The sequence below is a fragment of the Hemiscyllium ocellatum genome, chromosome 24 (genome assembly GCF_020745735.1).
Source record: "Hemiscyllium ocellatum isolate sHemOce1 chromosome 24, sHemOce1.pat.X.cur, whole genome shotgun sequence".
Taxonomy (NCBI): Eukaryota; Metazoa; Chordata; class Chondrichthyes; order Orectolobiformes; family Hemiscylliidae; genus Hemiscyllium; species Hemiscyllium ocellatum.
The window spans coordinates 36,394,383-36,538,561 of NC_083424.1; the positions used below are offsets into that span (position 1 = coordinate 36,394,383).

Below are 144,179 nucleotides of genomic sequence, written 5' to 3' on the forward strand. Positions count from 1 at the left end.
AATTTGAAGTTCAGAGTAAGCCATTTAGTCTCTCAGCCTTGCCCCGAGTCTGTCCAAGTTCTCAACTCCTCTTTTGAGTCAGCTCTTCATAAACTTCAATTCCTCAATATTTAAAAAAAAAGTCTAACCACCTCTTTAAATAATTTCAGTGGTAGCATCCACAAGTGTAAGATGGAGAATTCCAAATGTTCTTTACCTTCCAGGTGAAGAAATTCCCTTACATTATAGTTTTAATTGTGTGTTCCCTTATTCCATAACTTTAACCAGTATTTTTAGATTCCCCAGAAGCTGCAGCATAGTACATTAACCACCCCAGCTGACTGTTACTGGTAATTTTATCCATGGATAGTGGATGTCACTAGCTACAGCAGCATTTATTTGCCATCCTTAATTGTTCTGTCAAAGATTATGGTGAGCTGCCTTTTTAAATCATTGCAGTGCTTGGGGTTGAGGGATACCCACCAAGCTGTTCAGAAAGCAATTCCAGGATTTTGACCTAGTGACAGTGAAGGGATAGTAATGTAGATCTAATTCAGCATAGTTTGTGCCTTGGGTGGAACTTTGTAAGTGATGGTGTTCTCATGCATCTGCTGCCCTGTCTTGCTAGGTAGTAAAGATTATAAGTTAGGGAGGTGCTGTCAGAAGAGCCTTGGTGAGTTACTGCAATGCATCAAATAGACAGTACACTCTGCTGCTACTGTGCATCAGCAGTGAAGGAATTGAATGTTGAATGTTGTGGATGAGGTGTCAATCAAGTGGGCTGCTGTGTCCTAGATGGTGTCAAGCTTCTTGAGTGCTGTGGAGCTACACTCATCCAGGCAAATGGACTTGTACCTTACAGATGGCAAACTGGCATCAGAGAGACTGGAAGTGAGTTATTCACTGCAGCCACTGTCTGGCTTGTCCTGTTCAGTTTCTGGTCTACAGTAACCCCAGGATGTTGATATTGCGATGGTAATTGCATTGAAACTCAAGGAGAAATTTTCAATTTCTCACAGCCCAAGCCTGGATGTTGTCCAGGTCTTGCATGCATATTGAAGAAGTCACAAATGGTGCTGAACATTGTGCAATCATCAGTGAACATCCCTGTTTCTGACATTATGATAGAGAGAAGGTCATTGACAAAGCTGCTGAAGATATTTAGGCCCCACCTTGAGGGACTCCTGCAGAGATGTCTTGGGTTGAGACGATTGACCTCCAAAAAGGGCAATCACATTCACTTGTGCTGAACATGAACCCATCCAGCAGAGTGCTTTCCTCATGATTCCCCATTGACTCTGGTTTTGCTAGGATTTTTTGATGTCGTTCTCATTCAAATACTGGCAATCTCAAGGGCAGTCACTCTCACCTCATCTTGGAGGTCCAGCTCTTTTGCCTATGTTTGGACCAAGACTGTAATGAGGTCAGAAGCTGAGCTGTCCAGGCAGCATCCAAACTGGGCATACGTGAGCAAGTTATTCCTTTGTCAGTGCCGTTTGATAGCCGTGCCGACCCCTTCCAGTGTTTTGCTGATGATGGAGAGTGGAGTCGGAGACTGATAATTGGCTGGATTGGATTTGTCCTGCTATTTTGTGTGCAATACATACCTGGGCTATATTCCACATTGCCAGCATTGTAGCTGAATTGGAACAGCTTGGCTAGGGGCCCAGTTAATTCAGGAGCATAAGTCTTCAGGACTATTGCCAGAATGTTGTCAAGGCTCATTGCTCTTGCAGTATCCAGTGCCTTCAGCTGTTTCTTGATTTCATATGGAGTGAATCAAATTGGCCGAAGATCGGAATTTGCGGTGTTAGCGATCTTTTGAGGAGGCCAAACTGGATCACTTCTGACTAAGACAGAGGCAAATAATTCAGCATTGATGTTTGCACCGATATGCTGAGCTCGCCCACCATTGAGGCAGTGGATATTTATGGATTCAGTTTGTTGTATAATTGTGCACCACCATCCATAACTAGATGTGGCAGGACTACAGAGTTCAGGCCTAATGCGTTGGTTGTGGCATTTCTTAGATGTTACTCTTGCAGCTTCCACAGCTTGGCTTGCAAATACTCACATATTGTGGCTGTACCAGGCTGCCATCTCAGTTTTCAATATGTCCACTGTGGCTTCGGGCATGCCTTCTTATACTCTTCATTGAACCAGTGTTAATCTTCCAGCTTGATGGTAATGGTAGAGGCGGGAATACGCAGGGCCACGTGGTTACAGATTATTATTAAATACAATCTTAGTCCTATGATAGCCCACAGTGCCTCCATGGATGCTCAGTTTTGAGTTGTTAGATCAGTTCAAAGTCTATCCTGTTTAGAATAGTGGTAATGCCACATAATACTATCAACATGAACTTAGGACTTTGTCCCCATGAGAACTGTGCAATGGTGACTGTTACTGATATTATGATGCACAGACAGATCTACAACAGGTAAATTGGTGAGGAAGAAGTAAAGTAGATTGTGTTGGGTTGGTAAGGCACTAGCACAAAAACTGCCTCACCACATAAGCTGACTGCCATTTTTGTTTTGAAGAAATGTCACTTCCAAGCTGTGCTATACAGCCAGAAGCTTATATACAACAAGTTAGAAGAGAACGTCTCAAATGATGGTATAAATCATGAGATGGAAGATATTAACGATGTGGAATATAGCTATCCATGGAGATATTATCGAATCAAGCAGATACTACTGGAGTACTGGTAGAGGAAAACAGTGATTTATGTTCAGCACAGGTGAGTAATTTCAGTTATTTCTGATAGTGAACCTTGGTTGGAGAAAAACTGTGTTCAGCCATTGTACATTAAGCTATATAGGGCAGTAGGTACAGAATGCATGTCAAAGATAAAGAAGGAACTCTATGTTGAATCGCAGAGTTATTTCACCCGTGACATGATCAGTGAGCTGGTGCTCAAAAATAATCACAGTGACAAATCCCATTGGATGCATTATACTCTGCATAGATCTTACACAGCAGAAAAAAAACAGTTGAATGCAGAGTTCATTTTATTTTCTTTATGGATCAGCCCTTAGCAAAATTGGGAAGAGTCCAATCTTCACAATATTAGCTACAAATGGTGTTGTATTTTGGCAACTTCCTCTCCATAAAGATTACTCACAAGATTTGTTTCATTGTCTGCAAGACTTGGTTCCGGGAGATTACCCTTCGACATCACATAAGTGACAGAAACCTTCTAGAGAATGCAGTTGAGTATTCTAGAAGGACTGGGTGGAGTCATATGTTAGAGGAACTATGTCCTGATCCACTCAGGCAGAACATGACACTAGAATGTAAGTTGCATTTTGATGTTTAGAGGAAATAGGACTTACACTCAGCAACAAATACAAAACCTCACAACCAACTGTCAAATTCCTTGGACATATGGTTCCAGAGTTGATTTACAGAAGGTAAGAGCAATTAAGAAGTTTCCTGTATCTCAGAATGTGACTGAGCTCCAGAGACACATCTGTATGATAAATGATATTGGAAAGTTTCTGCCCCACCTTGTTGTTAACAGCGTGAGTCACAATGTCAGCTGTTATGGCAAGACATGATTCCAGGAGGAAGCACAGATGTCTTGTGAGAAAAGGTATGTTTAGATTCCCTACAGTGTGGAAACAAGCCATTTGACCCAACAATTCCACACCAACCCTCCGAAGAGTAACACACCCAGATCCATTTCCCTCTGACTAAAGCACATCATACCAGGGGCAATTTAGTATGGTCAATCCACCTGACCTACACATCTTTGGATTGTGGGAAGAAACCAGAGCACCCTGAGGAAACCCACGCAGACACGGGAGAACGTGCAAACTGCACACAGTCACCCGAACTGGAATCAAACCTGGGTCCCTGGAATTGAACCATTGGTAGTACCTGATATGTTAGTTTACTTTTGACCCACAGCTACCCATTGTCATTTCTGCATATGTAACTTCTAGTGGACTGGGAGCTGCAATCTTTCTCGATTAGTACAGATATAAAACTTGGCCCAGTTTATTGTGTATCCCATTCATTGACAGAGGTTGCACAGAGATATAGAGGTATGTAATGTTTGAGAAGGAAGCATTAGCTAGTATAAGGAGTTGTGACAAATTTTCAGATTATGTCAAGACAAGAATAGAATCTTTATTGACATTCTCCAATTCTATTTTTGCAAAAATATCTGCACAAGTACAACTATTCAGACTGAAGATGATGAAATTTCCGCAAAAATGGTACTGTATATTCCAGGAAAACAGCAGACTATAGCAAACAGTTTGTTTAATATCCCTGAGCCAAGGCTAGAACAAGGATATCAAAGTTTCATTAAAGGGGTGGAAACCTTTACAGTGATAATAACTGCAACACTACCAGCAATAACATAGTGATTGAATTAAATTAGAAATGCATAGATATCCAATGAAGAATGCGTTCTGCATCAAAAGATTACCAGTGTATATGCCACATTATCTCACTCTCACGTAGCAGAGAGAACATCTGGATGATTTACACACTTTTGACAAGAGAGTGGTCAGTTTGGTATATGTGTGATTTGATATAGTGCATTACATTTGCACCAAGGACTTTTGGGCAAAACAAAACATCCAGGATATTCAAGTTGGTGGCCAGATTTTTCCAAGTGATTGAAAGAGATAATATCAATCTGTACTAATTGCACTGTTCACCATCAGGATGTAAGTAAATGTTAATATCATCTTCATTTCCACTGCAGCTGTTTCAGCTTCTCATCTCAACAAGACTAAGAAGTCAGGTCCCTACACTTCGACATGTATTCTCATGCTATGCATACAAGATGACTTGAAAAAACTTGAGGGTGAAAGAGGATGACTATTGTTCCTGTCGGGTGTGGAACTATGACAAATGGCATCACATTCGAATCATATTCTTCCAAGTGAAAATGTTACGTGACAGAACAGACAAGCATTCTTGATTTTTAACACATCAGCTATATTTAAGCAGTCAAATCAGTCACTTATTGTCAAATATATCAGACATGCTGAATTATTTCAGAAATCCAGATTTCAGCTTGATTACTGAATCAGAGCATTATCTGTCATTCCTTCATTTGCCCAGCAGTTTGAGAGCCCACACAGAAAACTAAAATTCCCAATCTCCTCTAAAGGACTTAGAATACATTTGGGCAGACTAATATTGCAAACAAACTCTCAGGTGTGGATCCTTCCATATCTGCCACAAATTCACCTGAACCTCCACACAAATCATCTATTGCATCCACTGCACCTGATGTGGCCTCCTCTATATTGGGGAGACAGGCTGCCTAATTGCAGAACGTTTCAGAGAACACCTCTGGGACACCCGGACCAACCAACCCAACCACCCTGTGGCTCAACACTTTAACTCCCCCTCCCACTCCACCAAGGACATGCAGGTCCCTGGACTCCTCCATCGCCAGACTATAGCAACACGATGGTTGGAGGAAGAGCGCCTCATCTTCCGCCTGGGAACCCTCCAACCACAAGGGATGAACTCAGATTTCTCCAGTTTCCTCATTTCCCCTCCCCCCACCTTGTCTCAGTCGAATCCCTCGAACTCAGCACCGCCTTCCTAACTTGCAATCTTCTTCCTGACCTCTCCGCCCCCACCCCGCCCCGGCCTATCACCCTCACCTTGACCTCCTTCCACCTATTGCATCTCCATCGCCCCTCCCCCAAGTCCCTCCTCCCTACTTTTTATCTTAGCGTGCTGGACACACTTTCCTCATTCCTGAAGAAGGGCTTATGCCCGAAACGTCGAATCTCCTGTTCCTTGGATGCTGCCTGACCTGCTGCGCTTTTCCAGCAACACATTTTCAGCTCTTTCCTCAAAGTTACTCTTGAACAATGTATTTGTGTTTGGATATGTACATTTATTATCCCCGCAGTAAGTCTGTTGATTTTAAATATGAGGTAACGTCGCCATGGTTCGACTGTCTCATTAGAGAGAGATGACTGGTGATGGTCTAACCTGAGGGTCTTCATGCCTCAGGCAATGGGCAAGGTTGAGAAGTTGGGACATTCATGGTAACCTCACCCATTACAAGAATTAAACGTTGGTTGTTAGTGTCACCCTGCATCCCAAACCAGCCATCCAGCCAACTGAACTTCATTACCCTCTTTTACATTTTAGATTTTAAGTAACTCAATATTAAATCCTTTTATACTTAAAGTAAGAAGTAAGTTAATCTCACTCTCTTGTTCTAGAGTTGGCTAAAGATGCTGCTTTCTCAAATTTGGTCTCTATTGTTCTATGCAGGCCTAGAATTTTGAAGTCCAGATGTTGCATTGTCTAAAATGGGCGGCACGGTGGCACAGTGGTTAGCACTGCTGTCTCACAGCGCCTGAGACCCGGGTTCAATTCCCGACTCAGGCGACTGACTGTGTGGAGTTTGCACGTTCTCCCCATGTCTGCGTGGGTTTCCTCCGGGTGCTCCGGTTTCCTCCCACAGTCCAAAGATGTGCAGGTCAGGTGAATTGGCCATGCTAAATTGCCCGTAGTGTTAGGTAAGGGGTAAATGTAGGGGTATGGGTGGGTCGCGCTTCGGCGGGTCGGTGTGGACTTGTTGGGCCGAAGGGCCTGTTTCCACACTGTAAATAATCTAAGTAAAATGAAGGTTTGGCATTATAGGATTGTCTCAGCAATTGTGATGGGTTTCACAGTTGAATTTCCAAAAGTTTATTTCACATGTAAGCTTTGCAAGTTGAATGATGAGAGAGATAGGGAGAGTGTTGCTTCCTTGATTCTCCAATTGTTGCACTTTTAGCTGCAAAGTAAAACAGAAGACCACTGAGTCAGGATCACTCTAACTGCCTCTCTCCCTGCCTCGCTCTCCTTTAAGAAGGTTCCTCTTGTGATGCGTTCAATTCCAGGCAGCTTTCACTCTCTTTTGTTTTATTCTTAGCTGGCAAGCAATGACAGCTGCTATCTCACACAATCTGTGACAAAATGCTGAATTGTGCTCCATATAAAGTAAGTTGTGATCTCATTTAGCATCCAAAGTCTTTTTACCACTTGCAATGTTTACGCTTTTCATGCCTTAGTGCACTTATCAGTCAAAATCTTTGTATTTGAAGCCGAACTATTAAAGTCAATGGAGTTCAATTACATGTGTGGACATCATTGACTTTTAAGATGTAGTTTCTGTCTGAGGATGTCCTTGATTCCTTCCTTTTGAGATAAAGGGGTGTTTAAATCCACAAGTCCGGCTGATAGACCTAGGATCCATTATTAAAGTCAATCCTGTTTTCATAAATGCAATCATGACAACACAGAGGTTGTATCTGTACATTGTCACAAACTGAAGTCATTTTACATGATCTTGCTGTCTTTCACACCCTCATGGCAAAACAAAGCCACAGTAAGATGTCTCTTTAAATAAAATTATTATTTTCTTTACCTCAGCAGACTGAAAACATTTTAGCAGCAGAATGTGACCAAGAATATTATAATGTTCATCAGTGGAAATGAAAATGGGATGGTTTCTATAAGAGGCAGTCCCAACTTGAACATAAGTATCACCTTCAGGCTGCAGGGTGAAAGTCATTGAGTCATACAGTCATAGAGTCATAGAGCTGTACAGCACGGAAACAGACCCTTCGGTCCAACTTGTCCACGCCGACCAGATATCCCAAACCAATCTAGTCCCACCTGCCAGCACCCTTTTAAATGTTGCAATCATTCTCGCCTCCACCATTTCCTCTGGCAGCTCATTCCATACACGTACCACCCTCTGCAACTAAAAGAATTCAAATTTCAAGCTTGTTTGAGAGTTAGAGATCTGCACCCACTTTTACATCACCATTTTCGAAAATAATAATACAAACGAACTAAAATTTGAGTTCACAATGTGTAAGATTCCATTTTCTTGTTTTGAATGTATATTGTAAATCTGTAGTTTCAATATCTAAATATGTACGTGTTAACTAAACAATACATTTATCAAATAATTGTGAAATTAGCAAATTAAATCTGTGTCAGTTCAAATATTTTAGGAACTTTGGTTAGTTGATTTCCAAAGGAACTTGACATGTTTGGTATGTCCAGATGGCAATGTGCCCAATAACTCCTGTGAAGCACAGGAGTAGATGTTCTTCTTAATTAGCAACATTCTGGAGGGTTTGGTCTGCTTTATTGACTGGCTTGATAGTGGATGGTGTCTATTCCATTCAGTTCTGTTCCAAGTTGGTATTCAGGGCTTTTCATATTTCATAGGAACCTGAAAAGAAACCTTTGCATGCAGCGGGTAATTTATTTTACACATCCACAGTACACCAAAACCATCTATAAAGGTGGCAGTGACAGTCAGTGTTACTGGGACAGTAGGTTGAACAGTCCTATTTTGAGGCCATTTTGGCTCATTAATTACAATTTCAGCAAGCCAGGTTGACTCAAGGTGATGAATATTTACTCATCAAAAATTGGTTATTCTGGACAGTGCTTAAATTAAGATTCCTGATTAAGGGCTCTGGCCTGAAACGTCAAATTTCCTGTTTCTTGGATGCTGCCTAACCTGCTGTGCTTTAACCAGCAACACATTTTCAGCTGTGATCTCCAGCATCTGGAGACCTCACTTTTTACTCGAAGTGCTTAAATTAAGTCCAGTGACTCTGGATTAGCCTACTGAAAGATTGGAAGAGGGGTGACTTCTAGTTCACTACAATTCCCAATCTCTTCAATTGATGACACAAAGCCTCTAAATGCAATCTTACTTTAATAGACTGGTTAAAAGTGGGAAGTCATGCTGTTTGGAATTATAAAGCCTACTCCACTGTACCAAAGTCCGCAGTACTTCAATCTACTCTAGTTGTGTAGACACTATGGTGATTCACGTGGTAAAAACAATGACTGCAGATGCTGGAAACCAGATTCTGGATTAGTGGTGCTGGAAGAGCACAGCAGTTCAGGCAGCATCCAAAGTGCAGCAAAAGGGCTTTTGACTGAAACATCGATTTCGCTGCACTTTGGATGCTGCCTGAACTGCTGTGCTCTTCCAGCACCACTAACCCAGACTATGGTGATTCACCGCAATGGAGACAAAACAGCAGAGAGTGAATCCCTTTTCCTGAATTGCTAATCCTGATTTGCTCTCTGGGAATTAGCAAGTAAAGGCCAGGTATTACCCACGGAGAGAATCAGCTAGGACTGAATAGAGCCCTTGCTATCTTACACCCATCATTAATCCATGGCCTAAGGAATTAGCTGAATTGCTCTTAGAGACAGCCCACGTGGACTCAAAGAGTGTGGCTCAACTATTCTATTCTTTTGAGTCAAAGATAAATGAAAGGAACTGCTACTCATCAAATAGCTGTTGTTGACCTTAGTGACATATCAATGAAATTTTATTATTTTGTGGTATATGAAATACTTAACATATCCCTGTACAGATCTTCTAGTTTCCATGCTCCTATAGTACATGTGTGTCCCTGATTTCCACCATCCCATTACTGGTGACTGTGCCCAAGCTCTAGAATCCCACCCCATCCTCAATCTTTCCACTTCCCAGTTAAGGCACTCCTCTTTGAGCAAACATCTCTCTCAATGTAAAGCTATCTTAATATCCCTCTGGGAAGTGTTTGGAAAATTTATACAGATGATAGATATCCATGGGGGTTGTTGCTGTTGTCCTTAATTGAGTCTTTGTTATCATGAATGCAACTTCTTGGTCATCTGCTGATGCCTCTACGAAGCAGATAGCAAACGAGTTGAGAGTGATTTGGAGACAATTCCTCTCCATAATACAAGTACTGCAGAGCTGGAAATGTGAAATAAAAACAGAAAGTGTTAGGAAAACTCAGTAGGTCCGAAAGTATCCATGGAGGGGAAAAACAGAGTTAACATTCAAGTCCAGTTTTTTTTGTTCAAAAAATACTTTATTCCCAAAAAAACTTTACATACATAGAGTGGTACAAAAGCAATTTTGTACAGTCATTGCATACAAAGAAAAAATGAACTGTAGAATTTGTCATTTGCAGTTGCAAAATCATGACTAGGCATGCAGGATACTATTTACATATATTATGAGGCAAGGAGAGGGCATGATAACTGAATGAATCCTTGTTGTACTTTGGCATAAAAACCTTTGGTATAAAAGAGTCCAACATAACTCTTTTTTTTGCCAAGACTTCTTCAGGCCTTTCTATTTTTATTCCATCTCCATGATCCCCCCCTAAGCTCCTGACAGCATTCACTTGTGCCACAACATGCATTAGAGATTCCTAGCACTTTGGTAGATCACATTACCGTTTCATCAAACAGGACTTGTGGTGCAAATGTATTTGACACCAGGTGAAAATACTCGTCCCGAACAAAAATAAATCCTAATTGATATAATTCCAATTATCATATTTGACAATCCCCAACCATAACTGAAAAACAGAATTCGGCCCCAAATCTGAGATTAGGTTTTCTTCTAATTCAAAAATATTCTTTATTCATAGTCACATATGCAATTCGATTCTGCAGGTTTGAAGTTCGACTCTATTCAACAGATAAACCCAAGGCACTCCTTATTTGTGCAGTCTGTAAATATATCCACACTTCTCGCATACAGTCCTTTAATATCTGGTTGCAAGTTTTGAATGACGATTTTACACCAATATCTACTAAACAAAGGGTGTGAGCATTAAATTTAAACACCTTGCATACTCCGTGTATCTGAACACCGCTGTTTACAAAGGATGAAGCAAAAGAAAACTAAAATTGGCGGAAAGCTGTTTTTGAATGCCGTGCACTCAGCTCCTATTTCATGCCACAGGTGAAAATATATTCATTCTCTGGGCTGTTCCAATGCTGTCAGTGGTTCGCCTCCCCCCAAAACCCCGCCACCCGAGATTCCATTCTCTTTTGTACATCGACCAGATTTCCAGTGCTGGAGCTCCACCTAGTGGAATGCATGTGAGAGCAGTAACACAGCTCAACATAAAGCAGGAGTCGATGGCTGTCCTAGCCTCCAGCAGCTTTTGCATTGACATCGATGCAGGTTATGAAAAACAGTAAAGTCTCATTCGGTCAGTTGTTTTTAACTTCACACCACCCCCACTCCCCCCCACCAAGCGCACGCACACGCACACGCACACACACACACACCTCTTCTTTCGTACAAGCCTCCCAACGTTTGAAAGGTGAAGGTGCGAACACTTTTTAGCCCAGAGACAGCGAATATTTGCGACTGGCTCACCTCCTCTTAAATTGCATATTCGCCCATCACGCTGTTGACTCTCCCACTCCCCAAGCACCGCCCCCAACCCTACCTTTGTTCCGAGATGTGGAACAGGTCAGTGGCGACACGTTTTAAGCGAGCGGATACCAGAAAGCAAGTCTTGATCACAATCAAATTAACACCTTCCATAGATGGCGCCTTACGCTTCACCGGCCACAGAATATCTGCCGACCCGGTTCTTGATTGACAGATCAGGGCTTAGGGAAGATGCACAACCAACATGCATTAACCACTTGTGATCTTCGAAATGATCGTATGTACTCGATTGCAGGTTTAATTTCTAAAACTTAATCGTGCTCTACCATAACAATAAACTTCTTTGGCAAATACTTCCTAGCGAATATATTATTTCTGAGAATTGTCACTCTTTTGTTTATTTTGCACTTTGCCCGACACCATTGTTTTAGGACGCGTGTCCGAATTGCAAGTTTACCCGCGGGTAATATAGACAGCGATAATTCAAGTTCTGTATGAACCTGTAATTGGAAAGCAACAAGGAAGCTGGAAAGCAGGAAGGGAGGCGGTAATGGTCCAATATCCTGACAGTGCCGGTTGGAGGTATTTTAAATCAATAACTCTCATTAGACTTTCGGGAAATTAAATGGTTTCAATTCACAGTTTAGCTCCTCTTGGAACATTCAGGAACGACAGATCGAGACGTCAAGGGGGACAACACCGTATTTATTTCAGTTTGTCCAGACCATGAAAATTTTCACATTTTCAAATTTTATGATTTGCGAATATGACTTATTTGGCATTTTTTTTAAATCGGAAGGCCAGTTTCCAACATACAATAAATTTTCAATCATGTGTTAGTTTATAAATCAGTAATATAGATATGTATTGTTACTGCAGAAAGCAAATGTTTAATGTTTTATATTTGAATTTACGAATGGTACCTCATGCAAGCACCTGATCAAATCAAGGGGGAATATTAGTGTAGAAATACAATGATTATGCCCCACGCCTGAACCAAGCATCCAGGCTCCCCTCAAAGAGAAAGGCTGCAACTTAATGAAACGATTTCTCAATTACACAACCAGACAGGCAAGTCTGTAATGAATTTTGCTCAGACTGGCCAAGAAGTGACCTTTACACTCTGCCCGGGTCACTGGGATTATTCAATTTGCCAACCCCTAGATGGCGCTCAGTCACCAGGGAAGGGATCGTGCGGCGGCTGGACTGCGGCTCCTGAAATCAAAGATCAGATCAGCAGAGGCGCCAGGTGAGTGATATACTCGGATAATCCAAGTAGTATTGCATTGTTTACTCTGATCCGCAAGCGCCGTACTGGTTATTTATTAACGTCGCTGTAAACTTCACATTCTGCTAATTTCTGAAGTTTATTCCCCCCCCCCACCCCCACCCTTTCTGGGCCTGTCTTTTTGAAAGGGGAGGAGGAATGGCTTCTCAGTAGGTTTAGTTCGTCTGTTTCCATGAACACTCACAGGTTACGATCCTTAATTGGTTTTCAAATGAAACCAATTGCGGCGTGAATTACATATCATAAATAAGAAAACAATCAACGCAGAGCACAGGCCGGCTGCCCTTTGGCTTCACTGATTTCCCTTCTCTCCATGAAACTGACATTACATATGTTTGCATTTCCTATATGACCACAGCATTTTGAAACGACCCGTCTTCCTTTTAGGTTACATACTACTTTGCAATAGCCGAAGCGTTGCATTGAAAATATCGTACGTCTCATTCTTTTGTTAAGCAGGAAATGGAGATATGTTTTTGCTACTTAATTTTCTATCGTTGCATTGCGCCAGACAGGGGGGAAAATGATTCCTCTCAAGTACAGACAAGAATATTATTATCATTTACAGAGAATTTTCTGAAAACACAATTGGGGCATTTTTCACTATCTGAAGAAATTGAGTTGAGGATTAAGGGGTTCGAGTTTCTGAGCAGAAATTATATATCGGTTAGTGCTGCTGACAAGTTTTTCATGGCGGCCATCCGTTGGAGGGGCGAATAATTTTTGACACGGTAGAATAAACCCTGTGTAACATTTGAGTGAAATTGCTTCCAAATAAACCTGTTGGACTATAACCTGATTTTAACCTTGAGTGAAATTAACACTGTAGTAATTGAGGCATGTTAACACTGGAGAGACTGTGTTACACAGTGGAGGCTGTGTAAGACGCACTGCGGTATTGGGCGAAATAGCAGTGGGGATTGACACATAACACAGTGGGGAAAAAGGTTAACAATAGGGAGGATATATAACTGGTGAATTAAGCTATGTAACAGTGAAGTTAACGTAGTGAAGGCGTTATATAACACACTGGTTAATTACGCTGTGTAACAGAGTGGGGAACTGGGGCGGATATGTAACACACTGGTGAATTAGGCTCTGTAACACAATGGTGAATAGCTTAACGCAGTGGGGAGAAAATGTGCTATAATGGGGGGAGTATGTCAGAGTAGGACAGGTGGCAGCACCATTACCTTTGGACAGGATGCCAGGCACGTTAATTAAAGCACTAGTGAGAATTTTCATGTGGAAACAATATTTGTGAACAATAAAAGGGTCTGATTAATTGTTAAAAAATACAGTGACCACGCCAACCTTATCTTTAGATGACTCTGTGCAACAGACTGGAAACGTGACTGGAATAACTGGCACCAAAGACTTCGATACAAATTTATTGAAATTTTTTTGAGAACTTCAAAGCGAAACAAAAATAGTACAAGAAAACCAAGAACTTTCAACATTTTATAACACAAAATATACCTTCATTTATTTTTTTTAACTCTCGGCACTTTCAAGCTGTAGGCATAAAATTTCCATTCATTTTGACACACGAAAGAAATCCCCGAAAGTGTCTTCATTACTTCTCAAGCAACTGGTGAGCTCTTTTTTCCCCCCTCACTCTAAACTGTAAAGACAGTAGCACTTTAACACTGAAACAATGAGAAAAGCTTTAAAAAAATGGCACTTCTTGTACTCGGGTCTATAAGGGTTTTTTTTAATGTAGTAGCATGGTAACACATTGTTGGGTAAAGTGGTGGTAACGGTGTCGGCACTACGGTTAATAGGAGTTGTGTTGAAAAGCGTTTGAACGAACAAAGGAAGGCTTTGAAGCCTTATATACAGATGTATGTACAACAACAATAAATTAAAGTATAATTTCGAGTATTCTAATTTCAGTATATTTACACATGTTATCAAATAATTACATAAATACTTTATAATAGTCTCCGTTTCTTTCTGTTATTGCATATATGTAAAAAGCTGATTTGACATCTACAACCCCAGAACTACTGATGGTGCCCGGAAACTTCAATAACCTTCCACTTCTCGGGAACTCTTCTTTTCCTTGTTTGTAAAGTTTGGGAAATTCGATAATACCAAGGCTCTACACTAGCATTAAAAAAAAGAAACAAGACTGTAGGTGGGTGACATGCAAAGCCGCCTGGGGCCTTGGGATATCACCTTGCCATCAAGGGGAGCCGCCCCGGGCTGACCGATCCTGCTTGGTCTCTAGTCCACTGACCAGGCGCTGAATGTTCTGGAGCTGGTTGGGCGCTTCTTTGTCGGAGCACTGTTTGGGCGACACGGAGACCGATCCCGACGACCTGCTGTTCACCTCCGACCCGGAGTCCAGGCCCGCTGACACCGGGCTGGTTGCCACGCCGTTCACCTTCGTGTCGCTGGGGTTGGTCAGACTAGGCACGGCGGTGGTCAGCAAGCTGCTACTGTCCATCCCGGGCACGGGGAACGTGTAAGGGCTGTACCTCAAGCGAGGCCTGACTGCACTGAGGAACGGGTGGCGATGTGCAGAGGATGCGACTGATGACGGGACTGCACCTGGCATAGAGGCGGCGGCTGCAGCGGCCATGTAGGTATAAGGATAGGGGAAGAGGCTACCAAAAGGTGACATCGCAAGACCCTGTCAAAGGAACAAGAAAAGACAGTTTATGTTTTCAACAACTCTAGCAACCCATTTTTTAAAAAAACGATGTATGGGATTGATCCTGAGTCCAATAAAATTGTAAAGTAGGGAAATGGGCCTAAAAATTAACAACATCAAAAATCAAAATCATAACAAGGCACACACACCTTCTGTCACAGAAACACATTGGGGGACTCTACAACAGCCTGGCTTCCTGACAGCCAAAATAAGGAAGTGTAATTACAAGTCTCCCTCAGACAAATGTAAAACGTGAGGCAGAATTAAAGGTGGGAGTTATTCCCAGCCTTAACCGATCGAAAAAATACTCTTTTGCATTGGAAGTGATTTTATTTAAAGCACTTTTGAAAGTATCAATTCACCGGGTTCACGATCATTGTCAGGTTTTTTTTAAAGAAAAGTTTGAACCTTTACATTTAATGGAAGAAGTGATGTCTGGTTTCGCATGTTAGTGAAGTCTAGTTTCTTTTTTTCTCTGGAAACGAACATCACTGCATTAAAACAAAGGTAATCCCCCAGTTTCCACTGTGTATCAGTCACACGGAATTAATAACTCGACAGAACTCAGTAAATGAGAGTAGGAAGACTGGAGCTGTACCTGAGAGGCCAGGACATGTTGTTGGAGGTGAAAGGGGAGGGTTGCCGCGGACCCAGCGGGTAGTCCTTGCTGTGAGGAAACAAGCGTGTCCAGGCCACTGATGCCGCTGGCCGAGCCGGACATGGAGGCCAGTAAGTGGCCCATCCCCGCTGCCATATTGGGGAAGGCCCCACCCATAGCAAACTGGCTGGGGTGCAAGAGAAGAGGGTGCCCTGCGCCCAGGGGGGTGAAGAAATGCTGGCCCGATAAGTTGTGAGAAAAGGCGAGGTTTTGTAAGTGTCCGTGGTTCAGGTGCGACACCCCATCGGTCTGCACTGTCAGAGGCGAGTAGCTCTCCTTGTTCAGCCCACTGGCCTCCTCCGCTTTCTGCTGATGGTCTCTGGCCGGGCTTTTAACCTCAGGGCTCTCTCCGTTAACGGCTCGGGAGCTGGCCGCTGGGTTTGTCGGGCTCTTCTCAGTCCTAGAGCTTTCGTGTTCTCTCATCCTGCTCACCGCCTCCAATGAGCGCGGGTGAGATTTGGCTGAACTGGTTTCCTCCTTTCGCTCCTCGCTGCTGGTTGACAATTTCCCGGAGTCGGTGCCCTCCTGGGTGGGCTCGTCTTTACAATCCAGGTCGCTCTCTTCATCATCACTGTGCAGAGCACCTAGAAAACAGTACATTATTTTTGTTTTATTACATTTGTTAAAAAAGTAGAAGAAGCAACATAAATATGGTGGCATTTCTTGTGACCAAACAACCATGAAAATTGAGAGTTCTGTTTAACAAATCTGATTATAGCAACATGACAGGGACAACTCTGAGGAAGGGTCACTCGACCCGGAACTCTTGACTTCTCTCCACAGTTGCAACCAGACCTGCTGAGCGATTTCTGTTTTTTGTAACGGTGACAATGACCATTCAACTGCAAGAAATCAAAACCTTTAAATTTTCTCGGGGGGAGGATGCTTTTTGATTGATCTGCCCTAAAACACAAAATGAAAGCGTCCCTTCTGTTAGAAATGGTTTCACGGGACAGTACAGGGGAATTTCCAATCCTAAAGATATTTAAAGCCTATTAAATTGGACGCAATATTCAGTATGCAACAAACAAGTGCTCATGGTTTCGGGCCAGCCCGTTCTATTGGGGAGACTATAGAAACAAAGACTGTATCTTGTCCTGAATTATTCGGTTCAGAGGGAGGTGATAAGGATCTTCAAGACAAACAGACACCCAATTAATGGGCACAAACTTAGTCACGCCTTTTATGTACAAAAGAACAAATTGTGTAGGTAACAAAATAATAACCTTTTAGGTTCGCAGTTCCTGGCGTGGAGACAGCAGGGGACGTAGATTGACCGAAACATTTGAAAGCCGGCTGTTCGCTGGATGAATCATCCGATGCCCCATTCTCTCTGGACCCCTTCTGCTGCTCCTCGTAGACTCGCAGCGACTGAATCGCTAACTGTTTTCTGTTTTTAACAAGGGGAAAAGTGAAGGACAATGACTTGCGTTTTATTTTAAAGATGGTCAAATAATTGTCCTCGTCATTTGCCGTTTGCTTTCACCCTGGATAGCGAAGCCAGGCAGCTCAGGTTGGATGAGGAGTTGGCGATTTGAGCCGCGCTACTGTGCGGGTATGGTTTACAATCTGATAGCCTTTTCCCAATTTCTAAAAATAAGGCGGCAGAACGTCAAACGTAAAACGAAAGATACTACACGGTGGCGACAAGCAGTGCTCATTTTCTCCCTTCTGCGTGCTCCCTACAAGTTTGACAGCGCCCATAACAAAATGGTGATCAGGATCGTGAGCATAACCAGGCCCCGATTAACACAGACAGACTCGAAGTGAGTTGAAACTTACCTCTTCTCTCTTCTCCCATTTCCCGTGTCGCGAAAGCCTTTGGCAAATGGATTGTTGTCGATCTTTAACTGGGTTATCTAGATAGGAAAATAGCAAGTTTGATCATATTCACCACTCTGCGATACAATATCAAGTACAATCTTTTCAGGAAATTCACAGGGTATAGACAGCGTTGGCGCAAGTGGCCGAGGGAAATCAGTGACCAGTGGATTTAGATTTCCATTATACTATTGTCTCCGATTGTTATTTACAACATAAAATATCAAATTATGCAAAAGCAGTCACTGCCTGTGTACTTCAACACGGTCTGGTATCTCTTCTCGGTGATCCATGGGTCTAATATTTCCTACGCCATAATTCCATCGCATTAAAATTCAAGCCACCACTGAACAGAACCACATTGCAAAAACGTACGGGTTTGGTTTGACTCAAAATGCATTTATTTATTAAATGTGAAAAAGTCAAGTTGAAGAGCAGTGATCTGCCCCCGCATAAAGCAACTCTATTAAACTAACCCGCCTGTAAGATAGAGAGCCATGTACTTCATCGGTGGGGGATGAAACTGGACTGGCGTCAACAGAGTAACTTGCCCTCTGTTGACAGTAGTCAACAGTAACTTTATTGCCCGCTCTCGTCTTCCTTTCAATACAGAATTTAATGAGATTGAAACCATTGTTATTTAAATTATGATCTGAAGCTAACAGTGCTGGAGCAACCGAAAGTACAGAAACTGGCCGAAGAAATACCATGACACCCTATATGTTACCGCCATCTGACTTATCATATTAACACCCTTTTAGTAATCAGTTTCATTCAATCCGAGACTCCTCACAATCAAATGTGCACCGATCAAAAATTATCAGCTACTGCAGACAATGAACTTTAGCTGTTATCAATAAGTCAGCTGACTAGCTAGAAGTCTGATGAGGCGTTAAATAACAGCAAAAGAGTTCCAAAGTTCCTTAAAAACTATTTGGATGAAACCATCACCAATAATTAACTCAATTGATCATCATCAGAGGCTTCTGATTCCCGCACTTGCCCAATACTCTCATGTAACACTTTGTAATTTAAAGATCTATGGGATTAGTCCAGAGCTTGTGTTTTCTGTAACGGTACGAAAGGCCTTGCTTAATTTTTTTTAAAACAATGACTAATTTAAGGACTGTTTCAGAATGGATTAAATCCTATTACCTGGCAGAACACGTTTGGCATAAACCCACAGCTCATATAAATATGAATCCAGGAAAGGTGCCGCATAAGTGAGCTCTTGCCAAAACCAACAGTCCAACACAAACCATAAAATCTATATGAGCTCCAGGATGTGCCGAATATTCAACAAGCTTTCTTGCAGGTTAAATGAAACTGCCAATTAAAATCGGTTTGGTCAGAATGAACTAAACAAGTGGCCTGCAAACAATAAAAGGAAGCTTCAAGTTTTGACCTTTGTGACTTAACTACAGTACACCAGAAGAGAGATCAACATTAATGTAGGAGACACAGCTTTTTTGCAAAATAAGAAATTACTTTTTTTCTTACTCACCTTATCATTTTGGTATGCGGTGACCGCAATGAATTCTGTCTCAGGGAATACATATGTTCTGAAAGTACTGTAAGGAAGTTTCAAAATGTCGTTCGCACGAACAATATGAAATCTGGGCTGATACTTGTGCATGGAGTTTAAAATAGTCTAAAAAGAATAAATCAAGGAATTACTACTCTACAATGTGAGTGCAGATACAACTACAACATGATATAACTGTTCCTGATTCCGCCAGGTTCTGCTCATGTCAGTATTACGTTGTTTTGCTATTTAATCACACGCTGCATACTACTAGTTGACCAGCAATAACACAAACTCATATCCAACCGAGATTTTCCAGGAAAGGACAGGGTTCAGCACGAGTGTGAACAGCTGACAGTGTGATAAGATTTGCAACTGTGGCCTAGCCTCCTGTTTGAACACTTAGAAAATATCTGATTTGGAAATATATAATACCCATCTATATATAGTTTTATGTCTGTAATTCTTTCTCCTACACAGATGTATTAAATAAACCGGCAAGATAATTCGAACAATACTGACATGCCTGGCATTAATTGAAAATACTGCCCACAAATAGCAAGTGGTAAATAATTTCAATGTAATGAGTATACCGCTTTTTAATGCCACATTAAAATACGTTCACCATCGGTGCTGTGGTCATTGTTATTACAGTGGCTGCATTTTTGTCTCTCTTCAGCGAGCATGATATTTAATACATTGCAGATTTTCCAAAGTGTGTTAGTTTGCAAATATTTTCCACTACAAGTCATTGTACATTACTTCGAAATTTACAAACTGAAAATTGAGAGAGAAAGTTGACGAGATCAAGCCTTTACCACTTTCAGTACGGCAGAAAATTGTAAAAATATGATCCAAACAATCAAATACTTGCAAACCCAGATACTTAAAATGGCCGATCTACACAATACCCCAGGCTAACAGAAGTCCTGATCCACAGAAAATACAAAAAAAGGCAAAGTCCTCATGTCACCAGGAGTTGGTCCTATATCTTTTAAACTCCAAATGGAGAAAATGTTTTATTTTAGCCGAGCGCTGCTAAAGTAAATACATATCGCCTTGTATACTTTATATTGTTTTTAAATCGTTCTAAGCATTACACATTAATTCAGAGATAAATATATGAAACTTACAAATCCATGTTTGTCGGAAATATTGTTTGTTAGTTTCAGTTTGTGAAAAGTGACGACTTTAGACATCCATTGCTCCCCAGTAGCTGGGCTATCAGGATGAATGTACATTCGCTTTGGCATTTCAGGGTCAGCTTTTCCGGCTACCATCCAGCGTGAGTTGTGGAATTTGTACCTACAGTCATCTGCTGCCACAATATCCATTAACAAAATATATTTGGCCTTCTTGTCCAGACCGGTGCATCTAACTTTAAATGGTGGGAACATTCTCCTGGAAGAAAGCATTAAATTGACTTGTTTTTTTCGTACAATACTGTCAGTAATGTAATCCTCGTGAAAGCCAAATTGGAGTTGGGTTCCTAAACTATTATTGAGACTGGAGCTTCGATTCCCAGGGATTTGGTGGTGCATGAAATATCCCAGCCAATACATTCGTTTCGTGGCAGGCTATTGAAGTATTGGCAATGTTCCTTGTTAGAAGTGGGAATGTTTGCGTGTTTTTTTTTAAAAAACTGTTCTTTTAAAATGATGCGGGCCGAAACTAGCGAGAGAGCAGCATCTAACTGAAGATATTTTAGCCTATATTTCAATGTTACAAATTAAGATTCTTACAAGCATGATTCAGCCCTTGCCGAAGGTATATATGTATCGGTTACCTGGATAAGTCCGCGGCTAACTCAATCTTATAATCAACGATAGGGTGCAATCTTTTTTTAAGAATTTCCGTGATTTAAAACGCTACTACCGCAGGTGTCATGAAAATAATTTACTGGGAGTTACCCCTCAACCCGTGATCATTCGCAAAACCGCCACCGCCAGTACACACGCACAACCAGCCCTTGAATGTTATGTAGTGGCTTGGAACCTTAAGTCCATACACCTTATATTCAAGGCGACTGAGTGTTCGCCTGTCGTGACTCGGATCAAATGAATGGATGGAAAAAAACTTCCAACCCAGTCAGCTTCATCAATCGGCCCTCTACCGATCCCATGTGACCTCCCCTCTCATAAGGAATCAGCTATTTCGACTAATTTCATTAGCAATTATTAAAGTCAAATATTTGATCGAGGGTCTGCCCTTGTTAGTCTGGCGATGTCTAGGTGCAAGCTGAAATGGTTTGAAAACTGCGCGTTATTTCAATAAATAAGTGACTGCATTTATAGAGAAAAACTATCAGCAAAATGGACGTGTTATTAAAAAAAACCTTTGACAGATCGCCCGCGAAAACATCTGGCCGCTATTTTCAATTAAAGTTATTTTGCCTGGTTGATCCTACAACGTGTTTAAAATATATATTTATCGTGTTGTCAAAGCTAATCAAGGCTGGATATCAAAAAGGCTCGAATGTTTTCTAATCAGTGAGGCAGGCATTTGTGTTTTGCAGGGAAAAGATTCACTGTACCTTCCAGATTTGGTGATAACCATTTCAGTGCCACACTTGTGAAACTGATCCCACAAATCTTTCGCTTCGAGTATAACTTTCGGGTCGTCTTCCACTTCTTCCTCGGGCTCCACAGACTTCAGAGGCCTCAGATGCGAGGGCGGGTGGCCCATTGCCGAGAGAGCGATCCCGGCCTCACCTGCGCCTACAAGCTGATCCATAACGGGCTTGCCGAGTCCGCCCGAGAGACTGAGAGCGGCCGAGCCGGTCGGAGGCAGCGCCAGGGCTGGGAAGAAAGGAGGCTGATGTCCGAGCACAGCACTCATCGCAAAGTCCGGTGCCCGGTGAGGTAAGAACGGATGATAAGCCATGCTTGTCCCCGGAATAACTGGCTCTCTCATCGGTAAAAAATTCATCCACTCCCCCGGATCTCGGTCGCACTGAGGCTTTTTACAAGCGCATCATTATTAATATTATTGTGCTCTTCGCTTTTCAGATAAACTGAAAGTAAGACTGGCTGGCGATGTCACAGCACAGACACATCTCCCCAAACAGTCAACTCCGATCTTTCTGTATGTGTGTGTGTGTATGTGTGCGTATTGCGAATAGCTGAGCACTGTTGATTGGCTATTTGACGCTTTCGAACCAATTGTGTGGCTCCATAGGCGTGGTTTTGACAACTAAAGCCGGGGATAGATGAGTTATAAAAAGAAGGTGTCGGAAACGGTAACGTACAGCGAGGATCACTGCTTCAGCCGTGTGAATATGTCAACATCATTAGAGAGGGAGGGAGGGTGGGAGTTACTAAAGTGGTGGTTCGGGAAGGGGGGGGGGGAGGTGGAGAGGGAGCACCAGCCAATGGAGAGGCGCAGGGCCCGCCTCAGGTGGCTTCAACCACCACCGACTCCCAGGAAACCAGACGGAGGGAAATATCATGCGTGTGTCCACTGGCAAGCGGAGTCTCAGTGCAATCTGTCCCATTCTCGCCGTTATATGCAATCTCGGCCACATCACTCCTTCCTTCACACTCCATCCGCCGCCTTCCAAAGCCAGCGATGAGCATTCGTGTATATTCAGTGTTGATTTGGGAGAGGGAATGGGGGGAGGAGGGGGAGGGGGCGGCGTCTTCAGTCTTTCCCCTGTCTCGTCCTCCACCCTGCACACTAACCCCCCCTCACCCCTTGCCCCGGCTTGCAGAGAGGATAACCATCTCTGCATTTTAATTTGGGTTGTGTTGGGGGTGGGGGAGGAGAGGGAGGTGGGTGGTAGAGGGAAAGGGGCAAAGCATTGAGATGTCCCGGGTCTTAATTTTATTTGTTTCTTGGCGATGCTTTCAACAACAATTTTTTATTAAAAAAAAGCCTCATTTTAACGAGGTGATTTAATAATGAGGACATGGCGCCTCAAGGGCTGCAGCAGTTTCAAGTGGAAAGGACATTGCTTTCTCTCTCCTCTTTCTGAGAGCGCTGGGGGGATAAAACAAAGTTGCAACTGAGAAGCAATCACATCGGCTAAATGCACGGAGATAGGAGCGGAACATCTAAAGTGATTAGCTCTTGTAACATTGCATTTTTGACGCACATGTTTAAGGGCGCTTGGCGCCAGGCTGCTGACGTCGAGCAGTAACTAGCGTCTCGTATCACTTTTCGTTTTTTTTTAAACCGTAATATCGCCTCTCTGATCTGTGAGTATATCCTGACGAGAAAAAGTCGCTCTGAGCACCACCAATCTCCGCCGCTGGAGCTTGCGATCTGACGACGTTCCATTTGATTCCCCAGTCTCTCCCTCTCTCTCTCTCCCTCACTGTCGCGTTGGGATATCTTGATCCCTCTCCTTATATCCAGGGATGTTAAAAAAAAGCACGGCGCTTTTCTGACCTGTGTGGAGATTTGGAAACTGTCAGATTCACTCCAAGGCGAGTTCCCTTGAACCTATATGTGTACATTTTTGTTTGGAATCTAGCCGAAGGCAGATCCCGGTCAGATGTGGGCTTTAAATATTAACTATCGTTTTACGCATCCCTTGTATAAAGCAGTTTGCTTTCTCTCTCGCCTGAAGAGAAGCAAATGATCGGACCGTGTTGTGATATTGTCTTTATAAAATAATCACCACATGCGGTAATATTTCGGCTAAGCAATAAATATTTACGAATTATGTGTTTTGATGTAACGTTTCGAAATGTTGCATTAACTTCCGCCAATTATGACTGGCCTCCCAAGCTAAGCACCCTAGAGACTCATATTATGAAGGGAGGGTGCACTAATCTAGGATCAAAAGCAGGAAGGTGCGAACTCTCTTTGTCTCTCCTCGCCCGACTCATTCACCCTCCTGTGTGTGATAAATCTACACTGGCGCCAACTACGTATGGGATGATTAATTTGCAAGCAAACAAAAGGGAATTGATGGCTAGCCATCTTAGTTAAACATTCGCCAATACCGCAAGCTACTTGTTAGCCGTCAGAACTTTAAAACCTAGTAAGTGCACTGATGTGAAAATTAAAATGGCTTTGAAAGCATTTGCGCCAGTACCGAGCGATTCTGTAGTGGCTCTTCAACCACACACCTCATATCATTAGCTATAAGCAGAGAGAGTTGTAGCTCGAAATGATAGAGGTTTGTTGATTACTGTTTATCTGAAAGAGGCGGGCACGTTTACATTGGCAAGTTTCGTGTAAATACTGTATTCTCTTCGCATGTGTGAGGTCCAGCTAGTGCCGATTATATGCTTCGTCCTTCCTGAACGTTCAGCCACATTCGCGAACCATTTCCAAATTAACCGAAAGTGTGATTAAATCCTCGTCTAATTTTGTGGTCTCGTACCTATTTCATTCTAAAAACGACCAGCCGCAAGAAAGCAACGTCCAGATCTGATCTTTAACCAATCCATGGCTGAAAGAATTGCAATACAATGATCCAAATATTAAAATATGAATGGGTCCACACGTAACAGTTTAGGTATTTCGGCATGTATTGTAAAGTTGTGTGAAACGGATGATCTATCAACCAGATGGGTAGATCTAATCAATGTGTGTGCGCACCATGTAATCTTCTAGTATCGGAAATCGTGGTGCAAGGCAACTAAACGATATAATCAAAATACATGTTTATACTACATTGTGGCAACTGTCAGTAGTAATTTATTGTGGATATTCCCTCAGTTTACCATCGGAAAGAACAATACTTTTAAATACACATAGTTTATATTCTTCTGTCAAGTGTAGACAATGACTGTAACTGCTAGCAGCACTTTCAAATGGTGCCTTGCTGTATTGGGAAGGTGCAGTGATCGTAGATTGTAGTTTGCATACACCTCAGATTTGGCCTTGAAATTTGATTTTTTTTTCTATCCCACTCCACTTTTTGCCTTCACTCCTTTCATCTGTCTTTTTCACAAACTTGCTACCCTTTTCCCCATTCGTTCGCCTTATCAAAATAGCTCCCCTAATTGTGCTTGTGAGCACATCATTCTTTCCAAATATTAAGATTTTTAAAATGGTTCTGAAATTGCACTATAATGGCTTCCTTCATCTGTGTTCCTCACATATAAAGATAGCACTCCATGACAAAGTTCATTAATTTAGCTTTAACTTTTATAATTGGTGTCTATTCAGATTCATAATAAAACGAAGCAAGTAAATAAAGCTTGTGGTCCCGGGGCTGTTCTCTTGACAGGTACTACACTTATCGATCAACTCTTTTAGTGCCGTAGGATGAATTTTGTGTTGATCGTCAAAAGTTATGTCCTTCCAGACGGCATTATTTTTAGGCTGTAGACCCACCATTGGCGCCAGCCGGTTTATACTATTCACAGAACTCCACGCGTTATATGTGGTCATCCGTTTGTCAATTTTCATTTAGGAACATGTTTCTAGCAAATAGCTAAGTAGTCTTCGGATAATGACCAACTTCCATTTATCTAAGACTAACAGTTCTAATTACATTTTTAACCAAATAATGATTTGGACTTCGCAATGAGATGTCAGTCGAAAATATTTTTTCTTGTGGAAATTAAACTAATTGGAGTTTCCGTGGGTAACTTATTCTAGGTAGCTAACTACTGTATCAATGCTTTCTTTGTTATTTGCTTCAGGAACACCGTACAAAGAATGAACGTGTATATTAAGGACTGCCGGCAACATTACTGGTGATGCACTTCTTGCAGATCGAGTCTGACAGCCCACACCACATGAAACTGCAAGGTGACTTTTATATCTCTGTGTACATGCATCACATTTTACCATCATATTGTGTTTTATAGTTGTGCCAGTCAGCCTGAGCTGAAATTTTCAGATAGTTGTTGAAGGTAAGTGCCAGGAATATTGTAATTTGTTATTATACTGTTTCCGAGAAGAGAAACTCAGATATGAAATAATTAAATAAACCTTCATAAATTTACTAGGGCTTTAGTGCTTATGTGCGTTATTACAAGCCCAAAGTACACGTGGCTTTGCAGACATTTGGTCGTTGAGAATTGACAGCAATTATTGGTGATTTCTTTTTGCCCTAAGAAAATTTTAAGCAGATGTGGTATAGGTTTCAGGCAATCAATGCATAGTGTCTTCATTGGAGACGTTTAGATTTATTTTTAGCGGAAGTGAGAATAACAGCAGTTACTGCTGGAGATTTCCTACAAATAAATATGTGCTTCTTAAACTGACTGATTTGAAATTGTTAATTTCATTTAAGTAATGAGTGAGCATAACACTTTGTGAAGAGTAATTGTAGTTAAATTCTAGTCTTCCAATCCCATTGTACAGTATATAGTTTGCAGACAACATTTAAAGATATTTTCCAGAATTTTGCAGTCACCTGCAGTAGTTCTTGTAGCTTTTCTTGAAACCTTCAGCAATTATGCATCATCAATGCTGAAAGATTAATCTCATCATGACTGTTGCATGTCTGTAAATACAAATAATTGATGTACTCCACAATCTCCAACTCCCCCCCCCCCCCCAAGACACACACACTCACACAATATATATTGTATTAGATTGCTCTACGTATCTGCATTGCCATTTCTTAAAACAGCAGCCACCTTTTGAGCTCGGATATTTGTTTTTCCTCTCTAGATACCAGGTAATCATGATTTTGATATATGACATTCTTGGCACTGATTTTAAACAAGTTGACCACATATTCACATCTGACCCATCTTCTTTCAGAAAGAGCTTAGTAACCATGCTCTAACCATGAGCATCAATGGATGATCTTTCATGTAGCTCATATTTGCAGTATTATTCTATTGCACAAAAAGCACACCTATTTTATATTTGAATCAACCAGCACCTCCTTTTTAAAAAAAATTAAAAGAATTAAGCCCCAGTAAAAGTCTCACCATTAAGAAATTTTTTAATCAATTTCAACTGAATGTTTGTATAGTGAACAACTTAAAATCTTGCTGGTTAGGTCCAAGTGATTTTGACATGCATGTATTCCACTGTACACATTCTTCAATATGGAGGCAAAAACAGTTAATAAAATGCTATGAATTGTGCTGATCAAAGTTAATATTTGCTGCACATAAACTGTAATGAAATAAAATTTATTTAAGAAATACATGAACTTTGTAGACTTGGAAGTCTAATGTCAAATGGATATATTTAAAGCAGCTTTGGTACCTTACTTTTTAGATAATATAACTAAATTAAAGTGTCTATCTATCTGTCTATCTATTTATTCATCTATATGTCTATCTTTTTAAAGTTTTGACTCATGGGTAAGTTCTTTTTATACTTTCTCATGTCCTGGGGATAAAATTCTATCACAGCATTGGATTACTGAAATACCTATGGGGTGGTTAAGGGTGACATTTCCTATTAGTTGATCAGCAACAGCAAAATCAACCAACCAAACAGCAAAGGAGAACATATTTTTAGTTATGAAACTGAGGCAGAACAATTGCACTGCCATAGAAAAATAATGCACTCACATGATCCGTAAAGATAAAATTGAGCCAGAACATTTTTTTAAAAGTATTAAAGATTGAATTATCCACAGTTTTGGATTTTTAAACAATAAAAGTTGTATGATTTATTTTGTATACATGTAAATCACATTTTTAACATGAAAATTGCATCCATTTTCAGAATACCACTAAAATAAGAAATGGATGCTTTAGATTGTGCAATTTTTAGTGTTCATAATACTGAGTTTAATAAATATGTTTACTCTGAAACAAAATGCTTGAAAACTTAAATTGGCATATCAGTAAAATTTATAAAACAAAACTTGCAGGAAGAAATTCATTATTAAAATTTGAGTTTTTTTTAATGGCGGCAGTAATGTTGTGGTGTACACCAAGGTTAACTGTTTAGATAACTGATTTATGAATCAATTTCAGTCACTACTTCATTTCGGACCATTTTGCGTGTTAATTGAAAGCCTTGGTGCACATTCTTTACAAATGCAACCAAAGATTGATATTCAGAATGAAAGGACATTTTAAAACCAGTAAAAATCAGAGACCAATAGTAAAGTGTTATCTGATTGCTTAAGTTAGAACGTTTCTGCTTTTGTCGGTGTGATAGATTGTGCTGTTCAAAACCTGTTGCAGATCTAGAACTAAGCAGGAATAGGTGCATCACATTGTTGTCCATTGCTGACTGGTATGCTGAAAAATGTGTTGCTGGAAAAGCGCAGCAGGTCAGGCAGCATCAAAGGAGCCAGAGAATCGACGTTTTGGGCATAAGCCCTTCTCCAGGAAGGGCTTATGCCCGAAAAGTCGATTTTCCTGCTCCTTTGATGCTGCCTGACCTGCTGCGCTTTTCCAGCAACACATTTTTCAGCTCTGATCTCCAGCATCTGCAGTCCTCACTTTCTCCTGACTGATATGCTGTTTGTCAGTTACTGCAAATTGAAGTGAAATATACTTTTAAAATAATTTTGAGTCCACCAAATAATGCAGATCAGAATGATATGAAACGGAGATCATAAATAAGGCATCATTTCACGTGCTTGTTGAAAATATTAAAGTAAATGAGCAAATTTTGTACAAATTAATCTCGAGAAACAGAACCGACCGTTGACAGAGCAAGTCAGGGTTCAGGCACTTCACATAAACAGCCGAAGGTAACGTTTATGTACCTTCAGTGACCATTAACTGCTGATACCCAGAACAAATTAGCTCGCGTGCCGAACATAGAAGTGCGATTTTTTTTAAAAGGTTATAAACTCTAACGGTGACCTGCGGAACTATTTGCAGTAGTAGCATTACTCTTTCATGGTAGAGTTAAATTTTTTAGAAAGATGCACCTACGAGTGCTTCGGCTGTTATCAAAGGCAGATAATGTTATGTAATGGTCATTTTCAAAGAGTTCTTTTGGGAAATGTTACTTTAAATATTGGCACGCCCGTTTCCACCAGAAGCAAGTTTGGAATATACGAAAACTTTTACTTTGTTTGCTTATATCTACCGCCCTCTCATACTGACAAAAACGGCTGTGCGCAAATTGTGCTTTAAAAAAACAGGTCGGTGCCTGCCACATCGTGTGCAGCAGGGCGTGTTGTTAGAATTTATTAAAGACAGATGAACCTCGTGTTTTTTAAAACATAAGGAAAAGATTTACAATTCAGTTAATTGCAATGTACTTAGGTCCATCATCACTCCGCAGGTGTAAATATCGATCGTTTAGATCTGTGACATGTACAACAGCATTCTTCTTACGTGGAAGAAGTACAGGTAAAATCAATTAAGGCCATGAATTTAATTGTGCTAGTTGTAGAGGGAACAAATCATGTAATTGTCATATTTGAATGCTGAGGCAATTGGACCTTAATGTTTAAAGAAATGGAAGTATCAGCCGGTCAATTTTATAATAGTATATCTCATTATGCATATATACAAAACATAGCATTAAACGATCATCATATAGAAATATGGCTAAACTGGTTCGGACACGTTGACTATAAAGTAGCTGTCGAAAATGTACATATCTCTGGTTGTAACGGCCCTAAAACGCCCTGCGGTGCCTCTCTAGCCACCGTAGGCTAAATTGTTCCCATGAGAAATAGCAGCTATCTCTCGCTTGATGGCGCTGTCTTTGGGTTGCGTCTGCTTTTTCAGCTCAAGATTTAACAATGTATGGGCAAGTTTGACCTCTTCTGTTGCCTTCTTTTCTCTGGAAGAACCGTCATTCTCATCAACGAAATGTTGTGCACAATTCAGCTGTGGAATGTTATGATTATGTTAGTTTATTTTTCAAAATCAAATTGTCAAGCGCATTAGGAAGCATAAATCAACTTTCTCCTCCAGCCACTGTCTTGTGAATTCTCCTTGTATCAAGCATGCTGTACCTTCTCCGAGTTTCAGCTTCATGCAATAGGCCATTTAATGCAAAAAGTTCATCCGAAGTTCAGTTTCACTGTTGTAGGTTCGCCCTTTGCCAGTGTGACTATAATTTCCATGCAGCTATTTAGTTGCGCTGATGATGTATGGACGTCAATCAAACTGATTAATATAGTTTTCAACTGTTCCAATTGAACTGTTAAAATGGAGGCTGGTAATCTCAATATCTTAAATTATAACATGCTAATGAATACCTGCATGAATTTTACAATTTGGAATTCTGTCAGAATAGACCTTCAAAGAAAATCCTCAAATTTGGCTATGGTTCGACTCAGGTCGTTTCCACTGATTAAAGCGTTGGCCATTTCTTTAGTCCTGGCATGCCTTTCTTTTGGGTGCTTCCCTTTTTGGATAACAAACAAAGTTCAGAGACTGACCTCTTTTACGTTCGCACCGGGTTAGACCAAATCAATCCAAAGGTCATAGGGCAGCGAGCTGAAATCGATATTGTCAGTAAAAATCGATTTTATTTTGTTACATCCAACTTGATCAGATTTATTTTAAAAGCGACTGAGGTTCATTCTTATTTCAACTGGTGCAATTTTTCTCTTACTGACAGAACATCCAAATGGTAGTTTGTGTTTCTGTTAAAGTTTGTAGATTACTTTCTGCGTCATTCTGCAGCCACGAATAGTTAGTTTGGTACTCTCATGTAGCTGTCATCACTGGTACGTACAATAGGGGCGAGCTCTCAGTCCCTAGCTTAATTAGAGTAACACATTATTCAAAGCAAATCCGGCTTCAAAGTGTGTACGACTGTACATTTATGCTAATTAACTCCATTAGCAATTTGTGTTTATAAGGCATTTCGCGCATGTTAGATTTCATATTTGCAAGGCTCAATCTAAATTATCCACGTGTTAATTAGATTTTCTACAAATAAGAGTTGTTTGGTCGGCCCGAATATTATCCGGCCGATGCATTACTCCACAGCGCTGTATTTTGACCTACCCTCCAAACAACAACGACATCGCTTTAAACTTTGAGCCCAGACACGAATCCTATTATCAACGCTTCAAGTTAAAGACCAGAGCAGTAAAAAAAATCCCCCGACCTTTTGCACGAAGACGAAATGCCTTAATAAGATCAATGTAGAGAGAAAGACAAAATCTTAACCAAGGTTCACTGAAAGTCTAACGACCTCTGACATACATTGCAAATTAATTGGACACTGTATGAGAAAAGGTGGGATTCCAGTTAATTAGTCGAAAATGAATAAAATTGAACATTATATGATTTGTCTCCGAGTACCGCTTTGTTAGTGCGGATTTAGAGATCAGCTTTTGTACAGAACAAATTGGATGTGAGTAGCGTGGTGCACTGTTACACTGTCGTTTTGTGCCTTGGCGACAGCTTCAATCCTGGGAAAAGGTAAAGGGATCTGGGCGATCACAGCCCTCATTATCTCATGTCTGAGCACATCTTTGGGAACAATTCATAATCAACATGGGCACTCGGTGCTTGGACCCATGGTAATAGTTATTCTTGCAGCTCAGAGTGCACGTAACTTTTTAAAAAAACTTTTATTGCATATAACCTCTTTTTTAAAAAAGGATTTCTGATATTGAACTTCCAGCAATGTTTTCAATTATATTGCTGTTGTAGTTTTTTTTTACATATTTGAGGACTTGCCGCCCTTATAAAAGTGAAGTGTTTATCTCCTAGCTCTAATTAGACCCTTGTTAGTAATGCAATGCCTGCGATGCACCGAAACAGCGATTCTTTCACTGTTACACCACACAATGGCTCCAGAAAATGCGGATGTGTTCTGAGAAGTTTCAGCTAAACAGTACACGTGAGACGGGCCAGTTCCAGTTCTACATCTAACGCCGTGTGTTTATGTGGATGTTTTGGGGGCGGGGGGAAAGGGTGCGGTCAGTAGGCATAGAGGACTGAGGCGGGGAAGAATTCGGGCGACACAAAAAAAGACACCGGTTTAGCTAACACGAAGGACACTAGTTCATACACTAACAAATTATTCTTCCACTTTTTGATGTACCAAATGGGATCACTGTTTTTGAACAGCCTGTTTGTGTTAAGAGTTGATGGGAAGAGTGCATATAAAGAAGACAAAAATGCGAGGATTTTAAGTGAAAAAACTGTGTTCTTTTTAAAATCCAGTGAAAGGAATTTAGAAACGAGTTAACAAGAATTAACTAATGGAGAATTTATAGAGGAGAAAATAGATCACTATTATATTAATGGCACATTACTTCGAGAATTTGGAGTAATGAATAGCCTTGCAACACCGTCTCATTCGATAGTTATGTTGTGTAGGTAATTGTAACCATGCAGACAAATGTTTAAATGCTAGAAATTAAAATGAAATTGGCAGAATCTAAAGTTCAAACGAGTTTCTTTTTTCTTGAGGGTTAGTACTTTTGGGGCCACTGCTTGGGTTCCAATCCAACAATAATATGAAACCTCCAGCAGTATCATTATCAAATAAAATAAAGTACGGAGCTCTTTAATTGGGTATTTAGTTTATTTCAGCGCGATGATGCTGCGCTGTAAAAAAAGGAGGAAACAGGTCGGTATGTTGGATGAAATCTCTTAAAGGGTCCACTAATTCCAAGTACTTTATGGAATTAACTCTTTCAGGGAGGACTGCCAAGTTTTGAAAGCACACAAATGTTAGTTTTGCTGTACTCAAGTTTTTCTTCCATGTATGACTTACTCAAGGCTATTTTAAAAAAGAAACAGCAAAAATAGAACGAAATTTCATGTTAAACACTGAAGCAGGAATAATACCGGTTTATTTTATTGCCTGACAACTCTAGACAAACCTGTTGCTGAACCCGCGTTACAGCCTGTATAAATGGAGCACTCGGCAATGTTGCCTTTAACATACTGGCAGCAACTTCATTAACACGAATCTGGACTTCATCATCGCGCTGGAAGCTGGGTGTTACATGTGACCAGCGTGTTAAAAGAAATATAGTTGATTTTGTTCCAAGTAATAAATGAGTTTAGCTTCAGGTAAGGACACAGGGTAGAAATGTGGAATGTCAATGAGATTTACACCTGTCCTATGGCTTAGACTGACAGGCCTATTGCCTACAGAGATGACCACTGGTGCCAGTCTGTCTGGGACTCATCAGGCTTACTTTGTAACCTTAATGAACGAGACGATGTAAACAATCTAATAACATACGTATCGTTTTATCACCAGAAACCACAGCAGTGAAGATAAATATTTATTTTTAAATAAGTATCATAATTGTTGCTTCCTTGTTACAGAACTTGATTGCTGAAGGGGTGTAACTAAACTACTATTGTCATAAAAAGGAGTTTGGCTTGACAGCACCATTAATGATCAATGTTAAAGTTACCCCAAACAAATAACCCTTACACAATCACCCAAATGTCCCACCCAATAGACATTTCAGTGACAGATATTAACCAGACGCCAAAGGAATCCTGTTCAACTGCAAGCCCTTCTTTTCCAACTCGTCGCATCTGCAGTGAACGGCGAACACACTCCCATCTCGCAAGGCCTGTTGCCATCCTATAGGGCTGTTGAAAACATTCATCATATTGGTCAAAGTGGAGCCAGGCCACTCAGCCACCGTATTCACACACAGGTAGCCTAATGATTCCATTAAGCCAGACCAAACCGTTCTGGATCAGTAAGCACTGAAGAGGCTCGATAAACTAATACGCCACTGTCATCGTCAATTAAACATTTTAAGGAAACACTATCTGACATCCCAACGCTGTCCTCCATCAGAAATTTGTGTCAGGCCCAGCCAGACTGGTCTAATCCCATGAAGGACTTTATATTTATCTGACTATACTTCATAAACATTTCCTTCAATATTGTACCAACGGATTTAACTTACTCCTTTAATTTACTCCTCCGGAATTATAATATTATTGTTAGTTTTCAAGTCATCAGCAACTCCTATTGTGACATATATTTTACGTCTTCGACTTTGAACCAATCAGTTAAGCAATGCTTCAAGTTTTGTTCAGCTTTCTCAAAGTTCATTTTACAAAACTTCCACACCCATGTCAAGCTAAATGTTAGTATTCCCAGGAGCAAAATGAAACATTCTTTGGAACTTTGTTGTATTAATACCTTTTTAAAAGAAATATTGGGTCGGGTGTTATTTCATTCTAACTAAGAAAATAAATATGTCAGTTGATTGACCACTGCTGAGGTCAGGGTATTTAATACAGGACCATCAGCACGTGTCTGATTGTAGGCCACTAAAAGCTCAGTCTTCACGAACAGATGAAAAATACAGAAGCAAATTGCACTTTGGTCATGTTTTTTTTAGTTTGAGTCATCCTGTGTTGAATGTCAATGAATGTATTAACTGGTAAAACATAGGCAAGTCACAATTTAACAATAACTAATTCTTCTTGAAAAAATGTTCAATTATAAAAGGACGACTCATCACCGATTGTGAAAACAAACCACATTACAGGTTAATTTAATGTGCGTGGTAACTCTGCGTCTGCATGTAAGAGAGAATATTCATGCAAACCAAACAGCTGAACAGATATCATTTTGCGATTTCCACTTGCATTGTCTGATATTTGCACCAAAAAAAGTGGTTTAGAATTTATTGATCGACTACAAGTGGCAAGATTTGTTATTATTTCCAATTCTCTACCATTCTTTCAAAAAATTCTACTTTTAATTCCACGTTCTGACTCCTAAATAGAATTAAACTTGAATTGACATTGTTATAGTTATTTTCATGCAAACGTTCATTTCTAAATGAAATGTGAGTAATATTTTCAGCATATTACAGGCATGTCGATGAAATAATTAACGATCGTACCATGGCCGTAAACTATGCTTTTACTTTAATCTAGGAACGCAGTACGTCTGGATCTATCTTATTTGACATCTTATCTCCATTTTAATTAATCAGTCAATAGACAATTCAAAACACGTTAAAATTAAGCATTGCTAAATCTTTGCAACAAAATTTAGAAGTGAATTGAGTTGATACTTCCGCAATGATAAGCGATTCTTCAAAGTGTTAATTATTACAAAAATTTAAAGTAATACAATTTAATTAAATCCCCGACGTTCCAAAAATCCAGAGAAGCCCAGACAGATTTACAGCGATGCACCTTTCATTGGCAAAGAAATGTACAAGTTCAAACTTACTATTTCGCTGCAACAACCATTTGTTGCTTTTTACATTCTGGCTCCATTTTGACTCACTAAATATTAAACTCTAGCTTTTCTTTAAAATAAAGAAAGACAACTATGTTCAGCGTTTGAATGCTTAAAAAGTGTGGAGGCAGCTTTAAGAGGAACCGCTGTTGCTGCGGTCCGGATGGAGTTCTCGTCCTCTAGCAATACAATGCATTTAATTGCACCACTCTCGCAAACAAGATCTGTAACACAGAAAACAAGAATGTCAAAGCTCATGAAAATGATCACATTCGTGGCAATCTCCAAAAAAAAATGTAGCCCGCTGCTAATCGTCTACTTTGTTTTTTAATAGCAGGAATGATGTAAGTGTTCAGCTGTTTCAGTCTGTTTATATTGTTGGATTTTGAAAATTCCACTATTGTTTCCCAGAATAATTGCAAATCTTAATGCATAGTTACCCTGCAAGTAGAGATTGTACCTGAATCTAAAACATAACTCCTCAGCCACAATCTATTCAGTGGTGATCCAGCAATCGAGAAGCCTCTTGCGACATTTATTATGCATGTACTTGCACTGACAACAAGACTAGGTGAAAGTTGCTCGAAACGTTGCAGTCAGACCGAATGTGTCAAAGCTGACAGCGCTGTCAATTTCATGGAGACAGTTTTGAAGTTTCTGAATTTTCATAACAATCAGAAATGATTAATTGCTCAGGAGTTAAATGATTGGGTTTATTTCATTCCTAGCGGCAAGAAAATCCATATTTTAACATGTACTGCAATGCAATGCAATGTACTGCTAGTTTTCAATGGAATATGCATGTGTTGTACTTTTTGTCCCAAGCCATAAGGCGCCCTAGTCTCATTTAATGTTCAGGCATCTAGATCCTAGAGCAGGTCCATGGGAAGAATTGGGGCAAAAAACTATTGTTGTATTTTGTTTGAGATCAAATGTTGTATTTCTGGACATTTTTTTCACTTCCGAAACGGGGTTTATTTATGTCTTACCAAATGTTCAGGACATGTTCCTACAAGTTATTTCGAGGAAGATAAAGGGTGTTTATGTCTTTAAAAAGACAGCTGATTCCACATAATCATGAGTTGGGTTAATGCTATTTCAAAAATTGGGAAGATGACGAACCAAAAAAAACCTGCATATTTTTTGTAAAAAAGGATTTATCTCTTTAAATGCTTCCCCCTCTTTTCGCACGCCGGGTAAGGATACTTGGGAGAGACAGTTGCTGTAAAGATAAGAGAATGCCAGTGTGCTAGTGGACACACGCTTCACACTGTTTCGCGAGATAAAGTGACTTTTATTTGGGGTAATGTGTGGGAGGGATCTGCACACAAGTCTCCGCAGTTTGGAACATGATAAGGCAATTCCAAAAGACAGAACAAATTAGAACCATTTAATCAAAAACTTATTAACTAGCATAATGATTTCAGTGCCTTATAGGAAAATCAAAGCTCAGGAGAGCATATTGTTTTGTTCCTTGTACATAAATAACTCAGATGTGTAAAGAGCACAACTGACGAATAAATCCTACATGTAGTTGTGAGGGAACATTGTTATAGAGAAGCTTTGAAGTTTATTATTTAGTAGGCGTGAGCATTTCATTTTTGTTTTGGTAGTATTATATCTTTTTACGTTTGTTTCAATGCTTTGCCTGTAAAAGGACAGACCAATCCTCACTAAAATCGCTTAGAAAACTTGACTGGAGAAAAGCCAGGAGTAAAAATTCGAGTTCCATATTTTGATCAATAATTTGTGTCTCTTTCATCATTTGCGGTTTCCTCTTTGAAATCAGTGAACATACAATTGTACTTGTTCTGCACATGCCATATGCTAATGCCGCATGCTGCGCAGCGTCCCGGAAGAGTCGACGGTAAACAGGTCACTGCAATATTCATGTGTGAATTATGCGGGTCACCATACTGAGCTCCACAATCCAAAAAGCAGACCCATCCCAAGCACATGTTTAGCCTATCTCCCGCAAAGTATCCAAGCAGGATGTAAACTCAACTAGGAAAATTACAGAAGGAAATAGACCCTTCTCAGCTGGAAATACACCTCCACCATGGAACTGAGCGGGAACAAAGAAAGCACAGAACTGAACGTGAATGCCGCTGATTGGAAATGCGCCGGGTAATGACTGCCTGGCAAGGCTAATTTCTCCTGAGCAGCAAATAGGAAGATCATTTCCTTTTGATTTGTAATAAGCTTGACCTGGGAGTGAAACATATCTTCAAAACCCAAAGACCTCCCCACCCCAAAACCACGCACATAATTGCCCACCCCTCCGCCCACAGACACACGGGATATGGGTGCTTAGAACTTGGGTCGAGAAAAATGAAACTCCACGTCTGTTTATTCTAGGCGATATTCCAACTAACGGTCTTTCCAATTGTAACCAACCATAATCATTAGCGTCATTCAGCACGCAACATCATGCTTAGAATTATTCGAGAGCATATTTTGCCAAAGCAGCCGTTGGCTTCAGCTCCTGGCGCACTGCGTCCACTCGAAGCAACATTGGCAAAGGTCCGCACTGCAGAGCAACCAGTCGACTTTTGTAACCTGAAAGTATCACATTCCTCGTTATGTGTAGTTCAACGTTTTGCACTTCCAAGCCAATTTTCTTGTATTGCACGGATGGCCACAGCCAGACATCTTTCAGTGGCACGTTGTTGAATGAAAAAAGAATACGTTAAAAAAAACGTTTCAGACCCGACCCCTCTACTCGACTCGAAAAGGAATAAACCTGATGGACTATAACCTGGTGTTGTGTGATTTTTAATTTTGTACACCCCAGTCCAACACCGGCACCTCCAAATCATGAATAATACCTCGTCCTTAACGAATACTAGGTTAGAAAGTGACGTGTATTAGCATGCATTTATGTGTACCATGAAGATAGCAACTGAACTCTGGGCAGGCGACTATACGAAAACGTAACAGTGCTGGAAAAACGCAGCAAGTCCGGGAGCATCTGTAGAGAGAAAGGGAGAGTTAACGTTTCAAATCCCGTGATCCTTCCTCGGAATCTTGTGCACATGTCAAGTTTCACAGGTTTAAACAAATTCTAGACCTGTACTGTAGGCATGCACTTGCTTTGAGTAATCACATGTTCCCTCTGTCATCGAGATATCTGCTCAGCATTCAGATCACTGTTAAGCCATGCACAGATTTAATGGGTACGGAGGCGACAGCATTGAGTTGCTTGACCTTCGTCACCTCTCCCGTCGCTTTCCCCTTCTGTCTGCTATAAGACAAAGCGGGGCGGACTAGAGTCACAGAAGGTGGGAGGGAGTGGTGGGTCAGCATAAGGAGCGAAAGGAATTTCACTGCTTTGGATGTCGCGTAATTGTCTGCGTACAGCGTTTCAAGCCAGAAACTCCTGGCTCCAAAATGTCCCTGTTCCCCAATCAATTATTAACCAGCAAATTGGTTCGGATATCCTATTTGTGTGATGTCTCTACAGCCTCCTGTTTCAGTAGTATTGAAAAATATTGGATCTGAAGTCCCACCATGGGCTCCGCTCCCCTCCCTGTATTCCAGGAAGGTGCACAGTGAATGTGACGCAGGAGCGTACACTGGTCCCATGCATTACACACACTTCCTACTATTTCTGCGGGAAACAGAAGTTCCAGTCAATGCTGTAATTTAAGAACGGATGGTCCTGGGATTGTTGTCACATTAAGCACGAGCTGAAAGATGGAAACGTGCTTGCCATGGATTTTGCGCTTGGGGATTTGACTTTGGCATTCGCTATCATCTCACGCAGGCACATTCCGCGGCTGGTCACTGCGAAGGCAGTGGTCACGTTATATCAGGGTTTTTTTTTAGCCAGTTGTCGTTCACATTGTCAGACTGCAGAACCCGATTATGATCAGTTTGTAACCCCTCCTGCAAATTGATCCCCGGATCGCAAATGTATGATTTGTTTCTATAACAACTGGCGGTGCTCCGTAGAAGCAGAAACCTCTGGGTGAATATTAATCATGTTCCAGTCATCGGGGATGGGAATAGAATATCAGAGAGGTGACCAACCATGCAATCAGATGCCACGATTACATTGATTAATTGGCTTCCATCTAGTTTTTCAGGGAGCCAACTGTTGCAAAGTTGCATATCACTTTATTGATCAATAAGACCGCATATTTTAACAGATATGTACATTAGTGCGCATTCCTTTCAAAGCCAATTCTGCACAACATGCTTTCAACAATCGAAGACATGCTTCTGATTGTGTATTTGAGTTGTCATTTGCTGTGAATGTTGTTTCTGTTAACTATCAAAGACACGCGTGCCTTTCCTCCAATGTACAATGACATGCTTGCTTATAACTGCTGATACATCGACACTCTTTAATCATTGAATAAGACATTCGTTGATCAAACACACACAAAGAAATGCACAGGCAGGATCTCCAAAGTTGACTGCAGTGAGCCCAAGTGCACTGGTTGTTTCATGTTAAACCTGCCCCTCCCGTGAGCAGCCTCACCGAGGGCAGTGTTAGAGCAAGAGGGGAAACGTAGACTCGGGGTCACATCAGTCACTTTTGATCATCCACTACAGGGATGGAAAACAGAGGTCACACATTCGCACATCGAATGAGTTGCAGCCGACAGCACCAACTGCTGGGAGTTTCTTAGTCATGTAATACCTTCCCCCCCCCCCCTCCTCCCACTGCCACACTGTGCCCCCTCTGTGTCCGTCATGCTTTAGCGATATGACTGATGGGTACTTGTGTGAAACATGATGCTGGTCGGCCCCCGCAAACTTGGCAAAAATTCGAGTTGCTGCCAGACAGACCTGGATGGCTGTGAATTTGCGGGGGTTGGGGGTGGGAGGGCAGAGGCGGGTGTGGAAGAGAGGAGCTGGAATGAGCAAACTGTGGCAAAATACGAAACTGTGTCAAATCACGGCTCCAGTGTTTTGACAGGAAACCGAATAGCACCTCTGGTGACTTCAGCAGGCACAGGGTCAGCCGGAAACCTGCACTTGGATGGCCGCCATTATCTGGATCCTTGCACTTTTGCAAGCAACTAAACTTGAAACCAGAGATTTCAGATTTCAATAATTACACATATCCTTAAAACGATGACACCTCCAAGCCATCAGTGGGAATGTGGGTTTTGGGATTCACAGGTTGCTGTACAATTGAGTCAAGCACTTCATTACTGTACCGGGGTGGTGATGGAATCCTTATCTTACGGTGAGCACCTATTAGCAGCGTAAGGGTGTCTAAATACAACAGTGACATTGCCGCCTCTCTCCGAGTTAAGATCCATTGCCATTGTGCTTAAAAATTAAGGCGGAAATCTAGGTCCGAAACAGTGTAGCACCAGACAGCTCTTGCAAGTTTCAATGTAAGATCAGTCGTTGGAAAAGGAGTGGATTTTTCTGCAGTTGGATGTGACCACATGCTAAATATGTCGATCGAGTACTTCTTTGAGCGTAATTTGTCGCGCAATTGCTAATGTTGCTACTGCAACAAATACAAAACCAAGGAATCCTTCCCGAATGTGTTTCTCCCCCCGAGGCAAAACCTCGGGAGTCATCTCAACAAATGACCCCTCCATCGTAAAGTTCATTGACTTGCTGGCGGGTGATTTAAATATACACATCGAGGACGTTGTATCCATGATCTGGAGTGAATCCGTAACAACGGTGAGCCGTACAAACAAGCACCAACAGATTACTCAACGTGAAAAGTGAAATATTTCAGGTATGGGGTCAAAAGTTCACTTTCTCCCCGGAGTAATACTGTAGCCCGAAGATGATTTTCCCAAGGGTGGGCTGCTTTGACGTTGGGGGGGGGGGGGGGGGGGGGGGGGGGTGGGGGGTGGTTAGAAGTTTACTCATTTGTACAATAATAGAAGAGCCTGGAGAAAAGAAGTGTGATACCTTCACTTTTTCAATCAGGGTTTGGTGTCAGAAAGTTAATGCTTTGTGAAGCGCATTACGAATGTTTTCATGTGATCCTGCTTTCTGTCTAGTAGAGACGTACAAATCGCGCTCAATTGAACAAGGGCTTACAACACATACTCCTGTTCATACCACTTGATCTGAAAGTTGTCAAAGCGGGTAGACTTTATCCGTTTTCGGTTCCGATGTAATTCAAATCAAAACTACCATGCGCGAAAACGAACAGTGTGCACATAAAACTCCAGAACTACAAAAAAAGTTGATAAAATCAAGGTTTGGAAATTGTATTCTGACCCCTAGGGTACTACTGTTAGCACGATAATTATCCTGTGCTTCTGGAAATACTCACCAAATACTATATATCCCGGGGTAAACTCTCAACCCAGAAATATTTCTGATATAGTTGGACTGCTACGCGATTGGATCCACTTAATTAATGCACCTTACAAAATTAATTAGCCTTCACTCAAAAATGCAGACAGGAATTATACGGCCAGTGTCCGTACGTGCGGTATCTTTAATCTATCAAGGGAAGACACGTAGCTAAATCTCAGTTTATTAATTGCTTGGATTGCAAATCTTTTCCCATAAACTTGACCAAATTGCAATATTTATGCAGTAGTTCGCAATTTATTTGACTGCAACTCTAAATGCAAAGTTTACAACACGGGCCCTTTGTTGACGTACGACAGGTGACAGGTATGTGCTGAACTGACCGCATGTTGTGTTCACAGTAATGAACCAACACAACACACGATCAGATGTGGCTGTAGTGATATTGTTCAGAGAAGCGCCACGTCATTAGTCCACAGTTTACAACGGATTATAGTAGTTATGAAGAATGATTATGCTTGGACTTACATGTAAAGTATGGCAGAAGAATGCGGAAAATATAAATAATAAAAAGAGCGATTTAAGGTATTTCTCCGAAATTTAAGACCATAAGACACAGGAGCAAAAATTAGGCCATTCAGCCCATCGACTCTGCTCCGCCATTCAATTATGGCTGATATGTTAGTGTCTGTCAATAATGTGTGAACTCAAGCAAGAATTCTTCTGTTGGCCACATGCCTATATTAAAATCTTTCAAAATTAATGCACTTGAAAGAGTCCGGTTAGCAACCGACGAAGTTAAAATTCCGCACCTGAACCGTTGGGTTGCAAATTAGGCCGAATAAATTTATTCATCATTTAACTTCCGATACTCCCGCATCACCTCAAGGGTCGCCGTGTCTCTACATTCCATGTGCTACCAAATGCCTCTTAATGATCCTCATCATAAATGATTGATTGATTAGGCTGTGTGAGTTTATATTTTTGTTATGCATCCCGTTTCGTATTATGACTCGTTAGTAAATCCATAAATCCAAATCATCGTTTGAAGTTTTGTTTCATCAATTTTATATATATATATATATATAAACGCTTGAAGCTTCCAAAACCCTGAAGATTGCAAGGTCAATTCAAGAAATTGAATCTATTGTCTATGTTTTTGCACTATTAGGTAGTTTGATAACAGCTGGTTGTAAAATCTGGAACCATTCTAACAGTCGTCACTCAAAGATGCTGTCTTGCATTTTCTATTCCTGGACTGCTCCACTCACTTGCTTTTACACTCAAGACTTATTAGTCAGGTAATCGAAAGAGAACATCGATTTTTAAACAAAGTGTACTGCCGCTAGCTTTGTTTTTGTTTGCATTATCGTTATATTTGCAATCTCTCTCACATGTCCGAAATTCCCGTTGATTTTTGTGATCTTTTTATCAATGTTTAAAAGTCTACATGCTATTCCCTGTGTATATTTGGACTAATTTTGCGCCTGTTGGGATTCGGTAATTCTGCTCAGATGACTGGGCGTTTTCAAGGTGTTCATTTTAGGACACCTTTGTATGAACCATTGACAGCTAACTTCGAGTAGCAGCATCTAGCGGTCACAATCAAGGACTGCAATCGCTCTCTGACATTTTCAATATCACTGCTCTTCCAAAACACTCAATAGACTTTAAAGTATTTCGGGCCGTCTTGAGAGATGAAAGGCCCTCTTGAAATAACAAGAAAATGTCAAGCCCATTGAATACGGAAGTGGGGATAGAAGTGTCCTCACGGGAGGAAAGAAAGCACGAGCCTCCAATGCTGGAAAACAAAACAACCAAACTTGGGTTCAAATGTTTTTCTAAATGCATATTTTAGAATCCTTCCGCCATTTCCAACACATTGTGGGTTGGGTTTCTAGCGGTTTCCCATATACGCTGGATTTTGACATCCTTTCTATATCTATTGTTGATTCTGTTGCCAAATGCTGCAAATATCCTAGTCGCTCTTGTACGAATCCAACATGGTTTTGGTTTGGGGAGTCGAGCTCACTGTTGTAGGTAATTTCTCTCCTGCCAAGCTGATCCTGGTGTGGCCACTGTAGCAACAGTGCGGCAGAAATGTTTGAGGCGAGTCGAAAAAGGCAGCATCTCGTGAAATGGGGAAACATTTTCAAAAATGAGACAAGCGGCCCTGAAGTTCTGTAACTTGTTCCCAAGCTACTGGGCTGTAATTGACAATTAAAGTCTTTCCCAAACAAAGTCACACACAAAAAAATCTGACTAGTGAATAGCATAAACAACTGGAAAATTATGTCCAAAAACAAATTGTTAACAAAATTATTTCGAAGTCATGCTCGAACGTAAAACTTGCATCCGTGCCAAGGGGTTTGCATTAAATTTGTCACTGGAAGAACACTGCGTTCCCAGAGTCTGCACTTATCGCAGGGTCGTGAAAGGAAGGTGTGGCGGATTTAGACACAATGCGGAAGAAATTATAAGACTCATTTAAAACAACACCGTTCGCAACATATATCATATCCCTCACAAAACTGATACAAAATGTCACACAGATAAGAGCTGAAAAAACGCTCATAACCCGTCAGACAGTGTCTGTGGAGCGGGGTAAAATGAGTTAACGTTTCCAGTCCGCTGTGATTCTTCTTCATGTTGAACATCCTGGGCTGGAAAGTATAACTTCTGCTTCTCTCTCCACAGATGCTGCCACATCTGTTGCAATTCTGCAGCAATTTCTACTGGAGCAGTTCATCGACATCGCCCACAAATTCCATCCAGCCCTCAAATTCACTTGGTTCATCTCCGACACATTCCTCCCTTTCCTTGATCTCCCCATTTCCACCCCTGACAACAGTCTCTCGGCTGACGTTAACTATAAACCCACAGACTCCATACCTACCTGGACTATGTCTCCTCCCACCCAATGTCCTACAAGAACTCAATCCCATTCTCCCAATTCCTCCGCCTCTACCGCAGGATGAGGAGACATTCCACTGGCCAGCATCTCAGATGTCCACGTATTTCAAACAACGTGCTTTTCCTCCCTCTGTCATCCAGACAGCCCTCCATCACACTACCTCCAGTCCAGGTTCAACTGCTCTAAAACCCCCTTCAAACACAATCAAGACAGCGATCCCTTGTCCTCACATACCACCCCACCAGTCTCCGCAACCAATGCATCAAACATAAACACTTCTGCCAACTCCAACTAGATCCAACCATGAAGAACATCTTCCCCTCCCCATCCCTCTCTGCCTTCTGTAAGGGCCATTCTCTTCGGCAGTTCTTTGTTAGTGCTACCATCCCCACCAACCCACCCACCCCCGAACCCGTAGATACCTTCGGGAACAGATGCAAAACCTGATGGCACACCATCTCTCTCACTTCCATCTAAGGCCCCAAACAGTCCTTCCAGGTTAGACAGCGGTTCACCTGCCTCTCATCCAACCCAGTTTATGCATCAGGTGCTCCTGATGTGGTCTTCTCTACACTGGGAGACCAAATGTAAACTTAGGGAACAGTTCACCGAGCATCTTAGCAGGCCGCAGAGGCCGATCGGACCACCCAGTCACTGCCTATTTTAATTCCCCTTCCCACTCCCTTTCCAACATGACCATCCTTGGCATTGTCCATTGCCACAATGAACCAAACTGCAAATTGGAGGAACAACACCTCATCTTCCGCCTGGGCAATCTACAGGCAGGAGGACTCAGCTATGAGTTCTCCAATTTCAAATAACCTCCCTTCCCATCCCCCACTCCCTTCCCAGTCCCTCCCCCACCTTCCACTCCTTCCTCCCATCAACCAACCAGGTTGTACCCTCTAACTGTCTTCACTTATCCTCACTTCACCACCCTGCCCCTGCTACCCTCTTTACCTACAGCTCCCCTACCCCCACCCCCAGTCCTGAAGAAGGGTTACACCCGAAATGTTGACTTCTGCACCTCCTGATGCTGCCTGTCTTGCTGTGTTCTTCCAGCCTCTTGCCTGTGTAACTTGGATTCCAGCATCTGCAGGTTTTTTTGCCTTTATTTCAGATCTCCAGTATCTGCACTACTTCACTTTTGTACAAATCAGTAAATAGAAGCAAACACACAGGAATACATACAATCCCAAGAGTCATATTTTACAGCATTTCAGTCAGGATCCAGACAAGCCAGAAAAACCTGAATGTAGACCATCATAGTACTCCCGAGTTGCTTGTGGAATTCCCTTGAAAGTGAACGCTTCATTATTAAATTGCAAAGGCATTATTCCTCTAACCCTATTACCTAATGGTGCCTTTATAACCCGTTAAGTCCAGATATTGACTGACGAGAGTCACTTATGCGATTTGATCTCGTAAGGTTTTCATTTGTTTCTCGATATTGAAAGTCGTTTGCACTTTGATAGGTTCGACCGTGGTGCCGGTTTATTTCACTCAGTTATAGACTGCACCAACTTTAAACATCAAAGCAACTGGTTTATTCCTGGAAACCACTAATTAGTTCAATTTAGGCGCCGAATAAAGCTCATTTTTCGCTTTGCATTAGCGATTGAAACCGATGATTGATTACCAGAGCAATTTCTGGGGAGTTTGATGTTGATATTGGGGCTGATGCTGCAGAAAGGACATTAGCTGCCCTCCTATGGTAGCCTTGGAGCTTGTGTCTTCTGTTGTAACAAGCATTCCACAAATTGAGCTTGCAACCTGTGGTTGGGCAAATCGTAATTTACAGTATACTTTTTCATTGGCATTACTTAATCAACTATTGTGGTAGTTATATAGCAGACTGTGGTCGTTCCCGCTTTTACTTTCTTAGGAACACATTTTCTTGCTTCTATAAATGTACCTATCTGAGGGTTTCTGCCCCTTCAGTTACTGATTACTGAAAAGCAAGGCAACTCGATTCGTTTTGGTCTGGCGGCTAGTTTGATCATATCGATACTAATCTCCACAAGCACTGGCATTTCTATACTCCGATACTTTTTTTTTGCAAATCGGTCAATGTGCATTTTTCAATACAGAAATAGTTTCCTGGCGTTTCGGTTTCTTCCTGGGCATTGTATTTCCTCGGGGATAATGTCAGGTATTGTTTCTCTCTAGTGCGATAAATTTACAAGCCAAATTGTAGTCTTTGATCGCAAGCATATCTTACCCGGGTCTGACAGTGAAAAAATGCAGACCTCATTTCACTGCCATCAATAAACTCTCAATAAGGTCATTCAAAGTGAAAATCCTCTCTTATTCTGGGTTAGAGGTGGACATACGCTTCGAAGGTAACCTATCCGAACTCAGATATACAGTACACAAGGTGGTCATTAAAAATTTCTGCCTCTAATCTCCGTCCGGTTCATCGACGGTTTAAATTCTGTTTTAAAATAACAAGTTAAAATAGAATCTGGGCTTATTGCATTCTGTTTAAACGATGAATCTCCCAAACAGTTGTGGAGGTATTTTCAAATTTAAGATTCATTCTTCGAGAAAAGGGGCAGGGCTAGAAAATAGTCGCTGGAGTTCTGTTCAATTAAGGGACAGTAATGGCTTTAAGGATCACTGGCTATTTCATTAATATGGATTCTCGAGAAATTCACTCGACCCTGGAGCCATGCTCTTAGATCATCATCTTTGGAAACCTTGGCCTTATTTTCAGGTATCCGGGCCTCATGATTTGGGCTCCAGTCTCTGTTCCCTTCCTCCTCTCTCTCTTCCTTTAAGAGCTTGCTTTAACTTCTCTTGTTTTGCCTGTGCCACCGACCATGACACCTCCATGCTGTTTGTTTGGCTCTGGGTTCATTTCTTTTGATTGGGTCTGTTGTTGGGCGTCTCCGGATCTGCAGGTTCAATATTTCATGTAAGTTGTTCATGCCTTTGAGCAAATGAACGGAGGGCATCGCCAACATGGATATATAGAATGTACACAATATACATAAATATGATCAACAAATATATAGACTATATCATATATATGTGCACACACATAGTTTCATAACCTGCACTTCTCAAGTCATGCATTAAACTATCATCCAGAGGTACATTATAACACCAAACAATTTTTTGTAAAATGTTACTGTCTTCAATGCATTTGGATAAGAAATCTGCATTTATTCTACTAACAGCACTCTGATCAATCTATGAATGTTTCATTGTGTAATTATTTTAATTGCATTGATTTTTTTAAAAACAGCGTTTGAGAGGTAAACTGTGATGTAAGTTCGCTAAAACAATTATTAAAAATGCATTCCATCTCCAGCCTCGCCTGTGTGATGTAAGGTGCTAGCCAACAGTCTTGTTGAGTAATGCAGTCTCAGGTGTCAGTGTTGTTAGTGGATAAACACTGCAAGTAGGACTGACACACGGCTCACTCTCTATCTCGGACTATGTGTGAATCTATAAATGTAACACTGACACCCAGCACAGTTTCAATTCATTTCCAGGATACTCCCCTCTCCTCAATCTACCTGACGTGTATGGATCAGAGATCTTCTCTTCCTAGGTCCACTCTCACACTTCCCCATGTAACATTCTCGTCAGCACAATGCAACCTTGGCCGAAGCTATATTGCCATATCCGCAGGAACGTTTATTTCAATACTTATCTATTAAATCATAACCAGCTCGACGTATTTGCTACGTCATTTAGCTACACTGTTGAAGCTAACAATGAAAGTCTCCGATGATTGGACATCTTCGCTGAAGTTTCCATTGCGAGCGGGTAGAATCTGGAAATTGACCAAGAATGCTCATGTAATGGCACTTCCCTAGGCCGCACATTAAACTTGGCATGGTGAAATAGAAATAATTAAACAAATTGGGAACTCATAGGTCATATGTATATATTATTTAAAATTAATGCTTGTTTTTATACATATATATGACGCTTTTACTTTTTGACTGAACTCCGAATTTTGGTTTACTTGCACATATTTAATGCCTGATAATCTTTGAGATTGCCACGAGTTGACGGTTCATGAGCCTTGCAAATGAGTCGTGGAAATGATCTTATAATTAGAATTAATGTTGTGCCAGAGCCCAGGCCAATGTGCGAACTGGTTAAATCTGCTTCAGTTGATTTCGCAACTGAAACTCAATCTAACCAAGAATATTGCGATTTTATCTTCCAGCAGAATGTGTGGGTTACGTGCCATTTGAATCCTCACAGCTTGTACCTGTGACGAGACACGCTCATTGCGAATTGGCACTAAGTATCAACTTCTTTCACACAAATGCAAAAAAAAACACGTTATTTTGCTCAGTATAACGGCAAATTGCAGTGACTCCGAAACGACAGTCAAGACACCAAAACGATGACATTATTTATAAAGTTAAAAATCACACTACACCAGGTTATAGTCCATCAGGTTTGATGAAGGAGCGTCGCTTCGAAAGCTAGTGTGCTTCCAAATAAACCTGTTGGACTATAACCTGGTGTTGTGTGATTTTTAACTTTGTACAACCCAGTCCAACACCGGCATCTCCAAATCATTACTTATAAAGGCAGTCTCAATTGCTTTTCTTCAGCACCAGGATTATTACATATCAATCTGTTTTTTTTGTCCACCTCAGAACTGTGTGAACGTTACGCGTAAACAACTAAATTATAAGGCCTGGGTAATGTGACCCTCCGAACAAAGTCACAGACTAAAACATGAGGCATGGGGTATGCCAGTTACAGTGATGTTCTGAGAGAAATGCTCTTGAAAGAGGCTGTGTTCGGCGATCAACAGAAACAAGTTAGATATTTTGAAATCACTAACAATAAGTCATTTTTCAATAATTTAGAGAACATATTGCTATTGGTAAGGCACGAAAGTTGGAGAAATGTCGGTGATTGAGTTTTTTTTTCTCTGTGGAGGGAGACAAGCCCGCATAGACAAAGGAGCTTGACATTGATTAACGTGAGTGCTCTGGTCGATTGATAGTGAACTCTGAACGTCAAATCTCACAGAGAGCTCTCAAGAAGAGACGAGGATTTTCCAACACTTGTGGATATCTGGGTGTACTTGGCGATTGCAAAGAAAATCTTCAATTGAACTAAGCAGCAGTGCCTTGAACTTCTACCATTCCAATGGGGGAGGGTGCTCTTGTTTAAGGTGGAGGAAAACAAAAGGGGAGGTGGGGAATAATCATAAATAAACAGAATAAAACATCGATTTGAAAGTCCGGAACAGGCAATGAAAGAATGAAGAATGAACGAGAGACGCCCATTGCGAATTGGCACTAAGTATCAACATAAACAGAAACATCGACAGTGGGAAACAAGTAGAAAACCTGCTGCAGAAAGAGAAACATTCAACAAATGACCTTTATGAACTAGGCAGTGACAGTTCAACAAGAGTTATATCCAAGAACATAAATAATATAATAAACTTAGGCTTGATTATGAGTTTCTTGATAAGACTTATGAAATCGTAAGCTTAGGCGAGCATGTCCAAATGCTGGAGCCTCCAATCAATTCTAACCTATAAATCTTGTCAGAAATGCCTTGGGTGTTTTACTCTGTTAAAGGCGCTGCCTAAATGTAAGTTGTTGTTGCTATTAATTTAAGTTTTGAGCATTCTGTCGTCACATTCAATATCCTAGACTATTGCGGAACCATCACGGCTGGATGGCTAGCAACATACATTCGTCGTCTGCAGCAGAAATGCGTATTATGAATTAATAGCCTTTCCAGGAAGTCCTTTAATGAGGTCATGAAACAAGACAATGGTAGGTTAGGGCGGATGAGCAACTAAAATGCTGGAGGAGGGAATTCAAGCTGTAGTCTTCAACTTGGCTATCAAATTTCTTTAAGTAGCTTATGAATTATTCCAAAGTTATTTTAGGACAACTCTACATTGTACAAAATCATAAGCGATTGGTATGGTTATAGTAGCTTGCACTTTGTTTTAAATCCGTTTCTTTCCTGTACTTTCATTTTATTGTCGCCGCCTAACTCCGCTCCCCCAACATACTTAATTTTAAACAAACATTCGCTAACTATCTGGGTTATCATCGATACAGAGCAGTCAATGAACCCTTCCGATTAACCAACGTATCATAAAAATGTGAACTGTCAGGTTCTCCTGTGTCTCTCTAGATCAATAGAAAACTTTATGTTCCAAGCACAGACTATAGCATACAAAATTACATTTAACTGAAAAGAAACGTGCAGAAACTAAAAAAAACAAATTAAAACAGTCTTAACCATAATTGTTAGTTTTAAACTACCTTTCTCAAACCAAAACAGCAAAATCTTTTAAGGTGTATGTTGCTATATATGTATATGCAGTGGAACTGTGAACAAAACTACGGAACTGTTGAAAAATTCATAGCCTGGATGTGCAGGCAACAGCCAAGGGGCAATACCCACAACTGAACTTGGTAAAAGCAACCCATAAAGATTTAGCAGCCTCCTGGGCACTGATTTCCAGTCGGATGTGAATTTGAACCTGGTGTCATCTACAGGAGACTGTGCTACGTGACAATAGTCAATGGCCACGAGATGGACTGGTTGGCCAGTTAGCTTGAAGAGTTTTCCCAGTTAGCAATGTAGGAGGTAAAGATGATGGATTGTGAAAATCATTTCACAGAAAGTGAAACAAAGAGTTGGAACTTGACATTGGATTATGGTAGAAACTGAAATGTAAAATCTATGTCTTTAAAATAAGAAAAAAGTTTTAAAGTCATTGTTTTTTTAAAAATGCAGATTTTAAATATTCTGAGGAAGTGCTCCTCTATGCTTGTAAAATTAACCTTTCAACCCATCAGAGAGATGGTTCATGAGTGATTAAAAATTAAATGACACCTTAGCCAGTAAGGCTGAACATTGTTAATCATTTTTTTTATGGCGAGATTAGTCTGTACAAATTTGTGGTTCATTTCAAATTATTAGCTCTGTTCACAAAGATTGCAACAGGACATCTGTAGTCAAGCACAGTACTACTGACAACTTCAGTGTTTTTGTCTTTAGTTACACTTGTGTGAATGCTAGAAGTTGCTGTCAGTTATATACTTTAATTAATATGAGTATGATAGTTTCACCATCATGTGAATCCAAATTCTGGGGCATTGAATATTGCTATTCCCTCAGTCAGGTGGCATCTTTTGAAAGAACTGTCATTCTCAATTTTAAAAAGAGCAAGAGATAAATTATATATTATATTGATTGGCAGAAATGCCCTACATATTTGCACTTGCTTCAATCATAGGACGTTTATTCTAATACAGTAATCAGCTATTATGCACAAAACTGAATTTAATGTTTCTCTCTTTAGAAATGCAACATATTTTCTTCTTACAATTCCAATCTTAAATATAATGCAACACATGAAAAGCAAGAGCTGTCTGGTCTATCAAAGAAAATGGATTATTCCAAAATCAAGAAAAAAATACACATCAGTACCCAGTGTCACACCCAGATTCTTCATTATCTACTGACAAAGACAACAATTTTTTTTATCAGAAGCAGTGATAACTATAATTTGTCAATGTTTGTATAGCTACAGACTTAAATAAAAAAAAGATAATGTGATCCAAAATAGGTTGGATCATTAAGTTATTTAGATCAACATTATTTGAGTAAATTATGTATCAATTATATGCACTCTTAAACTTAAGTGCAATATGCAATGAACCTTTCTACTGAGAGCAAGCAGTTGTGCAGCAGAAACTGAAACTCATGCATTTTGCAGGTTGAAAATACTTTGTATAGATTGTGGTTTAGCCCTCAGCATCTGAATGTAAATAAAACTGAATGCCCTTTATTTTGTGTTTTCCAAGATATTTTGCCATCCTTTTATAGAATTTCAAGAGCTCTTCCAGGAACAAAATGTTTGATTGATTTCTGGTTTACAATGAATACTCTCCCACCATTTAGTAAATTGAGAATACAATTGCAAGTAAAAAGTACCCAAAAACTTTATTTACTGTATAGACATCATTAGATTAGAGTCAGATTCTCCCCCTCTTAATTGATAAAGATTAAACTCAATGCATTATTTCAGCATTGTCACATGTCTGGGCACAACAGTAGGGACTTTATTAGATAGAATCAAGCATCAAATAAGCCATTACTGTGATATTAGCAGCTATATATTTGTATTATTCTGGTCATTATTTTATGTAAGATTAACTTGCTTAATATACAATTAGCTAAAATATTGGGCAAAGAGACATTATTATGAATGTATGAAACACAAATGCAAAATTAAATAGTTTCACTGTTTCAGACTTCAAGCCTGCCTTTAACATTCTAATTGTTTGCATTAAGGACACAACAGACAAGATACTGGGAGTTGATGTTAATATGCGTGATTATTGCCTTAGCAACTAGACATTATGGGCAGAATTTTATACTTTACATTCAGAGCGTTTGTAGTCAGTATCCCAGAAAATTTCTCACTTGACCTTGATATCACTTTCATACATGCACCCAACCTGGCTGCAATTTTACTGAAGGTGGGTGAGGTCTTCCTGCCCTTGCTCCAGCTGATGCACTTAAGTGTAGCCTAAAATTTGTTCCTGCCCAGCCTCAGTTGTAAGGCTGGCAGGAAGAATTCTTGGACAAGGGAGAGAACCAAACCTCACTGCATCCCCACTTGGGCCTTGGGAGGATGAGTTTCTCAAGGGCCCAATTCCACAACAAGCTTCCATACTTTCAACAAGGTCTGCCTTCTAAGGGTGCAACCTATACCATAGTCTCTGTGTTAAGTTCCTTGTCCCATGTTTCCCTTTCTCCCATGGGCCCCACCTACCCTCCCTGCTGAGAAACCACCAACAGTTACCTGGTCATGGACTCTGGGATTTACACACTGGGGAGTGTTTGTAGCCTCAGTTCTGGTCCTTGTTGCTAGGGGCACAGCTTGGATTGCAGAGCTACCTGCCAATCAGATTCGTGAAAGTCCCATAAAGCAGGATTTTGGTCAGAGAGAGGGCCGGAAGCCCAATCTCCAGCCACTTAACATTGAATGAGCTATTAACTGGATGTGGGTCTGGTATGACCAACAACCACGCATTCCTCAACCCAGGAAACCCTTCCCCTGTGAAAAAAATCCTGCCCTGTGTCTTTCACACCTCTCTGCATGTACCCTTCACTGATCTTTTAGTGGTGAGAGGCCAGATCAAAATCACTGACCTGCTTTACTTCATAGGCAGCAAGTGAATTTATGTTTTTCACTTTAACCCAAGAAATATAGCATAACCTGCTCAAGATCAAGAAACCAAATAAAAGCACAGCATAAATATCTGAGTCAGCTTTATACTTTGAATGGCCCTGGATAAAGATAACATTATTTTCTTTAGACAATATAATATTCTCAGCTTTGTGACTGACAATTCTTGCATTAGCTCTCTCTCTCTCTCTCTCTTCTTCACAGCAAGAGGCTGGTGCCTCAGATCCCTTTCTGGATTCACCAGCAGGATTGTTATCCAAACTTTGAGCCTTCTGTAACCAATGTGTTTTCAGATTACCAGACACTGATGAAAAGAGTTATTTCCAATATGATGAGTTGGAGCATTAACTCTGTGAGATGAGATAATTAGATGTTTAATGTCCACAATCACTGCAGAAACTTCCATCATTATATTTCCAAACTACCCTTACTCCTTTCATTCATTCTCAATGGTTCTGAGGTGTGGGAATTCACTTTATTGCTAAAATCAAATTGAATTCATTTTGAAATACTTTCTTTGAAATAAAAATGATCAAAATTAGAATTGCATCATAACGTCTGAAATATAATCTCTCTGGATGGGCAAATATTTGAGAGTGATAATGCCATTTATGAGACTTTATAATCCTATGTGCTTAGCCACAACAATCTTTTGCATAAAGGGCTGTACCCTAAATACTGCCATGAGGAATGTTTAGGGAAATATGTCAGTACCAATGAGAACATCATACTTGTTGTAATATGTTATTACTCAGTATCTAAGTGCACTGAAAATCAATTACACCATGGATGTGTTTCAAAAATAAATGCAAGTGCTAAATTATATTTCAAAGAGAACCTATAATGTGGTTGATTCATTTTATGACAAGAACATTGTGAATTTTTCCTGAGGGTTCTTTGTAGCAATCAGCATATAGGACATTATTTATTACACAGGAACATAGGAACATTGGAAATAGGAACAGAAGTGGGCCATTTGGCTCTTCAAACCTGCACTATCATTCAGCTTGACCTTGGCTGATCTTCTATTTCATCAGCATTTTCCTGCATTATCCACAAATATTTTGCTACCTTTAATGCCTGACATTTCCGTTGAGGATGTACTTGATGATTGAGTTTCCATGCCAAAAGTGGTAAAAAATTGTAAAGATACCTCACCCTCTCAATATAGGAAGTCCTCTTTGTCTGAGTTCTAAATGACTTATTTTTAATTTGAGACTTTGTCTCATGTTCTAGACACCCAAGTCAGACATGTACCCTCTATGAATTCTATGTTCTTCAATAAGATCACCTCCCATTTTTCTAAATGCTAGAGGATATAGAGCAGTCTCCTCAATCTTGTTTCATAGTGCAATTCTACCATCCCAGAATTCAGTCTGGTTAACCTTTTGTTGTAGTTCTTCTGTGACAAGCATATCTTTCCTTAAATAACAAGACTAAAACAGATGCAGGAAGATGTTTTTACTCCAGTACTCAAATCTTTTTGCAATGAAGGTCAGGTACCATTTGCCTTTCTATTTGCTTATTGCACCTGCATGTGAGGCTTTCAATGATTTAAGTACAAGGACTCACTAATTCCTTTGGACATCAATACTTCCCATTCTCTTACCTTTTAAGCAATGCTTTGCATTTCTATTCTTCCTACTGTGGACAATTTCTAAGATTACAAAGGGATCTTGATCAAATGGATCAATGGGTTGAAAAATTGCAGATGGAATTCAGTCTGGATAAATGCGAGATATTGCATTTTGGTATAGCAAACAAGAGTAGGGCTTATACAATTAAACGGTAGGGCCTTAGGTAATGTTGCAGAACAGAAAGACTTAGGGGTGCAAGTACATAATGCTTTGATGCTTGCATCACGTACAGAGGGTGGTTAAAAAGTTATTTGGCACATTTACCTTCATTGCGCAGTCGTTTGAGTAAATGAGTTGAGAAATCATGTTGAGGCTTTACAGGTCAACGCTGAGGCCTTTTCTGGAATACTGTATTCAGTTCTGGTTGCCCAATGAGAGGAAGGAGAGGGTTCAGAAGAGATTTACCAGGAAGTTGCAGGGTATGGAGGTTTGAGTTGTAAAAAAATGTAAAAAATGACCTGGGATATTTTCACTGGAGTGTAGGAGGTTGAGAGGCAATCTGACTGAAGTTTATAAAATAATGAGGGATATAGATAGTGTTAATGGTAGTTGTCTTTTCCCTAGAATGGCAGATTTCAAGACTGGGGACCACATTTTTAAGGTAAGAGGAGAGAGATTTAAAAAAGACTTGAAGGGAAATTTTTTTACACAGCGGGTGGTTTGCATGTGGAATGGATTTTGTGAGAAAGTGATGGATGCAGGTAAAATTACAATGTTTAAATACATTTCATGAATAGAAAAGGACTGGAGGTTTATGGGACAGGATCAGGCAGGCGGGATTAGTTTAGTTTGGGATTATGTTTGGAGTGGACTGCTTGGACTGAAGGATCTGTTTCCGTGATCTATGACTATGTCTCTATAACTTCATTTGTTTCCACATTATATTCCATTTTCCATTTTCCATGTTATTGCTTAGCCTGTCTAAATCCCTTAGAAGCCTATTTGCATCCTTCTCATAAAGCACATTTCCCACTTACTTTTGTGTCATCTACAAATTTGGAGATATTTCATTTGATCCCCATATCCACTTCATTTATTTTGATTGTAAAACCTGTGTTTTGAGTTGTACTCCACCAGTCAAAGCCTGACAACCCGAGAATAACCTGTATATTTCTAATCTGTATTTTCTGTCCATTAATTCTCAATCTGTATCACTATATAGTTCATATAATCCAATGTGGTCTAATTTTCCTTACAAAGATCCTGTGTGGAACGTATTGAAAATCTTCTGAAAATCACTATACCATATCCAGTGTTTCCCTTTTATTTGGTGTGTTAGTTACATTCTCAAAAATGCTCCAAATGTTTATGAAATATGACTTTCCTTCCATACATCCATGTGGACACCTTTTCATTTTTGGTCTTGGGATGCTATCACTCACAAGACATCCCTATTTAGAGCCTTTAGATCAGATTAAGAATATATAAAAAAGTAAGAATATAAAAAAAATAGAGTTGTTTGATTTAAGAGAAAAATGTATCTTACAGATTTGGAGCACTAATTTCCATATAATTTGTCCCAGGATGAATTTAGCTTGATTTAACATGGAAGTTAATTTCTGAGAAAGGGTCACTTGACCCACAATATTAATTCTGATTTCTCTCCAAAGTTGTTTCCAGACCTGCTGAGCTTTTCCAACACTCTCTATTTTTGTTTCTGATTTACAGCATTCACAGTTATTTTGAAAGTTAATTTATTGTGTAAACCCTCCCAGCATTAAAGCCATAGATGTCATATGGACATGTCTTCAGTAAGCACCCATTTCAGCTAACAGAAACAATTTGCTCCCAAACCAATTATTATAATGGTGTCATCGCAAAGATATTGAGATTGCTTTTTGAATTTTGGTAATTTCAACTTGGGAGATTTATTTTACAAAGACCTCTGATTATTCTAGATAACTGCAGCAAATGTAAAGACTAGGAGAAAGTGAGGACTGCAGATGCTGGAGATCAAAGTTGAGAGTGTGGTACTAGAAGAGTACAGCCAGTCAGGTAGCATCTGAGGAGCAGGAGAATCAATGTTTCAGAATGAGGCATTTCTGATGAAGGGATTTAGCCAGAAATGTCGCTCCTCAGATGCTGCCTGACTGGCTGTGCTTTTCCAGTACCACACTCTCAAATATAAAGCCTGCTTTGTTAACAAATCATTGGTGTTACTGAATGTTATATTTCACGGTTTTGATTCTGATTGGAAAGGATTACTTGTTTTGTTAGTTGGAACTCCATCTTGTGTGACAAAGTTGCTCCTTTAACAAGGTATGTAGTCCTTGGCTTTTCTTTTCAGAGAGGTCCTAAACAATATAGACTCCAAAAAATCTGGAGGTTGAAGGATTTTAAGACCAATTTAATAATAGCTAATAGATACTGCCTCATGCAGAAGACTTTCAAGTTAAAAAATCGGTACAATGAAAAGGGTGTGGCCGGTTCCCCCACCTCAGCTTGTCTCTGGTTTGGTATTTTCTTTAGCAGTCACATGAAAAGAAAGGCTGCTGGACACAAAAACAGGTCCAGGTTGTACTCTATCTCTCTGCCTTCCATTCTGTGAGAACTTGTGTTGGATTTTACCTTTTGTGCCCAGGGGTGTTTATGGGGATTGTTGCAAGTATTTGGAACAGCATCATTAAGTTGGGATATCTGTTGGGTTTTCAGAGAGGTTAACTTATTTGGTATTCTGTTCTCTGTTGTTTGTGTTTCATTTAGTAATCTTCTAAATAAATTCAGTTTTGTTTAAAACTAAGTGGTTTCACCAGCTGATTCTCTCCTAGAATATCCCTTTACACCTGCTTAAAACAACTAGCAAAGTTTGGGTCTGGGCTACATTCTTGAAATGTTTTGAGGGGTCTGGCCTGATCCTTAACACTTGGAAAACCCTAATTTGGAACTTAGTCGAAACTCTATTGCTGAAAATCTTGAACCAAAACCAGAATCTGTCAACAAATCAGGCAACATTTGTGATGAGGGTAAGAACCAGTTATGATTTTGGGAGTAGACCCTTATTCAGAACTGCAGCTTCAATTCCAGTGTTCACACCTAAAATGTAAACTGTCTCTCCACGAATGCTGCTTGATCTGTGGAGATCTATCTAGTGTTTTCATTTACTTGCTTTAGGTTTATATGCTTTATCACTGATAAACTAGTGTGTGCTGGAACACTTACATTCATAATTTCTTTGATTCTTTTGTAGTGGTTTGAGCAAGCAATGTTGTCTAATTGTACAAACATAGAAATTGTGTATGGATTAGCCCAACACTCAAAACAGTGTGAGCATTATGTATAACAATTGGCATGAAGTAAAAGAGAATCAACACTACAGCATTAGATCTCAACATCTAATCCTTTCTAGATGTATTGCTCAGTTCGATTTAATGTTTTTAATAGAACAAATGATACACAGCTCAGCGTGAGGCATGTTGGATTAATTCCAAATATAATGAAACAACTAAGAGTGAGGAGTCATTAGGAAACAAAATAAGGGATTTGTCTTAATTCTGATGCCTATCATAACCACAAGTGTAAGACTTGCAATAAAATTTCTGTTTTCATCTGTGCACCACAAGTCTTAACACCACCAAATTAAAGAGAATGAAATATTGCTGTTAATATATAATTGATTCCAAATTTTGTACAAATTTATTGGAATGCTTTGTCTCAAGTCAGAAACCATGACAGATATTTGACTTCTGCTGTACAACTCGGTTTACACACACCAAAAGTCACAAATAGCAGGTTTTCATTTTCTAATAAAAATAACATTTAATTAGACAAAATTATGCTGACAATTCCTGAACAAGAACTTATTTTGTGAGGTCTTGTGGGAGTAAGTAAAATGGAAATATGTGCTCCAGCAGTTAAATGCAACAAAATACTTAAAACACAAATGTCAATAATAATTAGATTGCCCAGTCTCTCTACTGACTTGACATCCTGACATTCTCTACAACCCTGAGTTGAAGTGTTCAGTTTTATGAATTCAAAATAATGTTTGGCATTAGGACTGAAAACAGATCACAATAATATTACAAGAGTCTCTGTGGGAATAAGAATACATATAAATGGAGCAGATGGGCTTTTCTCTAGTCAAATTCTTCATGGATCACTTGTTCATTTCCTAGTTCTGGTTGACATCAATTTGACATGTTTCAGGAAACTCATAACAGTGGAAGAGGAGATGAAACATGTACAACCAACATTCAAATTATATAAGTCTCAAATACGTAAGACCCAATAAATCCTTGTAAAAAAAATTCAGAAATATACGTTTCAGTGTGCCATTTCACTGGTAATTTGAAAATACATTTTAATTCTTTTTTGAAACATTGAAATCAATATTAATGTGGATGGAAAAATTATGAACTGAAGTTTACACTCAATAGTGTTTGTTCAGGTTAGGATTTGTGCTAGGAAATATTTAAATCAGTTTGAGATGAAACTTGAGGGAAGAGAACCTCTTTTCAAAATGAGTACAATTCTGGTGCAAATTGAGCCAACATTGCCAATTGTGGGCAAAGTAGAAATTACTCCATTTTATATACAGTAAATCAAATCTCACAGTCTTCAAGTATGTTGCACATCCTGGAGTCCATTGCAGCTGTCAGGGTTTTGTGAAGAATGTTTCTTAATGGTCTTATCATTTTTCATTAATATTATGCGAAACAAGACTAAAATAAATCTGAGTCCTTTCATAATTCTGTTGAGAAATGTGCAATTTTAGTGGAAATTTTGAAATCTGCTGCTGTGTGTGTCAGTTTAGCATCTTCCACATCCTCAGCTGAAATGACAATGTGGAGCCATGCGAACTGCGCCATGAAAATAACATTGAATCAGCACTTGATTGTTAAACATCTAGGTATTTTGGTTTAGCACCTAGAAGCCAGTTCATGTTGTGGATTATGAGAACAAAACTTCTCTAAAGACACATTTCAACAACCATTTAGTGTCTATTTTTAGAATTTCACCAAACTAACCTCAGCAAGTCCCCCAAGAACTACTTCTCAGGCAATAAGTTAGCTTAAGCAACATAATACGCATCACTTAAAAATAATGTAATATGCATCTAAAAAGATAAAGGAGGTTCTCTCATTTGACCAATTCTAATTGCTCCCTGTCTCACATGTATGGGGTAATTGATGAGAACCATGCAAGGCAACAACTCCAGACCAACAGTGCTTGTTCAGATGCACAATGCTGTTTGCTATGGGTTTTGTCTTTTTAACTGTTCCAGATTTGTTGTGGCGATGTTTTTTCTCATTTTCTTTTTCCTTTTTCTTTTGTTAATGCAGTTATCTTACTGCTGGTTTCATTTATTATTTTATGTGCTTTGTACATGTTTATATTTATAATAATTGCTTGTCATTTTGTTCTTCATATTTTTTGGGGAGGTATGTGCCATCTGGAGGGTGGTCGGGGTTTTGTTTACTGTAGTTTATTGCTTGTGATTGCATCTTGGCATTGCTGTTAATTTTTGGAGAAAAATCAATAAAAAAAACTAAAAAGCAAACAATGATGATTTAAATATGGCACCAGCACCAGTGATGTGGCAAATAATTCTGGGATCTCCAAGGACTAGCAAGATGTTCCAGGAAGGGTACATGATGAGATGGCACACAAACAGATGGGATTCTTGCCATGAGGCCTCAGATACCAATTAATGCAACAAGTTTGGTAAGAAATGACGAGATGACACACTTGGCCTTATGTCGTCACTGTGATCTCCTCTACCTGTCCTCCAGAAAGACAAAGCTTCCTTTACACCATGCCTTTGACCAGCATCTCGATGTGACCCGCACTTTACCCCAAAACATAAAATTCAGTCAAATATAACTTAATGGAAGGAAAAAATGAACTTAATAAGTAATCTAGTTTATTCCTATAGCTTGTTACAAGTCTCAATTTTTTTTCCCAATCTAGTGAAAGAACTCATTGGAGGTATCAATATCATTGGACATTAGTAACAAGGCCTACTGAGTTCTCTGTCCATACCTTACCAAACTTACTTCATTAAACCACCCATGGCATCTGTTTCATTTGATTCTACCTTGCCACATGCCTTTACTGGAACAACTCCTCACTGAGTGGAAATCTGCCAAAGACTGGCGTCTCATGTGCCCGTGTCATTTTTTAAAGGCCGCTCTGCACCCAGACATGCACTGGCATTCTGAAGCTGCCCTGCTCACTCCAGGTCACTTTTGAAAAAGGGGAAGATGGCATCTCAATTCTCCAACAGAGACCTCGAGATCCTGGTCAAAGGCATGGTGTAAAGGAAGCTTTGTCTTTCTGGAGGTCAGGTAGAGGAGATCACAGTGCTAGATCCTACCAGTCTGATCTGGGATCACCACCCTGGTCAGTGCCAGTTCCATGATCTAAAGAAACAGCCAGCAATCCCTTAATAAGTTCAATGATCGTCTCTGCTGCACCAAGGTAAGTGCACCTCTTTCTTGCTGCCAACTCACACTCATTCTACATCTGCTTTTGCACACATCTCATGCCACCACTCTCATTAGCTGTAATAGCTTCGCTCTCTCACTATCAGCCTCCCCAAACTCCCAATAATCTGGCCTGCCCTGTGCACTGCCTCATTTTGAACACCTCACCAACTTTCAATGACATGAACCAGACCTATCAACCATGCAACCACTGTCACCTCACACCATTCCCCCCTCCCCCCCTTTCTCTTATTAGAAGAGAACACAACAGCACAGTGCAAACCCATATGGGTGGAAAGGTATCCAACATTTGGCTTTTCACCCCTATGAAGAGAAAATCCTGACCCTTGCAGTAGAAGACCAGGAATTCTCATTCGGGGATGTTGAGTCACCCATGTCCTGCCATTGGAGTAATTACCACTCTTCGCTCCACTGCTGCTCTCACTTAAGTTCTGCTGTCAGTCCCATTCATTGCATATCACCTGTAAGCTCTGGTGACCCCTTTTGTCTTGCAGATACAGCCAGTCTTTCCACTACTTCTCCAGAGTAATACCCAGCTCCCCTAAAAGCCACCTCTGGGGATCTCTGAGGACAAGAGTACAGATGCCTTAGGGGATGCATCGACAAGGCAGCCATCTGACCAAATGCGGACACCTTGATGGGAATATTAGGCTTCGAGAGTATGGGACCGCAGTCTGGTGAGCACTTCGCTGTGACAGCTTTGCAACTGGCTGAAGAAGAAGCACTCTAGGCCACTGGCACTTGGAGGACTGCCAGAGACCAGGTACCTGCTCTGCACCAGCAGGGACTGATCCTGTGGTATCAACAACCTCAGACTTCATCCATGTAAACAGGGGGGACCAGGAGCAATGGACAGGGATATGCAAGATAGTGGCCCTCATTGTCCAGAAGTTGTAGCAGCCTAGTGAGTCATGTGACTGTCTGTCTGGGTCTGTGATAGGTTGGCAACTGCCATGGAGAGCCATGCCCAGCGCCCTCAGGATTTGCTGGAGAGAAAGATACACATTGGCACTCTGTTGCACTGACCATTGGTCCTTGGAACTAAACAAATGACGACAGAGGGGTGGAGAACCTAATATGTACTCATTCCTGGAGGCAGGCAGCTGGAGTAGCAATCACATGCTGGCCCTTCAGAAAACCCCTGTCAGGACACTCCAAAGGTGGCCAGACCCTCCACTTCTACTCTGCCTGCTGCCCTCTGACCTTTGAGTGTTCACACCAAACAGGGTCAATTTAGACATTCAGAAAGTCTGACTCATCAAGACCCAAGTGCCCCTGGGTTGGATGGCCAAACCTCCAGGATCACAGGCTCCACTGCTGAATCGGCACCCTCCATAGCAGCTGTAGAACCATAGAGTTCACCGAGGGAGGTAGAGGAGATGGAAGATATACTGAGGGCACTTTGTTGATATGGGTGACCATGGATTGTAATTAATTTTCACTGTTATATAAATGCCATTGCTTTAAACGTTAGATCCCATCCAGTGGAAATAGTTTATCTATATCTCCCCTGTCTTTTCCTGTTAAACTTGCTGAATTGTTTCCTGCTGAATCTCATCCATGTGACCCATCCCAACCCCCTTTTCCCTCCTGTCAGTGAGTGGAGCTGATGGACTGACTATGACCCACCCCTTTAAGTGAGGGAAGTGGACAGCCTTGGATAAGCTGTGCCCAGACTCTTGGCTGCTGGCGGTACATCTGCCCAACTGTGTTAGTTCCTTCCTTTAGACTGGTTACTATCTGAACTACAGCACTGACCATGAGTAGTGCCCTGACTGCAGAGGCATGGACCTCCTGACTCAGATCACATGACTGGGGCCAATCCCCTGGATAGACTTCAGGGGCTACCATTGACTTGCTGAGCCAGGTCCCCGAGTTGATGAATTCTTCCATGGATTTTAGAGAAGGATTACTCCCTTTGAGGCAAAGTGTGTTCACCATTAAGCTGCTGGCAGATGGAGCAGGTGTAAGATTGATGTAGACACTGCCAAACAGCAAAATATACACTGCCTTAACTGAGGCCTACTCAGCAGTTGGCACTGCAAGGCAAGCATGGATGGTATGGGAATGCAGGTCGGTGCTATGTGAGCAATCACCAAGAGTGCAAGCCAGCAGCTCTGAGATGCAGCATTGTCCAGTCTATGAGTAGGGCCCCCATCTATACACATGAAGAATCCCTTCTACAGCCTTCCAATGTTAGTTGTTAGTGCACCCTACAATGTAAGTCTGTGCTTCCAGAACAGACTATCAAAGAGGTTTCATGACGGTTGTCAGAGGCTAGCAGATGCCAGATGCCATTGTCTGTGGATGAAGGATGCACACGGGCATTGCCCATGGACTATGCCCTGGGTTGCTGTTTGATTAAATACAACCTGGAGGTTGTTTGGGGCAAGCAGTGAGTTGAATCCACCAGGTTTCTGTTCTGTTTTTGATGTTGAGGTTTTCTCCCCCAATTTCTAGCTTGTTTTGACAAGTTAATGAGAAAGCTCATTAACAAGGCAGATTGATACAGCAACAAGGTGTTTAACAAGCAATAATCTCCATAACTGGTAATTCACCCCTCCTCATGAGAATCTCACCATGCCATGTCTGAAAGCTGAAAGGTGGCATGAGAAGCTCTGAATTTCAAGATAGGGCTCACCAGCCTTCTTCTCCACTTCGAGTAAAAAATGAGGTCTGCAGATGCTGGAGATCACAGCTGTAAATGTGTTGCTGGTCAAAGCACAGCAGGCCAGGCAGCATCTCAGGAATAGAGAATTCGACGTTTCGAGCATAAGCCCCTCACTTCTGCCATTGCTCTCACCATAGCCCATATGCTCAGACCCCTAGAAGTTGTTCCAAATGAGTTCACAGAATCATGGAGTGATGCAGCATTGAACAATGCTTGTATTGGCTCTTTGAAAGAGTTATTGAATTTTTCTGACTCCACAAAGCCCAAAGCTTTTCACGTCTTCATTTTATGTTTGAAAGAGATAATTGGATCTGCTTTCATCACCCTTTCTGACAGTGCGTTTAAATTTTCTTTTATAACCTGCTACAAATAAAATATTTTTGCACTTGGTTATTTTAGCCAATCACCTTAAAACTGCATTCTCTGACCTCTTTCTAGGAAGGAATTTCTCCTACTTTTCAATTTACTTTATTGGAACCCTTCATGATGTTGACTGTCTCTACCAAATCCCCTTTCCTACTCCAGTTTCTCTTGTTTCTCCACATAACTGAGGAGCTACATCTAAATCCCATTCCAGTAAATCTCCCCTGCAAACTCTTTGAGGGCTTGGCAAGCTTGACCAACCATCTGTCGTACCATATCTGGGCAATAATCAGGATTTTGCAAAAATTTCACAAACATTTAACTTCCTTGTTTTTGTGCCCTGTGTTTTACTTACAAAGCCAAGCATCCCACATATCATTTAAAAAGACTTTTAACATTTGTTCTGCCAAATTTGAAGGTAACCCTTCAGGTTTTTCCTGTTCCAGGGCTGCCTTTAAAATCATCCCAGTTTGTTTGCATTGCCTTATTATTCCTGAAAAAGTGAATAACTTGAATTATCCTTCAAATGGATTTCAATATTAACTTTAGATATCTGAATGAATGTATTTGTGCATTTTTTTTTGCAGTACATTTGGTGAAGGAATTGATTTGAATCAAACTGCTGAATAATTTTAGGTCGATAATGTAAGTGCACATTTCACTCGAATATGCAAATAAGTTTTAATTGAAATGTAAATTCCACAAAAAATTGTGCCTCATAATTCATTTGTCTATTTTAAATTTAAAATCAAAGGGAAGTTAAAACTGAATGCAACTTTACCAAAAGCCTATAATACAGTGTCTGATCTCAAAATGATACCTATTTGTTACTTTTTATAGAGCCCCTTGTTTTTGTACCAGCTGATAAATATATGGATAGATATCTCAATCCTTGGAATGGTTATGAATAGTTGAACAGATCTATTGACAGTTATTTGATGCCACATATAATCATCTCACTACTGCATAGGGTAATTTGAACCTAACCCATCCAGTCAGAAGTTGTTGGGAGCAGATCAATCTGTTGTAGTCTGACTTGTATAATTTGATCATGTTTGTTGCCTTTTTCCTTGGCTTTGACAGTACACATTCAAGACTCTCTATGAGAACAACATTTCAGATATCAATCAAAGAGGTTTGTAGACAATCAAACCATTGAAAGATTATACCCTGAACAAATGTTAGATATTCATTTACGAAGAAATGAACTCATGCCAAGGGACTTGCTCTGTATTTTTTTCAAGGAATCATTTCACTACATATACTTCCATTTGCCTCCAAACGTTAGTTTAAAACGTGCATTTATCTCTTTTAAATGATGACCAAAACTACTGTGTGGGACCCTGAATAATAAAATTTGACTCAAGAAGACAACTGTTTGTTTTCCTTGCTCCCTAGTGCCTCATGTTCACCTCTGTTCTAATCATTCAGGGAAGATCATATGATGAAATGAAAAAGTTTAGAGTTGGAAGAGAATAGGACCTAATGCACTTCTTCTGTTAGCCTATATTAACTGCATCTGCCCACATGTTTTGATATTCAGCATTTATTCTGCCATTTTTCCCACTCAATGAATTGCATCGATGTTATCTATAAAGACACAGATAATAATTGGCCAATTTCCACTAAAATTTATGATTTCAAGTTAATTCTGTCACCTTCATGCCCCACACCGGCCTACCTCTGTTTCATCACCTTCAGTGGCTTCACGAAAGTCTCAACAATAAATCAGTTTGTGTCTTGCTTCTGATAATGACTGCATCCTTCGTTCAGTGTTCCTGATTACTCCTTCCAACTGGCGGGAGGGTTTGCATCTCTACTGAAAGAAATTAGAAAGTGAAGTTTTAAATACATTTCCCAGAGGTGTATTCTTCCTGTTTGGTTTTTCAAGAATCAAAAGTGAATCACATTGCTGAAGAGTAAAATTTGTTTTGCATCACATGCCATGGTTATACACACAGCTTTATTTGAGGTGGAAAATAATTGTTTATTTTTACTGTCCATGCTTCTCGTGGAAGATTTTTGACAATAGAGGTAAGAAATAGCAGAAATAGTGGAGAGATTAATGTTTCCATTTAAAGAACTTGAAATAAAAATACGTTCCTCAGAATGTAGCAACATAACATAAGGAATTGGAACAAGAGTAGGCCATTTGTACCCTCAAGCCATTCAATAAGATAGTGCTCAACTTGCCTCAGGCTTCCACTCACTTTTTTGTGCCACCTTCTCATAGTCTTCACCTCCATGATATTCCAAAATTCCATCTACTTCCTTTTTAAAATCTTTCAGTGACTGAGCCTTCACAACACTCTTGGTTTGACAGTTCCAGACATTTAGTACTCTCTGGGAGAAGCAATTACTTCGCATCTCAGTTTTAAATGATGGCCATCTTATTCTGCAACTATGTCATGTAGTTCAAGGTTTCCCCACTTGTGGAAGCATCTTCTCAATCAAGAAGCTTGACACCATCCATGCAAAGCAGCCCGCTTGATTGCCACCACATCGACAAGCATTCACTTGCTTCACAGCTAATGCTCAGCATCAGCAGTGTGTACTATCTACAACATGTACTTCATGTGTTCACCAAGACAACATACACAGCAGCTTCCTAACCCATGACTGCCACTGTCTTAAAGGACAAGGGTGATAGATCTATTGGAATATCACCATTTGTAGTTCCCTTCCAAGTTACTAACTACCCAGACTGAAAATATATTGCAGCCATAAGTGTCGCTGGGTCAAAACCCTGGAACACACTCCCTAATGACACTGGTCTCCCTGCAACAAATGGAACTGCAGCATTTCAAGAAAGCAGCTCACAGTACCTTCTCAAAGACCACTAGTTACAGGCACAAAATAATGCTGGCCCAGCCAATGATGGTCACATCTATGAATAATAAAAAAAGATAAAGCCACTTCCAAATTTTGCACATTTCAATAAGATCACTGCCATTCTTCTAAAAGTTAACGAATAATGGACAACCTGTTCAGCTGTTCTTGATAAGTCAGTTCTTTATCATAAGAATCAGTCAAGTGAATCTCTTCTGAACTGCCTCCAATGCCAGTATAAAAATTTATTAAATATAGGGATCAGAACTGCACATAGTACTCCTAGTGTTGCTTACCTATACAGCTGTAGCAAACATTTTAAAATTCTAACCCCATAGGGACTGGAGTCAGAATGTTATTTGCCTCCTTAATTACTTGCTGCACTGGCATTCCAACACTTTGGGTTGAATGTTATGATTTTTGGATAACTTCACTTGTAAAGAGATGTTTGGAGGGTGTTTTGACACAAAGTCATGTAATTTCTTTCCCCATATTGTACCCAAATGCATTGCATGAATTATTCACCATGCTCCTATAACATCTCTAATGTTCACTTTCAACTCATCACCATGCACCAATACCGAAACAAATTGCCACTTAGTGGATACTTGCTGAGAGTAAGAAATACCTCACATCTTGCCACCTTTGAAAGGTCACTTTGCAAGTGGACAAACATCAGCAATCTGGCATTGCTCCTCATTGAAAATGTAATGACATAGCAGCCAAAACGTTATACATGGTGCCCTCCTGCAGATGTACAAGCCAATTCTCTAAATCTACTCTCAACCTGTGTAAACACCATGCCAAATACTTTATCTGTGTACAGCTACATTTGTCTGAACACCCTCTTAGTCAACACTACCCTATTCCCATTGCCCACTGTAAATCTGCAACTTGTAATTGTCCAGTAGGGGAATATCACATGTAAGTAAGCAATTGTGCCTGCACAAATATGAGCTTTTTGTGTACAGGAAACAAAAAGGAACATGGAAAAAAAGCAATACAGGCACATGTTCAGTGCAGCAATACAAAATAGATTTTGGCATCAATATCAAAAACATATTTTAGAGTCCACAATTGTCTGCTGCATCCAGCTCTCAGCTATTGAATGCAGGTATCAGGGTTTTGTGTAGTTTGTAGCGCCCACTACAGCTGAGACTTGTGAGGCATAAGGACTGCTTTTTGCTCCTCAATCATCCTCACTTTCCTCCTTGGCAGATTATACCCATTGCTCCAGATCCTCAGTATCAAGTTCATTGCCTAATTGCTTGTTCCACTTGTATAAAGCACAGAAGCCAGGATGCTGTAGCCCAACCTATACAGACAATACTTTGGGTGTCCACTGTAATGATCGGAACCACACCTTCAGCAGCTCTATGTTCTGCTCCACCATGGCTCTGCTCAAGCCATTAGATCTGTACTCTGCATCAGTTGTGGTGGGGGTGGGGTGGCACAATGATGTCATGAGCAATGCTCAAAGCCCTTGTTGCCCAGTAGGCAGTCTTGTAAAGTTCTGGATTAGTGGTGCTGGAAGAGCACGGCAGTTCAGGCAGCATCCGAGGAGCAGTAAAATCGACGTTTCGGGCAAAAGCTTTTCATCAGGAATACAGGCAGAGATCCTGAAAGGTGGAGAGATAAGTAAGAGGAGGGTGGGGGTGGGGAGAAACTAGCATAGAGTACAATAGGTGAGTGGGGGAGGGGATGAAGATGATAGGTCGGGGGCGGGGGGAGGGTGGAGTGGATAGGTGGAAAAGAAGATAGGCAGGTAGGACAAGTCATGGGGACAGTGCTGGGCTGGAAGTTTGGAACTGGGATGAGGTGGGGGAAGGGGAAATGAGGAAACTGTTGAAGCCCTGAGGTTGAAGTATTCCAAAGCGGAAAATTAGACATTCTTCCTCCAGGCGTCTGGTGATGAGGGAGCGGCGGTGAAGGAGGCCCAGGACCTCCATGTCCTCAGCAGAGGTGGAAGGGGAGTTGAAATGTTGGGCCACAGGGCGGTGTGGTTGATTGGTGCGGGTGTCCCAGAGATGTTCCCTAAAGCTGGACCTTTGAAAAAAACAAGTAAACACAATGTACCTGAAGGAGGACAGTTATGCTCCTAAATCCTCCTTGAAGTTTTTATTTTTACATTGTTTTTTGATGTTCTGCAAAAAAATGATTATTGGATGTATCCTCTAACATCTGACTCAGAACTTACCGTGCTCTGTCTTTTCTTCCTTCAATTAGTTGTAGATTATTGACACATTTCATCTACTAACATTAACACCATGTCTTGAAAGTTCATAATTTCAAAGTTTTTGGTTGCTCTTCATTCCCAATTTTTTTTACCATCATCCACATGCCGTGGATTGATGGGTAATTCCAATACTTACTCTCTTTGCAATCAATCTTTCCCAATGTGACTAATGTTTCCTTTCTCTAGGTGTAATCCAGAGGTATCATTAGAAGGTAAAAGAAAGAAAGTATTGATCCTACTTGGGCAACTGCTTAGTAGGGAGCTTGGAAAGAGCTATCAAAATGTTCCAGGGAGAGTGCAAAATCTATAGAAAATTCTAGAACTGCGTTTTATAATTATCTTTCTGTTAATAATCTTTGATATAGCCAATAAATAATTCCATATGAATAATAAATTATTTTACAAGAACCACAAAGACGGGGAGTCTGTGAAGAAAGGGAGACAAAGAAAAGAGAATTCTTATTTTGCACAGAGGTAAGAATGTAACTAAGGAATAGAGCAGGAGTAGCATATTCAGGCCCTCAAGCCACTGTCAAGGCATACAGTCACCATTAGAGAGGGAAAATTTATCAACAGGATTGAAAGTAAGGTATTTCCTGTATATTGTTCAATAACTGTGTCAAAATATTCCAACATTAAGTAATTATCACAATGTGGAGGAAACTAGCAAAAATTATAGGCAGCTGCTAATACTTGTACATAACACAAGCTTTAATTAGAAAATTGCTTCTCAAACTTAAAAGAGGCAAGAACAATCAAAGATCTACATGTTGGATAGTTGAGATTTTTTAATTGAGTAACAGTCTTCTAACAAAAACAAATGTGCTGTAAAAGCTCAGCAGGTCTGCCAGCATCTGTGCAGAGAAATTAAAGTTAACATTCTGGGTCCGATGACCTTTCCTCTGAGGAACGGTCACCAGACTTGGAATGTTAACTTTGATTTCTCTTCACAGATGCTGCCAGACCTGCTAAACTTTTCCAGCAATCTCTGTTTTTGTTTCTGATTTACAGCATCCACAATTCTTTTAGTTTTTATCAATCTTTTAAAGTTGTTTTCACAATTTTCTAATTTGGAATAGTGCAGTGGCATGCATTAAAGTTTGTATTTTGTTCTACTTGATTTCACTGATTAAGTGATCAGACAATGTGCTTTGGATTATTTAAATTTATGTACTGGTTTGAACATTTACCTGTAAAGGAGAGCTAATTTGCTTAATCCAGTTGTAAAAATCAACCCAAACATACTAACTCTGTTAGCAACTAATTTAGTACAGGGATATATAGCTGGTGCATTGTGACTTGCATAGTACAATAAAGAGTTAAGCCTGAGTGCTTGATTACATTTAAACTAAGAGCGAGTGGGTGTTTTGTAGAGAAAGGAACACAGAATGCAAAGAATGAAGCAATGAAGAATACGGCAAAATAGCTTCTAGCCAAATGCAAATCACTGAAGATGTTTTCCATGGAGTCTTTCTTCTGGGAATACTGTCTTTTGACCATCCTATGAAATATAAATGAGGCATTTAAAAGTAAGTCCATGCTCTACTTGAAATGTGAAAGTTAAGTTTTAAAAATTAGGATCAATTGTGTCAATTCTTTTGAAATGATGACCTGTGGAGACCCAACCAGTGTTTTCACTATGTGCAACCACTTTTCGGATGAGTTGTCCTGGGTAACTTATCAGTGAGAGCATTAACCCATAAACAAAAATATGCAAAGCAAGCAGATCAAATCTGCAGGAAAGCCAACTGTACTCCACTTCAGGACTGAATTTTCAAGCTAATGTCATCTCTTGCTACATGTCCTGTAGCAAGAAGCACCCTTTGAACCAGCACAAAGACCATTATCTGATCACAATTTAGATGCTGTTTGGTATTTTTAAAGCTTTGACTGATTCTATGAGTGATATTTTCTGCAATTGTTGAAGTGATAACAATCCACATAGAATGGGGCAGCTGATGCTGAGGAACATTTTGCTGACTTTAAACCTTTTGCCCAGATCACTTGCTCCTAACATGGATGCAATACTGGCTACTTCCTTCGGAATGCAGCATAGTTTGGAAATAAGAAGAGGTTGCACAGAGCATAATAAGGTACTTAAAGATGAAGTATGAAGAGAATGAGAAAGATTGTCAGCCAAGTCATATTCTCCCAAGATATTCAAAGAGCAAACAATGATCTTAACTGAGCAGCGGTGAAGAATAATACATCTGGTGCCTATACTTCAGTAAGGCATTCTCTCTAGAATCTGACACCTGCTGCTACCACAAATGCTACTTCAGAAAAAAAAGTGAAGAACAAATTGCCAATGGCTATGCAGGTGATAGAGCTTTCTATGTCTTCCTTGTTTCAGCTGGAACAGGAGATATTTGCCATCTCTGGCAGACCACTGTCTATTGTCATATAAAGAGGTGTGCATGGTTAGTCCCACAAAATAAAAATGGCACTTGGTTATGACAAAAACATAAGAATTAGGAGCTGGAGTAGACAATTTAGCCCCTCACGCCTGCTCCACTGTTTAATATGATCACGGCTGATCTCAGCTTGGCCTTGACTCCACTTTCCTACCACCTCTCCATAACCCTTTGAAGCCATACAAATTAAAACTCTGTGTCCTCCTAAAATATATTCAATGTCCTGACAGCCACTGCACTCTGTGACAGTGAATTCTATCGATCCATGACCATTTGAGAGAAGTTAGTGCGAATCTGAGAGAATGTGAAATAGTGATGTGAAAGAAGAATTAGATTTGAGAATATCACCAGCTTCAATGGCTTTAGCTGTTCTGCTCGCCATGGCCTCAGAAATGGACATCCCAGTCATGGTCAGCATGGCCTTCATCATGGGTATCAAAGCATGAGATATATTGATCCTCTGTCGGATAGCTTCTGCTGCTTAAGGTTGTGCAGCACCTTGTTCTACAAGAGAGTGTGATGTCTGCATGTGAGCATGATTTGGCTGTTGTAGTTCAATGGTTAATAGTGTTCGCAAGTTGTGAGTTGTGGGTATGAGGTTTGCAGCAATTCCAAGTGTTTGTGGCTGCGTTGGAGCATATAAACATCAGATATGAGCCTTGATTGATATAGGTTGCTGGTAGATGAATGATAGGAATGTGCTAAACTGAGGTGTCAATGAAACTAATGATGCAATGGAATTTTGCTTTTGAAGATGCATTCACTGAAGTTGACTACTCACATGAGATCATTTGACCTCTTTCTGCATGATGTCAAAGTTCTCTGGATTTGATCCATGGCATTGATTCCCATGTCAGTCCATTCAGGACATCCGTCTTACCTTGCACCACCTCATTCAAAGCCTCCAGTCAGCATCCAGTAACAAATGTTAACCTGGGAACCTGTGCTCCCTTTGCACCCAGAACTTGCACCCCCATACCCCAAGCTCATGTCGATATCGAATGTTACAAAGTTCCAGATTCCACTTCCTGCAAGACTGCTTGGATCTGCTTCAGTAACAATTCACTGTCCCTTTAAGAGGTGCAGGTGAGTGAAAAGTGGACCTAACTGCTTATAATTTTGCCCCTACTCAGGCATCCATTGTACTGTTCACTCTTGCTGGATGCTGAAACCATTTAGAACTGCAGTCACCATGGAGTTGGCATTTTGCCTCTTTTACAGTTCATGGGAGCAGGCTATTCACCCAACATGATCCCTGCATCCATTTTTAGACACTATTGAACTTAGCCTTCTCTGTTTCTTTCATTTTGTGCATGCAAACAAATTTGTAATAAGGATATTTCTCGAGGTAGATAATTTGGCACAGCTTGATTTGCATTGCTGAGAATTATCAGCTCAAATGTTAAAAAATCTGAGGTCTATTATTGTGCCTTGAAAAACAAAATGATTGCTATTTATATAAGTTATTTGGAAAGCAATGGTTACTACACATTGCTCCATTTCCACTGCCTGGAAGTAGATGTCTGCTGCCTTGAGCATTATCCTTTGGTCTTTCCCCTCGAGAGCGTTAGCCCTCCATGAGATTTTACCTGCAATCTAGCAAATTTGCCTGGAACTGAAGAGCTTCTGAGTTCTACTTGCATAGAATTAGCAATTACAAACCATCCTGAGGACATTAAATTTTTTGTATTACAGGTATACTCCCCTCCTCCTTTAAGGATGCCTCATTGACATACTATAGAATACTGAGCCTCAGAAATTACAACACGTTCATTTTTGTTCTACTGCAAATTGGCTAATCCCAATCTCGATGGTGCTGTAAACTTTAATATGGGCCTCTTTAGGAACAATGTTAATGACCTTATCTGTCAGGAAACTAATAAAGATCATGTGCAACATTAATTTTATATCTAGCCTGAATTTAGTCCCACTGATGTGAACAGGGAGCATTGCTGGACAGGTGCAAAGTGATGTTCCACCTGATCCTGGTGGATTCCTGTTTCAGGATTCCATTGGAGTTAAATATTTGATGACTGTCAGCATCTTTTTATTCCTTCACTTACTGATTTCCTCAAATATTCTGTTCACTCTTGTTTTCGGAACAGGAGAGAGAATAGCCAGCTGAGAGATTCCCCAACAGCCACAAATCCCTGCCAACTGCAATATCATGTATGTGTGGATTTCAGGCAGGGACAGGATCAGGTTCCGTTCTAATGCCCCAAAGGTCAATGAACTTGCTAACCGTCACTTGTCTGTGAATGTGAAGTCATTTGAGTAAAGCTCTCAAGATTTGCTGACGTCTGAAAAATCATGTCTCAGCATGAACTATTATTTTCTTTAGAGGGGAAATCTGCGTGAAACTTAAAGAATCATTAGAATTTGAATTCGGTTTATTGTCACACGTGCTCAAACACAGAAGTGGAGGAGTACAATGAAAAGTTTACTATGTCGCCTCTCACAGCACTATCTTAGGTACCAAGTAGCTAGGTACAAATCTTAGATATAAAATAAAGAAACAAAAATGTTACATTCCTGCAATATAAGTTAGAAAATAAGAAATAAAAGTAAAGTAAAAGGGTGCCTCAAAATGCACTCATCAAAATATATGAAATTTGTAAATAAGTCTACAAGACAATGCTTTGTCCGTTTGGCATGTGTACAGTACTGCCAATTGGCCAATACAAAAAGCTAATTTATAACATATTCCTCAACAAACATTTAAGTTTCACTAGCCAGTCTAATTCAGAGCTCTAACCTACTGTGTAACATAAATAATGTAATTGTGATAACTATCAACATGCCTCCATGTTAAAATAAAGTTTTTAAAAATTAAGTGGAGTAATTCAATTTACATATATTTGCAAGTTAATGCTTGCTACTATTTTTTATGCATTTCATGTAACAAAAGGGTAATATAGCCACAAAGCTATGTTTCTGTGTTGGAGTTTCAGCTGAAGTATTTATTAAAGTTCAAATGTCAGTCGGGGGAGGGAAAGAATACAACATTTGTAAAATAGTGCATCAATTGAAACGTTCAAACATTAATACATTGTTAGTTTCTAATCTACCTGACTACATAAAGTTATCCTGAAATTATTTCTAAGTACAACATTTCAATTTTAGAAGTTTGAATTGAAAAAATCCAAAATGTTGCATTCGTTATACAATGGAGCACAGAACACAGAATGCAAAAGTACATCAATTTCATTTGAATTGCACAATGGTTCAGGGTCTTTTCAAGTGCTTGTATCAAAATTGAATGAAATTGTGCCAATCCAGCCCCCAGGCCTGCATGTTCAGATGATTCACAAAGTAAGAGCAGATTTTAAAACAGAGCAGATTTATTCCAAAGATAATCTTGTTTATTGTGGAACTTTCAGTTTCAATGTGGAGTTTTGAAGTTGGCTTTCCAACTTCCTTTCATTGGGTAATAATACAAAACTGATGCTATTGTATTGAAAGAGTTGCTGAATTGGCAGATATATATGGCATTCGATGGCTCCTAAATTATTGGCACAGTATACAGATTTGACCAGTCAAAAGGAAAGTGTCTCAGGAACTAATAATGCTTGAAAAAGTATGTTCAGATATATTATTGACTCAAATATCACAAGTGACGCTGAGTCCATTTATTTGTTGACCTAATTTCTTGTTTAGAAAACCTTAATTTGATATTTCTTTAGATTATTTCCACCTCAAATTTTCCCACTAGTACACTTTGCTCTTGAGCAACACTACAGAGATTGTGATAAGTTGTACTTTTGTTTAATATGTCTCAAAGTAAACAGAAGCTAAAAGATATAGCACACTACAATTTCAAATATTAGACTCATCTATTTTGTTCTTTATTTATAGTGTATCAACCGGAAGTGACAGATTCAAACCAGTATAAATGCCGGAGGAATCAGCACAGAAGCGCTTCACAGGAGGCTCCCAAGCACTGAAGATGTCACCTAGAAAGGGGACGAAACGTTTGCAACAAAAACTCCCAGCTCGGCGAACAGAACCACAACATTTAAGTATCAAATATAAAACCAAAAAAGAAAGTGAGAGAACAAGAAAAATGGAAAATTCAAAATAATTTCACGGGAAAAAGGATGATGTGAATGCCTGCATTCATATTTTTTGTTTAGAAATCCTGAATGGTTAAAAACAAGTTAAATCCACCTGTTGAGAAACAAAAGTCTGAACACTCTTAACTCAAAACATTCTATGTGGATAATATGTATTTATTGACTTATGGGATATGGGATCATTGACAAGAGCAATATTTATTGCTGGCTTTTAATTGCTCTTGAATAGGTAGTCACGGGCTGCATAATTGAACTGTCACAGTCCATGTGGTGTAAATGTACACATTACTGTTAGACAAGCATTTCCAGGAATTTGACCCAGCAACAGCAAAGGGATGGCAATAAATTTCTAAAGCGGGATGGTTTCAAACAAGGGCAGCTTGCAGGTGATGGCGATCCTATATGCCATATTCATTCTTCCAGGTAATGGAGGTAACGGGCTTGGGAAATATTTTTGAAGCAACCTTGATGTGTTATTGCATTGTGTCTTTATGTAATCCCCACTGTCATTATTACATAGTGGTGAATGTTTGAGGTGGTGAAAAGGAGGCTGATTCAGCAGTTGCTTTGACTCGGATGGTGTCAAGCTTCTTGAGTGTTGCTGATGCCAGACTCATCTGAGCAAATGATGACAAACTGGCAAACATTCTTGACTTGCCCCCTCTGGATGATGAAAAATCTAGAGGAGTAAGTTGGGAAGTTGTTAGGATTCAAAATTGGGAATTTTACATTTTCCCACATTATACTGCAGTTGTCAGACCTTTGTCCACTCACTGAATGTAGGTATATCATTTTTTGACTCACTTATATATTCTTCATAAATTATTTCCCCATCTCTCTTTGGCAATTATTCTGTTCAGTTACTCATCCAAGTTATTTATAAACATTTCAAATGGTTGAGTTCCCAACACCTCATACCTGTGGCACAATACTTGTTACATCTTGCCAAACTGGCAAAAAACATTTACTCTACTCTCTGCTTCCTATTAGCCAGATAATCTTCTATCCACGTAAATATACTACCACTTGTACTATATGTGTTTATTTTCCACAATAAGCTTTGATGTGGCACTTTATTGAACAACTCTATAATGGTGGTGAAAGGTATGTCAGCTAACTCTCATATGTATGCCAGCTGGCACCAGTTTTGGAAGGGCATTTGGACAACTAAAGGGAGAAGGACGAGGCTGCTTGACTATTCTGATCTTCAGTGATGCAAGAGCTTGGCAGTGAGTGCAATAGAAAGGCTGTACCATTTGTAACCAGCTTCAGCCAAAATAACTTCATAATGCTGAGCAAAAATTTGTTATATTTTATAATGTTGGCAGGAAGAATGAAAACTAAAATATGTTATCTAAATGATGAGAGACATCTCAGATACAGAGGGATTTGGATGGCTCAGTGTTTGAATCACAAAAGGCTACTATACAGGCATAGCAAGTAATTAGGAAAGCTAATAGAACGTTATAATTTCTTGTAAGGGAAACTGCATACAAAAGTAGGGATGTTATACGTCAGTTATACAAGCATTAGTGAGTCTACATCTGGTGTACTACATACAGCATGTGGCTTCTAATTTTAGGAAGGATGTAAATGGATTGGAGACAGCAGTGTGGAGATTTACCAGTCTGATATTTGGAATGGGCTAATGGTCTGATGAGAAAAGGTTGGATAGATTAAGCTTGAATGCACTAAAATTTAGAAGATTAAGAGATGACCTGATTGAAATATGCAATTTCTTAAGGCGTCTTACCAGTTCCTAAGTTCATAAGATATAAGGACAGTAATAGGCTATTTGGCCCATTGAGTTTGCTCCACCATTTGATCATGGCTGATATGCTCCTTGCCCTCATTTTCCTGCCTTCTCTCCATATCTCTTCAATCAATTACCAATTAAAAATCTGCCTTACCCCTCCTTAAATTTACCCACTATCCCAACATCCACTACACTTTGTGGTAGCCAATTGTACAGATTCACAACCCTTTGGGAGAAATAGTTTCTTCTTAACTCTGGTTTAAATTAGCTACCCTTTATCCAAACACTATGACCTCTTGTCCTAGAATGCCCCACAAGAAGACATATCCACTCTATATCCATTTTATCTACAGCTTGTACCATCTTGAATACCTCAATTTGATCTCCCCACATTCTTCTAAATTCCAGAGAGTATAGGCTTTTCCAACTGTGGATCTGGAGATGATATTTCCTCTCATGAGAGAATCTAGAACTAAGGGTCACTGTTTCAAACAACAGGTTGCTAATTTAAAACAAAGATGAGGTGAATTTTTTTTCTCACAGAGTCTTTAGAATGCTCTTCCTGGAGAAGTGTCACTAGCAATGTCCTGGTGTATATTTAAGACAGAGGATAGAATATTGTAAGTATGGGGTGAAATTTTATGAGGGATAGATGGGAATGTGGATTTGAGGTAATAATCAGATAAACCACAATCTTATTAAATCAGGGTGGTCCAGTTGGAAATGGGGTTAATAGAATTTCTCAGAGAGTGAGTCAAGGGCAAAGATGCATCAACTGTAAGGTGGCGGGGGGGGGGGGGGGGGGGGCAGGCGTGTAGAATCAAAGGAGGATTATCTACAATGAAGAGGTAAGGTTAAAGTAGAGAACTGGCATGTTCAATGCCATTCTCACTGGACCATTGATGGTAGTTGAAGTTTTGTGGCTGAAAGGAAGAATTAGTGCTTGGAGAGTCAAGAATAATGGTCTTGATTATGGAGGGAGAATGATAATCATGGATCCCAGATTAAAGGTGATTCAGTTTCTGTGCTGACCATTGCTCCAAACTCTCAATTATGTGCAAAGCAGTTCAAGTCCAAGTGGGAAACCACCACTGTGTGGGAAATGGGAAGTGGGAGCAATTTTAGATCTGGCCCATGGAAGGATTTGAAAATCTCATTGCTCAACAGTATGAGTGAAATCCATGAGCACAGATATTATTGTCTGCCTTCTTAACACGTTTCATTTGCTAGATTCACTTAGGGTATGATACATCCAATATTCTTGCAATCTCAGGAACAGGAGGGGAAGATATAGCAAAAGAGGTTTGTCATTGGTTAACAACAAAGGCCACAAGGCCAAAAGCACACAACACCAGAGGGTGAGGCTGACAGGAGGCAGACATCTTGGAAGATGTCATGTGCACTGGCATGTTACCCTGTCTTTAGGTTGAGAACCAACTGCTTGTAAATGTCAGAGAAGCTATTGTTCCTGCTAATCCTGATGGTTGGTCCATTGCCTTAAATTTTGGTAATATTGTTGCAGGAGACAGTCATTAAGCTGTACGGGATCCAGACTCAAGTCCCACAGATATTTTGTAGGAACTGCATTCCAGGAAGTCTCAAAGTGACCCTGGCAGTCAATCTTCCACCATTGATTATTTCAAGACACCCCGGGTTGACATGCGTGACATTTCACAGGTGGCATAATGGGTGTTGTTGTACCAGAAGCATTTGTGAATTGCAAGAGCAAGGAGTACAACCCACTTGATGTCTTTGAGGAATGTTAAAGTGAAGTACTCGAGTGAACAAACTGATACAACAAATTGGACATTTGATGACACATGATGAAATTGACATAAGTTCTTAAGCGACATTTCAATCCTTCATTTTTCAATGAAGAACTACCAATGATAGAAATATTACTAAATAAATGGCAATCCTCAGGCACCATGACCTTGGTGTGAAAATGTTTAATTCACTAAGAAAGCTTCCACAGAATGCGAATGAAAGAGTTCAAGTAAAAAGTTACACACTTCAACACAGCAGTTTAGGAATGACAATTTCCTTGAATAAAATGGATATGAGCTGCATGTGACTCCTTGGAAGCCAGATCAATGTCCACAGATTAAGGACATGATCACAAAGAAGAAATTGCCTGGTCTGAAAATCCAGGAAAGTACAAGGAAGAAAGAATGTTTCATTGGCAGTCACCTTCCTCGATGGACATTCATGAGATGAAAGGTTCCTCAGTTGTTTGTCAAGGGACAACAATCTGAATTGGAAGGAAAGAATTCATCTGTGTAAGAAATTCAACAGTTGAATAGTGAAGGTAATGGATCAACCACCAGATTTAGCAGGAACGATGTCTTCCATGAAGGACAACTAAGAGGTAAAAGATCCAGAGGCATCATTTACAAACAATTAACATCAAGTTCAAAGATTTACCAATCTTGCAAATTTGAAAAGATTGTATTCTGGAAGAGTTGCAAAACCATCAGGCTGAATGGATTTGTAAAGCGAGACCTGTGGGAAGCTGGAGGCAGTGATTTATGTAAAAGTTGGTGTATGGGTGAATTTTAAATAGTAACTGTGGGGAAAAGCGTTGAGAAGAAATGTTCTATACGGCAATGGTTTTGAAAGGGTTAACATTGCAGACTGCATTTAGCTCAACCCAGTCTGATGATGGGATGCAGATCTGGTGAGAGAAAAGTGGAGCCCAGTCTGAGATATTGTTACAGTCAGGTGTGTCACCCCTGGCTCCTTGATAATTATGTCTAACTGCCAAATAAAATTGGATCTATTGCTAATATGCAATAAATTGAATTGTGCTATTAAAACAAATTAATTCTCTTTTTCAGTCCCACAACAGGTTCATCTTCTACCACTGTTAACCAAACAGTTTTGTAGACCCACTATAGAAAGGATTGGTGGCAGTATTCTACTCTAGTTATTAGCTGTTAATGTTTGGTTCCACAGTACATTCAATAAGGAAAGGGAGCACACATGTATAAAATAGATCCATGGCTGTTGAGAAAGTAGAAGACGGGAAAGGTGGACATAAAACTATAGCTGAATACAATTAAAAATAACACTTTCTTGGAATGCCTATTAAAATCAATTTGAAGCTCTTTCGATTGTAATGACAATGGGGACTTTTGATGTACAATTTCAGAAATCAAACATTTTGGGTCGAATTGTCAGGCCCTGTGGGCCAGTCTTGAACAAGAGGTCTCAGATATAGAGTGAGAGAAGTTAGGTTCAAAACCTAGATGAGGAGAAACTACTTCTCTCAGAGGGTTGTGAATCAGTGGAATTCGCTGCTGGAATGCATTGGTGGTAGAATCAATCAACAGATTCAGAAAAGAAGTAGATATGTTCCTGATGAAAAGCAGTTCAAAGCGCTATGGGTAGCAGGCAGGAAAATGGAGTTGAGACGAGGATAAGATCAGTCATGATCATGGTAGGGCTGATGCAAAAGACTGAATTGCTTCCTTCTGCTCCTAATTCCTGTGTTCCTGTTGTGATTGGGAATGGAGGCAAAAAGAGCGGAAAATGATGAGATCTGTTGCTGTGTCAGTTTCCTGACACTATCCTTGATGTAAAATATTTTGATAAATATGAGTTTGGGACCCAGAAGGCCATTAACCTTAATGAGATGGGTAGGCAACAAAACTCATTAAGATCTTTGTAAAGGAAAAATAATGAAGGCTCCTGATAAAGGATAAAACGTCGATTCTCCTGCTCTTCGGATGCTGCCTGACCTGCTGTACTTTTCCGGCATCACGCTCTTGACTGGAAGTTTTACTAGGCAGCTCTGCAAGGCCCTGTAGAGGGTATCTCCTACACAAACTTCACCACAGTCAATGTTTTCTGATTCTAAATTAAATAAAATGCAGAGGTATTCTCCCTATGTCCTTTCCAAAATTTATGTCTCAAACATCACTAAAAAATAATTCTCTGTATTGATCTCTTGCCACTTGTGGAAGCTTGTGGTGCTTCGTCAACTTCTCAAAATCTTGTCCCTGAGAACCTTTTCCGATAATTTCCCGACCATCAACATGAGGCTCACAAGCCTGTAATTTCCAGGATAATCTTCTTTAACAATGGGACAACATTGGCTATTCTTCAGTCCTCTGTGATCTCACCTGTGGCCAAAGAGGATACACAGATATCAGTCAATGCTCCAGCAATTTGTTCTCTTGCCTCCCTCAATATTCCGGGATAGATTCCATCAGGGTCTGGGGACCTATCTACTTCACTACTTTTTAAGATGCAAACACCTTTTCCTTTTTAATAGCAACTTGGTTTAGAAATTTGACACTCCCTTCCCTGAGATCATTCTTCACCAATTTGTTCACTTTGGTTAATACTGACACAAAGTATTCATTTAAGACCTCACTTACATCTTTTGACTCCCTACATAGATTCCCTCCTTCGTCTCTGAGTGGGCCAATACTCTCCCTGTCTACCCTGTTGCTTTTTGTATATGTATAAAAAGCCTTGGGATTCTTCTTAATCCTGTTCATGATCCCTTTAGCCCTCCTAATTGCTTGTTTAGATTCTTTCCTACTTTTCTTATGCACTTCAAAGACTTAGTGAGTTCCCACCCTCAGAGACTTGACGTATACTTCCTTTTTCTTTTTGACCAAGGTCATAATTTCCCTGGTCATCTGAGGGTCATGTAACCTGCCATACCTATCCTTCATTCTCATAAGAACGTGCTGCTCCTGAACACTTATCACCTGCCATTTGAAATACTCCCACATGTCTGATGTGGATTTACTCTCAAACAGCTGCCACCAATCAACATTCTCCAACTCCTGCCTAATATTGTTGTAGTTTGCTTTCCCCTTGATTTAATACCTTCACCTGAAGACTTCTGTTATCTCCATCCATGAGTATCTCAAAACTCACAGTTTTATGGTTACTACTCCAAAAATGTTCCCCCACTGAAACTACACTTACCTGACCAGGCTCATTTCCCAAAACCAGGTCCAGTATTACCCCTTCCCTGGTTGGACTGTTTACATATCATATGAAGAACCCCTTATAAATGGTCCTTATAAATTCTGCCCTATCGAAGGTCCTAGTACAAAGTGAGTCCCAGTACTATAGTGGAAGTTAAAATCATCCACCTCAAAAACCCTGTTGTTCTTACATCTTTTCAAAAACTGTCTACATATTCTCTCCTCTATCTCCCACTGGCTGTTGGGAGGCTTGTAGTATACCCCAGCATTGTGATTTCACCTTTCCTATTCCTGAGTTCTATCCATATTGCTTGACTGCACATGTCCTCTGACGTATCATTCCTCAGTACAGCTGTGAGATTCCCCTTTACTAGTAATGCAACTCCCCCAACCCTTTTACATCCCTTTCTATCACACCAGAAACAAATAAATCATGGGACATTCAGCTGCCAGTCCTGTCCCTCTTTCATTATAGTCTCTGTAATTGTAATAATATCCTGATACCAAGTACTAACCTAAGCCCTGAGTTCATCGACGTTGCCTACTATATTTCCAGCTTTGAAACACATGCATTTCAGATCACCTTCCCTGTTCTTTACAGCAGTGTTTTCTTCCCTTTCCTTGTTCTTAGTCATGTTTGCTTTTCTACGTTTCTAAGTTTCCTCAATTTCTGCATCTATTGTCCTACTGTTCCGGTCCCCAACCCCCTGCCACACTGGTTCAAACCCTTCCCAATCTCTGTACCAAGTATCCCCCTAAGAATATTGGTCCCGGTCTTGCCTAGGTGTAATTCATCCAGTTTGAAAAGGTCCCATCTCCCCCCGAACCAGTCCCAATGCCCCATGAATCTGAAACCCTCTCCCTGATGCCATCTTTTCAGCCCCAAGTTCATCCTGTCTATCCTGCTGTTTCTACTCTGACTAGCTCATGGCACTGGTAGTAATCCTGAGATAATTACCATTGATGTCCGATATTCAACTTTCTTCCTAATTCTCTATATTCTGCTTATAGGATCTCATCCTTTTTTAAAACCTACGTCATTAGTATCAACGTGCACCATGACCACTGTTTGTTTGCCCTCCCCACTCCAGAATGTCCTGCAAACATTCTGAGACATCCAGGACCCTAACACCAGGGAGAAAACATCCTTGACTCTTGTTTGCAGCTTTAGGAATGCTTGTCTATTCCCATTATGATTGAATCCACTATAACTATTTTGATGCCTATTTCTCCCCAGCTCTACAGCAGAGGCAACCATGTTATAATTGCAGTTCGGATGCTCAACAGTGTCCAAAACAGTGTATCTGTTTCGCAGTGGAATAGCCATGGGAGATTCCTGCACTGCCTGCTTAGTCCTCCTGCTCTGCCTGGTGGCCACCCATTCTCTCCCTGCCTGTGGAGTCTGAGTCTGTGATGTGACCACCTCTCTGTACTTGTTATCCAAGACACTCTCTGCTTCACAAATGGTTCAGAGTGACCCCAGATGCCAGTCCAATTCCGAAACACAGGCTTCCAGAGCTGCAGCTGGATACATTTCTTGCACACATACAGATCCCGGATACTGGAAATATATCTGGCTTCCTCATCATCACATAACAAAAAAAAGCTTATAATTGATTGTCAATGCCAATTGTTACAAATAGAATTAAATGTTTTAACATAAAAAAAATATTGCCAAAGTGTGATAATTCTAAACCATTTTTGATTTGCTTTTGTTTTTATGATAGCTAACCAAATTCAATCACAAAGGGTTGCTGATTCCCATGCTTTTCATGAACATCTCACTGAACCATTAGTTTCTGTGCATGACTTTATACAATATTATGCTGCATTCTTTTTAAAACATAAAATTTTCCTCAATTAGCACTGTGTTCAGTCCAGCTTAACTTCTACAAAGGAGACCTTTCCCTGCCATAAGCTGAAGGCCCACATATGCTTAATTCATGCAGATTCAATAATTTGTTGGGAGAACTGCTACCCCAGATGTTTATTGGGAGCTGTGCAGCTGAGTTTATTTTCAGCTGAGCTGTGCTAGATCCTGGAGGGCTGCACTTATGGGATAACCCATTTCGTTATGGAATTGGATTTCACCAGCCAACATTCAAGAGGTTTGATTTGTATACGCTCAGGCTGACATTCCTTTGTGAACTTCTCTTCCCCCTCATAAAATAGAAGGCAAGAGAAAGCTGCAGAAGTGGTCTAATCCATCTCAGGCAGGAGGCAAAGTTTATATAAACAGAGACCTGTGAGAGATTCTGACAGTTGAAGAACTGTATGCACATGTATAGAGTTTGCATGTCTTTTGGATGTCAGTATGTGACTGATCTCTAAAAAACTAGCATGGTGTGTAACAATAATTGTATGTATTGAGTGTGTGCCCTACTGAGATATACTTGCTTGTTTGAGACCATGGTGCAAGTGAGAAATTTAGAACAGGTTGGCATGCAATAACTTTGTACCAAGAACTCTTGGACTATTGATCAATATATTACCTTTCGTTTTTATAGTTGTGCCAACAAAGCCTGGTCACATGACCAGGTTTGCAGTCTCCAGCGGGGTCAGACTTAACAGTTGCAGGAAAAGATACAGGAGTAACTTGGTTTAATTTGCTCACAACAGGTTTTCCTTGGGAAAGATCCTCTTCTTAATAGGAAGGACACCGAGAGGAAATGATTACAAACAATAATAAGTCAATTTCATATATAATATATTTTCTGGAAATATTTGCATGAGGAGAGTGACTTATTGGTATCAGAAACCGTTACTGAATTGATTTACTAATCATAAGAAATTTCATTACTAAATAGGTTGTTAGCAACATAAGGTAATGTGGAATTACAGGACTATTCTACATACAACAAGCACTGAATAAGCCCATTCCAATGAAACTTGTGATAATTAGAAAGTAATCAACACCTCTTCACCCATGATAAACTGCTTCAAGATGCAAAAATGTTTTGGCAAACTCTGCAAAAGTAAAAACGTTTGCTTAAATTTTACTTAGTCTCTATATCCTTAAGTATATTCTTTAAGTATGTGCTTTATAATGAATTACAATAATGTGTACATTTCTAACAAATCAAATTGAAATAACTATAATACAGCAATGTTGGAAAAGTGCTTGGTGCAGTGGATTAGAGTGAGTTCTCTTGAACTTTGCACACAGGAAGCAGAGGGAAAGATTTCACACTGATATTTACAAAGGCCATTAACAAAACAAGCCTGTAAACAGCAGAAAATGTCATCTTTATTTGAGAATTTTTTCCCCAGAAGCTGAATGGTGTGAGAAGTGAAAATATTTTGGCACGGTGTAGTGTTAATGTCTCTAGATTAGCTATCCAGCCACCCAGGCTAATATCCTGTGGAACACAGATTCTAATCTCACTATCATAGCTGGTGGAATTCAAATTCAATGAAGATCTTGAATTGAAGGCAGCTATCATCAATTGCTGTAAAATTCCATTCTATTCACTAATGTCCTTTAAGGAAGGAGCCCTCCTTACCTGGTCTGACCTATATCTGCCCTCTGTAATGGTCTAATAAGCTACTTAGTTCAACAAATATGGGCCTGGCCAGTCATGCCCGCACCTATGAAAGAGTAGAGAATTTTTTTCTTGGTGTGTTGGCCAATGTCCCTTTCTTTGGTTTGAGGCACCTGAAAACAAAATTTAATCTAGGAAAATGCAATGTTGAATAAATGTTGTAAGTTACTTTTTTCTAATACTTCCACAATCAAAATGGAGGACTGTGCTCATGTTCTGAAGTTATTGAATTAATTGATGAATCCTGAAGGTTGGAAATTGTCCTCCAGCTTGCATTCGGTCAACTGTATTCACTGCTCATAAAGTGGTCCCTTCTACCAAAGTCAAACTGGGTTATTGATTAGATTAAATTACTTACAGTATGGAAACAGGTCCTTTGGCCCAACAAGTCCACACCGACCCTCTGAAGAGCAACTCACCCAGAACCATTCCCCTACATTTACCTCTTCACCTAACACTATGGGCAATTTAGCATGGCCAATTCACCTAACCTGCACATTTTTGGAGTGTGGGAGGAAACTGGAGTACCTTGAGGAAACCCACGCAGACACAGGAAGAATGTGCAAACTCCACACAGTCATTTGCTTGAGGCGGGAATTGAACCCGGGTCTTTGGCACTGAGAGGCAGCAGTGCTAACCACTGTGCCACTGTGCCGCCCGCAAACATCTTTGCTTTGCGAATATCTGTCTTTTGTTTGTAAGAAAGACTCTGACCTCCCAGTTGATTGCCATTTTAATACACCATCTCATTGTTATGCTGTTTTAAGTCTGTTGCAGGGTTCCAGTAAAGCTCAGCACAAACAGGATGAACAGCACCTCATTTTCTGTTTGAGAATTTTTGAACTTTCAAGACTCAACATTGAGTTCAACAACTTCAGACCACTAATGCTTCCTTTCATTTTGGTTAGGTCCTTTTACCTATACTGCTCCCATGTGTCATGTTTGCATGGGTTTACTCTCACCAAAATCAACTTATTTTTAACAATTCACACTTACCATTGGCAACTATTATGGATACACATACAAGTTCTTCTAAATTTTACACTACCGTTACCTCTTTCTGTTGGCACCCTTACTATCTGTTCCACTTAGCCCTTTGTCAACAGCATAAAAACTATAATTTGCCAACCCCTTTTAGTTCCAAATTGGAACTATCATCAATTGCTGTAAAATTCCGTTCTATTCACTAATGTCATTTAAGGAAGGAGACCTCCTTACCTGGTCTGACCTACATCTGCTGGAGGACCAGCATCCATTTTCTGCTCGGACAATTTCCAACCTTCAGGATTCATCAATTAATTCAATAACTTCAGAGCATGAGCACAGTCCTCCATTTTCATTGTGGAAGTATTGGAAAAAAGTAACTTATAATATTTATTCAACATCGCATTTTCCTAGATTAAATTTTGTGTTCAGGTGCCTCAAACCAAAGAAAGGGACATTGGCCAACACACCAAGAAAAAAATTCTCTACTCTTTCATAGGATTCATATTGGAATTGAGATATTAACTCTGTTTCTCTCTTCGTGGATGCTGCCAGACCTGCTGAGTTTCTCTGACACTTTCTGCTTTTATGTCACCAAATGCAGTTGTGATCAGGCTAGTAGAGGACAAATAAAACATGTTTTGTAGCTTTGTATCTGTCCCATATCTGAAAACACAGTGGTCTTTTTGGGAGTGGGGACAGCTGAACATCAAAGAAACTGGCATCACAGACTGAACATGCCCAAACGACCAACCTTGATTCTTGGACCATATGTAATTATATTTAATTATATTGAAATGTAGGACAACTATTGAGAGGATTGTAATTGACATCAATCCAGACTTTAATGAGTTTTTAGTGAATGATATGACTTTAACCAAAAACAACGTCATGTTTAAAAACCTTGCATAGTTTTATAACATATTGCTCCAGAGGAGTACCATCTACTTTTATGACACTGCATCATTTAATCTAATGCAAAAAAAAGTATCTTTCTTTGTTTTCAATTCCTGTGATTGAATATAAACAATTATTTGCAATAAAAAGTTAACATGATTTGAAAACACTATCTTGGAGTTAAACCTTTAAGTTATTTTATTTTAAGTGCATGTACAACAAATTTAGATATCAGGTTTGTTTTCTATATCCACCTTTATCTTAATTGTGTCAGAAATCTCATATTGATCTACAGTACATGTGTACAAATCCTTACATGTTGTGGCTAAGTTCACAATTTTTATCAACTTTCATTCTTTATTCCTGGTCTCATTTTTCTAAGTTACAATGGGCTCAAATCTGCAGTCCCAAGGTGCATAATCTTCATTCCCAGTGAATGCAGATCACTTGCCTTTCATTGCCACTATCTTCCAGGATCATTCTTCTCATGAATCTAGGTCCAAACATCACACCTCAGCAATATTGGCCTGCTCTGTCACAACCAGAAATGGTCATCTCATTCGTACGTTCAAATCCTCTCAGATGTGACTAGAACTCCTATACCTCACAACCATGTTTCCAACACTGTAGAGCTATTTTCTTGTAACCTTCCCCATTATAATGAATACACGTGTCCTACTTGGAGTATTTCTCTTTCTAACTTATTTTGCATTTTGCCATTTAAGAAGAAGTAAGAGATAAATATAACATGAGTTACATGAATGTTTCATCAAAACCACTGATTTACAGCAGATATGCAGAAACTGATGTAACCCAGAAATATAAGGCTCAAAGTGATGAATAGCACTTCACAATAATATATAATGGAAATTTAACTCAACTTAGTCAGTTACTGTAATTGGCATGAAAGCATGTTATGCCTCAACAGTGGTGACTGTGCATATACATATATAAGTGTAAAATATATATTAATGATATTACTTATGCCATTGTACTGAAGAGAATGAGAGAAAGTAAAACCAGACTCAAAATCAGCACTCAAATCATAAATCCTTTAATGTGAAACTGAAGTCAACATAAAACTAGCTCTGGTTATTGTTAGATTTAGAAGAATTTTGAAGACTGAAAAGCATGTCACATGGTGTTCCCCTGTGCCTGAACAATGTCAAGATGAAAAAAGTATCAGCCATATATAAAGCAATATAATGGATCATGTTTCCACCCGAAAAAAATTGAATTCCTCTTCCATTGTCGAAGCTGCTGCCTTTCAGAAGAAGAACAGAAATTTACAGATACTGTGTGGTCCTCTCAACAACACAACTTTGACAGTGGTGTTCTAATGAAAATACTACTGAATTGCAGTATGCCTAATGGTTTAAATAACAATTTAGTTTTACTGCACTGGAGTTCCAAAAACCTTTTTTTTGTCAGCACATAATAAGTTGTTATGACTGACCGGTTGCAATTTTCTTTGAAACAGCCATTGGTCTGATTCTTCTAGATCTGTGCAGTGGTGACATGAAAATAAACACTATGTTCATGATCAATTGAGTGCGATAATGAGAGAACCCAGCAAGCAGGAAATGTTAAGGACAGAGAAAGAATGTAATGTCAATGCCGTAGTCACAACGGTGTTCCAGTATTAGAAAGCACCACATACCTCTGTATGACTCTGAAGGGCAGATTTCTAGTACATACAAATATATGTATGAGTAGCAATAAGCTATTTGGCTCTTCAAGTCTACTCCACCATTCAATAAGTTCATGGGTTATCTGGTGGTGTTCTGAATTTGACATTGCACATAATATTTTAATTTGTGCAAGATTCTGTAAGCTCACAAGTAATGAATAAAATATTGATGAAATGGAACAGAAGTTCAACTCGGGCATGGGATTTACTGCACAACATGCCCAGTACACTGTCATACATTGATTGCAATCAAAACTGAATATTGTGCCTAATAGGATGCTGTCCCATTTCCCACACCTCTCATTTTAAGGCATCACCCAAGATTAATTTTCTATCCGAAGACATTACAGTGGGTTTCTTCGGTTTCTTTTATTTTCAAATCAAAGCACAGCAGATCCATTCTGCTCTTTGGACTCAGAGAAGGAAACATAATGTGAATTTGAGTCAAAAAATTCATGAAATGATTGAGATTCAGAATACAGCTTGGTGTGGCAGCGCAATATTGACATTACAACTAAAAGACTGCAATAAGATGTGCTTGGTTTCGAAGAGCCAATACTTCATAATTTAGAACTGCAAAATAATTAAAGATCAAATCATGCAAAATAAATAATTTACAATTTTACTACTGAGAATTATTACAAGGCAGGACCTGATTGTTTTTTGTTTCTTCCTGTCTGAACTTAATATATGTTTGAGCAATATTTATCAAATTTGCAGTTATGTAAATCTTGTGCTTCTGCCACTATCTTGAATAACTGGACTCAGTCTCCTCTGTGCTGCAGGGCTCACTCTCTCCTCCACACTGCATTGAGACAAGCTGTTTTGTCTCAGGTAATATTTCTCAAGACCTTCAATTGAGAGATGGCAGCTAGAAACAGGCTGTCATTGTCCTCTTATCAACCCTGTTGGGCTCCACTCATTGGAGGTAAAAGAAGGCGGGAGAAAATTTGTTGAAACATAAAAGACTCTTACAGGACTTGACAGGATAGATACAATGAGGATACTTCTCTTTATGGCAGACTCTAGGACCAGATGGCATAATCTCAGAGTACAGGATGACCCATTTAAGACAGAAATAATGGAATTTTCTCTCAGAGGAATTCCATGGAATCCTTCATCTCTAAGGAATGTTGAGGTTGGGTCATTAAATATGCTCAAGGTTGAAGTAAACAGATCACAAGCAGTAAGGGAATCAAAGGTTATGTGGATGAGTCAGAAAACTGGAGCTGAGGATTGGCAGATCAGCCATGGTCTCATTGAATGGTAGAGCAGAATAAATGGGCCAAATGGCCTGTTTCTGCTTCTACATCTTATCATTTTGTCTTCCTGGTTTGTCACGGTGTTTGTGGCTTAGTCTCCAGCTCATAAGCTCTAAACTGAAACTGTTTGAACTTCAAACATTTAGTGTAAACAAGTTTGCCCTGGATCACAATGGTATCCAGGAGCTTCCTCATGCTGCAGACTTGATGTATCACCTATCCTGCCATTGTTAATGTCTAAGGAACTACTTAATTATATTATTGAGTTATACATTTACTAATATTTTATTACTCTTACCACCAGTTGCTGTATGAACCTAAGGGACAGAATAACTCTCAGTCACTTACCAGATACTCAATAAATAATTAGTTTCTTCTCCTCTAGCAGAATAAAACTCTATTCCTGAGGTCAACAATTGCAAGCACTCAGCCTGTTACAATCTCTGTAGAAACAAACAACTTTTAAAGATAAATTTGAACATATAGTTATTAGTTGAAAGAAGAGCACACAATAGAATTCCACATTCTCTGTACTAATAGCTAAAGAGAAAGTATTATGAACTAAATATTATTTTCTTCTCATAGACAATTTATACTTTAAACCACTAAAACAGAGCTTGTGTTTTTCTATGTACAATGGCAACTAAAACTCCAACTTTGTTATGTTACACAGTTTCTTAAGCAGACATGCAATCTCCAGAAACAGCATGGTATCAAGAAAAGTTTTCTGGCAGTTAGGAGATTTAGGGTGTCCTTATTGTGGACTTAGAAACAGCTCTCATTGTTCCTAAGTTTTAATATTTGTCACCTCCCTTTCAATAACACAATCTGAATCTTGTATTTAATCTTTAACGATTAAACCACCCAGGTTTAATGTCAGGTAAATGTCAACATACGTTACTTGAATTGTTTTATTTAAACTTCACTTAAAGATACAGTCCCAAACTAAGATAATCTTATTAGCAAAATATATAGCTTTAAAATACAAAAAAGTCCTATAAAGTTCATACTTGTAAAGATTAATTTTAAAGCTAAGTACCATTTATACATTAAAATACATTTTAGGGAGGTTCATTTTGTCCATAACATTTGAGCCCCAGTGCCTACAGACCAATCCCTGTCATTCAGTTTGAGATACCTTGGCAAATGTGATAAATAAAGCAAATTTCCATAAACACGTAATCAGGATTAATGTATACAAATAAATTGGTGTAAATTACCTATTTTGTGAGAACTAAGGCAGATTCGTAGTAATGCTGTCAATAGCTATGATGATGCTTCTGATTCTTGAAAGTTCTAATTTAGCAATAAGACAGTATAACAACATATGTAATTCTACTCAAAAATAACTGTTTCACCCACTGACATTGCAAACAGAAATAGGGAAATCATTATTTAGTTACACAACTTTGAGAATCTGAAGTCTATTCTGTTTCCTGAAATAAATACATTGCCTTCTACCTTAAAAAACATTTTAGTCCCACTAAAGAGAAAGCATTGTGAACTAAATAGTATTTTCTTCTCATCAGCAACTTATGCTGTAAACCACTCAACAGCATTTGTGTTTTTTTGTATACAATAGCAACTAAAACTCCAACTTCATTATGTTACACAGTTTCTTAAGTAGATATGCAATTTTCTGGAACAGCGTGATATTGAGAAAAGCTTTCTGGATCTTAAGAGACTTAGGGTGTCATTGTTGTGGACTTGTTAAAAATCCAAGTCTGCATGATTATTATCTTTTTGTGTAGAAATGCAAAGAAAGAATGACATGAATGACTTATGCCACTACATTTGGCAAGCTCAGTATGTTTGTTACAATCACTGGAGACATAGCTTGCACTTGAGTAAAATGTAGTTTTGTTGCCATTATTTGGTGCTTTCATTATTATTCATTGGTGGAATTCTCATAGTGTCTGGGGTCATTAGTATACATTAACTGATTATATAACTATATCCTTAGTCAATGTATTGCTGGTTTCTAGCCTTATTTTACGATCCAAAAGTGATCTCTTTTGTGATTTAAATAGTTAATCTTATGTGTTCTGAATGTGGTGATTAGTGATCACCATGTGCCCATTTACATCTTATTATAATCCAAACAGTAAATCAGAAATAGCTCTGGGATTGTAGACTGCTCAAGCAATTGATGGCTAAAAGTCTCTGTTTTCTTCGTTGTTTGTACAAGCAGGATAGGAAGAGGCGTGGTCACTGATCCATCAAATTACCTAACCAGACAGATGTAAAGGCTGTCCTGAGAGCAAATGAACTGTCAATAATTGGGATTTGTGTTGGTTTTTTACCCATTAGTTCCACTTTCAAAATCTGTCCTAACATTTCTGAGTCTGAGCAGCAACATATTACATTGGGTATTTTCTGTCCATTGTCCTTCTGATCTGTTTCTTTCTTTGTTGCATTACATTCTAATTATGTTCACAATAAATTATCCCATAAATTCATTCCGATGATTATGGAGCTCAATGGTACAATATATTAATATCTCCTTTAAAATTGCCATTGCGGTGAATCCTGGAGAATAAATCAATTTAGAAGTAGCACCTCAAAGGTCGTTTTTTTCAATGTAAGCTTGAAGTATTGCCTAAAGTTACTTGACATTAACTTCATAAATTATTAGTTGGAATAACAATTCTGTACAGTTCAGATTAATAACAGAGTTAAATATTCCAATTTAGTTGATCTAGTTCAGTATTATCTGGCAATTTCCAGATTTGATTATGACATTATTTCTTTCAGAATGAGCTGCTTAATAATTTTATTAACTGACCGGTTAGTTCTGGACATCTGATTAAAAGGTTTTGAAAGGTGTTTTGAAAATTTACAGTGCAACTATAAAACCATACCAAAGAATTTCACAACTTTTATTCTTCAAACTACAAAGTGGATGTGCAGGCTTTATGCTGCGACATATTGAACCAAGGGCTGGTGAAATACCAGTGCGTGTCAATAATTTACCACATGGCAAGATCCCAAACTCACATGTGCAAATCAGGAGAGGTGCTTTACCACAAGGGCGGAGGAGAAGTTGGGAAAAGTGAGTCACGCTACTGCTTAGCAGCTGTCTGAATAACTGCAATGGCACACTGTGTGCATGTGTATAAGAGTGGGAGGGAGAGCTGTTTGGTGATCTCTGTTAACAATGCGTGCTATCAGATCCCTATAGTAGGTAAATATTAAATTTAGCTGGCCCTCCTACACATCTTCCAAAGTGAGATACAATATCTTACTCACACAAAAATCATATAAAATATAATGTTTATGTCAACCATATTAGAGTCAGAGAGTCACACAACAAGGAAACAGAGCTCTCGGCCCAACTCATTGTTGCTGACCAGATTTCCAAAACTGAACTATAGGGGAAGCATGGTGGCTCAGCGGTTAGTGCTACTGCCTCACAGCACCAAGGCCCAGGTTCGATTCTACTCTCGCGTGACTCTCTGGAGTTTGCACATTCTCACTGTGTCTGTGTGGGTTTCTGCCAAGTGCTCCAATTTCCTCCAAAGATGTGCAAGTTAGGCAGATTGGCCAAGCTAAATTGCCCGTAGCGCTCAGGGATGTGCAAGTTAGGTACGTTAGTTATGGGAAACTTGGGGAGATGTGTTTGGGTGGGATGCTGTTTGCTGTGGGCCCATTGAGCCAAATGGCCAGTTTGCACACTGTAAGGACTCTGTGATGATTCTATGAACTACCGTCAGTTCTGACATAATGAGATTGTCCTGTTCTCATGCAATCTTGCATAATAAGAAAATTGTGTAATAGCAGCACCATTTAAAATAGAACATAGAACATTACAGCGCAATACAGGCCCTTCAGGGCCACCCTGTGGAACCAATCTGAAACCCATCTAACCTACACTATTCCATCCTTGTCTAGCCAATGACCATTTAAATGCCAGTGAAGCTGGCGAATCTACAACTATTGTAGGCCATATGTTCTACACACTCACTACACTCTGAGGAAAGAAACTACCTCTGATGTCTGGCATTTATAACTATTACCCCCCCATTTGAAGCTATACCCCCTTGTGCTAGCCATCATCACCATCCTAGGAAAAAGGCTCTCACTGTCCACCCAATCTAATCCTCTGATTATCTTATACGTCTCAATTAAGTCACCTCTCAACCTTCCTCTCTCTAACGAAAACAGCCTCAAGTCCCTCAATCTTTCCTCGTAAGACCTTCCTCCATACCTAGTAAATCTCCTCTGAATCCTTTCCAAAGCTTTCATGTCCTTCCTATAATGCAGTGACCAGATCTGCATGCAATACTCCAAGTGCTGTCGCACTAGAGTTTTGTACAGTTGCAGTATGACCTCACGGTTCCTAAACTCAGTCCCTTAACTAATAAAAGTTAACACACTGTATGCCTTCTTAACAGCTCTATCAACCTGGGTGGTAACTTTGAGGGATCTATGCACATGGGCACCGAGATGTCTCTGCTCATCTATACTACCAAGAATCTTACCATTCCTGTTACACCTTCTATACTAAATCATCTCACACTTTTCTGTATTAAATTCCAATTGCCACCTCTCAGCCCAGCTCTTCAGCTTACCTGGGTCCCTCTGTAACCTAAACATCCTTCAACACTATCCATAACTGTACTGACCTTAGTGTCGTCCGCAAATTTACTAACTCATCCTTTCACACCCTCATCCAGGCAATTTATAAAAATGACAAATAATGGGGGCAGAATCATATTTTAGCCAATATAGATAAGGAAAGCTAGTACTCTACAAATAATGGTCTCATTCTTCAATCGCATTAAAGCCAATTTGCATTGAAGAAGCACATGTTATAGCAGAACTGACTGTAGCCCCATTTGTCTGTGTTTGGCACATATCCCACTGAACTCAAATGAGTAAAGTGAAAAGTTTATAAGTCTCCACTTACAATGACCATTTGGGTACAAAGGAGCCTAGAACAGCTTTTTCAGTTACAAAGTCTTACAAAATAGAGAAATAAAATAATCCAGCACTGCAGAAATAAAAGTTCAGAACAACGGTCTTCCAATCTAGACCATGCTGGTACCTAGCCTCTAGGCTGCACAAGGCCTTGGCTCCAGAGCACACTGGGTTTCACCTTGAGGTTCATGAGGCTGGGAGATCGCTCTGGAATCGCCTTGAGACTGGGAGTCCATGCTGAGACTGTGCCAGGCCAAAAGACAGTCATGTACTGCTGGAAGACCGCCATGGGCTGAGAGAAGCCATGTCAGGCCGGGAGGCTGACATACCGAGCCTATCTTATCCACATACCTGTCCAAATGTCTTTCAAACGTTGTAATTGTACCTGCCTCTAGAACTTCATCTGGCAGCTTGTTGCATATAAGCACCACCCTTTGTATGAAAATGTTGCCCCTCAGGCCCCTTTTAAATCTTTCCACTTTCAGCTTAAAATTATGCCCTAGTTTTGGACTCCCCTACCCTGGGGGAAAGACCTTGGCTATTCACCTCATCTATGCTCTTTATGATTTTATAAACCTCTATAAGGTCACCCCTCAGCCTCCTATTGTTCCAGGTAAAGAAGTCCCAATCTATCCAACCTCTCCTTATAACACAAACCCTCCAGTCTCGGTAACATTCTTATGCATCATTTTTGCACACATTCTAATTTAATAGTATTCTTTCTAAAGCAGGATGACCAGAATTATGCAGTACTCTAAATATGGCCTCACCAATATCTTGCACAACCATCACATGATGTCCCAACTCTTGTACTCAATGCAAGCGTGCCAAGTGTTTTCTTCACTACCCTGTCTGCCTGTGACATCACTTTCAAGGAACTATGTATCTCTACTCGTAGGTCTCTCTGTTCAACAACACTCCTCAGGGCCTACCATTAAGTGCCTAAGTACTGCCCCGGTTTGTCTTACCAAATACAACACTTCGTATTTATGCGGATTAAATTCCTTCTGCCATTCCTCAGCCCATTGGCCCAGTTGATCAAAATGTCATTGCACTCTGCACTATCCACTACACCACCAATTTTAGAGTCATCTTCAAATTTACTAACCATTCCTCCTATATTCTTATCCAAGTTATTTATATAAATCATGAACAACTGGACCCAGCACTGATACTGTAGCACACCACTGGTCACAGGCCTCTAGTTTGAACAACAACCCTCAACCACCACCTGCTGTCTCCGATTGCGAAACTAAGTTTGTATCTAATTGGCTAGCTCCCCCTAGATCCATGTGATCTAACCTTATTAACCAAAGTACCATGCGGAACCTTGTCAAAGACCTTGTCAAAGTCCAAGCAGACAATGTCTACTGCTCTGTCTTCTTGGCCTCCTTTCAAAAAACTCAATTATTGTCATGAGACATCATTTCCCACGCACAAAGCCATTCTGACTATTTCCAAAAATCCTTGCCTTTCCAAATACATGTAAATCCTGACCTTCAGAATCCCCTCCAACAACTTACCCACCACTAACATTAGGCAGATTAGCTGTAATTCCCCGGCATTTCCTTGCAGCCTTTCTGAAATAATGGCCAACATTATTCACCCTCCAGTCATCTGGCACCTCACCTGCGGATGTCAGTGATACAAATATGTCTGCTAAGGAATTTCTTCCCTAGATTCCGACAATGTTCTGAGATACACTTGATCAGATCCTGGGAATTTATGTACCTTTGTGCATCTTAAGACCTCCAGGACCACTTCTCCTGCAATGAAGACTCTTTTTAAGACATCACAATTTATTTCCCTCAGTTCCCTAACATCCATGTCTTTCTTTACAGTAAATATTATATGAAGTATTTGTTTAAGATCTCACTATCTCCTGTCTTCCACAGGTAGATGGCCACACATAGATATGCTTGCAGAATCTCTTTGGATTCTCCCTAACTTTATCTGCCAAAGCTATCTCATGTCCCCTTTTTACCCTCCTGATTTCCCTCTTAAGTGTACTGCAGTACCCCCAAGGATTCACTTGATCCCAGCTATCTACACCTGCCCTATTCCTCCTTCTTGTCCTTGACCAGAGCCTCAACATCTCTTGCTCAGTGCTTCCTCCTCCCACCAGCTTTGCCCTTCACACTAACAGGAACATGCTGCCCCGAATTTTTGTTATCTCGCTTTTGAAAGCCTCCCACTGGCCAGACACCCTTTTACCTGCGAACAGTCTCCCCCAATCAACTCTTGACAGTTCCGGTCTAATACCATCAAATTTGGCCTTGCTCCAATTTAGAACTTTAACTTGTGGACCAGGTGCATCCTTTTTCCATAACTATTTTAAATTAAATAGATTTATGGCCACTGGTCCCAAAGTGCTCACCCACTAACACCTCAGTCACTTGCCTTGCCTTATCTCCCAAGAGGAGGTTGAGTTTTGCCTCTGCTTGAGTTGGGCCATCTACATGTTGATTGAGAAGGTTTTCTTGAACACATTTTACAAATTCCTCCCCATCCAAGCTCTTATCCCTAGGACAGTCCAAGTGTATGTTTGGAAAGCTAAAATCCCCTCTTGTTATAACCCTACTATTCTTATAGCTATCTGTGATCTCCCTACATATTTGCTCCTCAATTTCCTGTTGACTACTGTGGGGACATATAGTGATCACCCCTTTCTTATTTCTCAGTTCCATCCATACAGCTTCATTGGACAATCCCCCAGAAATATCTTTTCTAAGTACTGCTGTGATGTTTCCCCTAATCAAAATGCCACTTCTCATCCTCTTTTGCTTCCCTTCTATCTTTCTATCTGTACCCTGGAATGTTGAGCTGTCAGTCCTATCCTTCCCTCAGGTGTGTTTCTGTGATAGCTCAATCCCATGTCCTCATTCATACCCTGAGTTCATCTGCCTTACCTGTCAGCCCTCATGCATTGAAATAAATGCAGTTTAATTCATCAGTCTTCCGTTGTGCTCTGCTGTGCTCTTGCCTGCCTTATCTATTTAACTTGCTCTCTTTAACATCGGCATCAACTTCAACCTTCTGTCTTGCCTCACTACTGCTGAGGGTCCCATCCCCCCGTGAGAATACTTTAAACCCTCCCTATTAACTCTAGCAAATCTTTCCCCCAGGATATTGGTCCCTCTCAAGTGCAGGTTAGACAACAATGACAACTCCTCTGGAAAATGTTGAAAAGTTGTACATTTGACTCAGTCCAAAAGGCTGAATATATTCCTCCCTATTCACTCCTAAGCCTGGTTACCAGATATTGACTTTTGTATTTATTCATTTTGTAGGATGTGGGCAGTGACAGTGAAGAAATGGCAATATATTTCGAAGTCAGGATGGTGATTAATTTAGAGGGGAACCCAAAGGTGGGGGTGTTCCCACATATCTGCCACTCCTGTCCTTCTAGGTGGAAGTGATCATGTATTTGGAAGGTGCTGTCTGAGGATCTTTGGTGAGTTTCTGCAGTGCATCTTGTAGATAGTACACACTGCTGCTACTGAGCATTGGTGGTGGAGGGAGTGGATGCTTGTGGATGTAGTGCCAATCGAGCAGTTGCTTTGTCCTGAATGGTGTGAAGCTTCTTGAGTGTTGCTGGGGCTGCGCTCATCCAAACAAGTGGGAAGTATTCCACTTCTTAGTTGTGTCTTGTAGATGCTGGACAGGCTTCAAGGAGTCAAGAGTGAGCTACTCACTGCAGTATTCAGAGCTTCTGACCTGCTCTTGTAGCCATTGTGTTTATTTGGTGAGTCTGGTTGAGTTTCTGGTCAATGATAACCACGAGGATGCTGACAGTGGAGGATTCAGTGATGGTAGCACCCATTAAATGTCAAGGGGGGGTGGTTAGATTGCACATTATTGGTGATGGTCATAGCCTGCCATTTGCGTGGCACAAATGTTATTTGCCACTTGTCAGCCCAAGCCTGCATGTTGTCCAGATCTTGTTGCATTTGAGCATGGACTGCTTCAGTACCAGAGGAGGTGCGAACGGTGCTGAGCATTGTGCAATCATCAGCAAATCATCCCCACTTCTGACTTTACATGGAGGGAAGGTCATTGATGAAGCAGCTGAATATGCTTGGGCTAAGGACACTAACCTGAGGAACTCCTACAAAGATGTCCTTGACCTAAGGTGACTGACCACCAACAACCACAACCATCTTCCTGTGTACCAGGTACAACTTCAACCACTGGAGAATTTGCCCTCTGATGGCCATTGATTCCAGTTTTGCTAGAGCTCCTGGATGTCTCACTCAGTCGAATGCAGCCTTGATGTCAAGGGCTGCCTCTCTCACCTCACCATTGGAATTCGGCCCTTTTGACCATGTTTGGACCAAGGCTATAACGAGGTCAAGAGCTGAATGGCCCTGGCAGAAATCAAACTAGGCATCACTGAGCAGGTTATTGCTAAGCAGATGTTGCATGATAGCACTGTTGATGACACCTTCCACCACTTTACCGATGACTGCTTAAAAAGTTATGCTTTTTTAATTCAATATATACTTTAGGTGAGACAGTGGTGTAAGATTTCAAATCCCTCTATATCAGATGGGGAATAGGAATCCAATTAATGAGTCTGGAATAAAGAGCTGATCTCAGTAATGCAAAGGATTAACAGTCCATAGATCACAACTTCATGACAATATAAATATTTAATATATTTAACAATGCATCATTTTCTGCAATGTAAATTACTGTTATGTTTATTTCATATCCTTTTCACAAGGTTATTACTCAGCAATAATAAACTGAATATTTAAACAGGTAACGGTTAGACTTACTGGATGTTGATGTTTTATTTATTTTCATGCTCATTCTTAAATAGATGGGTAGATATGAAAATATGACATTCAAATTGAAATTGGATAAGCATCTGAAAGGAAAACAATTGCAGTGATATGTGGAAAGGGTTTTGGAGTGGGACTAACAAAATTACAGAGAGCGACAGAGAGTTGAGATCCACAGTTTCTTTTGTCTTTTATGACCATCATTCATCTATCAGCATCATACTTGGAGAGGATTTGTTTCCGAGCTAGCCTGGGGTTTTATCTGGCTTTTCACCTCTCCCAGCAGGTAATGGTCATGATCTTCCATTTGAAGTTTGTTAGTGGTGAAGCGTGGGCTGGAATTGTACATTGGATGAGGTAAAAGTTCTGATGTTCAGCTGACCCCACAGGAATTGCCTTGGAAGTTGTAACAGCTGATGGGAAATTACTCAGCATCTGAAATGCTCCAATGAAATCTCCTGCTCTGAATGTTCTGATCTATTTAAATATTTAGTTAGCAACAATTAATTGGATTAAAAGTTGCCATAACTACAGACTAACTATAAAACTGATTCCTCCACCAATTCCACACCTATAACCCAAATTATACTCCAATAACCAATAGACATCCTATACAGCTTCATCTCTCACTACCAAAGTTCTTCTTGATTGGATATACTCAAATAGTGTCTAACCTCCCTCTCTGACCACCAACCCAACCTCCTCAAATGCCCCTAATACCTCACCCATATACATACCAGCCTAATCTCCATCAAACTACCATTTATAACCCTTACCAACCTGACATCCCACTCTCCTCATCCATCAGGCACACACACCTCCCCCACATGATACCCTGCATCCTCACTCACCTGCCACCTTTTCCCCATTTATCACCACCTATACCGCTCATTCACCAGTCTCCCTACCATACAAACAACTGTCAGTCTTCTCTCACTCACTCGCCACCTTACCCCATACACATAGATTTTCTACCTCACCCCTCATCCACCTGCCATTCTACCCACTGAGCTGGTATACTACCCCTCACACACACAGAGCCTTACTGTTTCGCCAGCTGGTCTGCTACACTTCCCCAGCAACTTGACACCCTGCACCCAGGTTTAATTTACATACATATCTTCTTTCAATAGCTACAGTGGCTTTCAGTCCCTTAAAAATGGAATGTGACTGCTTTTGACATGAATGAGAGGCATGGCTTCAGCTGTAATGCACTCTGATCCTGCCGTGGAGGTTTTTGAGGAATGGTACTGTTAAGGTTGATAGACTACTTCTTGTCTGATATGGAAAAGAAATATGGACACCCATTCAAATAAAAAAAATGGACCAAAGCAGCTGTAGGTAACAGCAGAATTTTTATATTATGATGGTCAAGGTATCACAACTGCTAAGGACAAGCTGGATAGATCAATAAATTGCTAACTGTCTGTTGTTTTAGCCATGTCTATATTTTCTCAATTCTGAAGTGCCTTTCATGTTTCTAAATGATTTGATGTCTTACTTGCAATTGAATCCTCATTGCATCATTGGTGAAGCATTAAATGCTGATGCAATGCTACCTGAGGTGTTTGTGTTCATTCCTGGATACAAAACTTGATATTGTAAAATTTCTCAAAACCAACAGTGACCTGTAAAGCATTTGTAATGGAATGAGTATCTGTATCTGAACATTATTCCTTTAATTATCCCTAACAGTACAACACTACGACTGCACCCTGGATTATACCTTAAAAGTCCCTGGAGTGGGAGTTGGAGCCAAACACTATTGGTCCGGAAAGAAGTCTGACCCTAAGCCACAGTTGCCAATTAAGTGAGGATCATCAATGTGGATAGAATTGATTTTATGATCTTTGCATGTCAAACTCTGGAAATTTCCTCTGAGTTGGTGCTGCTCTATTCAATATTTACATACTTTCTGGTGGCTTCACAATAGTTATGTGTAGTTGGGTGAACTGACTGTGTGTTAATTCAGTGGAGAAGGCTCCACAGACATCTCCAGCCTCAATGGTAAAAATCTCAAGCATTTGCCTTCATCTTCTGCAAAATGTACGAAGTGAATTTTTCATCTCCAGAGGTCTCCAGCATTATTTATGCCAGTCTTCAGCCAAATCAACCCATTCTATGTGCTATCAAACAATTATTGACTGAATTCACAAATTGACAAGACAGAATCAGATAAGTTAGTTGTTGTTTTAAGTCTGTCCAAGAGAAAGGCTTCATTAATGAGTACAGTGGGTTCTTTCTTGATTTTATGTTTTTGGATATAAGTCTCTTGATTAAACTTAAAATATAAGCCATAGCTATTAATTTAAACTGGTGCAGTGTTTTGTAAAGGAATAAGACGGTGTTATTTTCTGGGTCTGTAGATTGTGAAGGAGCAAAAATGGCCTTTGCAGTGATATGTACTTCTTGTCAGATATTGGAGTTTAAAGACAGTTTAAGGGTTACTGGGGATTATATCTGCCATAAACACTGTTGGATCCGAATCTTATCAGATCGAGTGAATCCTTAGAAGAGTATAAAGGAAGTAGGAGTATACTTAAGAGGGAAAACAGGAGTGCAAAAAGGGAACGTGAGATAGCTTTGGCAAATAGAATTAAGGAGAATCCAAAGGGTTTTTACAAATATATTAAGGACAAAAGGGTAACTAGGGAGAGAATAGGGTCCCTCAAAGATCAGCAAGGTGGCCTTTGTGTGGAGCCACAGAAAATGGGGGAGATAATAAATGAATATTTTGCCTCAGTATTTACTGTGGAAAAGGATATGGAAGATATAGTCTGTAGGGTGACATCTTGCAAAATGTCCAGATTACAGAAGAGGAAGTGCTGGATGTCTTGAAACGGTTAAAGGTGGATAAATCCCCAGGACCTGCTCAGGTGTACCTGAGAACTCTGTGGGAAGCTAGAAAAGTTATTGCTGGGTCTCTTGCTGAGATATTTGTATCATCAATAGTCACAGGTGAGGTGCTGGGAGACTGGAGGTTGGCAAACGTGGTGCTACTGTTTAAGAAGGGTGGTAAAGACAAGCCAGGGAACTATAGACCAGTGAGCTTGACCTCAGTGGTGGACAAGTTGTTAGATGGAATCCTGAGGGACAAAATGTACATGTATTTGGAAAGGCAAGGACTGATTAGGAATAGTCAACATGGCTTTGTGCATGGGAAATCATGTCTCACAAAGTTGATTGAGTTTTTTGAAGAAGTAACAAAGAAGATTGATGAGGACAGAGCAATAGATGTGATACTTATGGGCTTCAGTAAGGCATTTGACAAGGTTCCCCATGGGAAATTGATTAGCAAGGTTAGATCTCATGGAACACAGGGAGAACTCACCATTTGGATGCAGAACTGGCTCAAAGATAGAGGACAGAGGGTGGTGGTGGAGGGTTGTTTTTCAGACGGGAGGCCTGTGACCAGTGGAGTGCCACAATGATCGCTGCTGGGTCCTCTCCTTTTTGTCATTTACATAAATGATTTGGATGTGAGCATAAGAGATACAGTGAGTAGGTTTTCAGATGACACCAGAATTGGAGGTGTAGTGGACAGCAAAGAGGGCTACCTCAGATTACAACAGGATCTGGACCAGATGGACTAATGGTCTGAGAAGTGGCAGATGGAGTTTAATTCAGATAAATGCGAGGTGCTGCATTTTGGGAAAGCAAATCTTAACAGGACTTATACACTTAATGGTAAGGTCCTAGGGAGCATTGCTGAACAAAGAGACCTTAGAGTGCAAGTTCATAACTCTTTGAAAGTAGAGTCGCAGGTAGGTAGGTGTTTGGTATGCTTTCCTTTACTGGTCAGAGTATTGAGTACAGGAGTTGAGAGGTCATGTTGCAGCTGTACAGGACATTGGTTTGGCCACTGTTGGAATATTACGTGCAATTCTGGTCTCCTTCCGATCATGAATATGTTGTGATACTTGAAAAATTTCAGAAAAGATTTATAAGAATGTTGCCAGGGTTGGAGGATTTGAGCTATAGGGAGAGGCTGAACAGGCTCGGGCTGTTTTCCCTGGAGCGTCGGAGGTTGAAGGGTGACCTTAAAGAGGTTTACAAAATTATGAGGGGCATGGATACGATAAATAGTCAAAGTTTTTTCCCTGGGGCCGGGGAGTCCAGAACTAGAGGGTATAGATTTAGGGTGAGAGGGGAAAGATATAAAAGAGACCTAAGGGGCATCTTTTTCACACAAAGGGTGGTACGGGTACAGAGTGACCTACCAGAGAAAGTGGTGGAGGCTGGTACAATTGCCACATTTAAGAGGCATTTGGATGGGTATATGAATATGAAAGGTTTGGAGGGATATGGGCCGGTTGCTGGCAGGTGGGACTAGATTGGGTTGAGATGTCTGGTCGGCACGGACATGTTGGACTGAAGGGTCTGTTTCCATGCTGTACATCTCTATGACTCTATGACCCTATGACTAATTGAATCCCCCACCATTAACTTATTGGAGGTTGCCTTGGACCAGAAACTTAAACCAACTGGCCACAAAAACATTGTGGCTAAAAGAGCAGGTCAGAATCTGGGAACTCTGTGGTGATTAACTCACCTCCTGACTTCTCAAATTCTGTTCACCACCTATAAGGCACATGTAGAAATTGTGATGGAACACTCTTTATTTTCCTGGATGAATGCAGCTCCAAAACCATTCAGGAATCTCAGTATATTCCAGGACAAAATTGCCTAATTGATTGGCAGCTCACCCATCTCTTCGAACGTTCACCTACTCCATCAGCAATGCACAGTGGCAGCAATAGGTACCATATACAAGATGTATAGCAACAAGTCACTGTGCTATTTTTAACAATATTTTCTCCACCCATAGGAGGGCATTATGGAGGACTTGAGCAGTGAGGCAATATGGGCAGAGCTCAGAAATAGGAAGGGTGTGGTAATAATGTTGGGGTGTACTACAGGCCTCCCAACAGCATGCATGAGATAGAGGTACAAATATGTAAGCTGAAAGGAACAGGAGATTAGACGTTTCGGGCATAAGCCCTTCTTCAGGAATGAGGAAGGGCTGAAGAAGGGCTCATTCCTGAAGAAGGGCTTATGCCCGAAACATCGAATCTCCTGTTCCTTGGATGCTGCCTGACCTGCTGCGCTTTTCCAGCAACACATTTTCAGCTCTGATCTCCAGCATCTGCAGACCTCACTTTCTCCTCATACAAATATGTAAACAGATTTTGGAAAGATATAGGAGCAGCAGGGTGGTGGTGATGGGATTCACTCTGTGTTAGAGGTCTAGATGGAGCAGAATTTGTCAGGAGCATCCAGGAGGGTTTTCTAGAGCAGTATGTAAATATTCCCGCCTCAGGCGACTGACTGTGTGGAGTTTGCACATTCTCCCCGTGTCTGCGTGGGTTTCCTCCAGGTGCTCCGGTTTCCTCCCACAGTCCAAAGATGTGCGGGTCAGGTCAATTGGCCATGCTAAATTGCCCCTAGTGTTAGGTAAGGGGTATATGTAGGGGTATGGGTGGGTTGCGCTTCGGCGGGTCGGTGTGGACTTGTTGGGCCGAAGGGCCTGTTTCCACACTGTAAGTAATCTAATCTAATCTAATCTAATCTAAATATTCCAACTCGGGAAGGGGTCATACTAGATCTGGTGTTGGGGAATGAGCCGGCCAGGTGGTTGAAGTTTAGATCGGGGATTACTTTGGAAATAGTGATCACAATTCCATAAGTTTTAGAGTACTTGTGGACAAAGATGAGCATGGTCCTAAAGGAAGAGTGCTAAACTGGGCAAGGGCAACTATACCAAAATTCGGCAGGATTCGGAAAATATAGATTGGGAGCAGCTGTTTGAAGGTAAATCCACATTTGATATGTGGGAGGCTTTTAAAGAGAGTGATTAGGCTGCTGGAAAATGAGGGATAGAAATGGCAAGATCAGGGAACCATGGGTGACAGGTGAAATTGTGAGACTAACTAAGAGGAAAAAGGAAGCATTCATAAGATGTAGGTGACTGAAGACATATGAGGCTTTGGAAGAATATCAGGAATGTAGGACCAGTTTGAAATAAGGAATTAAGAGGGCTAAAAGGGCTCATGAGATATTTTTAGCAAATAAGGTAAAGGAAAATTCTAAAGCCTTTTACTCAGATATATGGAGCAAGAGGGTAACTGGAGAAAGGGTTGGCCACTCAAGGACAAAGGAGGAAAATTATGCGTGGAGTCAGAGAAAATGGGTAAGATTCTTAACGAGTACTTTGCATTGGTACTCACTGAGGAGACAGACATGATGGATATTGAGATTAGGGATAGATGTTTAATTACTCTAGGTCAAGTCAACATAAGGAGGGAGGAAGTGTTGGGTATTCTAAAAGGCATTAATGTGGACAAGTCCCCAGGTCTGGTTGGGATTTATCCCAGGCTACTGAGGGAAGCGAAAGAGGAAATAGCTGGGGCCAAAATAGATCTTTTCAGCATCCTTGAACACAGGTGAGGCCGCAGAGGACTGAGAATTGCTAATGTCATCGCCTTGTTTAAGAAGGGTAGCAGGGATAATCCTGGTAATTATAAACCGACGAGCCTGATGTCAGTAGTCGTGAAGCTGCTGGAGAAAATACTGAGGGATAGGATCTATTTGGAAGACAATGGCCTTATTAGTGATAGGCAACATGGTTTTGTGCAGGGAAGATCATGTCTTACCAACTTAATAGAATTGTTTGAGAAAGTGAAGGGCTGCAGATGTCATATACATGGATTTCAATAAGGTGTTTGATAAGGTTCCCCATGGTAGGCTGATGGAGAAAGTGAAGTTGAGTAGGGTCCAGGGTGGTTTGCTAAATGGATAAAGAACTGGCTGGGCAACAGGAGACAGAGAGGAGTAGTGGAAGTGAGCTTCTCAAAATGGAGAACTGTGACCAGTGACATTCCACAGGGATCTGTGCTGGGACCACTGCTATTTGTGATATACATAAATAATTTGGAGGAAGGTAAATGTAGTCTGATTAGCAAGTTTGCAGATGACACTAAGATTGGTGGACTAGCAGATAGTGAAGGGGACTGTCAGAGAATACAGCAGAATATAAATAGATTGGAGAGTTGGGCAGAGAAATGGCAAATGTGAGGTGATGCATTTGGAAGATCCAATTCAAGAGTAAACTGTACAGTAAATGGAAAAGTCCCGGGGGAATTTGTTGTAAAGAGAGATTTGGGTATTCAGGTCATTGTTCCCTGAAGGTGGCAACGCAGGTCAATAGAGTAGTCAAGAGGGCAGATGGCATGCTTTCCTTCATCAGATGGGGTATTGAATACAAGAATTTGCAGGTCGTGTTACAATTGTATAAGACTTTGGTTCAGCCACATTTGGAATACTGCATACAGTTCTGGTCGCCACATTACTAAAAGGATGTGGATGCTTTGGAAAGGGTGCAGAGGAAGTAAAAACAATGACTGCAAATGCTGGAAACCAGATTCTGGATTAGTGGTGCTGGAAAAGCACAGCAGTTCAGGCAGCATCCGAGGAACAGTAAAATCGATGTTTCGGGTAAAAGCCCTTCATCAGGAATGCAGAGGAATGCAAGGGTGCAGAGGAGGTTCACCAGGATGTTGCCTGGTATGGAGGGTGCTAGCTATGAAGAGAGGTTAAGTAGATTAGGATTATTTTCATCAGAAAGATGAGGTTGAGGGGAGACCTGATTGAGATCTACAAAATCATGAGAGATATAGACAGGATGAATAGCAAGAAGCATTTTCTTTTTTGGACATCAATACTTCCCATTCTCTCACCACTTAAGAAACACATTGCAGCCCCATTCCTACCACCAAAGTGGATAATCTCACCCTAGTCATCATTCTTTACTATCTGCCATGCACTTGCCAAAACAGTCCAAAGTCCCTTGAATTCTTCTCACAACATACTTTTCACCATGTTTTGTGTCAACTTGGTAAACATTACATTTGGTCACCACATCTGAATCATGGTTACAGATTGTGAAAAGCTGGGACCCAACTATGGATTCATGCAGCATCCCAACTAGAGAATGATCTGCTTATTGCCAGTTTCTGTTTTCTTTATGTTAGTCGATTCTACGTCAATATGAGTATATTACCCCTAAAACATGCATTCTAATTTTGTTAATTAATTTCCTGTGTGGGATTTTATTGAAAGTCTTCTGAGAGAACAAATACATCACATCCAATTGTTCCTTCTGATCTACTCTGCTAGTAATATCCTCAAAAAGCTCCAACATGACTTTCCCTTTCATAAATTTATGCTGACTCTGCCTGATCATGTCATTATTATTCGAAGTGTTCAATTATCATATCCTTTATAATGGATTTTAGTATTTTCCCTGTAGCTGAGATCAGGTCTGTAGTCTGCAAGGATTTGTTAACTTTCAGTCCCATTAATTTTTCTAGTTTTATTTTTCACCAAAATGAATTTCTTTCACTTTCAGTCCTCATCCTTGGGTCTGTATTATTTCTGGGAGATTGGTTATAATATATTCTGTGATATCAAAAAAAATGATGTAGCTTTCCTGCCATTTCCTTGTCCATTATAAATTCTTCTGAGTCTACTTCTAAGGAACCTATATTTAAGTTCATCTTTTCCTTTTTACATATTTATTGGAGCCTTTACAATATTTTAAATTTTTTTTACATCAATGTTGTAGTATCACTTCTGTGCTGAATTCTGATCTGTAAGCATACTACTGTTTTTGGTAACTTTAAAAGCCTCCACCTAGACTGAGCACAAACTCTAACTTACTTTGTTAGGCACAGTTGAATCACTTTTCCTGCTGTTTTTTTTGTACTTTAAAGCACCATATGTTTGTTTCACTCCAAATGTATTAATTATTTAAAAAGGACTGTACATTTGTTTTACTCTTTAATCTTTAAATATTAGGATTAATCTTTAAAATTAGTCATTGCTTATCTACTGTCTACTGTCATACCTTTGAATCAATTTTCCCAGTTCACCTCAACCAACTTGCCTCTCATACCTTCATAATTTTTATTTTAGAGTCAGAGAGTCATAGAATTATACAGCATGGAAACAGATCCAACCTAAACTAGTCCCACCTGCCTACTCCTGACCCATATTTCTCCAAACCTTTCCTATTCAGATATCTTTCCAAATGCCTTTTAAATATTGTAATTGCACCCTCATCCACCACTTCCTCAGGAAGTTTATTGCACGCATGCACCACCATCTGAGTAAAAGATTTGCCTTTTCTGCCTAATTTAAATCTCTTTCCTTTCACCTCTATGTGCCCCAGTCTTGAAATCCTCCATCCTAGGCAAAAGCCTACTAGGTCTTAAATCTTTTGTTTAGATTGAAAACCTTGTTTCAGACTGAAATACTTGATGAAAAATTCTTTTGTTTTATGGTCACTAGCCCTTATAAGACATAATTTATAGTTTTGCCTTGCTCATTGAATAAAAATGATTTAAATAGTATGTTTCTTAGTTGGTTCCTAAATATAGTGCTCTGGAAAACCATGTCGCACATGTTCTATGAATTCATCCTCCACAGTATCAATGCTCCTTAGATTTCTTGATTCAAGGGTCAACTGAAGACTGAAATCATTTAGGATTATTGCATTTCACTTGTGAAGTGCACCTAGTTTTTAATTTTGAACAATGTTGTAAGTGTACTGCAACATACTGACTGTAGTAGTTTAAGAAGTCAGCTATCACCTTCTCAAGTTCAATAAGAATGAATAAAAATGTTGGTCTTGCTGGTGACATACAAATCCCATGAAAGAATATAAAAACTTATTCATTGCAGTTCATATTTTCAGAGATCAATGTTGCTGGCCTATGAAGAATGCCTTGTAACAGCAGTATGACGTCGATTTATTATGGGGCATGTGATTGTTAGTCAACATATGCCACATCGTCAAAAAAATCCTGTGCAAAGCACTGACTTCTGCATCTGAATTCTTGACTCATGGATACCAGCATTAGATATGCAGTTTTTAACATTCATTTCTGACTCAGTTCTCAATTTAGTTCCAAGCAAAAATTCTAATGCAATCATCTGTGAAGCCTCTTGGATTGCAGACCATCTGAATTTTCCAAATTTGAATAAATGTGGATGCTTTTAACTTTCTGTGGTGATTTTTTTTGTTGCATTGCATGTGTCTGAATCTGTTTGAAGTGTGTTCTCTGGTGAGCCCCACCCATTTCTGTTATGCTTGACTTGACAACTTTGTGTTTTGAACTGTCTCTGCCTTTTAACTCCTGATGCACAACATGCCCCAAAACCAGCGTTGTTTATAGATGAGTGGCTGTTGTTAAGGGAAAGAACCAAAACAAAAAAAAGGAGCAACCAACGGGAAAATGAAAAACTGATTGGTGCTAATAGCCGACAGTCATTCAAGAGCTTATATCATTTAGGATTTGGTTTTTAAAAATAAAATTTGTATTACCACTGCCAAATATTAGTATATGTTTGCATGTTCCTCCTCTGCTAACAACTTCTGTCAACGAAAAATGAGATTGCCCACAAAAAAAATAAAATTTACTTGGCCATGTTGGCTACATAGTTAATATTAATTCATAACATATTAACAGTACTGTAATTTAATAGATACTTTGAACACAATCCTGAAACATTTGACATTTGTTTTGACTTTTTTCTGGACATGCAGAATTGTTGGTCTACCAATGTAAGACCATATCTATTACTTCTCATATGGTTAATTTCTTACAGCATACTATCTGTGTAGTTTTTACAGAGATGTGTTAATCAAGAAGCTGCAAAGAGGCCATGTGTTGTAGAGATTTTTTTTCCACATTGTACTTATATGTTCAGAGGTTTTAAATTGTCTCTATTGTTATACAAACAATGACAGATTAGAGATGAGACATCCAGCCCCATACTGCACAACCATGATGCCTTGTGCAACACAAAGTATCCATTTGTCACTGTGAATGCCATCTGATTGCCCAAGTGATAAAAACTGAAGTGAAATGATGAAAAATCTGGCCAACTCCTCTCTGAATGCATTAAATGATCAAAGCTACTCCAAGGATCACATTGGCCCTGATAAATATCTCACAGAACCAAGCTCTTGCAAGAAATGGCCTCTGTCCTAGCTGAAACAGATCTATTCTTACTCGTAAGAACTCAGCAAAGACTTCCGTTTTATCGTATTCCATGGGTTCACTGTTCCCTAGGAGAAGCATAACTTTCTGACATTGAATCTAGTACCTGGTGTTATTTAGAATTGTCCCCTGGGATTCCCTAACCTATTTAGTTAAAGCATCTTAAATATGCATTTAAGCAACAGATGCTGATTACTGTTTAATGCAATTACATCTTGAAGGGCTTCATCTCATTGCAAGTAGAGCCTCTGCACTCAGACAGAGAAAGAAGCAATTAATCCACCAACGCTATGCAGTGTTTTTAACTTTTTACTTCCATTGCATGTTTATGTTCGCATGAGGATGGAAGGCAATACAAATCATGTACCAGAGCAAGTTCCAGTTTGATCAGCTTGGAACTGATCAAGCACCACCACCCCACTAAACCTCCATGTTCCTTTCTTCCTTGCACTCCCTGTTGACCCCACAGTCCTGCATTTACATATGTTCACACCCAACTCTTTGATTTACACCCTCATCTTCAAGCTATTGTCAGTGCCTGGGAAATTGAATTCTTCCTCACTCAATGTAGATTTTCAGAACTATCAAAATGTGGTGTGTAAATGTACAAAATGTCATTAAAATTTTCTGTGTCTTTTCAGCCCATTGTATTGATCTGCACTCTGTGGATATCTTTTAAACCAAATATTTGCATAGCTTTAAGTACATTCAGTGAACTGAGTAAGACTGTGATTCATTTACAATAACATCAAAACATCAAGCCTTTTCCAAAAGTAAATCAGATGCATCCTCAACAGTATTATTTATTTCGTATGTTTCTTAATCAGTGCGATTAAGGAAATGGGGATGCAGCATTTGGACAATAAATTGAACTATAAATCTGCCAATTTTGTGTTGTGACTAAATCAGTGGCTAAAATCAATCTTTACTTTCTAGAAATCAGGTACTTTAATATCTTCAGCTGTTATGTGAAAAAAAACATTGTAAACTTGTTTTGCTCTATTATCTATTCCTTGCAATAATTGAATATTATTAAATATGATTAAATCTTCAATTTTTTTCTGTGATTAAAGTATTTGTTTCTGTGATTAAAGTATTTGTTTCTGTCATTGCATAACCTATACCCACACAGTCTAGACTGGATATATCCACTATGTCTTGCTACCTGATGCCATTACATCCTTGTACTCCAAAAAGATTTCACAATAGAATTTCATTGTCTTCAGCCAAAATCACAAATGGTGATATATGAAGAATAAAGCTATCTGGACATCAAAAACTAGAATCAGAAAATGGTGTAGGGGATATGAAGAATATTAAAATGTTCAGTGTTGCGTTGCTGTGATACAATTTCAGAAGTCACAGGACACCAGGTTATAGTCCAACAGATTGATTTGAAATCACAAATATATCAGATAAAGGGGGAGCACTCCAAAAGCTTGTGATTTCAAATCAATCTGTTGGACAATAATGTACTGTCGTGTGACTTCTGCCATTGTCCACCCCAGTCCAACACTTCACACGGTGATACAATTTGATTGTAATTTAGATAAATTCTTATCCTGATGGAAACATAGTAGCAGCTTTACATGTTTGTTATAAACTATTGCTTATTTCCTCTTTCTCTGTGCTTCTGCGTCTCTATTTGTTATGCTCGGTCTATTTGATTGGGTAATGGTTGGGGATTATGCTTTTAAGTCCCTGGTAGTACAGGTCTCCAGTTTGGCTGTCATTGTGTCTCATAATTGTCCTTGCTTTTTCTTTGGAGATGTGATTTCACCTGCCACTCAATGCATCTACCTCAATATCACCACAATCACTTGGCAATCACAAAGTGGGGTACATGTAGCTGTGAATTTACATGATCCCTCTGGCTTTGTGTGATAATGTTCTAACATTCTCATTATCATTTCTGTTACAATGCAGAATCTTCAAGGAAACCTGGAAACCTTTACAATTAGAAGTTTTGTAGATTTTCTTTACACATTTTACAATGGATAATTTATGTGTTCACTGTGGAGATGATTGTTAGTCCCGGACAATGGAACACAGTTCAATTTTGGGCGTCTAGTGTCAGTACCAAAATGTTCCCAGATGAGATACAACAGGAGCCAAGTGCTAAATAAAGCTCCCTGTTCTCTTCCAATAATTAGCTTTAAAGGAAAAGCCTAGAGGGAGTACTTATTTTTCAAAGCACTGTTTTTATGGAATACAATGAAATGCACTTTGGATTTATTTGGATTCTTTTGAAAATATCAATTTCCCTGCTGTTGTGAAACTGTGTCAGGATTTGTATTTGGGTGATATCAATCATAAGAGATGTCATATTGCGTTCAGAGATATTTCGGAGCAAGGGTGGAGAATGTAACTGAAAGATATAAAGGGTGTTATAAAATGAAGCATTTCTATTAATTGAAAATGAATAAAAAGTACTTTCAGATTGAAGAAAAGTATTTGCTGTGAAGAAAGAGTCAAGACTAAAGTCAATAAATATTTCAATAAACAAATCAGTGGGACATTTCAGAGGGAGCAAACATGTTATATTCCCTCATTTTGCTTGAGCAAAACTGATGAAAAAGTTGCTGACTCATATCACCAGATCTGTTACCAAAAGATCAATTTTGTGTTTGGAGATTCTGAAGAAATTAGAACAGTAAAACTACCTCTCTTCAGTATCTTTCCATATGAACCCAAGCTTTAAAAATATTCAAATTAATATTGTATTTAAAACCGGAACTTCTAGTATCCACAAACTCCAACATCATTTTATAAAATTATGTCACGATACAAAAATAAGATGCAAGTCTCAGCATTAGAGTTATATAATACATAAAATTAACTTAATCAAACTAGCTTGTACAACCAAAAAGAACAAAGTTATAGAATACATGTTTATTATTGATCACAGTTATGTTAAACTAGTTTGAAAGGTTACTTTGTGACTCTTAGTGTAATATTGAAGATTTATAATAATATGTTGTCATATTTTGTAACTATATTGAATAAAAATCAAGCTTAAAGTCAGGACAAATTTATTTCTCGAAAGTTTTTTAAAGTGCGCAAGAATGTGATCATGCTCACTAATGCAGATAAGAAGCAAACATGACGAGGAACACCATACCACTCTGAATAAACGAAAGCTGCTGCTAGCTGTGTTACTAAAAAAGGCTTGCTTTTTTTTCCTTTTTTCTCTTGACAGAGCTATTTCAGACAGGACCAAATAACTCTTTAATTAGCGCCAATCCAACTCAGTCACTGAAAACAAACTGGATATGGTGCAAGATGTAGATGACAGCGCAGAAGTGTTTACATTGCCTGACATGGAAAACATCATTAAACTAAGGACCATGATTTGCTGTAGGCTGGTAGTTCTAAGATCACTATAATACAAATTATAAATTGGAAAATGTTAAATGACAGAGCCTCAGGATTTGGCAATTCACCTTTTTCCATGTGGAGATCTTTACATTGACAAACAAGACTATATTAATCATAGACAAAACTAAAATTCTGAAATAGTTCCCAATTTACTCCTCTTTGGAAGTTCAGGATTATGAAAACCTAAAGAAGTGTGGATGCTGTAAATCATAAACAAAAAGTGAAGTTGCTGGAAAAGCTCAGCAGGTCTGGCAGCATCTGTGGAGAGAAATCAGCGTTAATGTTTCAGGTCGAACGATTCTTCCTCAGAACTTAGAACAATTCTAAGGAAGGGTCACCAGACCCAAAACGTTAACAAGAGGACACAGCCTCAAAATTAGGGGTGCAGATTTAGGACTGAATTGAAGAAGAACTTCTTCATCCAGAAGGTTGTGAATCAGTGGAATTCCCTGCCCAGTGAAGTAGTTGAGGCTACCTCATTGAATGTTTTTAAAACTAAGCTAATTTTTGAACAGTAAAGGAATTAAGGGTTATGATGAGAGGGCGGGTCAGTGAAGCTGAGGCCGTGAATGATCTTATTGAATGATGGAGAGGGATCAAAGGGGCAGATGGCCTACTCCTGCGCCTGATTCTTATGTTCTTATGTTCACTTCTGTACTGGATGATTCTATGAATACCATACATTCAAATATAATGAGCTGAAATCTAAGGAATAAGAAATACAATGAAACAGTACCATTAAAAGTGACAGCAAAACAAGGGGTCAAGATCCAGTCCAATTCCTCAGTCAGCTATTGTGAGATTTTCCCTGTGAGGACCACTTGATTTTGACATTATGTGGTGTAATGTTGGAGTGGTGCCAAGCAGGTCTTGACAATTACTTAGGAACTATAAAATCTGCTATTACTTTAGAAATGGAAGTTCAATTTAAAATTAAATTAAAAGTGTGGACACTGAAAAAGGAGAATGGTCAGCCATGGTTCATTTAATACCACACTTGTTCCTGAGTTACAGGATTGTTCATTCATAATCCCATTCTTGAGACAAAAGTGCAAAGTGTAGGATGCCATTCTAATGTGTGCAGCATTATAAAATGTGATCTCTTTTGGATGGGTTATTAAGCTGAGGTCCTGGCTTTTAGGTGGAAAGAATTTCCTGGGGAGTATTTTGATGAGAAATTAGAGAACTCTGTGTGCTCTTGCTCAATAACACTCACAGAAAATTTGGTCATTATCACATTTCTGCTTGTTGCAAGAAAAAAAGAAATAATCAAAAAGCAAAAGAACTGTGGATGCAGAAAATCAGAAACAAAATGTCAGGTACGTCAGGCATAGACAGGATAGATCAAATCCTCAGTAGAGAATAAAGGCAGTAGGAGTATACTTACAAGGGAAATCAGGAGGGCAAAAAGGGGACATGAGATAGCTTTGACAAATAGAGTTAAGGAGAGTCCAGAGGGTTTTTACAAATACATTAAGGACAAAAGGGGAACTAGGGAGAGAATAGGGCCCCTCAAAGATCAGCAAGGCGGCTTTTGTGTGGAGGCACAGGAGTTGGGGGAGATACTAAATGTGTATTTTGCATCAGTGTTTACTGTGGAAAAGTATATATATAGAAGTGTTTTCCTGTTGAAACATACTTTTGACATCCTGAAGTCATGAAAGGTTACATATCAGTGTAAGTATTTGTTTCTTTCACAATGACAGTTAACTCCTTGGCATGACTGCAGTGTGATCAGCTATAAACCACCTTTTGTTGTTGATGAAAATGTTATGACTCAGGCCAGACCCCTCAAAATATTTTAAGAAGGTAGCTAGATCCTAACTTTCTCTTATTTTAAAGGCAGATGTGAAGTGTGTATTCCTGGGGTGGTGCAGGTGGTTAAACCACTTGGCTTTAAGTAAAACAGAGTTAATATAAACACTACAGTTGAAACTTGAACAAAAGAAAACAGAATTTATAATAACTTAACTATTGGAAAACTTAAGTGACCCGACACAGCAATTTAAGGTATGGAAACCATGGGCTGCACGGACAATTTCCATGCCATAAAACCTCAGTGACTCTATGTAGCTTATTCGTACTTAACAAAATGCAAGTAATTTAATGCATATTCAATAAGCTTGAATTGATAAAATATTAGATGTTAGCTAATAGGAGAGTGAGGAGAATTATATGGCTTATACTCCATTGTTCTATGGCCCCTTGTGTTTGTCTCATTCCTGATGAAGGGCTTATGCCCAAAACATCGACTCTCCCGCTGCTCTGATGTTGCCTAATCTGCTGCATTTTTCCAGCACTACACTCTCGACTCTGATACACCGGCATCTGCAGTCCTCACTTTCTCCGCAGTAACATATGGAGCTATTTCAATTCCCGCAGCATCCCATAAACACACCCCCTGGCAAGAGGTAAATTCAAACACAGGTTATTGCAGGCAGGAGAGTTTTCAGAGAGAAAAGTTAATCAAGAATCATCTGCTGAAGCTTGGAACCTTTCTGCACTGTAGCAGGTACTGCTACACCTACCAGCAGCTTCTCTGTTACAACTAAACCAAACTAGAAAACAAAACCTGAGTTGGGAGAACTGGCCACTCCACTGCCATTGTTAAAGTAAGGTCTTTATAGGCATTTGACACCTCTGTCTTTATCATCTCTCTTAAAAAAAACCCAAAGACAAAACAACCTTGTTAAAGTGTCAGCATCATCACAAACACAAGGCCATAGGCAATGGAGTGTAATTCATATAATTCTCTTCATTCTCCCATTAGTTAACATTTAATATTTTATCAATTCAATCTTATTGAATATACATTAAGTTACTTATATGTTGTTCAGTACGAATAAGCTACCTAGAGTCATAGAGATTTTACGGCATGAAAATAAACTGTGCAGCCAGTCATTAACTATCTCCCTATTCTAGGAACAAATTATAGCAGGTTCTGGAATCTGTACGGAAGACAACAAATGATGGAAATCACAGTGAGTCAGATAGCATCCATGGAGAGAGAGGAAGCTAATGTTTCAAGTCTGGACGACTCTTCATCAGAGCTGCTGAAGAGTCATCTAGACTCGAAACATTAGTTTCCTGTCTCTCTATGGATGCTGTCTGACTTACTGTAATCTCCAGCATTTGTAGTTTTCAGTACATCTCACTATTCTAAATTAATTTTCCAGCACTTGCCTAGCATACTATGACATTTCAAATGCTCTTCTAAATACTTATTAAATATCTTGATGATTTCTTGCCTCTACCACCCTTTTGGGCAGTGAGTTCCAGATAGCAGCACCCTCTGGGCGAATAATCGCTTCCTCATCTCCTCTGTAAAACCCCTAACCTAAAATTGTGTCCTTGAGTTATTGAGCCCTTCACTAAGGGAAAAGAAATTCCCTTTCTACTCTATCTATGTCCCTTCAGCCTGCTCTGCTCCAAGGAAAACAAGTCCAGCCTACCTATCTCTCTTCATAACATACAAGTTTTTCAAAGCTTTCATATTTAAAAAAAATCTCAGCTCAGCTTTCAACCAGGAAAAGGATATCATATTACATGGTCATGAACTGTAGGGATATAAATCTGTGAGAAAATGTGGTCAAATCCATTGGGGTTTTTGATACATCTGTGGGGAATCTGCAGAACATGTTTTTATGAATGAAAGAACTTCTGTGAATAGACATCAACTGTTAAAAAAATCACACACAGGCAGTAAAACAACATTTCAGATTTTTAATTAATCTACATATTATGCTGATGCTCAGCTGAGATGAGAGGTGGAAGGCTGTGGGCCTGTCTTTATTGTACCCTGCACAATATCTTCAGAACCATGTCTAGACCAACGGGAGCAGCAACGGATGGCAGGTGCTTTCCCATGGGAAGGAAGGGAAAGGATTGTTCTTATAGACTTCCTGAATCTGACTCAAGAGCAACATTGATTGAGGCCTGAGAATTGGTCACTTGCTCATCCTGTCGGCTAAATGATGGTGTGTGGGCCAAAAGAGGCCTGGAGAGGGGTTAGAATGTGAAAAGGGGCAGGAGAATGGAACAGAAATATTTCAGAGGCAAATTGATTTAAGTGGCTTTGCAGAAAAATATATGCTTATTTTTCTTTCAAGTCTCATGAAGTTTATGCGGCTATTTACTTCATATACTGGTAAATGTGACATATAATCACTTATTATAGTAGAATGGAGTGGTAGATTCTGTTGTCCTTAAAAGTCCAGTTGGCTGATTTGTTCATTGACATTTGTGTTTACAAGATAGTCTAATCTTGACAGTATCCACATAGAAAACTGAAAATATTCTGTGTTCTTAGCTGGTTGCCAGCACAAAAAGTAGAAGTTTCATTTTACAATGAACATTTGAAACAAAGTCATTTATTTGCTTTCTCTCAGCTTCTAGTATTGCTTTCTACAAAGAAAGAAAAGAAGTAATACAACTAGTTAATAATGATGGTTGGACCACAAAAACATAATTGAAGATAGTGTATCTATCCAAAGGTTAATGTGAAACATGTAAAAAGGCTACGAGAAAGCCGCAAGATAGAAGAGAGTAATGCACCCAGGTGCTGGTGGGTGCATGTTCAATAATGATTTAGAATATGAGTCTAATTGATATATGTTCCTATATTTTAATGACATGCTCCGATTCTTCAATTCATATCTTGCCTGAGGACAGGTCATCAACATTCTACATGTGGACAAGTTAGTAAGCTTACTTTCTTGTAAAAGTCATGTTTGACCTCCAGTTACTATTGCTGACCCTGGAAATCAGATATTCAGAAGAGCATCATCCAGCAAAAACATCTGTCATCCAAAGCATCTAACATTACACGGATGCCTGAATGATGCCAGTTAAGTCCCATCTTAACATCTGAAATGAACCTGAGAGAAACTAGGTTAATACTAGCCTGACATTTTGGATGAATGGCAGAGTATGTCGTCTGGCAATGATACACTGCTGATATGTTTTTAGTTCATCATTGTGCATTCATTGAGCCTCTGGCTGGGTCTCTGGTATTTTTGCCTTTTTGGCAATCCCACAATGGATTCTCACAACCTAGAGCATTTATCTGGAATTTTGTTGCATACCTCATTTGTGAATTCATAACTTTGCAATATTTACCCTTTGTATGAGCAACATTGTGGCAACCAAATATACTAATTTACCCTATTCAGTAAAGGTGAGTGAAGCAACATCCAAATAGTCACATAAGTTACAGCTAGATTATTTGACATTAAGCTTTGGGAAAGGATTTCTTGTGTGAAAATTATATAAAGAGCTTGAGAAAAATGAGTCGAGAATGTGGCACTGGAAAAGCACAGCAGGTCAGGCAGCATCCGAGGAGCAGGAGAATCGATGTTGCGGGCATAAGCCCTTCATCACGCTTATGCCCGAAACGTCAATTCTCCTGCTCCTCGGATGCTGCCTGACCTGCTGTGCTTTTCCAGCACCACACTCTTGATTCTGAGCTCCAGCATCTACAGTCCTCACTTTCTCCTTTAGAAAAATGAGTTTATATTTTCACTGTAGACAACACACGATGAAATTCCTCCTCTGGTGAAAGGTTTCCTCCTCAAATCCCCTCTAAACCTTCTGTCCTTACCTTGAAACTGTGCACCCTGGCTTTTACCTTGTCACCACGTGAGAATGTTTGTCCCTATCTACCTTGTCTACAATCCTCATAACTTTATACATCTCAATCAGATCTCCCTTCGTCTCCGCTGCTCTAGGGAAAGCAACCACAACCTCTCTGGTATCTCTTCATAGCAGAATTGTTCCAGCCCAGGTAACATCCTGATGAATCTCCTCTTCACCCTCTCTCGCATAGTCACGTTTTTCTTATAATGTAGTGACCGAACTGCATAGTACTTCAGCTATGGCTTAACTAACGGTATATACAGTTCTATCATCATGTTTTTGTTTTTGTACTCAATGCCTTGACAAATAAAGGCATGTGTCCCACGTACTGTCTGAATCGCCTTACCTATCTATTCTGCTGTCTTCAAGATGTATAGTCATGTATTCCAAGATTAGTTTGATCATTTGTGCTTCCTAAGATCAATGTGCCTTGCTAGTCCTCTCAAAATGCATCACCTCACATTTTGTCTGGATTGAGCTAAAGTTATCATTGCCCAGCCAATCTGACCAGCCTGTCTAAATAATCCTGTAGTCTAAGGCTTTCCTCCTTTCTATCTACTAAACTGGCAATTTTTCCTTTATCACTGATTTCCTTATTGAGCTTTCCTTTAAAGGTACCTGTTTAATCACATCAACGTGGAATGACATGCTGCTTGAGTCCAATCTTTCTACCACTTTAAAATGATTATTTTTATAAATTAAACATTTCCGTCATGATTCCCTGCTTGGATTATTAGGCAGGTCTCACTACCATTGTTGGTCATCTTGATGTATTTCAATGTACTGTAATGTACACTGCACTGAGGGTTGGGAAAGCAGGAACTTGATAAGCAGGTAATCCACCACTTCAGCTTTTAACCCATACCCCACATTTCCAATCTTCATCAAACCACCTCATAACCTCTGGTATGGGGCCAGCCTATCTAAATGCAACCCAAAATAAGAACAGAGAAGATGAAAGTACTCTTCTCCAGAACAACTCTGTCAAGTCATTGGTCAAGATATGTTAACTCTGTTTCTCTCTTCACAGGTACTACATGTCCTGCTGAGTTTCTTCAGTACTTTTTGTTTCTATTGGAGATTTCCAGCATCTAAGTAATTTGTATTTATTAGAATGAAGCTTGATAAATAAAGAAAAGCAATGTAGGTCTAAAATGGGATCTTCAATGGTAAATTGCAATTTCATCTTCATGAAATCTACAAACTTAATTTGGGCCTCAATAAGAGGAGGAATTTCATTCTACAGTGAAAATATAAACTCATTTTTCTAAAGGAGAAAGGGAGGACTGCAGAAGCTTGATATCAGATTCGAGAGTGTGGTGCTAAAAAAGCACAGCAGGTCAGGCAGCATCCAAGAAGCTGGAGAATCGACCTTTCGGGCATAAGCCCTTCATCGGGAATAAGTCCTTCATTCGTGATGAAGGGCTTATGCAACAAACTTCATGACAAATAAATTGCGAATGCATTCTCATCTTCCTCATCTAGAGATCAGGGCAGCATTTGACCAAATGTGACATTAAGAGGACCTATCAAAAATAAAGGTATTGGGAATCAGGGGATCGCCATCAATTGGATTAATGAATGGCATGAAGGTGTTTGGTTTTTGGAGGGCAATCATTTCAGTCATAGAAGATCTCTACTGGATTTATTCTGGATAGTGTCTGATACTCAAATGTTTCATCAAGGCCATAAGAGGGGATATTTGCTGATGTTAACATAATATTCAGCACCATTCCTGACACTTTAGATACTCAAGTAGTCCACTCCAATTTGAAGCAAGACTTGGGCAATATTCAAACATTGCCTGATCAAGTGGCAAGTAATATTTGTGTAACATAAATTTTGGACAATGATTATTTTCGACAACAGAAAATCTATCCTGTGCCACTTGATATTCAATGACTTTGCCATTGCTGAATCTTCAATATCTGGGCGTTACCAATGACAGAAATGCACTGGGCCAGACATACAAATACTTTGGCTAACAAGAGAAGGGCAGGGAGGGGGGGATTCTTGGGACTAACTTAGCTCCTGAATCCCTAGAGCCTTTCTATCATCTAAATGCACACATCAGGACTGTGATGGAATACTCACTGCCTTCCCATTCGATCCGGCTCCAACAACTCTCAAGATGCTCAATACCATCCATAAAGTGCAAGCTACTTAATTGTCACACGATCCACCACTTTAAACATCCACTCCCTTCACAACCAACACAGCAGTAGCAATGTATTCCATCTACAAGGTGCACTGAAGCAATGCACTGCAGCAACAAACCAAGCCCCTTTGAAGACCAATGCCTGTATGTTCCCCTCGAAACCACATACCATCCTGACTTGGGGCTATATCATAGTTCCTGCATGGTTGCTGAGTCAAAACATAAGAGCATTGTGGTGTATCTATACACAAAGTGTGTTGGTTCAAGGAGGCAACTGACCACTGCCTTATCTCGGGCAAATGGGGATGGACAATAGTTGTTGGCCGAGCCAGTGATGCCACATCCATTGAAATAATAAAAATAAATTGAATGTCATTTAACATTGTGCAACACCAAAGTAACAACCCATTCTCATTGTTTAGCTTCAATATCAAACAATTATTCTATAATTAGTAAAAAAAGCAACCACCCAATTATGTGCTAGCACAAACAAATGAATCCTGGTTACCTCAATTCCCAATGTTATTGCTAACCATCAATAAAAGAGAGCGCTCTGATACTAGTCAGTCATTATAAATTCAGAATTACCATTAACTTGGGTCAGGAGGTTTTCTGTACATTATTCAGAGTTGTTTTTCATGTAATTAATAATTAATATTATAAAAATATGTACAAAGTTAGTTTGTGGGGCCATCACATCTCCCCTTTTTAGGAACTCATATGTATCAACTGCATGTTAAGAACTAGAACATGCATCAAACACAATTAATGTTGTTCCAGGAAAGTTCATGGTGTTTTCATTTCCAAACCACACAATCAGCTGAGGCACTTCCCAGAAATTTCCTTCAGGGTGGTCCAATCCGTGTAGTGCAGAATCTTGCCATACAACAACATTATAAATTTCACTTTATATGCTTGAAAATGTCCTGTTTTCTTGATAAATAATATATCAGTTAATGGTAATTGATCCAATAAAATAAATATTTATAACAATGAGATGCTGTGATTAGATGAATAGTAAGCAATATAAAGTCTGTTTATATAGGGAAAACTGCGTAATGTCCAATCATTCTCTGTTTAATTATTATCACACCATTGCCCAGTAATGTCACACACATTTCTAACTTTAAGTGTTTGAAGCTGTGATGTGTTGCTTTCTCAAAATGTCGGCTGTTGCATTTAAAATGTGATGCTGAATCTGTGATCAGATTTGACAATACAAGGAACAATTGATACTATTAACAATTGTCACCTTTTTTTTGTATAGCTGTTAGAGATAAGTTACATTCAGCATTCCAAATGGGAAGAAAACGATCGGTACATAGGTGTGAGGATAAACAGAACAGATGATAACCCAATTACCAAGAAGCAGTGAAAACTGTTAGTCAATGCGATGAAAAGAAAGACTGAAATGACAGCATTCAGCTGTTGGGCTAAAAGCTGTTGATCTAACAGCTGGCTAGGCATCATCCTTTTTTCAGCAGCCAGTGTTTGTAAACCATCTTGCTTCCTCACAACCATGGTGAAGTGTTGTATTAGGTACTGCAATTTTCCCAATCTTTGTGGTTGGTGTACAGTTCTTTTGAAAATGGTGTTTGGTTGGGATTGCATTTGCTTTAATTTGAACAGAGCATGCAGATTTCAAAGCATTCCTTCTTCTTGTGACAGAGCTGAAACGTTATGGCAACATGCAATACAAATGCAAATTCACTCTCTTTCATAAATGTAATGAACTGCATGGAGCAAAAGGTCACAAAAGTTTTTAAAAAATGGTTTCCCCTGAAGTATATATGCATTAAAAAAAAATTTATTTCTTGCAGACCGATCTTTACCATGCATCTTCATATGGCAAGGGCAGCAGGGTAAGTCTGCATTGTTGACAGATCTGTACCTGCAATCAGTGAGACCCACTCCTCAGCCGACAGCTAGACAAGCTGGAGCAAGTCAAATGAAATCAAGATGGAACATCCTGCAATTCAACTTCAGAGCTGAGAAGAAACATTACTAGCCAATCTAGGCATGTGCCTTTGACCATCAGATTGACATTTTTTAAAGTTCAATATTGTGGAATTCAATATTAAATTATGAATTGTTGAAAAGTTTTGGGCATTTCAGCATCACACACAAAATGTTTGCTGCTATGAATTTTGCTTTAATTCTCTTCTTTTCTGGTGAACTGATTTTCATCATTGCATTAAATAAATGGCCTGAAACAATATAAAGCAAGGAGTCATTTAGAATTAGAATTATTTCCAAACTAGATCCATTGATTAATCGACAAATTTAAATGTAGGTTGTGCTATTTTAAAAATTCTCATCCTTGCTTTCAAACAACAGCATCACCACCCTACCCACTGTGGTTTCACTCCTCCATATCTCTATAATCTGTCCTATAACCAATCAGCTCCTTTAGTTTAGAACTCTTCAACATCCTTGATTTCTAATGCTCCACCATTGGAGGTAAGGTATTTATATGACAATGCCTTCAACTCTGGAATTCACTCCCTAAAACTTCCCACCTTCGCTACTTTGTCTTCCTACATTAAGATCCTCCTTAAAATCTACCTCAAAAATCAAGATTTTTGTCATCTATCCCATATCTCATTGCATGGCTCAATGACAAACTTTGCTTAATAATTGTTTGAGCAAATGCCAGGGCAGCAAGGTGGCTCGGTGGTTAGCACTGCAGACTCACAGTACCAGGGACCTGGGTTTGATTCCACTCTCAGGTGACTGTCTGTGTGGAGTTTCTACATTCTCCCTGTATCTGCATGGGTTTCACCAAGATACTCCGGTTTCCTCCTACAGTCCAAAGATGTGCAGGTAAGATGGATTGGCCATGCACAATTGAGTATAGTGTCTGGGGATGTGCAGGGGGTTAGCTATGGGAAATGCAGGACTACAGGAATAGGTGGGTCTGAGTGGGATGTCCTTCAGAGGGCTGCTGTGGACTCAATGGGCCAAATGGCCTGCTTCACACTGTAGGCATTCTATGAAGTGCCTGAAGATATTTTACCTCACAAAAGGTGCAATATAAATAAAAATGTATTTTTGTTGCTGCTAATGCAAGTTCTTCCATAGGGACAACTGTCCTTTACAGGTGAAATAGATAGTTATAAATTTTGTTTGGATATTAACACATCTATATACATGGAAGTTTCTTACTTTTCAACAATTTGCCAACAATAGAATCTTTATTTGCTTTTTGATTGCTAAGAGGATCTAAATGTTCATGGTTTAAAACATAATATTTGGTTATTGACTCGTCAAGTACTTTACGCAGATAAAAAAAGGATGATACCAATGAAAATCCTTGACCAAATTGCATTAGCTTTAGGGGGAAAGAACAGAAAGATCAAGGACATGTACCCTCTCTGCTGAATGTTATTTGGCATTAATGGATCAGCAAACAAAGAATGATGAAGATTTCAGGAGATTGTAAATTTCAGAGGAAGGAGTCTGTCACAATGGCTTCCACATCTAAGTTCAATATGGGAATTACTAGACTATGTAATAAAGAAAAAATGCATGTATGGAGGAATTTTCATGATCACAGGCTATCCGAAAGCTCTTTACAACCAATGAAGTACTTTTGCAATGTAGTCACTGTTGTAATGTAGAAATTGCAACAGTCAATTTGTCTTGGTTCCCACAAAAATCAACATTATAAAAACCAGATAATTGGTTTTGTGTAATTGATTGAGGGATAAAAATTGGTGATCATGCTGAGGGTACTCTTCTGTTCTCCTTCAAAATTCTGTCTTTGGATCTTTTACACGTATCTGAGAGGACACAGTTCTCACCAAAAGATAGTACAGAATGTCCTCAATGCTGAACAGGTGTGTAACATTAATGAATTGTTCAAAGAACATTAATTAAGCCCTTGATTCAAAGGGCTTAATTAATGTTCTTTGAACATTTCATTAATGTTACAGAGAACATCTCCCGGACCCGTGCACCAAACAACCACACTGCCCTGTGGCCAACCACTTCAACTCCCCTGCTCACTCTGCCAAGGACATACATATCCTGGGCCTCCTCCACCGCCAAATCCTAGCCACCTGATGCCTGGAGAAAGAACACCTCATCTCCCACCTTGGGATGCTCCAACCACTTTCACCAGTTTCCTCATTTCACCAGTTTCCTCATTTCCCCTTCCCCCACCTCATCCCGGATCCAACTCTCTAACTCAGCAATCCCCTCTTGAACTGTCCTACCTGTCCACCTTCCTTCCCACCTATCCACTCCACCCTCCACTCTGACCCATCACTATCGCCCCCATCCTTCGCCTACCTATCGCCTTCCTAGCTACCTTCCCCCAGCCCACCCCCTCCCATTTATCTCTCAACCCACTTGACTCCCCATGTCCCCCCACAACACCACCACATTGCTATTGATGCAATACACACAGGCCTCTATATGAATGTTTGGCTGAGCTCCACAACTATTTCTTTCTTATTCACAGTTGTAAGCACCATTGGCTAGGCTAACACTTATTGTCCATTCCTAAATGCTCTTGTGAAAGCAGTGGTGAGCTGTGTTTGTTAACCACTATTATTCATCTGTTAAGGAGGAAGTTCTGGGATTTTGACCCAACTATACTGAAGGAATGGCAATATAGTTCCAAATCAGGATGATGTGTGGCTTGCAAAATCTTTAAGGTGGTGGTATCCCATGTATCTCCTAACCTTGTCCTAACAGTCAGACAGGGCAAGGTTACTATTTAGGAAGTTAAAGCTTCTTTCCCAATTAGAAGAAAGTCCAGAAAAAAATGTTTTTGAGAAGACTAACATTAATGTGATCTTTTCTTTTGTTATTAATAGAAGTTCCACACATTACATTTTCCCTTCAAATATTTTCAGACCTATCTTTAGTTAGCTGTTTGGACCAAAGAAAAGCAACTTGTTTTTACAGAATTTGGTGTGAACTTATTTTAGGAGGAAAACTTGATGTCACATTGTTAACAACACATTTGTCAATTTTTTGGATTTGTTTGTTAGTACAAACTTAGTATAATGGATGGGAACAAACATGATTTATGACCGAAACAAAAAAGGATCAGCAAATATGTTTTAATGTTTTGTTTGGAATATTAGCATGTCCTTATGACCTTTCTTTGTACTTTAACATGGGCTTTATACCATTTACATTTAACAGATTAAAACTTACCCGAAAGCAGAATGTCTTCCAAATGTAATGAGTATATCCCTGCTCATTGTCATATCTAGCTGGATTAGTATGAAAACTGGATCTGACTTTGTAAAGGAGATCCTGTGGTCTTATGAAAACACAGTGTGTTTCAAGACCGTAGTCAATTTAATTACTGCAACGAGTGGCTGAGAGTGTACCTGCTTCACCCTATTACAAATAATGACATGATCACAGCATTGCCTTCATTTTTTGAAATGATGTCTGAAAGGATTCAACAAGTTTCATGCCTCATGCTGACCTCACATTGCTTCACAGCGGAATATAGTTGTCAGGGTTGACATCCTTCTTCAGGTAACCTTGACCAAAGCCATCATAATGATTCAGAAGCCAGATGTGCACTGCTCAAGAGGATGAAGAGATGCTCAGCTGAAGCTATCCAAGCATGACATTGTACATGTGAGATATAGCTACACTGATCGTGCTGAAAGACAATAACATGGTTATCAACTTATCTTAAATTATCTTTCAGAAAAGTTGACAACATTTTACATTGACTGAAGATTTCCTGATTTTTTTTCTATTTCAGTGCATCTTGAACAATCATTAAAGCTGTGTCATCCATGCTACTGGATGAAGTGGGAAGTGTTTTTTTTTCACATGGATCAAAATGATTTCACTATTTTTATTCTTTTCTCTGCACAGAATTATAACTCTTCCATTGCCTAAATTTTAGCCCACACGGTAGATTGGAACAATAAGAGGAAAGTGGCTCTACTCAATAGTTTTTAATGCCCTCATACTGCAATCAAATACAACTAATCACTTTTTATTTTTGTGGTATCTTCTGATTTTTGACACAATGTTTCCCAGACCTTAACCCAAATGTTTGAAAACAGTTGCAATCTGTGCACAAGGGTCAAGAACATCCAGACACCAGCTTTTTTCAATTGTGTTGAGTTGGCAAGTTAATGCCAGAATGAAACCAAAGCAACTGAAACTAACCAAAATATGTTGGAGGGAGAAAGGGGAGAAAAATAGTTTAAATGACAAAAAAAACTTACTGAGTTCTTTGCTGTTATTTAATAAATTCATTAAATAATTTGTGAGAGTTACATGTAAAAAGAAATCTAATGATGACAAATAATATGCTGACATCAGTCTACCAACTCAACACAAACTATGTGGATGGTTTTTTCCGTCTGTGCAGAGAAACAAACACACTGGCCATTCAGAATGTGGAAATTTGTCCGACATTCAATTCCACTACATCTCTATACTGAGAACTATTAACTACTGAGACGTGCTGAGACACAGTGCTGGAGCACAGTCAAGTCGTAGAGTTACAGGGGGCTATAGCACAGAAAAAGGCCCTCCGGCCATTGAATCTGCACTGGTCATAAACAACGTCCTAACTATTCTAACCCATTTTCCAGCACTTGTCCCATAACTGCACATACCTTAGGAGTGCAAGCATATATTTAAATATGATTTAAATGTTACAAGGAATTCTGCCTCGATCAGGCAGAGACCCTCATGTCTCTCTGATTCTTAGTGCTTTCCAGGGTCCTATAATTCATCATGGATTTTCTTGCCTTGTCTTACTCAAGTGCTTCACCTCACACATAGCCATATTGAATCGCATTTGCCACTGATCAGCCCATCTGACCAAACCATCTATATCCTCCGGTAATCTTGGGCTATCCTCAGTATTCACCACTCCACCAATGTTTGTATCATCCACGTTTCTCTGTAACAGAGGGTCATGATGTGGAGGGACCAGTGTTGGACTGGGATGGCCAAAGTTAAAAATCACTCAACACGGTTATAGTCCAATAGATGTGTTCTGAAGCACAAGCTTTCAAAGCGCTTTTCCTTCATCAAATAGCAAGTGTGCTAGTCAAGAAAACCAACCACATAGTTTGTGTTGAGTGAGCAAAGAGACTTTCATTGTATCGTAACTATTCTAAGTCTTTTCTGACAGTAGTTGAGCCATGCTGGGAATCTGAAATGAGAAAGGGTTCTACTCCTCAACAGTGGCATCACATACTTTGATAAATAGAGTCATAGAGTCATAAAGATGGACAGCACAGAAATAGACTCTTCAGTCCAACTCGTCTATGCCGACCAGATCACCCAACCCAATCTAGTCTCGACCCAGATTCCCTCCAAACCCTTCCTACTCCTATAGCCCTCCAGATGCCTTTTAAATGTTGCAATTGTACCAGCCTCCACCACTTCCTCTGGCAGCTCATTCCATACACATATCACCCTCTGCATGAAAAAGTTGCCCCTTAGGTCTCTTTTATACATTTCCCCTCTCACCCTAAAACTATGGCCTTTAGTTCGGGACTTCTCCGCCCCAGAGAAAAGACTTGTCTATTTACCCTATTCATGCCCCTCATGGTTTTATAATCCTCTATAAGGTCACCCCTCAGCCTCCGATACTCCAGGGAAAACAGCCCCAGCCTATTCAACCTTTCCCTATAGCTCAAAGCCTCCAACCCTGGCAACATCCTTGCAAATCTTTTCTGAACCCTTTCAAGTTTCACAACATCTTTCCAATAGGAAGGAGACCAGAATTGCATGCAATATTCCAACAGTGGTCTAACCAATGTCCTGTATAGCCGCAACATGACCTCCCAACTCCTGTACTCAATACTCTGACCAATAAAGGAAAGCATACCAAACACCTTCTTAGCTATCCTATCTACATGTGACTCTACTTTCAAGGAGCTATGAACCTGCACTCCAAGGTCTCTTTGTTCAGCAACACTCCCTAGGACCTTACCATTAAGTGTATAAGTCCTGCTAAAATTTGCTTTCCCAAAATGCAGCATCTCATGTTTATCTAAATTAAACTCCATCTGCCACTCCTCAGCCCATTGGCCCATCTGATCAAGATCCTGTTGTAATCTGAGGTAACCTTCTTCGCTGACCACTCCACCTCCAATTTTGGTGTCATCTGCAAACTTAATAACCATACCTCTTATGCTCACTTCCAAATCATTTATATAAATGACAAAAAGCAGTGGATCCAGCACTGCTCCTTGTGGCACTCCACTGGTCACAGGCCTCCAGTCTGAAAAATAACCCTCTATCATCACCCTATGTCTTCTACCTTTGAGCCAATTTTGTATCCAAATGGCTAGTTCTCACTGTATTCCAGGAGATCTAATCTTGCTAACCAGTCTCCTCTAGGGAACCTTATCGAACGCCTGACTGAAGTCCATATAGATCATGTCTATTGCTCTGCCCTCAGCAATCCTCTTTGTCACTTCTTCAAAAATCTCAATCAAGTTTGTAAGACATGCTTTCCCATGCACGAAGCCATGTTGGCTGTCCCTAATCAGTCCTAGCCTTTCCAAATACATGTACATCCTGTCCCTCAGGATTCCCTCCAACATCTTGCCCACTACCAACGTCAGTCTCACCGGTCTATAGTTCCCTGGCTTGATCTTTGAGGGGTCCTATTCTTGCCTAACACCATCAAAATTAGTCTTCCTCCAATTTAGAACTTCAACTTTTAGATCTGGTCTATCCTTTTCCATCATTATTTTAAAACTAAGAGTTATGGTCACTGGCCCCAAAGTGCTCCCCTACTGAGACCTCAGTCACCTGCCCTGCCTTATTTCCCAAGAGCAGGTCAAGTTTTGCACCTTCTCTAGTAGGTACATCCACATACTGAATCAGAAAATTTTCTTGTACACACTTAACAAATTCCTGTCCATCTAAATCCTTAACACTATGGCAGTCCCAGTCTATGTTTTGAAAATTTTCTTGTACACACTTAACAAATTCCTGTTCATCTATATCCTTTATACTATGGCAGCCCCAGTCTATGCTTGGAAAGTTAAAATCCCCTACCCTAACCACTCTATTATTCTTGCAGATAATAGATCTTCTTATAAATTTGTTTGTTAATTTTCCACTGACTATTAGGAAGTCTATAATACAATCCCAAAAACCGATCATCCCTTTCTTATTTCTCAGTTCCACTCAAATAACTTCACTGGATATATTTCCGGCAATATCCTTCCTCAGTACAGCTGTAATGTTACCCCTTATCAAAAATGCCACCCCCCCACCCCTTCCTCTCTTGCCTCCCTTTCTGTTCCTGCCTTGGAAATATGTAAAAGAAATGTGACAAGTACATTAATCAGATGAGAAGGAAGAAGTCTCTGGTATTAAATACTTTTGAAAGATTCATCTAGCCGAAAATGCACAGTAAAATTGATTTAGTTTACAAGTTTTTAAAAAAAAATCTCAGAACTGGAATGACTCTGCTGCTTCTGTCTCAAAGAATTGGGAAGAGCAGGCTCTTGGAAAGAATCTGTCTATTCACTTAGTCTTTGACTGAGACTGCTTATCCTGCTAGCTGCAGTTCAATATCCCACAGGTAAACCATTAATTGGAAATATCACTACACCTATAGACAAAACCTTTTCAAACTTTAAAATGCAAATTGGGGCTTTTAGAACCAGTTTGATCTCAAAGTTTAAATGAGTTTCAATATAGGAGAGAAAAATATTCAAAATTACTGAAATTAATAGGAAAGAAATGAAGAGATAGGGAATAATTGAGATTATGCTGCATAATGCATTTGATACCAAAAATAAGTAGCAATTTTAGAGTATTGTTAAGAGAACAAATTTAAACACCAGAATCTATTCAGAATTCTTGGTTTTTCAGAACATTTTTCTAATTTGCAATTCAATAATCTGTCAATTTTTAAAGGTAAGGTTATCAATATTATTAGGACATGTTTGTGGGTTAGGATCCTTATAATCTGCAGATTGTCTGCCCCACTTAATTCAATACATAGTTCTGTCTTTTTTCTGTAGCCCACATAAGAGCAATGGCACAACTTTAGGCTCTTCTCCCACAGCAGAGGCTTCTGACTTGCTGACCCATGAAGTTGCTCTTTGACCTTTTATTTTGACCTTCTCCACAGGGCCGCTTCTGTTTCGCTAAAAATCTCCATTCACTACCTGTCACTGGCACCTGCTCAGAGGGTCTTTCAGAAATTAAACTCAAAATGGGTCCCCAGAGATCTCTTGATATTGCTTACAACAATCTGGTCTCAAGAAGTGAATGGTGCAGTGAACCAATCTCACTAATCATCTATCGGAAACCATTTTCTTTCTGCCTTCATTCTTTGTAATTTTAATTATGAAAAGGACCTTTGAGAACATGTGGTGGCAGCTATCATTTACGACTTGTAATCATTTGAGTTATAGAATTATATTACCATGAGTATCTGCAACAAATCCATCTTCAACTTCTGTAAGAAGTAGTGATTGTGCATTAGAATTTGTCCAACTCACTAAAATCAACAATTATACTAACAAGCTTGAAATTACTGATGGTGACATTATCACATGGACTATTATTAAACATTTCCTCTGTATGTTATTTCAACTGTGCTGCAAATAGAATTGTGAGTTCTATAATCAACCCCAAAGAACACAGAATTGGATTTTGTGTCCATCCATCGTCTTTGGTGGTGCTGTGAAGAAACTACCAATTCATCTTTTTGCTCTTCCCACTCCTTATGGCTCTGCAAAAAATCTTTTCTTTTAAAATGTAAGCTACCTAGGAAAGCTGTTGCTGAATATGTTTCCATTATCTTTTCAGCTAAAGTACTTCAGATTTGCTTCAACTTCCACCTGGCGTTCTGTCAATTGTTTTAAATCTGTGTCCTCTCACCACTTCAGTTGTAAATTTTGTTGATCTAGATGCCTCTCAGATTTAGGCTGACGTCTCAAGAGTTTATGTAGATCTCTTGAATATATGTAAATCAAGGTTCATGAATGCATTTGGGGCCCCAACTCCAATAAAATGTAAAATCATCTAGTGCTTAACCTGTCACTAAAACCTAATGGGATTGGTCTATCTAAGTCAGTTATTTAAGCACTTCACAGTTAATTGGATCAAGGGATATTTGTGTTGTTGATCTGTTGGAAATGCCAAGAGATTTCCCTGCTATCAACTCACTTTTTTTCCAATACTTGTTGCCTTAGTTACCTGCATTATGTTCAATCCCCTTATTATAGCTGCTGTAACTGCTTGTTTCATTTGGATGGAGAAAGAGAAGCAGCAGATGTACAGCAAGCAAACAGACCTGTCTGAAGATTGCAGGTGAAGGATCTTGTTTGCTTAAAAAGTCTACTGTTTGAGACTCCTCTTCCAGACTAAGCTGCGAGCTGCACAACAAAAAAAAACTGGCTAAATATATATCCTGCAATTGGCATATTTGCATTATTAATTGCTTTCAAATGAAAATGCTTTATGATTTCTTAATTATTACATATGAAACCCTTTAACCTACAACAATAAAAGCAATTACACAGGGCAGCACTTACTAAATGGAAACAGCAATAAAAGCTGCATACAATTTCAAACATTGAGTGGAATTTTCCCAGGTGGAATTTTCCCATCCCCCGACCGATGTGAGCTATGGTAAGAAAGTTGGGAAACTTGGGTGAGATGTCCGATGAGGAGTTTCTCAATGTTGAGAGCAAAAGCCCCATTCTTCATTCAAGTACTGAACGGCAAAAGGAGATCCTTGCTACTGAGTAGTGAGTGTTTCATTATTAGGTAATCTCAACTCATAAATATGCAGCTTCCCGTTTTCCTACTTGCCACATAGAAACTAGATAGTCATACATCATGAAAACAGATCCTTTGGTCCAATCAGTCCATGCTGCCCATAATCCCAAATTAAATTAGTCACACCTACCAACGCTTGGCCCATATTCCTCTGAGCATTTCTTATTCATGTACTTATCTAAATATCTTTTAAACCATGTAAATGTACCTGCATCCATTACTTCGTCTGGAAGTTCATTCTACACACGAACCATTCTCTTGTGTAAAAAGTTGCCCCTCATGTCGTTTATAAATTTTTCTCCTCTCACCTTAAAAATATGCCCCTAATTTTGAAATGCACTACCTTAGGGAAAAGAGAACTGCCATTCACCTTATCTATCCCCCTCATGATTTCATCAACCTCTGTAAGGTTGCTCCTCAACCTCCTATATTCCAGTGAAAAACATTCCAATCTATCCGGCCTCTCCATATAACTCAAATCCTAAATTCCCAGCAACTTCCTGCTGCTGAGAGTTGCTGAAATGAAAGTCAGAGTGGACACCTGTCTACTCCAGCTTGCTACTTGGTCTTCTAGACCTTCACCTTGGATAGATGGCACTTAAGTCTTGGGATATGCTTCATAGACATTGATTGCACACACCCTCATTGACTTTAGCATCTGACATGTATTAATCTCACTGCATCATCCTGGCATGTCTCCAATCCACTTACAGTACAGTTCTGCACTTCCTGTCATTGAAATGCTGTTGCTGGGCACTTTGCGCACAGGTTCAGGCATTCACCACATAGATTGAACAAGGCTGCTTGCTTTCTCTCTTAGCGCTCACTCACTTTGTGCCTACTTTGATGCTCGCAGTACTTTTGTCTTGCCTTGGCTTTTAGCGTGCAGACAGAGAGCCCGATAGCTTGTCATGGCTATCAGTAGACATTAGTCAATGGAAGGGACATGTTATTGTGTGGTAACAAGCTATGTTAATCTCACATTTGCAGTGTGTGCCAGCTGCATACATGCCAAACATACCATATGTGCTTTAATCAAATGGCTATATTACAAGGACTAAGGGAGTGGTTCTCTGTCAGGCCAAGGAAGGTATCCTTCAGTCAGGGAATGTTGGCATATTAATAGTAAAATGAGAAACTTCTGACATCAGTCTTCTAAGCAGCATATTAATTTTCCCACATCTGCTACTTTCAGGCCAAATGATACAAACTGTGCAGTGCAGCTTCAAATACCTGTGCTTGACCAGGTGCAGAATGGTTCATTTTTAATATGGCAGCACTGGCAGGAATCTAGGGAAGTCCCAGCAGAGATAAGTACTTCTACCAATGGTGAGTAAGAGAGTCAAACCAAGTGGAGTCCCATATAAATGTGGTTTGTGGTTAAGGAGGAGAATTTGGTGTGCTTGCTAGAGAAATCTCACTAGGCCTTGCAGAGGGAAACCCTCTGTGAAACTCAACAGAAGTGGCAATTAACCAATTTCTGACATGATTTGGATCATTTTCTTTGGTGATTTCGGAACATCAAGGTCAACAATGATGTCCTCAAATAATAAACAATGAGGTTTATCACTTTCTCCACCCATAATGCTTAGTGCCAACAGCTTTTTTTGCAGTACCATTGAGCACATTCATTCTTGATTATTTTCAGCTGCAAAAATGACCTTTCTTCTGAGTAACAACATCAGAAATTGGTGGGGAAATCTAGCAGGTCTGGCAGCATCAATGGTGAGAAAACAGAGTTTATGTTTCAAGTCCAGTGACCCTTCTTTCAGATTTTCTGCAATTGTCCAGCATTTTCTGGTTTTGTTTCAGATTCCCAGCATCCACAATTCTTTATTTTACTTTCTTCTGTGTAGTTTGTAACTGGTAGATTCAAAGAGATCCCTAATATTGCTTCTGCAAGAGGAAAGGTCAACTGAATCTTATATAGGATAATGACCTGACATGGCTCCTGATGCCATAAATGTCCTTGACTTGAATAATTTTTCTTGATATAAGTTTGGAAATTATTTTTTATTCATTCATGGGATGAGGGCATAATTGGCGAGGCCAGCATTTATTGCCCATGCCTAATTGCTCAGACAGCAATTAACAGTCAACCACATTGTGTGGATCTGGAGTCATGTATCGGTTGGACTAGGTAAAGATAACAGATTTCCTTCCCTGGAGAACATCAGTGCTTTGTTTACTCAAGAAAATAAACATCAGCATTGCCAGTCTAAATTTTCATCAGAAGCTTCACACTTTCACTCAGTTCTTTTTACTTAGGCATCTAAATGAACTAAAAATGAAAAACTGCAAAATGATTGGATATGATTGGACATTATCCTCAAATGCTTTCAAGTGCATCCATAATAGGAATTAAAGATTTCACTTGAAACTTGCTGTTTAGAGAAAGTGTTTTTCAGTGTTAGGCTCACAGCCATCATTAACTTTTTTTCTTATTATTTTCCTTTTACTCAAACGTTTATAGTCTATGTCAGGCAGGCTTTTCTTTTGCTTTGAGTTCTCTGTCACTGAAACTTTCTTACATTTCTTTCAAGAACTGAGAGAATGAGCTGTAAAGTTTTGCACATTTACCGAAGGCCTTCGTTTTTTTTCACAATCTATTTAATAAACCATTCCAAAGTTCTAAGATGAACACAAATGTGAAGTCTTCCATTTTCTTCTGCAGTATGTCAGCGTCTCTCCCTGTATCACCTTTCTCACTGTCATTGTCATTAGTATGAAGATGACTCTCCTTTCCCTGCAGCTTGGCCACTCAAAAACAGGTGCAAAGCTATATGCATCTGCTCTAAAGAGATCTTTAAATGATCTTGGCATATATATCGCTTTCTGCAAGGGCAGCAATAGTTGGCTGCAAATGACACTTGCTGCACATAGAAGTGAAATATTCAGAAGGCACTGTGTTTAGAAAACAAACCTTCCTTCCTTCACTACGCTCACCTCCACTTACTCAACCATCTCAAAAGTTGCACCATTATTTACATGTAAGCGTCTGCCAAAATATAGGGGTCTTTCTCCCTTAATTTTTCTTCTCATTAGTTTTTAATCTATTGCTACTTAAACCCTGGCAAATGCTACTAATTGGTTGAGATCCCTTTTGAGCCTCTCCAAAGACTTTCAGACTTTTTAATTCTCTATGTCTTGCCACTTTGCTTACAACCTTTTTACATTTCATTTACATGTGATTTTCCACTCGCACCACTTGTCTTGCCCAAAACCTACTGAGTTTGCGCCTGGAGTAATGAATAATCATTCAAATCAGCTTACACTGGAATTGAGGACAATTTGCACTTGACCTTTCAGGCAGGATTAGCACTAGTTCTGAATAATTTTGAATCAACTTAGACCTGTATGAAAATCAATCCTTTTATGTCAAATTCCCCTCAACAACATGATGAAGTGAAAGTGTTTCTCAAAGCATTTTCTCCTGTCTATCAGTATCTGGGAATCTGGGAATCTGGGAGACAAGCAACTAACTGTGACACCACATGTAGTGCAAAAATGGGAAAATAAAATTTTAGAAATATCAGGAGTAATTTACTGATGTCGCATTAAACATAGTTACTTAAAGGACGATGATCCTCCTCCACAAGATATAGACTCAGAGGTAAACTTGGAGCCAGGGTAGATTCCATAATGACAAGATTATATGTAATACAAGGAAACATAATAATGAGTTCACAATTACATGAATTGCGTGTTGCATGCAGACCTGGAACTCTCCTACTGAAATGCAAATATAAGCTTCTTGGATCGAATGCAACAGCTGCTAACCAGGCTAGTTATTTAAGAACATTCTAAAATCCTCCCTGTGGAGAATTGGTCCCAAAAGCAAATGCATGTCACTACAAACATAAACAGAAACCACAAGGAAAGCTCAGCCAATCAGGGAGAAAGAGTAAATGCTTCAAGCAGATTACCTTGCTCAGGTAGCATGCCTGATAATTACTCTTGTGTTGTGTGGGTGGTGCATTAAAGTGTGGGAACCTTTGACTTTAGTTTCATATAACTCTCCAAGTGTGACTGGGCCAGCTTGAATCAGATGGATCCAGTTGCTCAAAAACATAAATTATTGGAGAAACTCAGCAGCTCTGGCAGCATCTGTGGAGAGAAAGCAGAGTTAACACTTCAAGTTCAGTGACCCTTCTTTAGGTCTCCTGAAGAAGGGTTACAGGACTCAGACTGTTAAATCTGGTTTCTGTCCACAATGCTGCCAGACTTGCTGAATTTCTGCAGTAATTTCTGTTTTTGTTTCAGATTTCCAGCATCCATGTTCTTTGTTTTATTATCAAAGTCAGAAGTCTCATGACATCAGGTTATAATCCAACAGGTTCATTTGAAATCACAAGCTTTTGGAGCATGGCTCCTTCTTCAGGTCCTAACACTCTGAAAGCTTATGCTTTCAATTAAACTTGTTGGACTATAACCTGGTCCATGTAATTTCTAACTTTGTCCACCCCAGTCCAACACTGGCACCTCCATATCATTGTTTTATTATGATTCAGTTTGGTCCATTGTTTCACACCCGGCAGTTAAGAAGGAACAATGTTTCCAGGTAGCCATGGCTGCTTGATATCGTGAAATGAATCAAAATCGACAGAAGACCATTGTTTTGTAACAGTGGACCATCATCAACTTGTGTTGATTTTTTTAAAAAATTGGTTAGAAAATTCATTGCAGGCAGTATTGGAATGGCTGTCTATTCTACATACAGCCAATTCTAATGCCTACAATATAGCAGAAACAGTTTCTGTATGTGGTATTTTGGAGCATGGTTGTCATGGGCTAGATGCAATACATGTAACCTAACATTTACACATATTATATACAGTGGATACACATATTCAAGCATGTAGTGAAGAATTGAAAAATCTTTTAATGTTTTAAGACCAAAATTAATTCATATCTCTAGAGATTAATGAAACAATATTTTTATTAACTGATAATAACCTGTGATCCTAAATTTAAAGTTTATGTTACTTGAATACAAAAATGTGACATGTTACATTGTCCTCACAAAGTATAAATGAAGGTACTTGCTTTGGACTCAGTCTTGTAGTATTTTTAAGTCTTAAATGCATACCTAAAATCATAGTACTGATAAAGAGAATTGGGCAGCTCTCTTTAGCTGATTTTCAGACCGCTTAGAGGCTACATTTCTGTTAACATATATAGAGATTGACAGACAATTATCTTTTGCAAATAGAAGCTTAAATGAAAGTCTTTGCATCTCTCTTCAAATGTAATCCCAGAATGCACAGATCTATTGAAAACTAAAGACCTTTCCAGAATGCATGTGCTTTAATTTTGAGTGGTCATTTGTTACATTTCTGCCTATTTTCTCACTCAATCCAAGTTTGTAACAGTTGAATAATGCTACTGTTTTGCACGGTGGTACAGTGGTTAGCACTGCTGCCTCACAGCACCAGGATCCCAGGTTCGATTCCAGCCTCGGGTGACTGCCTGTGTAGAGTTTGCATATTCTCCCTGTGTCTGCATGGGTTTCCTCCAGTGCTCTGATTTCCTCCCACAATCCGAAGATGTGCAGGTTAGCTGAATTGGTCATGCTAAATTGCCCATATTTAGGGGTGAATATGGGGAATGCGACTGGGTGGGTTACACTTTGGAGGGCCGAAGGGCCTGTTTCCATACTGTAGGGAATCTAATCTAATCTTAGACATCTTGAGTTTAGTTCAGATTGGCTCATATAAATAGGTGGAATACTCAATATACCCTGAAGGACCCATTGTGCCAAACATTTAGCTTTCAACATGAAAATGTTGTAACCTGTGGTAAAATGATAATTTGCAGCAGTATTCAATGTTTTCCTTTTCATAAAGTTTATTACCACATGAAAGTGGTCAGTAATTTTTTGAAACCTTAAGGATGAAATTAAATAACATGTTTGTGCAATGGGTTTATGCTGGAAATACAAAACAGGCAAAGAAATTAAGTATTGTTCATCATAGCTACATTGTTTAATCATATTATTTTAAGTCAGAGGAAATACTTACTGTTCTTTATTGACCACTAACGTTCATATCAAATAGAACACATTGTGTTATTCTGTTGTGGTTCTTTTTATTGGTTCTTTGGGTTGAGCATTGCTGACAAAGCCAGCATTCATTGTTTACCCTTAAATACCCTTGACAAGATGTGGTAGAATCACCATTTTGAACCACTGAGGCCAAGTGGTGTAGGTTACCCCACTTGGTTCCCACTTGTCTACTGCCCTTATCCTTCTAGATGATAATGGTCAGGAGCTCTACGCATGACAGAATGCAGTTGTATTTTAGTAACCTGTCCCTTTAATGTCCTGTATAATCTGAAAATATGTACGCACTGAATCATGAGTTAATCAATATGTTAAGAACAGAGTATAGTTTTATATTCAAATGTTATTTTATATTTTATGTGTTAAGGAGGGGCAGACATAGCCCTGATTTTCTGATGGACATATAATCATTTACCGTAGACAGGAGTTGTGCAAGGCATTCTTGTGGAATCCACTGTGTAGCAGTCTCTGACTGAATTGCCCAGAAAACTGAGGATGTCAATGTATAATTTCCCTACACCTGGAATCCACTTAAATTGGAAAATTTTGAGGGTTCCACTGCAATTAAATGAATGATTACTCAGGAAATGTTAGGCAATTAAAACCTGGTCTACTCCTGGGTAACCATTCAACTGAGCTCGACCCTAATTCCAGCTCCTCTAGGTCCACAACACCTCCCAGACCTGACCTGACAATCCCATTCACTGTACTAGACCCAGCATCTCTTTCTCCCTGACGTACTTGACACATTGCGCTCCGCCACATAATGATATCCATCTCTCCCTGGGGCCTGATAATTACCTTTTCCACCTTGGACCCAACACCCAACCTCCTCATTGAACTTACCTCGATCTATCACAAATGTTCCATTACCTGGCCCCTTCCCACTTTGCACCTTGGCACCATACCCAACTGGCATCCTTTTTAGCTGGCACTGTCCCTTCCTGGCATACTGGCACCCTACCCCTTACCCACCTGACACTATACATCCTAGTACCCTACAATTCTAACACCCTCACCTCATATTTACCTTATATTTCTCGTATCTTACAGCGGCACGGTGGTACATGTGGGCGGTATGGTGGCACAGTGGTTAGCACTGCTGCCTCACAGCGCCAGAGACCTGGGTTCAATCCCCGCCTCAAGCAAATGTCTGTGTGGAGTTTGCACATTCTCCCCATGTCTGCGTAGGTTTCCTTTGGGTGCTCCAGTTTCCTCCCACAGTCCAAAAATGTGCAGGTTAGGTGAATTGGCCATGCTAAATTGCCCATAGTGTTAGGTGAAGGAGTAAATGTAGGGGAATGGAACTGGGTGGGTGCGCTTCGGCAGGTCGGTGTGGACTTATTGGGCCGAAGGGCCTATTTCCACACTGTAAGTAATCTAATCTAATCTAATACATTGGAGCCATCAACATGCTGTCGATAATGCTACAGATTTAAATCACAGCTAAGGAGTCTGGAATCTGTTTCCATGCAAGTGTGACAAAGTACTGTGCTATTGCCTAGTCATTGAGGACCAGTGACATTCAAGAGATAGAACAGTTAATACAAAGATGTCAGTCAGTGATATGTGCTAGATAATGACAGACTGCTGGGCACTGGATTTAGAGAACACATACAGATTGCTCTGAAATTAAAGGTATGGTGAGCTAGCTTGAAATTTGCTTTAGGTGTCTCAAGGAAAGGTACCAGATAAAGGGAAAAAGCATCTGGCAACTGCACAGAGACTTGCTACAAAGCAATCAGTTGCATCTGTACCAGCCTGAGTCAAAGAAAGGCGACAAAGTGTGGAGCAAGTGATCACTCTTCACTGAGGTTTGGGTGTTGGTAAGCATTTTGCTGGGAAAAACAATGGAATCGTGTGAATTTGAATCCTTTTCTGAGGAATGTAATGAAATCTTTCCAACCTTTTTTTTGTCTGGAGTAATATAGTCATGTCAATTAATAAACATTTTACTCATGCTAAAGGTACATTGGCAGCCACATTGAGCATGTTCAGTCACTGATCTCCAATGATAAAGTAAAACAATGATGGAATTGAGCAAATTAGGTTTCAATTTGGATTTGACTTGTTATTTATCAACATTATTGGAATCATACCACACTGTGTTCAAGGGAAATTGCAGACTGGCAGGGGTTCAGAAATCTTCAGAGTCCAATATAAAGAAATACATTTCTTTTTCTGAAGTTATTTGTTGATTATTATTTCCCATCTGTTCAGTTGTAATTGGTTCCTCATTGTATAAATATAGTAGAGTTAGTCTGATGCCAGTGCACCTGTAATACTGCCAAGAATAACTTTAAAGAACAATAGATGTGAAGTAGGGATGGTTACATGTCTCCAGTGAAAGAAATTGGAAAGATGTTTGAGCTTTGAGTTCTGCTCCATGACCGTGAGACAAAAGTTTTATTATCAGCATTGGCAGTGGTGATGCTTTCTTTAAATGGTGGCTGATAAGATAAATCATAAATTCAAACAGTACAGTATGAAGTTGTTCAATCAACTTTTCTTGGGCTGGCTGTTTGAATGAACTTCCCAATTAGACATGCTCCTGTGAATTTTTTCCCCCAGCATCCTGCAATGTTATTTTCCCTGCCTTCAAGCAATGATCCAACCCTTTTCAGAGTCACTATTGAAAAATGATTGAAACTGTGCCTCCACATCATAAGAACTTGCTGCGAGAAAAAAAGTTCTTCTTTGTCAGTTACCTTTTATTTCTGTCCTTTCATCACTGACCCATCTGCTACTGGCAACAATTTTTTTCTTACTTATTCTGCAAACTTCAACCCCACCTCATAGATTGAATAACTTCCATTAAATTACCACTTATACTCCCCTTCTCTATGAAGAACAACTTGTTTGAAAGTTCCTGATCCCTGGTAGCATGCTAATCTCTGAGCTTCTTCAGAGCCATGTAGATAGCTACACAGCAAATCTTTTAGTTATCAATGATTCTTACTCAATTTTCAGTTAAAATAAAGAAATCAAGCATCATATGTCATCAACCCTCTTTGTCTCAGCTGTCATCTTTCTCAGTCAGATTCACGTCGCAAAATTGTTGTCAATCAACAAAGATTCCTGCAATCTCAGGGTTTCAAACTGTTCCCCATTTGCAGAGATAGACATCCAGTTTACAGAGACAGACCTTGGAGAGTTTAGCACAGTTAATAGA

General features: G+C 39.7%; 1 protein-coding gene and 1 long non-coding RNA gene across 2 annotated transcripts; one reads left to right on the plus strand and one right to left on the minus strand.

The window, feature by feature from the left end:
• Positions 1-13,831: 13,831 nt before the first annotated feature.
• Positions 13,832-22,589, minus strand: tbx3a (T-box transcription factor 3a). Its single transcript, XM_060843699.1, has 7 exons — positions 21,667-22,589; positions 20,267-20,534; positions 19,113-19,259; positions 17,570-17,646; positions 17,014-17,177; positions 15,728-16,371; positions 13,832-15,108 (listed from the first exon to the last, which is right to left on the minus strand). Exons 1-7 carry the CDS (start codon positions 22,059-22,061, stop codon positions 14,659-14,661), a joined length of 2,145 nt encoding a protein of 714 aa, XP_060699682.1. The 5' UTR covers positions 22,062-22,589; the 3' UTR covers positions 13,832-14,658.
• A 1,492-nt stretch (positions 22,590-24,081) lies between these two features.
• On the plus strand, positions 24,082-76,333 carry LOC132827365 (uncharacterized). Its single transcript, XR_009645989.1, has 5 exons — positions 24,082-24,120; positions 25,736-25,844; positions 62,078-62,260; positions 65,205-65,262; positions 75,952-76,333. It is a non-coding gene; the product is annotated as an uncharacterized LOC132827365 (long non-coding RNA).
• The last annotated feature ends 67,846 nt before the right edge of the window (positions 76,334-144,179 follow it).

Excerpts from the sequence above, each read along its gene's own strand:
- tbx3a (XM_060843699.1), bottom strand. The coding sequence starts at position 22,061 with ATGAATTTTTTACCGATGAGAGAGCCAGTTATTCCGGGGACAAGCATG. Across the intron at positions 19,260-20,266 it reads TTTCCGACAAACATGGATTT|ACTATTTTAAACTCCATGCA; the intron begins GTAAGTTTCATA and ends TATTCTTTTTAG. Across the intron at positions 17,178-17,569 it reads AATGGGAGAAGAGAGAAGAG|AAAACAGTTAGCGATTCAGT; the intron begins GTAAGTTTCAAC and ends TGTTAAAAACAG.